Source organism: Cibotium barometz, chromosome 44 (assembly GCF_041138505.1).
Source record: "Cibotium barometz isolate CiBa-2024 chromosome 44, ASM4113850v1, whole genome shotgun sequence".
In the NCBI taxonomy this organism is placed as follows: Eukaryota; Viridiplantae; Streptophyta; class Polypodiopsida; order Cyatheales; family Cibotiaceae; genus Cibotium; species Cibotium barometz.
This window is the reverse complement of record NC_141089.1, coordinates 45,498,940-45,609,954: the sequence shown is the minus strand read 5'-3', so window position 1 is coordinate 45,609,954 and position 111,015 is coordinate 45,498,940. Positions and strand designations below refer to the sequence as shown.

Genomic DNA, 111,015 nt, shown 5'->3' with positions numbered 1-111,015 from the left:
GTATATACATGAATATATAGATGTATATATATACATATATATATATCTATCTATACATGTGTATATACATGTATATATATATATCTGTATATACATGTATATACATGAATATATATATATATATATATATATATATATATATATATATATATATATACATATATATATGTATGGTGTGTGTGTGTATATATATATATATATATATATATACATATACATGTGTATATACCCACTTGAGACTAGACCGCTTAACGTCGACTTAGAGGGTTATTTCTACCCAATCGATGGGGAGACTTGAACCCAGGTGGGTAAATGTCATCCCAAGAGAGAGAGAGAGAGAGAGAGAGAGAGAGCTTTTTAATCTTTTAGTATGTATGTGAAGATTGGAGAAAATCTCATGAGGGATTGTATATTATGTGTATACACAAATATTATAGAAAAAATATTGCTATTTTTATTCAATGTTTACTATTTTATAATAAAGAAACTGACTTTACTATTTTATAATAAAGAAACTGACTTTACTATTTTATGATGGAATTAGGTTTATAGCAAGAATGATAGAGACACGTAGTTTGAGGCGTCCTCTTCAGACCATTTCCTTGAATGCTCCAAGGAAAAGAAGAAGAAATGAAAAAATAAAATGTGCACAGGAGTCAAGGGATAGTGAACCTCATTGTTGTGATGCAAGGATGCATAATGTTACCTGTAATACCGGTGATGTATTGATGTAAGAGACTCATAGGATTCTTGCAGAAAACGATACCTTTTGTGCACAAAGACAAGTAGCAAAAGAAACTTTGATGTGTTTACCTCAATCTAGCACTAAGAGGTCTCAAATTGCCCTGGGTGGAGATAAAAGGATATCTAACAAGAGTGCTAGAAGTGTTCGCCGTGAAATTGCTAGGAATAGGACTCTTTTGAAAGAAATAACAAGGGAAATGGCAAGTGGAGTTTATTCAGGGATATCACTGGTTGAAAGTTTGAGACTTACAAGAAGGTACCGTCACTTTATCGCTAGAATTAGGACCTCTTATAATGCAGCTAGAAGAGTAAATGAGGGTAATGCAATTACAATGTGTTCCTTTTTTGCCCATGAAGAGAGAGAAGTACCATTTGCTAATACAATAAGAAGGGAGAGTATCGAAGAAATTCCCTCTTATGTATTTGAAAAAAGAAAGGGAGGGATTTTGTCTATCCTCCATGAACTCCCGCCCGTACAAGGTACACATGCAGCTACTTGGCCTTTGGTATATTCGTGCACTTTAAGTCACTCATTAGGAGGGATGACACATGAGTGTCGGTTTTGTGGAGCACAGTTATGGGCAAGTGAAAAGAAGATGAGTTGTGGACAGGTTCTTGGCAAATATTGTTGTAAACATGGGCGTGTGTCTGTTCCTTCACTTGCTGAACCACCTGAGCCATTAAGATCTCTTTTGATTGGTAGTGACACTACAAGTAAAAAATTTCGAGAAAACATCAGGGTTTATAATAGTGTGTTGGCTTTTTCATCATTGGCTGCACAAATAGATGACTCTCTCTTTCACAATAGTAGTGTCTATACTTTCAAGGTACATGGGACTGTTTATCATCGGATTGGGTCCTTGGTCCCCAATAATATGTACAATCCTAAGCCACAGTTTGCACAGTTGTATGTGTTTGATACTGAGCACGAATTACAAAATCGACTAGGTGTTTGATACTGAGCACGAATTACAAAATCGACTAGGTGTCATGAATGGATTGGAATCCACAACCCTAGAAGCACTTCAATCGATGATGCACACTTCTAATCCATTTGCACAAGCTTTTAAGTATGTGGGAAGAATGTTGAGTGACAATCCAAGTTTGGATTTGAAAATGACTATATGTGAGACGAAATCCACATCTAGGCAGTACTCAATGCCAACAGCTTCCGAGACTGCTGGTATCATGATTGGTCAAGGTGATGATCATAATGTTGGTCATCGTGATATTTTATTGCATACTCGAGAAGGCACATGCAAACACATCTCTAATTTGCATAGGTGCTATATGCCTCTTTTGTATGTCATGTTATTTCCAAGAGGGGAGGATGGATGGCACTTGAGAATCCCTTATGCTGATGCACAAGTGAGTGCATTGAGAAATGGTCATTGTGTGACTTAACGACAATACTATGCTTATCGATTGCAAATTCGCCCAGATACAAATGCATGCTTGCTACGTGGTGGAAGGTTGTTGCAACAGTTTATGGTTGATGCCTATTGCAGTGTTGAAGAGTCACGATTATCTTGGCTACGCCATAATCAAAAAAGTTTGCGTTCAGAGGTTTATAGTGGTTTAGCAGACATGCTTCATGTGGAAGGAAGTGGAAGTGGTATTGCAGGAAGGACAGTGGGAAGTAGAATAGTGTTACCTTCCAGTTTTACTGGTGGGCCACGACAAATGTATCAACTTTATCAGGATGCCATGGCAATTGTTCGTTCAAAGGGCAAGCCCGATTTATTCATTACTTTCACCTGTAACCCAAAGTGGCCAGAGGTATTAGATGCTTTACTCCCGGGGCAAAGTGCATGTGACCGGCCTGATTTGACTACTAGAGTATTTCACCAAAAACATTCAGATATGATGAAAAATATCGTGAAGAAGGAGCTCTTTGGTAAGGTAATTGGATATGTGAGTGTCATTGAGTTCCAAAAAAGAGGATTGCCTCATTCACACACGTTATTGATCTTGGATAGTGCCCATAAACCTAAGACTCTCCAAGACTATGACAGATTAGTATGTGCCGAATTGCCTGACAAGCAAATGTTTCCTGCTCTGCATGATGTCGTGTTGCATTGCAATATCCATGGGCCCTGTGGGTCATTCAATCCAAGTGCAATTTGTATGGATAAAGGGAAATGCACAAGGAACTATCCACGAGCTTTTGCACAAGAGACTACTGTGGATGAGAGTGGTTACCCCGTGTATATGCGTCGAAATGATGGAAGAACTGTGGCATTGAAAAAGTGTAATGTTGATAATAGATGGGTTGTGCCATATAACCCTTATCTTTCAATCACATATAATGCTCATGTAAATGTGGAAATATGCTCAACAATATCAGCAGTGAAATATCTTTACAAGTACATATACAAGGGGCATGACAGAGCAACAATAAGATTTAGCACTGTACAAGGTGGGGATGTTAATGCTGCTTGTGTAGTCGATGAGATTCAGAGGTATTTGGATGCACGTTACGTCTCTGCATCAGAGGCATGTTGGAGACTCTTTGAGTATGATTTACACAATGAGAAGCCTGATGTGCAACAGTTGCAGGTACACTTAGATGGGGGTCATAATGTTATCTTCAGAGATGATGATAATATTGCAGATGTTTTTCAGAGGGAAAATGTAGGCAAGACTACTATGACTGAATGGTTTACCTGTAATCAACAACATCCTGAAGCAAACAATACATTGTATAGTGATTTCCCTCAACAATGGGTTTGGAACTCCAGGTTGAAGAAATGGACCAAAAGAAAGATTGGAAACACTATAGGGTGCATGTACTTTGTAGCTCCTTTGGCAGGTGAGGCATACTATGTTCGCCTACTTCTTACAATATGTAAAGGATCTAAGTCATTTGAAGATTTGCGTTCGCTCAATGGTCACATCTATCCTTCTTTCAAGGCAGCTTGCATTGCCAGAGGGATACTGGAAGATGATTCTGAATGGGTTGCATGTATGGAGGAAGCATCATCTATGCAAAATGCCTTGCAATTGAGATGTCTTTTTGGTACTATATTGCTATTTTGTGAGCCTTCCTGTCCAGGAATATTGTGGAAGAGATTTTGAGAAGAAATGATAGAAGATTTTCTATACCAGTTATCGAGAAGCAGGGGTCAGTTTATTGGTATTGAACAATTAGCTGAAACTCATGCACTACTACATTTGGAAGAAATTCTTCGTGCTCAGAGACGGACATTGGCAGATTTTGAAGGGATGCCTGAACTAAACAGAACTGATTTGGAAGTCTTGGGTGAAAATACATTGCTTTTGGAAGAGAGATCTTTTGATACTGTGGAACAATATAACCTGTCAAGTGCTATGGAGTCAACTTTAACAGATAGCCAGCGTGTTGCTTTCGATGCTGTAATGCATGCAATTGCGACAGATGCAGGTGACATTTTTTTCCTGGATGGTCCGGGGGGATCGGGCAAGACCTATTTGTATAATTGCTTGCTTGCGCGAGTACGTGGACAAGGGTATGTTGCTTTGGCCACTGCATCGTCAGGTATTGCTTCTTTACTCTTGGCGAATGGACGTACTGCACATTCTAGATTCAAGATACCTCTGGAGCTAAACAATTCTTCAACTTGCAAAATCCCTGTACATGGACAACTTGCTGAGGTTTTGAGAGTTTGTAAGCTCATTATTTGGGATGAGGCTCCAATGATTCATCGTTATGCTTTTGAAGCATTGGATAGGAGCTTACAAGATGTATTATTCTCAGATAAGCCATTTGGTGGAAAGGTTGTATTAATGGGAGGAGATTTTAGACAAATCTTGCCTGTTATTATGAAGGGAAGACGTGAGGATATTGTTAATGCAGCATTGTGTCGTTCCTTTCTATGGAACTCTATCAAAGTTCTAAAGTTAGCTGGAAATATGCGTATTCAATCAAGCAATATTAATGGATGCAATGAGTTTAAACAGTGGGTCATGAATATTGGGAATGGAGTGGATTGTAGCAATGATAATACAATGGTGACACTACCAAGTAATATGGTCTTGCAAAGATCGAGTCTTAAAGACTTGGTACATTGGGTATACTCTGAATTGGCTATCACTACGACATATGCTTCATACTTTAGTGAGCGTGCTATTCTTGCTCCGATAAACAGTCAAGTGGATATTGTGAATAAGACAGCTTTGGATGCAATGCCTGGTGAGCCTAAGCAATATTTCAGTGCAGATTCAATTCTTGAAAATGATGAAAATTCATTCCTGTATTCCACAAATTTTTTGAACACAATCGACCTTCGGGGCGGATATCCACCTCACTGCTTGGTTTTAAAGTTAGAAGCTCCTGTTATTTTGCTTCGTAACTTGGATCCAAGACGTGGACTCTGTAATGGTACGCGGATGATATGTAAGGCCTTTCACTCTAAAGTCTTGGAGATTGAAATCATCACTGGTACTAAGGTTGGTGAAAGAGTATTTCTTCCACGGATTACCTTTATATGCAGCAAGGCCCAACTACCATTCACCATGAGGAGGAGACAGTTTCCCGTGCGGCTGGCATTTGGCATGTCAATAAACAAATCACAAGGCCAAACCCTAAATGTCTTGGGGTTGTATTTGGTGACTCCAGTGTTTACTCATGGACGCGTTGTCACGAGCACGGTCTCCTCATGCTGTTAAGGTGTTACTTGAGGATAACGCTAATGTGGAGTGTTCATTTGATGATCTTCAAAGTTATACACCTACAACAAACAATATTGTTTATAAGGAGATCTTAATGACTTCAGAGTGACAAGTCAGGTTTCTTATTTAAGTTCTACAATTTAATTAATTTTGTTGTGATTTCTTTTTTTATACATATTTGTCCATGGTAAAAGTACCTATTTTTGTTGTTTATGTTTTGACAGACATGTCTAAGATTACCTTTACATTGGACATGCCTTTGTCGAGGATAGTACGTGAGTTTTTCTCTATATTTGCTTAACTTTTCTTGATTACAAAGTATGGAACATGACATTCTATACTAATGTCTATCTGTATACAGAGCCACCGCTATGGTCAGCTCCTATTACTGCAGGTCACGTAGCAGGGATTATGATTGATGCTTATAGGGATGGGTAAGTATAAGTGTAATTGTTAGGCATTGTATGAATATTTTTTGAACCTATATATAAATAATTGTATAACCTATTTGTTATGCTTTGATTTTAGGATATTACATGACATTGATACGTTTATGGTAAGAGTTGTCGACGAAGGCATCGAGATGTACGGGATTGGTGTTCCTGATGAGGAGTGGGGTGTCTATTTGTTTTGGAGAGAGATGGACATATGCTTTGCATCATTTGAGGGGTATTCAGTACCCGATGAGTGGTTGTTTCTTACATCCATCATGGCCATTGGTATTCGTTATGCGTTTTATACTAGAGCTCCTCATGTACCATCCACTCGATGTTCTATTGTACGAGGTAATTTTGATTATGTTTTTCTATTATAAGATTTTTTTGAGATTTTATTTATCGATGTGTCGTTATGTGCAGATTTGATTTATCATTGTTTCGTTTGTGCAGGTCCTTTGCATTCATCGATAGTAGAGCATGTGCGGGATGGATCACCGCTTTACAATAGAGAGCGTATTGTGATGAGGAGACAATTGAATGATCCTTCTCACAAGAGAAGAATTCAATTTGTTGATTCTGACATTACTGACTGAGAATACGTATTTTGTGGTGCATTTTGAGAATATGTAATATTGGTCCTTTTTTGCATCTTCGTATTCTACATTACTATGATATTTTTGTTTTCGCCATAAATCTACGAGACATGGATGTTATTTTGAGATATGTATATATAAAGTCACTTGAAATAATGTATTGTGTTTACTTAAAACATGACCTAAATTGGAGAAACTGAGTTTATTTTTTCTAGAACTCTACCTGTCGGCCGCAGCAACGCGCGGGTCCAATACTAGTACATATCTAAGCTGTGAGCAATACCACCTACCATCCAAGGGAATCGTACTACACTTTAAGAGATTTTATAGTTAATAAGTCTGAAAAGGTCTACTTTATTCATGTAGCCTACACTAATGAAGATGTTGGCGGTTGGACAGCCACAACCGATCAACCGAGCCAAATGTCAGAGCCGCTGAGCCGGCACACTTTATTATAGAGCCGGGCATAGGTGGTGTTCACCTACTATGTGCCTTGTGTATGGGCATTGAGTGATACACGACTATGGATTTCTGAGAGCTGTAATGGATACCTTTTTCCTTTCTTCCTTCTCTGTGTTTTTCCTTTCTTTTTTTTTCTCTCTGTTAGGGCAAGAGAGGCCGCTCCCACAATGCTAGCAACTCGACTGCAACACTTTGTTGGTGATGAACCTGGCATGGAAGAAGACACACAACTGCAGGAAGAGAAGCCATCGCTCTCATTGCCTCAATCACAAAAAGGCTCATGACGTTGGGTATTAGTTGCCTCGCTTCCTCCATGAGTGTGGGAAGGCCACTACCCATTCAATGGAATAGTTTATGCTGTCTATACGAGACCCTCAGAGGCAACGGGTGCAAATAGGCCCTCTATCAAGCTAGTATAAGGCACATAGGACGAAAAGGTTTATTGGCAGAACAAGGTTGTTCATAAGTTGAGCAGAGCAGATCTCATGCCGTAGCTGCCAAGTGATTAGCTCTCGGAAAGTGGTAAGGAGGTTGTGTCAAACACTTGCTGTAACTGGAGGAGAGCATCAGCGGCTTCATCAACAAAGGTAAAACATGTGTATTAGACCATAGGTATGAAAGCTTCAAGCCAGGCGCAGGGTGACGTAGCGATGTGGATAGACCTTTCTTTATGCCATAGCTGGCCAGTGTGGGGCAAAGGAAAGCTAGAGAGGAGGAGAATGTGTCTCGATCCGCACTCAACCCGCTGACCCGGAACCCACACTTCGCCACCACCGTCTGCATTCCGCACTCCCGCTGCCTCGGATTGCCGACTCCGCCTCCACCCAGAACGCTGACTCCGCCAGCCAGATTGCCATTCCGCACCGGCCACCGACGTTCAGATTCCACACAACAACCCGGATAATGCATCTGCGACTTCCGGTTACTACACCACCTTCTACACTCCGCCACCCGGATTGGCGACCCGATTTCCGGCTTTCGCACCCCACTCGGTTTCTTGCTTTCGGACTATTCCGCCACAATCACTCCGCATTTGCCATGCTTCTTCCGCAGCCCAACTCGTTGACCCTGATACTCCGCTTACTAACCCAGAAAGTGGATAAGTCTTCCGCGTACTAAACCCAGACACAGATCAACCTTCTGCTTATGACCCGGAAGGCGGATCTTTCCGCCTGCTAAATCTAGACGGCAGAGCCGACTGGTCAGAACGAGCCGGCGGGGGGGGCGGCGCGGGGGGGGCGGCGCGGAGATGCCCTCCACTTCAGAATTGTCGTGCCAAGAAAAGGGAGCACCCAGGGTGTTCCTGCGTAGGAAAGGACTCCATTGCTAAGCTGCAATTTGGTGCATAGCAACACAGGCAAAAGAATGCTTGCAAGCCCAACGATTGGGAGGTGCGCAGAGGCAGCGGTCGAGAAGCAGACTCCTTCCGCTTGATGAAATCCCGAAGCAGGAATTCATCATTCCGCTTAATATACTCCAGAAGCGGAGACATTTTGCTTAATGACAACCGGTAGCAGAGGCATTCCGCTTGATGAAAACAGAAACCGGAAGTAGAAGCATTCCGCTTGCTGAAACTCGGAAGCCCGGAGGTAGATCAGTCTACCAAGATCAGCCCCCATTGGAATGTAGGTTGTAGTCCCATAGCACACAGCAATTTCTCAAAGATATTGCCTCAGCCGTGGAATGGCATTCCCAACACCCTCGAAAAGACGATACTTTTTATTGTAGGATATGCCATGGACAATAATTGCAACTGGAAACCTCTTGTCTCCTGTCAAGCATGCAGTTGCAAATCTCGAGGATGAAGACAGCAGCGCGGAGAGTGACTTTGAGGCTTCTGATGTTGATCCGGATGCTGACTATGGTTGCCATGATAATGGAGTGGATATGGTTGCCATTGAGCATCCAAATGAGCAACTTTTGGTTGCTCGAAATGTCCTTAAAGAGCATGGTGATGATCAGCAACAACACATTGATTATCTTTCCCATGTTAGTGATGGTACATGGCATAAGATGAATGAGCAGTCTGTCCCTCTTCTCGATGAGGATGATGTCGTATCACTTCCGAAAGAAGCCCCTAGCAATGCTAAACTAGATGTATGGCACATGTTCTCACCAAGCAGGGCAGTAGAGGTCATGAACACTTGGGCTGAGATTTTTCCAGGTTCCGGCTTTGTACCTCCTATATACCGACATCTACATGATCAATTCGGATTGGGTTTTAGCCTAGCCTTGGAGCAAGTGTTGTCGGCTGGACAATGTTCCAATGTGGCGGATGAAGATCATGTATATGAGGATGCCCATCCTATGGCCAACAATCCGTCGAAGCAAGCTTTTATGAAGTCTCCATCCTATGCACAGTTGATGGCAGAATTACTGGATGATCTAAAGGAGGAGCCTCATGATGTATGTGGGGAAGGCTTGACCTGGGACCTTTTCACTTTGGTTGGTGATAACCAGATGGAACCGACAGCCCACACGAAAATTCCCCGGTTTCAAGCAGCAGTGGTAGATACCCATGATGTAATTCATGATGGTTCTGATGACTTGGTGGTTCATCCAGTACATGCATAGAAGCAAATGTGTGGACCGGTGGTATGTCCATGGAAGGGGGAGAAGGATGGAGATGTCCAGGCTGCTTCCTTGAATGTGCATTGCCTCAAACCCCCATATTCTCATGTTCGGGTTGATGTGGACCAGGATGATCTAGTTCCAAGTGATGAGAAGGTTCTCATCAAATGTGGGTTTCTTGCAGAAGCACAAACGATGTTTGATACATTGTTAGTCCGAGAAGCAGTCTCCCAGAATGCTCTGATATCTGGATATGTTGATGAACGGCTCCGTAAGGAAGCATTGGATTGCTTCAAATAAGTGCAATGTGCCATGATGGTGGGAGGAAGAGTAAAAGACCAATACAACTGGCAGGGAGATTTCTTGAAGGCTATGGCGCAGCATGATAAGGTAGAATTGCCTGTATGGAATCTGGAACTTGTTGAGGAGCTCTTTTTGAGATCGAAGATGATGTCGATCTAGATGAGCAGAAGTGGTTGGACAATCCCATGACACCAAAGATAAAGCTCGAGGAGCAACTTGGTTACCGGATGCATGCTCAAATGAAGGAGCAGGATACATACATGATGGATGCTCGTATGAATGAGCAATATGTTTGCTTTGCGGATGCTCGGATGAATGAGCGAGATGGGTTGCAGCATGGACCCGTGGATGAAATGGAGGGTGAGGCAGTGGAGGAGCTGTGTGGCCCACAGAGCCTAGGGATGCCCTCACATGTCGAGACCCATCAGACAGATATGCAAGACAGCATGGACAATGATCTCCAGGATGCTTTGATGCATCAGAACAAGGGTGAGGTTGGGGAGGAATAGAGTGGTTGTGAGAGCCCGAAAAAGCCCTCACATGCCGAGACCCCTTGGATGGATAAGCAGGTGGATTACCAGTATGCAGTTTATGCTCGGATGAGGAGCAGGGAAGATTCGGATAATCCGGATAGTATTTCAAGCCATGTGCGTGGATTATCGAGCTCTAAACAAGCTCACTATCAAGAACAGGTTCCAAATAGCAGTTATCCTTCATAAGATAACCCTCTTTGATCACATGAGAGGCATGCAAGTGACCAGCCATCAAATCAATCCATATATGGGAAAAATCAGCATCCAAATGATACAAATCGCGCATGGCAGATAAGTCTCCATGAGAGGCCACTGAAACTGTAGCTATATAAGGCTTCCTGGACAAAGCATCTGCCACCAAATTCTTCTTTCCCAGTGTGTGTACAATCTGAAAATGAAACATGGAAAGAAAGTTTACCATTCTCAGTTGCTTCTCCGAAAGCTTTGTTTAAGATAGAAAATATCTCAAGCTTTGGTGATCTGTCTTGACTACAAATTCAGTCCCAAGAAGATAATGCTTCCATATTTTTAAGGCATGAATTACAACCAAGAGATCTTTTTCATAAATGTCCATATGGATCTCGGTATCATGCAATCGACGGCTTTCATAAGCAACTCCATGGGATGGTTATATGGTGAAGGTTGAGAGAGCATAGAAGGATCATGAATTCCGGAAGAACCATATGATGCCCTTGGATGTCTCTAACCTTGCATCAGATTTTTCTCATGGTGGAGATAGTCCGAAAAATCTAGTTTTCAGTTTTGGTCAAGATGATGACATTGACTGGTTTGACATGTTGCTTGTCGATGACGGTGTGCCTGTCCATGGTGGTGATAGCCTTGCAGAGGTTGATGCAGCTTGGTTTGACACCTTGCTGGAAGAGGATGTGGATCATGTAGATTATGCTTGTATGCTGGATGCAGTGGAGCATAGTTTGAGCGTTCTTGTTAAGCCTACACATCATGATGTAGATGTGGATAGAGTGCTTAAATTGCTCCTTATACACACTCTTGTGCTATTTAGCAGACTTCTTCAGAGATGATGTGCCATGTTCATCGATTCAAGCTCGAGGTATTGTGCCAATTGGGGTACATCAGCATGTAGCAGATGCTGGAGCTTCATCGACATATCTTTTTGATGGGCAGTATTATGCCTACACCATGTCTACTCCATGCCAGTGAAGTGTGGAAATTCTTGTGACCACAGGTTTTATGTTTTCATTTGTATGATCGTGGGTGGATAACATTGTATTTGATGGGTTCCTAGCCCTGGCATGTTGCCATAAAATGGTTTCACTGTACTTGCACTTAATTCATGTTATGTGCACGACACCGGCATAACCCTATGGTGTGGGTTTGGGTCCTCGGATTGGGAATCTAACCCATCGGGTGTGCCAAGTGTTGGCAGTCGGATAGCTGCATTCGGTCATCCGAGCCAGATGTTAGAACCGGTGAGCCAGCGCACTTTATTATAGAGCCGGGCGCAGGGTTAGGTGTTCACCTACTATGTGCCTTGTGTATGGGCATTAAGTGATACATGACTATGGGTTTCTGAGAGCTGCAATGGATACTTTTTTCCTTCCTTTCTTATCTGTGTTTTTCTTTTCTTTTGTTTTCTCTCTGTTAGGGGAAGAGAGGCCACTAACAGAAGATGAGAATACAAAAAACTTTGATGATGCCCTTTAGTTCTTTAAAAGCATGAAGCCTAAAGACAATGAAGACAAGGTGGAGAAGGAGGAAAACTATCTTAGGAATCCTCTACACATCAACTAAAGGCCAAGGTCACCTAGACTCCCCACCTGCCAACAACACTCTTGAAACATATTCTTCAAATTGATTCTGCATAAAGAGGTTTAAGGATTCCACAGTGGATGAAGGTTTAAATTACTTAGCTTAGTTGGTATATCCATAGGATCATAGCTCATGCTATGGGAGGTGGAAGATGTTTATGATATGAGTGTAGGAAAAGATCTTATGCAAAGAGAGATGGAGATGAAGGTTGAAGCCATGGAGATGGTGCTGAGAGAGAGAGAGAGGAGAGAGAGAGAGAGAGAGAGAGAGAGAGAGAGAGAGAGAGAGAGAGACGTTATAGCCAACAAAATAGAGGAGATTGAATAGCATAATAAGGAATATATTATGATAATACTTCCACCAATTATAATGCTTTATATAGGTAATAAGGCTCTATTTTATGTTCTTTTAATAAGAGGGTATTTATACCTAAAGTGCTCACACCTATAGTATTCTAGTAAGTGTCCAATGGCAACAGATAACTTGACCACTTTTATTAGACTCCAAAATATCTAACAAACCCTCCCTTCAAAGTGAAAGAGTGTCGTTTAAGAGACAGAGAGAGACCTTTAGTGTGACGATTTGGGTTGTTAACTATAATCGTGTGAGACAAAAGAACACGGATCATACCAACACCTAAAACTCTTATGTCAAGCCTAATATAAGAGCTTGACCATATATAATGCATACATCACTCTACCCCGTCCTAGATCTAAGTAGGGAAAGTAAGATAAAAAGGAGCTAAGCCTTTTATAGAAACAAGGCATATAAAAAGACATCTAAAATATTCAAAATTTGGAGGAAATCCTAGGCAAAGAACCCCCGCGATTATAAAATATTCAGAATTTGGAGGAATTCCTAATAAAATATTCATATTTTAGGAGACATTTCAAGTGGAGAACCCTTGACTCATACATAATTAGAAGATGATTTTGGAAGTTGGAAAAACTCCCCATGCTAGGGCAATGTCGATGAAGATCTTCTTTGCACATCGTTGCCAAGCAATGATACTTGGGCTATAATTTTATGCTCATAGGAAAAGGCAAAGTAACCATTTTAAATGCTCAATTTGGAAGCCATAATGAAGAATTCCTTAATTTTTGTTGATGTAGCATGTTCAATTTGATGCAAAAGTGGAAAAGCCCTAAACATTTGTTGGTGTAAGGTCTTCAATTTGATTATTTTCTCAACATTTACAAAAGCCCCAAAAGCTGTAATCAAGCCAACCTTGCCCTAATTTTTTAAAAGTCTCAATTTCTTGTGGCTCTTGGAGATTCAATTTATTGCTTTTTTCCATATTTGGGGAAAGCCCCAAATTTTTGTTGAGGCAATTCCTCTGATTTGATGATTATACAATGCTCCCCCTTAAAAGCATAGGCATAAATGTAGTGTGGTTTGGAGGAAGCACAATTAAAGCATCAAACGAAGGGAGTTTTCCAAAATAAGAATATATATAGAATAGAAACTAACAAATTATTGCTTTGGAAATTGAGAACTTCAAAAAACTCAACATAATTAGGGTTAATCACCTAATTAGTAAAGGAGGCATAAAATTGATAGTATGTTTGATTCTCATCAACCACTTTTGATGGTTTATCTTCAAACTTGAGTTGTGGATAGCTTGTACCACCAATTAAAGACCCTAAATTTTTGATGGTTTATCTTCAAACTTGAGTTGTGGATAGCTTGTACCACCAATTAAAGACCCTAAATTTTTTTTGATGAATTTTACTTGTAGCCCCGAATTCTTTTATTTTTGTGCAGCTTTTTTACTCGACTTGTGCTGCGTTTATTGTCATGTCTGCTTCAAATTGGGATGAGCCCCTTGAGGTTATGATAGAACTATGTGTTAACTTCATAACTCACTAAAAATCTTAGAGAATGATGTTTTGTACAGGGAGAAGAAGTAAAAACATTGGCAAGGGGTGTTTAGGCAAAGAAAAAATATAAATTTTGCCAATGAAAAGTAATTAATGGTAGTAATCATGGATCAAACCTGTGATGCCAAGTTGGTATCCATAGGATCATAGCTCATGCTATGGTGGGTGGATAATGTCCATGATGTGAATGTAGGACAAGATCCTATGCAAAGAGAGATGGAGATAGAGGTTCAAGCCATAGAGATGGTGCTCAGAGAGAGAGAGAGAGAGAGAGAGAGATAGAGAGAGAGAGAGAGAGAGAGAGAGAGAGACGTGATAGCCAACAATAGAGAGAGATTGTGCAAGGAATGCTTGTATTATGATAATGCTGCCACCATATAGAATGCTTATATAGGCACCAAGACCCTATCTTATGTTCTCTTAATAAGAGGGTGTTCACACCTAAACTGTTCATACACCACTGGACAATTACTAGACTCTAAAATATCCATCAAAGCTTTACTCTTTCTTTTTTTTGCCTCTAGTTATTAATTTTCCTTGGGTTAACTTAATTTTCCTTGGGTTAATGGATTAGCTCTTATTTTTCTTGATTAGAGTTTCTTTAACTTAAATTTTAGCTTAATCAATATAGTTTTAGTGTAGCTAAGATTAAGTGTAAAATTTATGCTTAGTTGAGGTCATAATTGGACTTTAATCTAGAACATGATTTTTTTTGAAAATTTTACCCTAATTAGACCTAATAGAAACCTAAAGTGTAAGAATTATAAATTCATCAGATTAGTTAGATTTTCATTTGGGTAATCTTAGATTACAACACTTTCATACTTTTTAACTTTGCCACGTCACATAAAATTTTTCACATTTATCATCAGCTTTGTTATGAAAGGGTTTCTACATGTTATAAAAACAATAATGATGTAATAAAGCCCAACGGGCATGTAACTACCAAAAAGGGTTATTCGAAGAAGCTAAAAGGAGGAGATCTCAAGAGATGAGAGGCGTTCTTAGAAAATAAGAGCATAAGGAATGAAGAGCAATCTGCATAGAGCATATGAGTGTTATTTGGGAAGATAGAGCATTGGTAAGGCTGTGTTATAACCTTTAATTGATTAATGGAGCACCCGTGATTGGCCTTTAAAACTATGTTTTCTTGATTGAAACTGTGAGTCTACTCTTTAATCTTGTGTTTTTAACATATATTTTATGCTCTATGTGTGTGTGTGATGTGTGCTCTAAGAAACAAGGAGTGGTGTTCAAATCTGTAGGTAGTGAGCCGTGACGAGCACAAGTAGAGAAGGAGAGCTAGCGAGCCTAGAGCAACGCAAGTAGAAGATGGCGATGATGATGCCACATCCAAACTTAGCAAGGAAAAGGTCATTAAGGAGTTCGAGATCTCTGTAGTCATGAAGAAAAAAAGGTGCTTCACTTCATAGAGTTTGTAGAGGTGGAGAGATTGGTGACTTTAAAAAGGTTCATCATTTTCTACAAGTAATTTAATAAATATTGGTGACTTTAAAAAGGTTCATCATTTTCTACAAGTAATTTAATAAATATTGAATTCACTTTAGGTTCCAAAACCTAAAGTGAATAAATATTTGTAGAGGTGGAGAGATTGGTGACTTTAAAAAGGTTCATCATTTTCTACAAGTAATTTAATAAATATTGAATTCACTTTAGGTTCCAAAACCTTAAATTTATAGCAAGTCTACTATGGTGGTCACAGTAGATCTTGCAAGGAGAATCTAAAATACTATAAATATTGAGTTCACTTTAGGTTCCAAAACCTTAAATCTATAGCAAGTCTATTGTGGTGGTCGCAGTAGATCTTGCAAAGGAGAATCTAAAATACTATAATCTCCTATGAATTCTATTTTCTAACAGTCAAGTCAATTCCCATAGCTCTTTTTCTCTCATCTCATAAGTCCATGTCTCCTTAATCACTCATTTCTCAGATTTTGTGACTAAGCCTAACCCCATCCGACCCAATGGGTTAGCTGACCACTGGACCACTTAATCATAGTGTTTAGTTGTTGGGTTGGGGTTGTGCCTGGGTACAAGGGACCCAAGCTAGTACACACAAAGCAAACTTTGCATTGAATTACAACATATTACGAGAATCCAATTACACAATGAAACTTACTATTATGTTTACAAGAACAAAAGTATTTTTCCAAGGAAGGGGGGGGTCTTGCATAGGAAGTGTGGCCCACATCATATCCTTAAAATTATATATACATATTTATACTCACATATATCAATTGTGTGTTTACAAGAAAATCCGCATATTTTTAAAGCTCCAGATTATAAATTAAAACCTGAAATAAAACACTCTTGAATTCAATTCGCTTTCTTGTTTTTTTTTTGGTACTCATTTATTTTTAATTTCGCAAAGCAGATATAATTTATTAATCCATGTTTTTTTGGAAACTTAACTGTGCACTGCGAGCGGAAACCTAATTTTTACGGACAGGTGCTTAGCACACAGGAGGAAGAGGAGGAGGATCAGCAGCTATGGGGGAGAGGAAGGTGCTGAACAAGTACTACCCGCCAGACTTCGATCCGTCCAAGATCCCGAGGCGGCGGCAGCCCAAGAACCAGCAGATCAAGGTGCGCATGATGCTGCCCATGAGCATCCGCTGCAATACCTGCGGTAACTACATATACAAGGGCACCAAGTTCAACTCCCGCAAGGAGGACGTCATAGGCGAGGTGGGTTCCCCTCCTGTTGTGTGTGTGTGTGTGTGTGTGTGGTGTGTGCACACGCGCGTGCGTACGTGCCTATGAAGCTCGGCACTGATACATGTTTGATTTGCCATGCACAGACATATCTCGGTATTCAGATCTTCCGATTTTATTTCAAGTGCACGAAATGCTCTGCTGAAATTACAATGAAAACAGACCCTCAAAACAGTGACTATACGGTTGAGGCTGGTGCCACTAGAAATTTTGAGCCTTGGCGATCTACTGATGAGGTAGGCACTTGGTTCTCAAGAACAGTCCTCCTTTTTGCCAAATGTGAACACTAAAATGCGGTAGGAACACGTTGTGCTCACAGTCTCTCTCATGCTAGTGCAGGCAATAGATGATGCCAAAAAGAAAAGAGATGCTGAAGAAATGGGGGATGCAATGAAAGCGCTCGAGAATCGAACAATGGATTCCAAACGGGAGATGGATATTCTTGCTGCACTTGATGAAATGAAGTCGATGCGGGTAATTTTTTGGTTTCATGCGTTCTTTGATTGCACTATATCTACTCCTTAGAGCAATTCATAGAGTTTATTTATTTGCAAGTTGTCTTGACTGGTGCTTTGATATCAGGCAAGACATGCTGTTGTTGGAACAGAGGAAATGCTAGAAGCATTGCGTCGCACAGCACAAATAAAGGTGAGTTATCTTCAATCTTGGTTTTTTACTGGGTTTTTGTGTTTTGGGTTGTATTTCAAGTGAGTAGCATTTGAAGAGAGAGAGAGAGAGAGAGTTGTATTTACTATTAATGTCTTCAAAAGACCACATGGGTCTATGAGACCAAAAGTAGTACAATAAATCCATGAGAATACCGAGTTAGGGAAAATAACCAAAAAGGGAAAGACTAGCTGCCTGCACAATGGTAATCATGTGAGTAGAAAATGAGCCGTACAATATAGCCTCAAAACCAATGAGATATAATAGGTGGGAGACATCCGCATCATCATTGTGAATCTATGACCTCAAAGAGGTTAACCATATCCACTGCCTGCAGGGGAGCATCTCTTGGATCTGAAGCGGTTGCATGGAGGTCTTCCTCAGATCAGAGGGCCATTGGTGCCTAGTGTGCTACAACAGATGAGCTCTGCCTAGGTGACCTTGGGAGACGTGATGGTGTGAGCACCGGTTCAATGTATACTGCTGGTGAGACGTCCCGGCCCCAAGCATCACAATCCTTCACCCGCCAGATGCAGATGCAGATCCAGGATGCTCTCCAACAGCTATCGTTTGTGAGGATGGTGTCACCGTCAGCTGATCGTTGTGATGTCCCTCTCACACAGTGCCATGTGCCACGTGCAGCAGCAGTTTTTTTTTTTCAGGTCTTTCCTTTCCATGGCAGTATTGTATCATCTTTTGGTCTCATTGTCCCTTTGGGTCTTTCGTAGATGTTAATATTACTCTCTCTCTCTCTCTCTCTCTCTCTCTCTATAGAGATGGTAGAGGTGATTATGGAGAGGCGCTCTTCATGACGGCGCGAGACCTATGGGACTACACTCAAAGTTGCTACTTGGAATTGTAATGGATCTCTACGCCTTGATGTAGGGGCTTTTGAGGATAGTTTCACTAGGAGGGACATCATCTTCTACTGTGAGACGCATCAGGCTCCTGGACAGTCCATGCCACATGTTAGTGGATACCGATGGGAGACAGCTTGTAGACAGGAGACTCGTTCAGAGCATAGAGGACGAGACTCAGGAGTTGAGTAGATGGGCAGAGAGAGAGGGCATACGTGCATCAGGGCAGGCAGGGTTCAGGAGAGGTTTCTCCACTCTTGACCATATCTTGACACTCAGAGCTATTATTGAGGAGGGCAGATTATATGGCAGGAGGATTTATTGTTGCTTTGTGGATTTTCGCAAAGGTTTTGAGACAGTACCGAGAGCTAGACTGATGCGCCTTATTTGGGATGTATGTGGATGAGGTTTCGGACTATGTAGAGCGGGAGGGTGACAGAGGAGCACAGCTAGTAGGGACATGGATTGCGTTGTTATTGTATGCTGATGATATTGTGCTGATCTTAGATTCTCCAGAGGGGATGCAGCGTCATTTGGATGCATTGCACACGTTTGCACAGGACAGTGGATTGTCTGTTAACCTTGGTAAAACCAAGGTGATGGTGTTTAACACCACAGCACAGTGGGTTAGGAGGTCAGTACCCACCTTTACATATGGTCAGGAGACAGTGGAGTATACAGATGCATATACTTACCTTGGTGTGGTTTTTAGTGGCCCGCTATTTTCCTTGAGGAGAGCAGCGGAGACCAGATTGACCAGAGCTTATGCAGCATTGGGGAGACTAGAGAGGATGTGTTCGCAGGTTCAGTTTCAGGAACCTCGAAAAAAGCTCTGGCTCTTTGATACTTTGGTCACTTCAGCCATGCTGTATGGAGTGGAGATATGGGGACCCTCAGTGGATCACCACAACCGAGCTGGTAGCACTGATGGATGGAGATGTATGGAGAGGCCCTTGGTTTCTATGATTTCCCGGATGATTAGGGCCAAGGCCTCCGTACCACATGATATTATCCGTGCAGAGATGGCTGCTCCCCCGTTGGTAGTAGAGGCACTCACTCGATCAGTCTCCTTTATACATAGCACTTGGGCTCTCCCTAGAGATAGATATGCTCGCTTAGCCCTGGAGTCTTCACGACAGTTGGCATCACAGGGAGACGGATCACGTTGGTATGCACAGATGACAGCTTGGTTCCAATTGCATGGCTTTAGTATGGACAGGCTACCTCCATTTCAGTACTCCCTGGATGCACCCTCCCTCTCTCTCACACGGGCAGAGAATACCAGACTTATCAGGCAGGACTTGACTCAGTTGGACACTAGGAGGACATGGATACAGCCGACACACGAGCTTGGTACGAAGATGGCTTTCTGTAGAGATCATCTTCTCCAGTTCATGGAGGATGGGTTTGTGATTATCTTGGCGGCACCTTCCAGAGGTTCTCATGCGTTTTTTTTCCAGGTCTGGACAGCAACATAGCTGTCCCAAACAGGCTGCGTTTTTGGCCTGTTTGGGCTTGCTTTCCCTAGCCCTGATCTTGGAGCTCTTTGGGCTCCCTTTTGCCTGTACCTTCTGGTTATCTTGTGCCATCCCTCCCCCCCCTGATTGTTCTCTACAGCAGTTCTTGATCTGCGGCTTCAGCATTTCCAGATTCAGCCCGTTCTACAGTCCCTTATAGCTCTGCGTTTTCAGATTTGCAGCCATGGTTGCTGCGTTTTTTTGAACCGATCTTGCTGGTAGCTCTACCTTCACTTGGGCTTCTTCTGTTGGACCCGAAGGTACCTTCTCTTCAACGTTTTTCCTCATAGGAGGTGTGGACGCTGGTTGACCTGAATTTTCAAGTTTGTAGCCCTTGTTTGGCTGCGTTTTCTTTTCTAGTGGACACATATCACTTGCAGAGGGGGTTTTCTTGTTTGGATTATGGCTTTGGAGGCAGATTGGTACTTGAGGAGGATTCTGAATTTCAGATTTCAGTCAATGGTTTGCTGATTTTGGGGCATCTATACCTGTGTTTTGTTCCTGGCCTACACGGTTTCCCGGTTTCTACATGTTCCTTGCCTTCTGTTGGCGGTGGAGTGCTATTTTTTGTTGGATAGCAGTGTTTTGGCTGCGTTTTGCTTCCCACAAGAGTTTTCTACACTTAGAGGGGGCCTTTCTCTAGCTACTTCACTTGAGGATCAGTTTCGGGAGCTGTTTTGTATTTGTGGAGACTTTCTTTTATGACAGGAATTTACAGTTATTTGGAGGAGAGCAGTGATCTTTTCAGAGATCTTGAGCAGAGTTTATTTTGTCCGAGCTTGTGTTCTTTGCAGTATTTGCAGAACAAGGAGGGTGTTTTGCCCTTTTGCAGTGTGATCCTTTTGTCAGAATATGTAGCGGAAATGATAACCAAACTTGGGTTGACAAGAGCAAGTAGAGTGCAGAAAATAGACAGCACAAGAGACAGAGAAATAGGCGTGTAAACTCTTCTCTATATACAAGATCCTGCAGAAAACTGAATGATTCAATGGTGAGGAGCATGGGGCCTATTTATATGCCCCATGCATGCAGTCGGCCTGTGCTAGAGGCTCTCCACGACTGCATAAAGCAGTCGGGTAAATACCTCCACGACTGTAGGAACTAGGTCGGCCAGCCATCAGCACCTCCACGACAGTGTAAAACAGGTCGGTCAGCCATGAGGTGCAGTCGGCCAGCACCATGTGCTCCTGCCAACCATCTGGCATCCATCCACACCATGGAAAAATGGAAAAAATAGGGAAAAAATACGGGGAGTGAGGAAAAATGATAAAACACCTATACAGGGCGGGCACACCCACAACAGAGGCCCTGGTGTATAAAAATAGACAAGAGATGACTTCTAACACCCCCTCTCAGCTCCTGGCTGTGAAATCAACCCAAGGGAGCTGGAGTGCCGCCTGAGCGTAGCCTGAGGTAGAGACTTCGTGAAGAGGTCCGCCGCATTGTCCTCCGTTGAACAATAAAGTAGCAAGATGTCACCAGCCAAGATCTTCTCACGTACAAAGTGATACTGTATCTCTATGTGCTTGGTCCGGGCATGGAAGACCGGGTTCTGAGCAATAGCTATACAACTCTAGTTATCGCACTGGATGACTGTGGGCTCCTTTGTGGAAACCCAATCTCGCCTAGCAGCCTCCGCAGCCACACAACCTCACAAGCAGCACCACAAGCAGTCCGGTACTCTGCCTCTGTCGAAGAGAGGGCAATAGTTGGCTGCCTCTTGTTGCTCCAAGAAACTGCTCTTGAGCCGAGGGTAAAACTGTATCCTGAAGTAGATCTCCTCGTGTCTGGATCTCCTCCCCAATCTGAGTCACTCCAACCTTGGAGTTTGACTCCATCCCCTCTTGTGTAAAAGAGTCCTAGATCCTTCGTACTCTGCAGATACCGCAAGATCCGCAATCCTGCGTCCCAATGAGACTTCAATGGCATCTGCATAAAAGAGCTCAACAGCCCCACGGAGAAGCTCAAGTCCAATCTGGTGTTCAGCAACCAGATCAATGAACCAACCAACTTCCGGTACTGCGAGGCATCAACTGGCTCACAAGGATCAGTAACGGTTAACTTTGTGTTCGGGTCCATTGGCGAAGTAATAGGCTTGCGGTTCTCCATCCCAAAGGCCTCAAGCAACTCATGAACATACCGCTGCTGAGAGACGAAAAACCCCCTCTGGGTCTGCCAGATCTCCAATCCCAAAAAGAAGTGGAGTAAGCCTAAGTCGGTCATCTCAAACTCCTTTGACAAGGCAGCCTTCGTCACTCCAATGTGCTCCACATGACCGCCAGCGAGAATGAGATCATCCACATAAAGGATGATAATCGTGACCATGCCGCGTTCCCGAAAGAGATACAGGTTTGGATCTGCAACCGATCTCTGAAATCCAGTCCGAACAAAGAAGAAATCAATCTTCTGATTCCAAGCCCTGGGAGCCTGCTTAAGACCATACAAGGCCTTTCGTAACCTGTAAACCATCCCTTCAGATCCTGGAACAATAAAGCCTGGAGGCTGCTCAACATACACCTCCTCCTGCAGGTCACCATTAAGGAACGCAGATTTTACATCCATTTGATACACGGGCCACCTCTGAGAAGAAGCAAGGGCAAGAACGGTCCGAATCGTGGACATCCGTGCTGTTGGTGCAAAGGTATCCTCGTAGTCGATGCCTGGCCGCTGAGCATAACCTTTAGCCACAAGTTTGGCTTTGTGTTTGTCCACCGACCCATCAGACGCATATTTGGTCTTAAAGACCCATTTGACACCAGTGACTGACCGCTTCGACGGCCTTGGAACCAACTCCCAAGTGTTGTTCTTCTCGATGGCATCAAGTTCCACCTGCATGGCTTTCCTCCAATGTGACATGTAAAGGTCTTCGACCGTAGTAATCACAACCTTAGTCTAACTAAACTGCACTTAATGATGTTTAAGAGAGACAAATATGTGTCAATGCAATGCAGCTATATTAGATGATGAATGCGGTTACAATGAGATCTGAATAGATCTATGATACTGAATATGCTGCCTATATGCTGAATATTCTGATATGCTGAATGAACTGCTGTCCCATTGTCTTTCCCTTGTCTCCTGGGAAGGAAACGCTGAAGGGATGGTGTTGGGACTGAAGCAATGCTGATGGGATGCTGAAACGCAAATGTACTCCTGTTACCTGGGAAGGAAACGCTGAGGAGAATAGATGCGTTTGCTGAAGATGATGTACTGAATGCTGATGATGATGCGTTGCTGAATATGCTGCTCCCAAGGCTTCCTGGAGGAGAAATGCTGGAGAACACTCTGCTGAATGCTGCTATCTGAGATGCGTTGAGATGAGAGACTGAAAACGCTGATGACAGATGATGATCCTGAACTGAATGCTGAGGTCTCTATATATTTGGGTGAGGGCTGCTGGTTGGCCAGCGTTGCTGCAGTCGGCCAGGTGTAAAAAGCCCACGACTGAATATATAATGCCAAAAATAGCATAAATGCTGGTCGGCTGAAGTAAGCATACTGTTGGCTGATGTAAACAGGCTGTTGGCTGCCTCCACAAGCCCTAAATGCTGGTCTATATAGCTAATGTGATGCTACCATGCTGAATCCAACTCATACCATGTGGTACATGCTGAAAACATTCATTTAAATGACCATAAAATGCCTGATGATGTCTATGATGCTAATATGATGCCATGTTACTGTACACCTGAATGGTGTGCACGTGACATTCCCCGTTGCTAAACTGTTGCTGGGTGGTATACCTGGCAACCTTCGACTCCTCTGTGATCCTTCTCCTCCGAACCACTGCCCCCTTCTGTCTTCTACTGCCGGGACTGAGGTCGTCTGCAGGAGTGAAATCCTTGGAGCCAAGACTCCATGTACTGCGGGAACTGAATGGCAAATGCTGCTAAAACTGCTTGGAAATACCTGAGTCACCCCTGACTTGCCTCTGGAAACCTTTCACCTACCATCTCCGTCGTTCCTGAAGCTCTGAACCTCCTGAGGCGATGTTGGAGCAAACTTCCGTCTTCTGTGGAAGAGAAACCCCCTGCTGCTGCCAGTTGAAGCCCAAAACTTATGTCCTCCTTTGATGTTGGATGTCATTCTTCCTCAGAGAGTTCATGGGCAACATGTATGCCTTGCAGATGCAAGACTGACTGCTAAGATGTCTGTTATGCAAGCCATGTGCAACCCTATATGCTGTGCAAGAATGCAAATGGATGGGTTACTAATGCATACCTAAGGGAAAATCCCTAAGGGTGGCCTGCAAGATTTTGAGAATTGGGTTTAACTGTGCGGAAGCGATTAACATGATGTCTGACTGAATGACTGATGGAATGAACATGCTCTAAGGCTGGTTACCCTGTAACGTTCTGATACCAATGTGACATGTAAAGCTCTTCGACCGTAGTAATCACAACCTTAGTCTAACTAAATTGCACTTAATGATGTTTAAGAGATAGACAAATATGTGTCAATGCAATGCAGCTATATTAGATGATGAATGCGGTTACAATGAGATCTGAATAGATCTATGATACTGAATATGCTGCCTATATGCTGAATATTCTGATATGCTGAATGAACTGCTGTCCCACTGTCTTTCCCTTGTCTCCTGGGAAGGAAACGCTGAAGGGATGGCTTTGGGACTGAAGCAATGCTGATGGGATGCTGAAACGCAGATGTACTCCTGTTACCTTGGAAGGAAACGCTGAAGGGATGGCTTTGGGACTGAAGCAATGCTGATGGGATGCTGAAACGCAGATGTACTCCTGTTACCTTGGAAGGAAACGCTGAGGAGAATAGATGCGTTTGCTGAAGATGATGTACTGAATGCTGATGATGATGCGTTGCTGAATATGCTGCTCCCAAGGCTTCCTGGAGGAGAAACGCTGGAGAACACTCTGCTGAATGCTGCTATCTGAGATGCGTTGAGATGAGAGACTGAAAACGCTGATGACAGATGATGATCCTGAACTAAATGCTGAGGTCTCTATATATATGGGTGAGGGCTGCAGTCGGCCAGCCTGGCTGCAGTCGGCCAGATGTAAAAAGCCCACGACTGAATATATAATGCCAAAAATAGCATAAATGCTGGTCGGCTGAAGTAAGCATACTGTCGGCTGATGTAAACAGGCTGTCGGCTGCCTCCACAAGCCCTAAATGCTGGTCTATATGGCTAATGTGATGCTACCATGCTGAATCCAACTCATACCATGTGGTACATGCTGAAAACATTCATTTAAATGACCATAAAATGCCTGATGATGTCTATGATGCTAATATGATGCCATGTCACTGTCCACCTGAATGGTGTGCATGTGACATCCAAGCATCCTGTGAAAGGGCTTCCTTTACGGAAGTGGGCTCTTTGTTCCGCATAATACGAGACATCAAAGCATAGTTCACCTGAAGAAGCTCCGCTGTATTGCTTTTATCTCGGACTCTGTGTGATCTTCGAGGGCCGTCCTCTGTGGTCCACTCGGAGGGTAACTCCGTGACACCTGACTCCCGAAGGGTGTCTAACAACCATCTAGGTACTCAAACAGATCGGGGAGCCTCTTGAGGTCGCGGGGGCTCTACTCCAGCTGCGGGCTCAACCTCCTGTACTGACTGAGGTTGATCAATTGGAATAATGGTCTGGGAATCATCATCACACTCCTCTGGATCTCCAAGAAGTGGCGGCTCGTCGACAGTGGATACTGGAACATGCTCGTCAAAGACCACATCTCGGCTGACAACAATCTCGTTCCTGTCTGGATCATACAATCTGTATCCCTTGGAAAGAGAATTATACCCCACAAATACAAGCTTGCGGGACTTGGAGTCAAGCTTCCCCCTCTGCTTCTTCGGAATATGTACATACGCGTCACTCCCAAAAACACGGAAGCGTGAGACATCAGGTTTCCTGCCAAAGTAAGCCTCAAATGGAGTCATATGGGGTACTGAAGTCGTCGGAGATCGGTTGAGGGTATGGACAGCCGTTGCCACAGCCTCTCCCCAAAGTGGACGAGGAAGATCACGATGCTCCAGCATGGTCCTCGCCATCTCCACCATAGTCCTGTTCTTGCGTTCGACAACTCCATTCTCCAAAGGCGATCCTGTATTGGCCAGTTTCCTTTTGATGCCATGATCTGCACAAAATCTGAGAAATACAGTCGAGGAGAATTCACCTCCTTTATCAGCCCTGAGAGTCTTTACCTGAAATCCAGACTCTTTCTCCACCATCACGTGCCAATCCTTGAACCGTGCAAAAGCTTGGTCCTTCTGGGAAAGAAAGTAGACCCACATGAATTTGGTACAATCATCAACAAGCAGCATAAAGTAGAGAGATCCTCCCAAAGATGGTGTCTGCTGAGGTCCACACAAGTCAGTGTGAATCAACTCCAATGGTAAGCCCGCCTGGAAGCCTGCTTCGGAAAGGATTCCCTGTGCTGCTTACCACGTATGCAAGAACTGCAACGCCCTTGCCTACTGCCAACATCTGGCAAGCCAACCACCATCTGGTCTCGGAAAGCTCACCTCAATGCATCCACATTTAAGTGGCCAAAACGAAAGTGCCACAAATCTCCGACTCGAGAACCTGTTAACGAGGAGAGTGCAGAGAGCTTGTAGATACCATTCTCCACACCGCCTTCCCAAACAACCTGGCCAGTCTCATGGTCCCGTAGAGCAAGTGAATGCTCCTCAAATTCCACCCGAAAGCCAGTCTTGCATACTTCATGCACTGACAGAAGATGAAAACCCAGAGCAGGGACATAAAGAACACGGGGAAGCATGCTTGCTCCCCTTGCTGTCGGGAGTAATCTCCATCCGGCCCTCACTATGTATCGGAATAGTGGAGTTGTCGCCAATAAAGATGCGACCTGACTGCCGTTTCAGATCCAGAAAGAAGTCACGGGATGGAGTCATGTGCCTGGAAGCACCACTGTCAAGAATCCATTCCCGAGTATCCTTCGCGGTGAAGCCAACTGCCTCCTCGCTCGAAGACGATGAAGCGTCGGAGTCCATCATCTCTAAGTGCACAAATGCCGGAGTCTTTGCAACTGAGGCTGAGGAATCAGCACTCTTCCCTGTCCGCTTAGGACACTTCCTCCAATAGTGGCCTTTCTTGCCACAATCATTGCAAAATCTTTCGGCCTTCAGCTTCTCTCGTTCTGAGTCAAGCTTCTTCTCAGAAGACTTCTCCGGTGAAGCCTTCCCTTTGCCCTTGTTGTTATTCCGGCCTTTCGACCGTTGCAAGGTTGATGTGTACGCACTGTACGTTGTGTATATGTACGTATTGTACGGTATTCCGTACAGTAAAATTTTTTATGTACGTAAAAATACGTACCATTGGCAAACAATAGGACATTCAACACCTTTCTACATTTAAGGTGCATAAAAGTTTAAAACATTCAAGAATCAAAATAAACCAATTTGCATGTAGTATGTACTAATTTCAAAACACACATCATATACTTGACACAATGGCTGTCAAGACAAAATAGATGTAGAAAGGCTCATACTAGAGCATACAAATAACAAATGTCTGATGTCAACCTAAAAGGCTCATACTAGAGCATACAAATAACAAATCATAAATGTCTGATGTCAAGAGTCAAGACTCAAAAGTAAAAAACACTAAGCAATAACAAAGAGTCTCGACTCGACTCTCGAGACTCTACTCTCTGAATCTCAAAACTCCTCATCGGATGAGGATGATGACACTCCTGAAGAGAGCAAGTCCCCATCTGTCAGGACGTTGCCCTCTTCATCATACTCTGGCTCTGCCATCATACTCTGCTGTCCTGGATCATCATCCTCCGTAGGCTGAATGAGAGGAACAGCCTCATTTGCCCGTCTCCGAGGAGTACGGACAGGAAGCTTTCCTCGCCGAATTGTCTCTCGTCGTGAAACTTCTGGACCTGCATCTCGCCCGACTAACGGGAGACTGAGAACTCGCGCACGTGACCTCGTCACGCATCGATCCACACTCTCCAGCTCTCTGTGCAGCATGCGAATAATCTCCTCCTGATCGTTTCTCACAAGCTGCTGCTGCTGCTCAGTCTCCTCTGCACTCCCCTCCGAGACCAACTTCAATTTTGATGGATCTGTCTGTTAAAAAACAAAATGCAATTCAGTGTTCACATTATTAACAGCGTAGAAAGTAGTAATTAGTAATTACAAATATTCGCTTGTAATATGTATAAACGCTAGCCCAAAGTTTCAACTTTCTAACCTGCTTGGGTGTCCCCAAAGCGTGGTAATCTCGCACAAGCTTCATATTTGCTCGGCAGTAGACTAATCTCTCTAGCTGTGCAGTGCTGAGTCGATTACGGATCTTCGTGTGAATTAGCGAATAAGCGCTCCAATTGCGCTCGCATCCACCAGCAGAGCAATCCTGCATGTCACATGTGCATTGTGACGTGTCAATGGTGACAAATTACAATGGACATTGGACATGGTCATAGACAATAGACATTGGACAATGAACCATGGTCCCAAGTCCATAACACATGTATGGAAAATGTAAAGATAGAAAACTTTACCTGTGAGAGGACACGTAAAGCGATACGAGTGAGCTTTGGAAGACCTTGTCTTCCATAACTCTGCCACCACGTAAGAGAACTTCGTTGCCTCCGGCCTCAACGCCACAGCTCTAGTAAAGGATGACCCTAAATTATTTTCATAGCTAGCGAGCTCTGCATCAATGTCCAACTGCTCATCCTCCTCGCAAATCAAGCCAATGTACGCATCCTTGCCCTGTAGTAGACTCCTGTCATTAAAAAGAGTTGGCTTCTTGTAGAAAGGATGAAGCAATGCAGCCATCGCATGAATGGGCCGACTCATAAATGTCCATCTCTTGTCTACAATAGCCAAGATCTCTTCCCGACTATAAAAGCATTGACGCAACATTAGTTAACAGGCTGAATTTTGATTATAGTATTTACTATTATACATTATAGTATTATAGTAAATATTTAATAGAGTAATCATTACAGAAGCAAGTACATACCGATCAAGCGCCAGTGATCTGCAGCCTCTGATGTGTGTCTTCATCTCTGAGAAGAGATGATAGACTAGGCCCATGGTGGAGCCCTCCATGTCTGTGACACGCAGCAACACATAAATTGGCTGCAATGCTACTATCATAGCCTGCACCTCCGACCAAAAGGACTCATCAAGCACCCGCCGCTGTATGTATCTAGTGGACTCCTCCTGTGCGTGATGCATCTCTCTCCACTTCGGGTCCACTACTGTCTGTAGAAGTGGATCCCTCACTGCATAGAGTCGCTGCAACACAAGATACATATATGCAAATCTGGTCTTCAAGGGCTGCACCATGTCAAGTGTACTGTGACTCCTAAAGATAGCCAATGCCTTGTGCTTTTTGCGGAAAAAAGTAGTCATTTTTGTGGCATCGGAAACAATAGGCAACACCCATGTTAACTTCCCAATGTCCTCCATCAACAAGTCAAGACAGTGAGCTGCACATGGAGTCCAAACAATGTTCTTAAACTCTGCCTCAATCATCTCACCCATAGCCTTGCAATTGGAGGCGTTGTCAGTAATAACCTGCACCACATTCTCTGGGCCAACCTCAAGTATAGCCTGCCGGATGTGCTCATAGATAAACTCACCTGTAATCCGCTCTCCAGCCTTTCCTGCATCAACAGCACGCAAGAAGTACACGCAAGAAGTACGTGCCAAGGCAAGACGACACAAGAATATTAATGATGTGTCGCCTACGAATGTCACTCCAGCCATCTGAAATGATGGTGCACCCAAACTGCCCCCAACCTGCCTTCACTGGTACCAATGCCGTATCTATCAATGCTTTCTGCTCCTCAAGCGTAGTGGTCCGCATCTTATTGTATTCCAACCCCGACCAATCCTCTATGTGTCCAACCTGGGCTATGGCTCTGACCATCCTCTGCCACTGCTCAGTCCTCAAGACATGAAAGGAGATGTTGCACTCAATGAGAGTGCGAGCAATCTCCATCTCAGCCACTTTCTGGCGCTCCTTCACCCAAGAAAGAGAGGCCACTCGAGAAGGCAAGGTAGTCTGCCTTGGTGCATGCATCTCTCCATCATCCTCCACATAGTCCTGCTGCTCATGCATGGTACGAGCCCTCTTCCTACTGCCAGTGGGCTGCTCCTCCTGAACCTGTGAAGAACCACAAGTCTCCCAAGAGTGCATCATGGAGAGCATCCTGTGTCTGTTGACTACCTTTCACCTTTTTCCCTGCACCCATTGCTGGAAAATTCTCAGCAATCAACTTATCCCTAATGTCCTTTGGTACTGCCTTGCACCCTGCACAGTTATTGGTTGTGCCAATGCCTGTCAAGTGCATAACGACGCGAGAAATGGTACTGGTGAGCTGAAAGTTGCAATACTTGCATTGCCATCGTCGCGTGCCAGATCCAGCTTGCCCTGGCGTGTTGACAATGCGGATCACATTGGTGTGCTCTTGCCAATACGGGTTAGTTGGCTTAGGCATGATGGCTCTTGAGACTTTTGTCTGCACCTGCCAAGTGCGCAGCACATATGCAAGAGAAAGAGATAAGACTCAAGACTCAAGAGGGAGAGAAAGAGAGAGAGAGGAAGATGCTCAGTTTACCTACACGCACGCCTGGCGCCAAAGTTCCAACGCTGTGGTCGCCTGGTCTTTTTCGAAAACTTTCTGCTCTCGCCTCTCTGTAACGCACGCTCTCTGGAGTCCAATAATCAAAGTTGAAAGGCCTAGTATGTACCCAAAGGCCAGCCGCCAGGCGGGCGCCCATTCAGACACGCACGTCGATTTTCAGCCAAAAAAAAAACCTCACGTACGGATCAATCCGTACACGTACGGATCCGTACAGTACGGCCGTACGGTACGGATCAAATCCGTACGTACGTATATATCAACCATGGACCGTTGGCCAGTTAAGGCCTTCGAACCGCCGCTTTGAGGAGGGTTCGTGAAACGTTCCTCCTGGTCCAAGACCATTGGCACAAGCTCCTCCCAGGTAATGGTGCTGAGCCTGCCACTCGTAATCAACGAGGAGTAGAAAGCAGAATACTGAGCAGGCAAGTGGGACAGCAAAGTGATGGCCATGTCTTCAGATGATATGTCCTTCCCAGCTTGGAGGACTTCCTGCTGAAGGGCCTGCAGCTTGTTAATGTGTTCCCGCATCGTTGAGGACTTTGCAGGGTTCATAACCCGCATCTGCACTTCCAAGGAGATCCTTTTCATTCGTGATATCCTGTTATAAAGAGAAGCCAAGTGCTCCCATATGCCTCTCGCCAGCGTCATGTGCTTTACATGATCGATCACTTGTGGTGTGCAGTTGAGGAAAATAAATGACCGGAACCTGGCGTTGACACGATCCCACATGTGTGCCTGTGCCTCTCGGTCCTTCTTACTCCCCTTCCTTTGCTTCCGGCCGTGGAACCCCAATGATGATGAAATCAGCAAGGTCATATGACTCCAGCACAGACTCCATCATAACCTTCAAGATGCCATAATTGGACCCGTCCAACTGACGGTCCACTGGGAACGTGGGGAGAGTCGAGATCTTCACGTGCTTCTCAGCCATCTCTAGTAAATTTGCCATCGCGGGGATTAAACTGAAAAGGGTGGGTGGGTGGGAAAAAAAAAACTCTAAAACCTGCAAGTGGCTGTCCAGCACCTTAGCCCGCCTTCCTCTTGCACCTTCTCTTCCCAAACAGCCCAAAACAGTCCACCAAACAGCAGCCTAACTATCCCCCTCTTGCTCAGAAAACTCCCAAGATCTATCACGAGCCTAGGGCTCCGATACCATGTGAGAATATGCAGCGGAAATGATAACCAAACTTGGGTTGACAAGAGCAAGTAGAGTGCAGAAAATAGACAGCACAAGAGAGAGACAGAGAAATAGGCGTGTAAACTCTTCTCTATATACAAGATCCCGCAGAAAACTGAATGATCCAATGGTGAGGAGCATGGGGCCTATTTATATGCCCCATGCATGCAGTTGGCGTGCGCTAGAGGCTCTCCACGACTGCATAAAGCAGTCGGCCAGCAGTAAATACCTCCACGACTGTAGGAACCAGGTCGGCCAGCCATCAGCACCTCCACGACAGTGTAAAACAGGTCGGCCAGCACCATGTGCTCCTGCCAACCATCTGGCATCCCTATACAAGGAAAAATGATAAAACACCTATACAAGGTCGGCACACCCACAACAAAGGCCCTGGTGTATAAAATAGACAGGAGATGACTTCTAACACCTTCTGCACTCACCCTATAGGGTGGCTTATTCGGTGGCGAACTTTCAGGAATCAAATCAATCCCATGATCCTCAGGCCTAGCAGGCAGCGACTCCCCTGGCAAAGCCTCTAAAAAACAATCTTGAAAACTTTTGAGAAAGTCCAATCTTTCCTTGTCCAACTCAGACAGGCTAGAATCTGTGGTATCCTGATTCTCTTTAACAAACACTAAGTAAACAGAAAGATGTTTCTTTATTAAAAGAGAAATGGCCGAAGCCGATACAACATGAATAGATTCTCCTTTAAGCTTTACATCAAGAATGTGTTGCTTATTCTTGTGAGTGAGAGAGAGATTTTCCTGTTGAAAGTATCTACTACTGCTTTAACCTTACGGCACCAAGGCATACCCAACAAAACACCACAACCCTCCAAAGGCATAATGTAGAAATCATCCTCTCTGTCCGTGTAAGTCTACACACTGAGACGTAGTTTCCCAATGATCAGTGTAACCTCAACCGAATGTCCACGACAAGCCAAAGTAGCCTCATGCAACACACCCATCTCTGGTTTGATGCCCAACTTTGCCGCGAGCTTGGGGGTGATGAAATTTGCACGAGCCCCTTGATCGAAAAAGATCAAAACCTGCTGATCTCAAAGTCTTCCCCATGCTCTGTACAACTCTGAAGATGCATCCCCTTGCTTCATCCCTATCAAGTCAGCAGGTACTAGTCCAGCAGACAGTTTCTGTTTCTTTGCTTTAGGTTCTTCTTGTGAGTCATCTGTGTTTTTAAGTGCTCTCTTCGGATACCTATAGTACCGATGTCCCGTCGCCCTAAACAAGATTATCATATGGATGTGGTTTGAGAAAAGAATTGCCCACAGCATTAGATCCCTTGCCCATCATACCACCTCCCATACCAGGCATACCGAAAGCACTTCCACCACCACCACCAAAAGTTCCATACATACCTCCTGGCATACCTCCATACATACCTCCATGCATACCTGGTTGCCTACCATAGCTCCCAGTCATGCCCATGTTGGGTACACCCGTCATGGAATGAAAGACAGAGCCTTCGCCAAAGTAACCAGGATGAGAAGTATTAAAAGGGTTTCCGTGGATAGGTGGGGAAAAAGAAGAAGAAGAATCTGGGTATGGTTGAAAATTTGGGTGGATGGGAGCCGAATGTTGAGGTTTTAACTTTCTTCTCAGACCCATTACTTCCGTGGTTTAGAATCAACTTTGAAGTTCTGTGGAAAACATGAGTCCTTCACGAGTTCCATTAATCCCTCCATCAAACTCTGCATCTTTGCTTCATAAGTGACATCATCATCTTCAAGTTCTGGCATATCGGAAGGTATTTCTTGCTTGCTTTCCTCATGATCATAGAAGTAGTCATCCTTTTCTGAAGATAAATCCTTCATCTCCGCACTAGTTTCAACCATAGAACTAAATGTGTCGACCACAAGCTTGCCCTCTTGAAAAAGTTGACGATGGATCCCGGCAATGGAACCTTGAAACCGGCCTTTAGAAAACTTGACGGGCGGTGAACACACTTAATCACACTTAAATCTCTTTATGAACTGGAATAATATTAAATTTGAAAGAAGAAGAATAAGTGGAGGAAAAAGACCAATTGGCCCCAAAGCGTGGTGCCCTCGCAAGTATTTATTTATCAAACGAGGTCGGCGTAGCCCTTGTACAATTTCTGAGAAGAAATCCCCCTGCTCCACGTAGAGGAGATCTCCTTGAAGCTTTCACCCAATTTGTGTTGTGGTGAAAGAAGGGCCTTGGCCCCCTATTTATACGAGTTTGGGGGCCTTTAAAAAAAATTAATACTAAGGCTTTTTTTTTTTCAAAAACTATCGAATAGCTTTCTCTTTCTTTTTTTAAAATAAAAAAATCACATGGCGAATAGCTTTTTCGAAAATCCACGTTGCTCTTTTTACGTGCGTTTTTTTCTCGTGTTTTTGCTACTCGGCATTTTTTGCGTTTTTCTTTACAGCCCGGTGCCATCTCATCTAGCTGCCCACCTTCCGCTTGCTGCCTTGAGCTTCGCTTCTCTCTCTCTCTCTCTCTCTCTCTCTCTTGCGCTTGGGTGTAGTGCGGCTGCTGATGTGGTAGCGCCTGCAGTCTTGTAGCCTGCCCATCCAGCTGCCATGTGTCAGCACCCAGTGGCAGCGCTTGCAGTCTTGTAGCCTGTCTATCCAGCCGCCACATGTCAGCACCCAATGGCAGCGCCTGCAGTCTTGCAGCCAACCGTACCTGCACACGTGTCAGCTGCCACGTCAGCTGCCTACCGGTGCCTGTGCCACGTGTCAATTGCCTGCTGACCGGTTGTACCTGCAGGGCTGACCCACGAATAGCCTTGAGAGAGAATCTGCTACACCTGCAGCAAGGTAAGAGAAAAACACATGCATATGCATATGAACATGCACACACATGTACACACACACACCAGACATGTATATGCATCCACACACGTGTACAAACTTACACATGCATATACAGGTAAACATGATTAGTGAATGCTAAACAAGATTAATCATAATCACAATGCTTAAGAAAAAGAGGTAAAATACACAGTAAAATACAGTCCTGTAAACAAAAGACCAATGGGCCTATGAGACCAAAGTGATACAATAATGTCCATGGCATATCTCATCATGGAATGGAAAATAAAACAGAAAGAAAACATAAATATAGCTATCTCATTGGGGTGATACAAAACGATCCATGGAAACTCATCATGGAAGACTAAGAACGTAGAAACATGAGAGAGAAAGAAAGAAAGAAAGAAAGAAAGATTTTATTAACGTCTTCCAAAAGACCGAACTCGGCCTATGAGACAAATGAAAAAGTACTGAACTAAAAAGCTGAATCTGGGTGTGCAATAAGTACAATGAGTGGGCGAGGGGATGGAGCTCTACTACTAGGAGAATGCAAAGCTATATGGATGGAGTATACAATCATGATATGCAACCTAACTAGCTCCATCCTGTACCATACTGGGGGTATAAAATGGTATACATCAATGAAGGGGGTATCCACAGCTCCCTGAAGAACATGCCTGGGTCTGCTCTGAAGCGAGCCAGTCGCTCCGCACTCTCTCTGTGAAACTGAGCTCAAATCTCTGTCATCTCTCTCTGGTATAGATGTAGTGTCCGAAAGCCAAGTGTCCTCTATCTCTTGCGGGCTCTGAGTGTGTCTGCTCTTTGGAGAGTAATTCCCTGCTGTGTAGGGGCTGGGAGTGGGGTGGATCTCTGAAAAAATGTAGTAATCTTTGTCTGTCGTCCCCCCTTTGGAGCTGTCTGAGCCTGTAATGATGTCTCTCTGTGACGCTGTAGGGAATGTGGCTCTCTGAATAAAATGGGATATCTCTCTCTGATGGCTATATATGCTCTGCATCTGCATACATAATGCTCCTCACTCTCCACCTCCTCTCTACACAATCTGCATACCCTCTCCTCTCGGGGGATCCGTGCTGCTCTGCCAGTCTCGATCTCCAATCGATGTGATGAGACTTTAAGCTGACTAATAGCTACTCGGGAGCCGTGTGGTAAAAAACCCTCCATGTATCTTAGCCTCTCTATAGTGATACTCATGAAGTGATCTCTGTAGTATAGCATCCTTGGTGGAAGAGGCTGTGTAGGCGATATCCATGTCTCTCGTGTATAGAGCTACCATAGGTCCTGTCTCAATACTCTGTATGTGGTGCATCCTTGTCATACTGGAATGGTGGTAGATGATCCATGTCTAGGCCATGCTGTGAGAACCGATGTGTGACTTGTGCATACCATGATCCTCTGTCTCCTGCCTCAGCCAACTATCTAGATGCCTCAAAAGCTCTGTATGACAATCTGTCCTGTGGCATCTCTCTGAATCTGTCTAGCAAGCATATAGTCTGGAATATGGCCTCTTCCATCATAGGAGGCGCAGCAAACTCTGCTCGGATTTGGTCCTCCTGTATGCTGACTCCCACTAGAATCCCTCTACTCGAGGTAGCCCTCTCTCTGGGCTCTGATGTGTCTGTGTTGGAAGTATGATGTCTCTCCTCATCATAACATGCTCTAGTCGTCCAGGCTGCACCCATAGTGAACCATTACAATTCCATACTGCCATGTGTATCTCTGTCAGTGGCTTGGTCTGTGTCCCATAGGCCCCAAACCGCTAATCCATGGGCCGGCCATCAATGATGACCCGACCATCTCAATAGAAGGCCCTCTTGCCTTCTCTCCTCGCGTGTAAGACTCGTGGCATGCAAGCTCTCCTATGCTCTAGTTGCATCCTCGTGAGATCATCATCCAAGAAAATAGGAGCTCCCTCTAAGCCTCGTAGTATGACCCTCTTCCTCATGAAGGTGACCCTCTCCGTCTCTCCTGCAAACTGTAGGATGAGGGCTGGCTTGCGTGTTAGAGTCTTTCCCGACTCTCCATGCTTTGGTGAAGGGGAGAGGATCCTCTTCCCTGTAGCCTAGCTTCATGCATAGAAGCTGTCCATCTTTCTCGGGAGTGGAGTTGGGTGTCTCGGCTATACCTGTGACTCGAATGTTAAGGCGGCGGGCATGCCTCATCTTCTCCTCCTCAATGGTGGTGTGAGTGATTTGATGTTCTTCCTTTTGAGTCTCCTCCCTCACTTCTTTACAGATGTTCTTCTTCACCACCTCAACCCATCCTGACTGCTTGGCTTCGAGTTTTCCCTCCATGTCCTTTGTGATCTCCTTGGAGATCTCTTCTTTGATGGCCGTGAGAGTGTTGTCATTGATCTCCCCTTCTTCCTTCTCTTTGTTCTTGACGGCACCAGTTCCACTTTCAATGCACTCACCTCCTCCTTGAGTGCTGTGTTATCTTGTTCGAGGTCCGTGACCCGTGCTTCGAGGGCCATGATGTGCCGGTGTAGTTTGTTCTCCACCTCATTGAGGTTGGAATCGGACGTCTTGTTGTTCTCCTTGATTAGTGCCTTCATTGCCGTCTGGAGGGCCTCGAGTTTCTCTTGGAGACTCGGGCCATTCCTCGGGATTACTCTGCAACCCTTCCCACGGGTAGAGAGAGAGAGAGAGAGAGAGAGAGAGAGAGAGAGAGTTATGTTGCTGCCTTGGGGGCCTGAGGAAGCGTGGGTGGGAAAAGCGACGCGGAGGGGCGAAAGCAGAGGGAGAGAGGCGGGCGGACAGCGAAGCTAAGGAAGCGGAGGGGCGAAAACAGAGGGAGAGAGACGGGCGGACAACGAAGCTAAGGAAGAAGGATGGGTGGGAAAAGGGAGGCGGAGGGGCGAAAACAAAAAGAGAGAGAGAGAGAGAGAGAGAGAGAGATTAAGCGTCTAGTAAAGACCCAATGGGCCTATGAGACCAAAGTAATACAATAATGTCCATGTTATATCTCATCGTGGAATGGAAAACAAAACAGAAAGAAAACATAAACATAGATATCTCACTGGGGTGATACAAAACTGTCCATGGAAACTCATCATGGAAGACTAAGAACATAGAAACATGAAAGCAGCATCAGCTCCGAGTAGATGGTATACCACTCTCCAAAATATCAAGCATGGGGCTAATGAGTATGGCTGAGAGGTGTCTCTCAGCTATGTTACGTGGAAAGGTAGCTCGATGGCGGTGGAGCATGTCCTGGATCTGGAGCTGGAGAGAGAGAGAGAGAGAGAGAGAGAGAGAGTTAAATTGTCTACAAAAGACCGTGAGACAAAATAAGTTTTACAATGGCTTCATGAACTAACTAGGTCATGGACAATGAAAAAAGAACAACTAGCTACCCTTAGATGGGAATACCAAATTCTAGTTGAGGCGGGTATGTCATTAGCAATCGTGGCATCTCTCACTCAAGAGGATCATCTGCCGATTGCATGTACATACACTAGTGTTAGATGTTTTCTTTTACTTCTCCTTTCAGTTTTCCATCGCTCTATATATATCCATGGTACCATTGTATCACTTTTTGTCTTATAGACACTTGGGGTCTTTCGTAGATGTTAATATTACTTTCTCTCTCTCTCCAACCAGATACTTCATAGCCACCCAATACCCACTTCTTTTAGGTGTCAGCCTTTAGGGAGTACGCGTCAACCATGCAGCACCTAAAATTCCAACACCTTACCAGATGGACCATGCATTATATACAAGCAGTACTAGAGCCACCGCAATTGCCAGGAGATACATTGGACAGAGCACTCCAGCTACATTGCACCCGAAGTCTGAGGCCCATTAGGGCTAGGCGGGATCTCCATGTAGCAGTACAAGCTTGAACATGTGATGTAGACCCTCTGGAGTCCTTGTTGGAATATATCATCTCCAGAGGGTCTACATCACCTGATCATGCTTGTACTCGTCATTTTAAGAGACCCTGCATTGTCATATTTAGTAGATATTTTTAAGGCATTTTATAGCATTTTATGCTACTGGACAGCTGTCGGCCTGCTACAGCTGGCCGACCCCTTTTCTGGAGGGATATATAAGGGTGCTCACCCTTCCCCTCACTTTTCATCTTATTCTTGTCACTCCCTGATCTGTATGGCACTTTGTATCTGAGACATAGGATCGATCACCACATCATAGACCTCAGCCCTTGTAACTCTGTTTTCACATTCACATGAAGTCTCATAGGGTACGCGAAAGAGGGGCAGGACCCTTGAAAAGAAGCACACAAGGATAGTAAGTGCAAGGAGTAGGGTAGGAGTTAAGCCTTTGCTATTGTGATGGACAGGTACAAGGCCAAGTACAAGAAGACTAGAAAGTGTTTGTTGCAAGCATGGAACTGGAACAATACAAGTGGAACTGTTACTGCCTCACCAGTCTTCATTTGTAAACTTGGCGGCTGAGTGCAACAAGAAGGTTCTCGTCTTGCTGCTGAAAAGGGCTGCAGGCTGAGATTGAGGCTGAATCTGCTGCATGTTGAACTAATGCTTTTCCATGAGAAAGTTTCTCATTTCTTTGGGGAAAACGGGCAGACTGAAGCACTGAAGAGCAATCGTTAGGATTGACAATTGAAGAGAAAACTCAACGTGTCATGTGCCTGTCTTCCACTCCTGTAACATGACTTGACTAAAGATGTGCAGAAGACCGCCTCTTGTTTTTTTTTTTTTTTTTTTTTGGGGGGGGGGGGGGGGGGGGGCGGTGTCCATCAAAAGCAGCTCTTTTTTGTAATCATGCACCTTGCACCAAGAATGACCAAATGTGGACGTCTAATGCCTCCATTTGTTGGCCATGCTACTTTGCTCCAATGGGATAAGCTGCAGACTTGTGGGCAAGGTGAGCCTGTTCATGGAATAAGGGCAAGCAGAAAGAGCCAGGCAAGAAGCAGTGAAGCCGTGCATAGGATGGGTGGCAGACGTGTGTTTGGGCATAGATCTCGAAGTTGCTCTTGGGTGCTGATGCCATTTGTAGTTCTATGCTGTATTCAGTCAAGGCTTTGTTTCTAATTTTACACCTTGTCTTCAGGAGGAGGAACTTGCGGAGGAAGATGAAGCCGTCATACGATCTGTGGTGTTTCAGGTGGCTTGCTTCTTCCTGTGCTTCAATAGAAGAGACTCTGCGCGTGTGTGCATGTGCTTGTGTGCATGCCTGTGTTTACGCATGCAACTACGCTGTGCGATGTGTCATACGTTTGCTTGCATCTGTGCACAACAAGCCTGCGTATTAGTTTGCTGTCGTATGTGCAATGAGGCCATCATGCTAACTGTTACTTTGTTCTTTCAGAGCTCCGAGAAATTCGTTCGAAGATTGGACGATGATGAGTATGACGATGACGACAAGGACAACTTACCATCAATAAAGGTACTAGCTTCTTCCAATAACCTTTTGGAGCACTTTATTGGTTTCAAACAGAACCTGTGTTTAATATCTTTGTGAGAAGATGCTTGCCATTTCTACAGCTTCATGTCCTGCTTACTGATTTTTTTGGTGCTTTATTTCCACTGGCCATTTGTCAGAAACCAAAGGCAAGTCTTTTTGATGGAGTAGATTTTACCAATCCAGCACAGGCACCTGTTGATCCCAATGCAACCTCTCAAGGTATTTTTCAACCTTTTTATGCAAGATCATGGCAGAACCTATGTTACAAAAATCTAAGGAGCTTTATTGTGTTGACAGGCCATGCTGCGCCAGGTACAGCTGGGAATGGCCCAAGGGCATCTTTTTCTGTGAGGCCCAAAAACATTGCATTCAATGTGAGGCCCAAAAAGAATGACACTGTAAAAGAGCAGATACAATCAAAGCAAGAAACGGCCATGGCAAGCACTGCAGGGAGTGCTAATGTCAATGGTCTAGCTGCCACAGGCTTAGCTTCACTGTGTGCATCATATGATGAGTCGTCAAGTGATTGACAAGTCAGTTCATGCCAGTATACCAATTGGTTTGAGCTGGAGCGGCTCTTTAGCATGTGATAAAGGTATGGCCATTATCCCAATGAAAGTCGTATTTTCTGGCCTGTATTCTATCACCCTCTGGGTACCTCAATATAGCATGTACAAGTCATGCTGACAAAGTGCTTCTGTATATGAGTTCATTGTGGCTGCTCCAAGGACAGATCTCATTATTAATTAACTTGTCTGTTACCGTGCAGCTTCAAAGGAAAAAAAGCAGATCTGAGGTTCACTCAATCAATCAAGCTGTAAACAGCCTGGAAGTGTACATTGAAAGAAGATGAACTTGGCAGAAAAACTCTGAAATTTACTTTTGAAATGCACATTGGGCACATTGTACTTAACCATATATAATGCTGGTTCTCATTTCTCCTTCAATTAGGCCAATCAGGATCTTTGAGGGAGCATTTTTCTTGCAAGTAGAGATCCTGCTAATCAGTTGACGATGTTGCTCCTCTCAGCAGGCAGAGTTCAGAGCGAGCAAATATGACAGGGTGTTCATTGTCTGTGTGAATGAACCCGCATGCCATAGACTTGGGAGCTTTTTTTTCAAGTCACTGTCCTAAAAATATCCTCTCTGCTCCGTTGTTGCACGATACAGCAATTTTTTCAAACGCTTACTTGCTTCAGAAGCAGTGCCTTGCATGGTACTGGAAGCCAGGGTTTTTAATCTTCTGCAATAGGGAGACGGCGTGAGATTTTGTGGGATGTTCGGGCTGCATAATAGTTCTAGAATGTAATCCTAAAAATGTCCAAGAAATTGTCTCGAAAATGTAGAATGAAAAGAAATGATTATGAGATCCATAGTAGAGTATATATGCTCAAGGTTATTATCAAGAATGTTGATCTTATATTAGCATAGTGTTTGTGGATTACCATGATAATGCTTTTCTATTCAACTTAATGTTACCATGTCTGATAAATCTTCACCTTGCAATCAAGGCATGGCAACAGGTATAGACTGGGGATGTTTTCACTAAAAGATGAACCCTAGTGGTAACCCATATTCACAAAAATGCATGTATGACATGCACACCCTGCTCTAATTGCAAGCTGTAAGGGAATCGGTATATGGCATTAAATAGGCAAATAAGTGACCCTATTGGCAATATTCAAGTTGTATAGTGAACTCGAAGATGGATTAGCATGAAGTGTATAGGTGGAACAATTTTCTCCATCCCACCACTTACTTGAGCCACCTAGTCTAGTTCACCTTCAAACAATCATAAATTCCAATATGAGCTTGTATATATCATGTAAATAAAGACCTTGCAAGGAGATTACTATATGAGTGGCTTGGGTACTATGTCTACAGTGCTAGCTTTTGTTACCTTGTGTTAAACATAGGTTAATTCATAATTCAATGCTCTTTTTTGTAAGCTTGTTCTAGCTTAGAGTAGGGTTTGTTGATTTAACTTAGAGTAGGCCTTGTTTAGTCTTTTTGTAATTCTTTCTTGCTCTAGCTTAATATAGACTTGGTTTGGTTCTCAGGAAATTTCATCGAGATTTTGTTATTTCCTATGTAGACAAGTGTGTCATTGCTTTAAAGCCATTTTACCTAGTATTCATGACCTTTGGAAAAATCTTCTTAAAGATGCTGACATGCCTATAGACAGTTGGGTCTTAAAAGACTCTGTAGTAGTAGTTCTTGTCTTGAAATTCTTACTCCTCTCAGAGCCTACCTGAAAAAGTCGTCTCCTTTATGGTTTTCAAACCACAACTTCACGACCTTGTACACCAAACTAGACTTAGAAGACTTACGTGTAAAGATTAGATCTCTTAACACGAAAGTTTTGCCTATAGATTAGAAAAGGATAGATGCAAGGCTTTATTAGTAGAAAAGTTAGCTTTGCATTTTCATTTTTCTTGGTAAAAGTAAAAATCAAGATGTAGACAAGAGAGAGAAAAGATTCACCAAAATTGTAGACAAAGACGACATTTGTACTTGGTTAGATTTTCTCCTAGATAACCTTTATAAATCCTTAGGTGACTCTTCCTTTAAGCAAGCAATTGGTATTCCCATGGGTACCAATTGTGTCGTCTTTCTTGCTAATTTTTATCGTTTTACTTATGAGCTTGATTTTATGGAATGCCTTATTTTTGCTAATACTTGTCTAGTCTTTCCTCGCAAACTTTGTAATGTGAGACGTTTTGTAAATGACCTCTTTGTTCTCGACATTCCTTCCTTTCAAGAGTTTTTGTATATCAGTCCAAATTCCTTAGGTGGAGGAATCTACCCCAAGGAATTTTGCGAACCCGCACCTCGAATAGCGATAGTTGTGCTTTTTTAGATCTTAAGATCACTCAATCATCTTCAAGCTTCATAGTAGATATTTATGACAAACGCTTATAACTTGAATATGCTAATTTAAAGTTCATTCGGATGCCACACTTTTCTTCTAATATTTTTGATACAGCTAAGTATGTTATCTGCTCTCAACTTTTTAGATTCTCTCGTCTTTGCTCTACTAAATTTGCCATTATCTCTCAATCATGCCATCTTATTTTGTTGCTTATCAAAAAAGGTCATAGTTTCAATAAGATTTTGAAAAAGGTTCGTTCTTTCATGAATCGTAGTAAGTTTATCTTTGGTATTTCAGCTTTTGGAATGTTGAAATGATATAAGGAGTAAGTTTTATGGAAGTGGGGAGCTGAAAAGCCCACCTAATTCATAATTCAATGCTCTTTTTTGTAAAAGTGGCTTATTCTAGCTGAGAGTACGGTTTGTTGTTTTAACTCAGAGTAGATCTTGTTTAGTCTTTTTGTAATTCTTTCTTGGTGTAGCTTAGACTTAGTTTGGATCTTTCCTATGTTTTGTGATTCTTTGTTGTTATACCTTAGAGCAAACTTTGAGTGCTAGTCTTTATCATGGCTGAGTATGCCCATTACCTTCGGAGAGTGATAGAAACTCAGTTCGCTGGCTTTATAAAGCATGTTCTTTTGGACTAACCTTATATAAACTTGCACCTACTCTTGGGCACTGATGACGTGAGTAGGGATGCCATAGCTTATTGTCCACGCTATGCATGATAGAGTTGATGAACCTACACTTCGTGTTCGGACAGACATTGGAGTTAATGGTTGCACTTTTGAGTCGAAGTCTTTTTTAAAGTGTAGCTTAATGTTTGGTTCTGGCTCTTAAGTGCTTTAGGTCAAGAGTTTACAGTTCTCTGTTTTACTACTTTGTGTTGTTGTTTAGTATCTCAGCTTAAAAGCTTTAAGTTCTTATTAAGAAGAAGTGTGTGTATGCTTGTGCCTGTGTTTTTTATTTTTTATTTTTAAAAGTTTTTCATTCATGTAATTGTTGTGTTTTGTTTTCTTGTTTTCTTGTTTTTTTTTGTTTTGTTTTGTTTTTTTTTTGTTTTTGTTAATGTCTTAAATAAAAGTCTTCATTTGATATTATCTTTTGATTTCCTCTCCTTAGTAGCTAGATTTGTTAGTTTATTTATTTTTGATCTTTCTTCCTCACTATTATTTCCTTCTTCGTTTTTATATTTGTCCTCCTCCGCTATTATTTTTTTCTCAAATCTCTCAATTCGTAAGTTCAAATTTTTCTAACCTTATGAAGGTATATATAGGTTAATTTAAAACATGTGGATACATCCATCATGAAGTTGTAACACGTGCTTTGTTTTTATCTTTGTTCTTCTTCACTATTATTTCTTTCTCAAATCTCTCAATTCGTAAGTTCAGATTTTTCTAACCTCATGAAGGTATATATAGGTTAATTTAAAACACGTGGATACATCCATCCTGAAGTCCATCATGAAGTTGTAACATTTAGCTTGAGAATTAAAATTAAATTTGCGAGTATGGATGGCCTTACCATGCAGTCATTTGATGATTCAAAACATCCTAGTGTAGTAATCTTAAAGCACAAAACATGACACAAAACTAAAAGAAGCCACCATCTCAACCTTGAAAAGAAGTGAGGTTCATCGCTTTTTTCTTCCTCCTATAGGTTTTGAGAATCCTCTAGATTTTTTTAACAACATTAACAAATCTTACCTCCTCTGTTTCTTTGTTGAATATAGGGAGTATCTTTCCAAAACACCTACTTAAAAGCTTCCTCATGTAGAGTATCCTCGAAAGTTAAGAGTGTAGCCTGAGCTCACTAATCACTTGCTTTGTTGTGTTCATACACAAGGCAACAATAAAGTCTCTCTCTCTCATCAACCTCTTCCCTTCTCCAACCATTCCATTAAAAACAAAAGTAAAAACTAACCTAAGTGGCGGCTCCACTCTCTCAACTACACACCATCAGTTTTTGAGCCAACTTCCTTTTAACCACAGCCAGCTTACCCTCTTCCTCTCACCTGACTGCTCAATAGTAGAAACACAAACCCCTTAGTACGTTGCTGGAATGCCCAAGCTGCTCCTTTTACAGTAAAAATCTCCACCCTATCAATATGACCCTTAATGTGAGAAATATCATTCCCATGCCCCATAGCCATATGCCAAGAGGGGTGCAAGGCAAAAGCCAACATGCAAAGGATACAAATGCTGCTCATCATTAACCAATGTCCACTTATGATAAGCTTTTTGACAAGACATAATTTGAGAATGATATTATCCCCAAATCTGCAGACACTAACACCACTCCATCGTGCGCAAGCCCTCAAAAAATGGAAGAAAAAAGTAATTGGATTATGACTGATATTATCCCCAAGCAGCTCCACACAGCTCCATCTTTGCACAAGCCCTCAAAAAAAGGATAAAAATGCTACCTATTAGTACCCCAAATGCTGTCCCAGAAAAAAATAGTCACCAAAGGCATCACAAGAATGCACACAAACAGTAAACTTTTTGACAGCAGACATAATGCGCGGCAAACCATGTGTTAGTGTATTTGTAACCTGATATTATTCCTAAACATGCACAGACTCAATTTATCTTTATGAAAGCACTCCAAAATTTGAAGACAAAGCAGAAGAACTATTAGGGACCAAGAATTCTTTATTGCACAAACCTAAAAACTTCAGGAGAATATATTGCAATCCCCACAAGGACTGCTGTAAGCAGAAGGAATAAGAGGTCTTGAACCGTCAATATACAACTCAGTTGAGATAATTCTCCAAACACTTTTCAATGAAACTTCATGCAAATTCAGATTTGCAACATGGCATTGTTTCAACATGATGAGTGTACAACAGGTGAGTCTGTAAGGTCAATTATTTCATATTGCTGCCCCTTTTCAGTAGGTGATGCAATTAGTACAGCAGAGCTGCTGATAGGATCGAACGACTGAAGATGTTGCAGGGATGCAAAGTTTCCTTTTGATGCACAAGGGGGAGAAGTTAGGCACTGAGATGGGCTTGTAGATACCTTTCCCAAAAAACTCATATTGAGACTGTTATCAAGCACAGTTTGAGGCAAGCATGGTGTTGAAGAAGTGCCTGCAGGTGTTTGTAAGGGGGAGTTCAATGCACTCCTGATAACATCTCTACGTTCATTAGAACTGAACGTTGCAGTTATCCTCTCAGCACTCGCTTCCAAACCATTGGAGGGGGTCCAACAAAGTTTTGATAACTCTTCCATAGTATTCTGGCGTCTGGCAAGTGTATTCTCTTCATGTGACTCTGGTGAAGTAGGATTGACCAGAAGGGCCTCGCTAGAAGTTGTAAAATCAGTCTCCACATTTGCTTCCAACAATTCCAATGATAGAGGTGAAGACGAAAATGTCGAAATACCAAAATCGGCTGCAAGTGAGCGGTTACAGCGCACATCACTCGTCCTAATCAGATGCAAGTGAGAGTTATTACTATCATCAGGGCTATTGATTTGAGCTGAAAGAGGGAGATTCTTGCACTCCACAAAGGGCAGACTAGGCCTTTCTGCAACAAAGCTGCCACAACACGCGGCATGCCGTGATGGCTCCTTTTGTCTTGCCTTTGGCTGATCATTTTTCTTCAGCTCATACATTGAAATCTCTCCCCTTTTCAATAGAGTACTTTCCTCTTTTGCATGCACAATACTTGCTTCACAACCATTAGATCCCACATCTATGCTGTCCTTGCCACACTCTTGAAGGTTTTCTCTTTCCTTTGATTTACATTTTTGGGTGGCGACGTCATCATCACTGCTGTTACCCCTGTCTTCTCCTTCTTCCATTTCTTCACTCTCATAATCTTCTGAGGCAGACAACTCTGACCGTGAGCATCCATAGCATGGAAGGTCTTCTAGAGGCCCAACTTTTACTTGCATCTGGTGGGGGAGATTTAAACATTTTTTTGTCAAAGCGACATGCTTCGTTGAAACAAAGTGGATGGTGAGAGCAAGACTGCAATCAAAGAAAACAAACAAGTTTGGTCTTACTGCATTGTCTTTATCATGAAAAAGTGGCCTGCCTAATAAATTATTGAGTTAAAAATAATCGTGGTTAGTTTAATAATCATACTTATTCCATTTAGGTAAGTTGAGCATAGTGTACAAGAGCATGACTTTTCCATGGCTTCCTCGTAAAGGCTTGAGGGCAGACGCTGCCTTCTTCACCGCCAACGATTTGAACGGGTGTTGCCATGCCCATTCAAACTGTAAAGACAACACACGCCCAGCCACCTCTTCATTGTGTTTTTACAAATTCTACTCTTATACATTGAAGTCTGCATGACAAAGAAGATTATATGGATGCTGCATGGATCTTTACACTCGATTTTGAAAAAAATCCCTACACTTGGATACCTGTAGAGCATGTACTTGAGACGGAAATCCATAAAGGCAGAGGATCATTTCCCATGGCCTCCTTTTTTTTGTCCTAAATGCCCCAGAGGTGATTTCTCCATTGTGTTGCCTGATGCGGCGCCTTGGATTAACTGTGAACCTGCATCATAAAACCCGCAGTAATCATGTTAAATCTGCAACAGAGAGAACACGGCCAAAAAAAGATCGGTATCTTCTCTACACATACTACTGTCCCTGGCACCACATCAACCTCGAGAACGTTCTAATCAGGATTTCATTTCCCTGTGGTGGATGCATATTTTTATTCTTAGTAGGATAGTTGCTTAGTAGGGTGGTTGCTTAGTCTCTTCTCAACCATTCGTAATTCCTCTCTAAATTTGAGAAAGTTCTTTTGCTTCTTTCTAGATTTCTCTCGTGTAAATATTTCTCGTCTAGAGGATATGGAGTGCAGAGTGCTTTGAGAGCTGGAGCTCCCGCTAGGGACAACAGCCTTCCCCTCCAAAGGCCCCCAGTGGTCCATGGGCCCTATGGCTTTCCTTTCGGCCCCCTCCAACCGTCAATTTTCAGAGGCTGTAAGATCTTTCCATGAAATCACCTAAATCATAGGCTAAACACAACATTAGTACAAACAAATAGAAGGGTGGAGGCAAGCTCACCACCCAGCCTCGGCCTGCATCCGCAAACCTAGCCAAGGGCTAAAACTCACTCCCACAAAGATCCATGCCAGTCAGCCCCAGCATGCCACACCACCAGTGCCTACCCATACAAGCCCTCGGCAAGACTATCTATGATCTGCAATGTCCATGACACGAGTATGACTACTCTCGGTCCAAGCACTGACCTACTGTTAGTCTCTCAAGATAATAACCCACGCCTCACTTATATAGTGACTATTGTTGCTATAAATAACCATCAAGTCATAAATAGCTAGTATTCATAGATTTATTAATTACGAGCCTTAGCTGCCAGTATCAGTCTGCTTTTCCTAATCTCAGACCCCATAACCTTGTCAAATTAGGCCACTAATGTCACGATTGTGACGTATTTATGTATCAGATTCTCTCTTCATTGCTGATTCCTGTTGCAGATGAAACCGGCCTCTGATAGAAACCAGAGTGCGGTAGACTAGCAGTCACCCGTCCACTTGTAGTCTAGATATGAAAACAGAAAAGATTGGGGGCTAGAGTGCCCAAATCTGAAAACAAAGCGACACCTGTTGGCCCCAAAGCTTGGCGCCCCTTGCGGTATTTCTTTATTCAATTCCAAAGGTATGAAAGGCTGAGTACAACCAAAATCAGCCAAGAGATTACACCTATATGTCCAATCTGACGGTCCACAATACCTCTTAGCACAGAGGATCCACGCACACAGATCTGTGTCTCAAAGCAACACACTGTGCCTCCCTCTGATCAGCCAAGACCACAAAGCAGGGCAGCCATGAGCATACATCTGGCATAACTCAAGCACATGATTCAACATCTCAACTCATACATACATGTACTGTTCAACCTCTGTCTCCACCCTTGTCAATCTGCCATACCCCTCCTCTCACAAGGGGCCAGATAGCTCAAATCTGCAAAACAGACATATAGCAGTAGAAAGAGAGATGGATGAACAGATGCGGAGCTTACCAAAATCAGCCCGTGGATCTGCACTGGAGAAGTAACGGTACCAATCTGTACTTGCGGGCACTTGTTTCCACAACCCTGTTTCACACGTGTGTATGTACTTGTCTGTACCCTCCTCCTTGTATCCACCTCAGTGCTGTACCTGTCTGTACAGTCCTGAAAAACAGCACTGTACCAGTTTGTACTGCCTCGGAACACGTGCCAGAAGCTGTCCTTGCATATGCCGCCTGCAGCCAGTATCTGTACATGACTGTACCTGCGCAGCCAGCCTGTTCCATATCTGTCCAACGCCGCCAACAGCTGTACTGTCCAGCGCAGCTGTACCTGAACTGTCCGTACACTGTACGGCAGTCGTACAGTGCTGTACGGGCCTGTACCAAGACCAGCAGCCACCTGTGATAGTTGCCTGCTTACAGCCGCCAGCAACAGCAGATGTACTCGCAGCAAACTATGCGCAGCTTGTTCCAGAAGAGAAAACCTGCTCTGCAACCTGTCCGTACAGGGCTGTACGGCTGGTTTGCACAGAGAACACAGCAGCCAGAAAACCTGCAGCAGCCGACTTACTCTTCTCTAGCTTTTCCACGCTTCCCCACAAGAGCACGTATGCTCCACGTTTCTTTTTTCCCAAAAAGAAGAGAGAGAGAGAGGAGAGAGAAGCTTACACTCCAAAAGTGGAGTGGCCCCCTCCCCATAATAATCCTAGGACCCCAACTTTAATTGTTATAAAGTTCCCTAGGGGCCACTAAGGCCTAGGGGCAACCTTCAATAAAACATTAAAATTTTAATGTTCGAGGTGCTACCCCCCTCTTGAGCATCAGGTAATACTCCAGACCCATGCTCTGCTGAACCTGAATGAGCCACAACAAGAGTCGGCTCTAACTTAAAGGCATCGAGATAAAGCTGCAAAACCTGAGGTGAATCTGTTAAGTCACCTTCCTCCATCCACTTCGCATCCATCGGTGAATAGTTCTTGAACTTCACAAGATAGCGACGGGAAACTTTACTCGTACCTTTCTTTCCTTATGTGCCAGTATCTGCTCTGGAATCAAAACCTCATCAAGTTCCTCAACTTCCGGCTGAGCCTCATCTGATACATCCTCAGGCACATCCTCACGGAAAGGTCTAAGGAGACTCACGTGAAAAGCATTGTGAATCCTCCAGTGATCTGGTAGCTTCAAACGATAGGCTACCTCACCAATCTTTTCCAAAGCCTGAAAAGGCACATAATAACGCATGCTCAATTTAGGGAATAAGCGCTCTTTACCCTTCATCTTCTTGAGTCTAGTCTTTTCAAAGCGCAAAAGAACCCAATCACCCTGTACATCACGTCTGTGACGGTCTGCGGCTTTCTTTTGCTTCTGCTGAGTTTTCTGGAGTGCCAACTTAACCCTCCGATAAGCTTCATCCAAACTTTCCACATACTGATCAGCTTCAAAGATCTTATCCTTTGTATGCAAAATGGGTGGTACCTTCTTCCCTCCTTCCACAATCTCAAAAGGCGCCTTGCCTGTCAAGCTATGTACAGTGTTGTTATATGCAAACTCCACCAAAGGAAGATACTTTTCCCATTGTTGCTTGTGCTCTGACACATAACACTTGAGAAGATCCAACACTGTAGAGTTAGCCTCTTCGGACTGACCATCTGTCTGTGGATGAAATGACGATGAAAACTTGAGAGTTGTACCCATGTTGTCAAACAACCCTCTCCAGAACAAACTCGTCATCCGTGGATCATGGTCACTAATGATAGACGTAGGCAAGCCATGATACTTGAAGATGTTCGCCATGAACAACTTCACCATATGATCCACTTTGATCGTCTTACGCACAGGAATGAAATGTGCCTGCTTACTGAACCTGCATATGATAGTCCAGATGCCATCATTTCCCGTTTGTGTCCGTGGAAGATCAAATAGAAAATCCATGGCAATGCTCTCCCAAGGTCTATCTGGAATAGGTAAAGGCTGTAATAACCCTGGTGTCTTCTGACGGTCAAACTTTACCTTCTGACATACGATGCATTGCCTCACAAAGGCATCAACAAGGTTGGCCAATAAAAGAAAGTCTCCACTGCTTTGACCATGGCGTCAATACCTCGACCTGCATACGGTGGAGCATGACTTTCAATCATAACCTTGAGTCGCAATGGCCTGGTAACACACAGTCTGCCATGCATCAATAAAAACCCATCTCTGAGAGTATAGTGCTCATGTCGCTGACCCTCAGACATCTGATCATACAACCTTTCAAAGTCCTCATCATGGGCATACTGCTCTTTCATTTCATCAAGCTCATGATGATAAGCAAGTGAAACTGCAGAGACCTGTGGCTTGCGTGACAAAGCATCTGCCACTACATTCTTTTTGCCTTCCACATGCACAATCTGGAAGTGAAACATTGACAAAAAGTTTGCCCAACGCATATGCTTCTCTGAAAGCTTAGTTTGCGTGAGGAAATAACGCAAGGTTTGATGATCTGTCTGTACAGTGAAATCAGTCCCAAGCAAGTAGTGTTTCCATGTAGAAAGAGCGTGAATTACAGCCAACATCTCTTTCTCATAAACCTGTAAATGCTTCTCAGCATCTTGCAATATTCTACTCTCATAGGCTATGACATGTCCCTCTTGCATGAGAACTGCACCAATGCTACTTCCACATGCATCACACTGGACCACAAAAGCCTTTCGGAGGTCCGGTAACACCAATACTGGATCCGAAGTAAGCTTTTCTTTGAGCTTTTTGAATGCTGTAATTTCCCGATCAGCCCATCTAAACGGAGTTGCCTTCTTCGTCAAAGCATGAAGAGACGAAGCAATTTCAGCAAAGTACCGTATGTATCGCCTGTAATAGGAACACAATCCTAGAAAGCTGCGTACATCATGCACGGTCCTCAAATCTGGCCAATTAAGAATTGCTTCCACCTTTGCTGGATCCATACGGACTCCATGCGCAGACACAATATGCCCCAAGAAATGTATCTCTTGCAAAAAGAACTCACTCTTCTTGCCATTAACAACCAGCCTATGGTTTCTGAGTTCTGCAAACACAATGGCCAAATGCCTTCTATGCTCTTCCTCAGTTTGTGAATGCACAATCATATCATCAAAGAATGTGCCCACAAACTCTCTATGAGGCCTGAAAATCCTGTCCATCATTCTGTTAAATGTGGCAGGCGCATTTGTCAAACCAAAGGGCATAACCAAGAACTCATACAACCCAAACGTGGTTCGGAATGCTGTCTTATGCACATCCTCGAGTCTAATGCGTATCTGATGATACCCGCTTTTCAAGTCAGTACGACTAAAGACTGTGGAACCCTGTAAGCGGTCCAAGATGTCATCGATCCTCGGTATGGGGAATCGATTCTTGATGGTATTCTTGTTCAACGCCCTGTAATCAATACACATGCGCCAAGAACCATCCTTCTTCTGCACTAAGAGCACAGGTGAGCAAAAGGGTGATGAGCTAGGCTGTATCAACCCTTTATTCAAAAGCTCCTGCACCTGACTCATAATCTCTTCCTGTTGGGCTGCACTAACACGGTACAGCGGTCTATTCGGTGGAGTACTACCAGGAATTAGATCAATGGCATGATCTTCTGGCCTCTCAGGAGGAAGTTCTCCTGGCAATGACTCGGAAAAACAATCTTGAAACCCACATAAGAAATCAGTCCTGCCCTTATCTAACATTGACAAATTAGACTTAGACTCATCATCTTGTGCATCCTTTACATAAATCAAGTACGCGGAAAGATGCTTTTTCATTACTGATGAAATTGCCGAAGCGGATACAATAGGAACAGATCCCCCTTTGAGTTTTACATCCAATACATGTTCTTTCCCTCTGAGTCAGAGTGATTTTCCTATTATATGTATCCACCACCGCATGTACTCTGTGGCACCATGGCATACCCAACAAAACATCACAGCCATCCAAAGGCATAATGAAGAACTCTTCGCTGTCCACATAACCCTGCAAATGAAGCCAAAGCTTCCCAATGATAGGAGTAACGGGTTCTGCATACCCTGGACAAGCCATATTAGCCTCATGTAACGGCCCCATCTCCTCTGCGCGAATCCCCAATCGGCCAACCAAATCTGGTGAAATGAAGTTGGCTCTAGCACCTGTGTCAAAGAAGATCAAGGCATTCTGATCTCTCACTTTGCCCCATGCCCTGCACAACTCTGTTGCTTCACCACCTAGCTGTTCCCCCACAAGATCAGGAACTAAGCCCGCAGAAGGTTTTGGTTTCTTGGACTTGGGCTCTCCTTGATTGTCAGAGTCCTTTTGGGACTTTCTTTTGGGACAATTGAATGACATATGCCCCTCTTCAATACAATAAAAACACTTATGAGCATCTCTCAAAGCCTGTCTTTCCTCAGAAGTCCTCTTGGGCATTGGCAACTTCTTATACTTTGTCTCTGAAGACCCTTTAGCATCACGTGAAGCATGCCCAGATTTTTCAGCTTTCTTGCTCATGTTCTTACTGCCTTTAAACCCAGATGAACCTCCGGTGAGTAACGCATTAGCTGTCATAGCATTTTCAATCATCTGTGACATGTTCGTTACTCTTGTCTTGATACAATAATCTCGCACCTCCTTGGGCAGCCCACAACAATACTTCTCTACCTGCTCAGACAAAGGCACTGCACGATAAGAAGTCACTGGGAGTAAAGCTTCCCAAAACTTCTTGTTATAATCCTCCAAATTCTCACACTTTGAAGCATCCAATTTGTGCCATGCAGTCATAACATCCACCTCAAATGTAGATGTGAGCCATACAGAAGAGAAAACCTGTTTAAATTGAACCCATGTAGTGGGTGCTATGCCCTGCAAAAGAAGAGTAGACCACCACTGCAAAGCATTGCCCTTGAGAAAAGTGGCAGCTTTCCTCACCTTAGAGGACTCTGTGTAATTCCCACCAGAAAAAGCAGCATCAAACTGCTGTAAAAAGGTAAGTGCTTTCAATTTATCTTTGGCCCCACTGAATGTATCAAACTTCACTGCAGCTCCCCCTTCCTTGTAATCCTTCGCCTTTCCCATAGGCGTTAGATTATCATATGGAAGCGGCTTCGCAAGATTGCTGCCCCCAACATTCATGCCCATCATTGGGTCGACATTTCCCATTCCCACACCTGGCATACCATACATCCCAGCCATGTTTCCAAACATTCCATGCATACCTGGCTGCATACCACCAAACATATTGCCTTGCATTCCAGGTTGCATGCCCCCAAACATATTTCCTTGCATACCGGACTGCATACCACCATACATATTCCCCTGCATACCAGGCTGAAAATTAGCTCCAAAAGGCCCATGCATACCCATGCCTCCCTGAGGGTAACCCCCAGTCATAGATTGGAACACCGAGCCACCACCAAAATAACCTGGATGCATGTTCTGCTGAGGAATTGATGGCTGTCCAAAGAAGGAACTCTGTGAGTTTGCTCCATTAGCATGCTGCATGTTCGGAAACTGGCCAAGAGATGGTTCCTGTGGGATGGCTCCACTATGACCCTGTGGAAGATTCTTAGAACGAACCTTCTTCTTCTTTTTCTCGGGCTCTGTGCGGGATCTCATAAATTCAGCAAATCTCTCACTCTGTGTGAGCTGCATAAATACATCCATAACACTAGCCAAACGATCTTTGAACCGAGCATCATCATCCTCTTTACCATGTACATCCTCTGGCTGTGTTACTTCCTCATAAGGCTCAGCATCTGCAGCCTGTTCTCCTGCATGAATATCCTCATATACATTTCTCTCAGGAGAAGTCTCTTGCTCTTCCTCTTCATGATAGAAGTACTCATCCTCTGTATCAGACATGTTTGTTGAATTTTCAGCGATGGCTTTCTTCGAGGCAACCACGAGCTCACCCCCTTCAGAAAGTTGATGATTGGTCCCGGCAACGGAACCTTGAAACCGGCCTCTGATAGAAACCAGAGTGCGGTAGACTAGCAGTCACCCATCCACTTGTAGTCTAGATATGAAAACAGAAAAGATTGGGGGCTAGAGTGCCCAAATCTGAAAACAAAGCGACACCTGTTGGCCCCAAAGCTTGGCGCCCCTTGCGGTATTTCTTTATTCAATTCCAAAGGTATGAAAGGCTGAGTACAACCAAAATCAGCCAAGAGATTACACCTGTATGTCCAATCTGACGGCCCACAATACCTCTTAGCACAAAGGATCCACGCACACAGATCTGTGTCTCAAAGCAACACACTGTGCCTCCCTCTGATCAGCCAAGACCACTAAGCAAGGCAGCCATGAGCATACATCTGGCATAACTCAAGCACATGATTCAACATCTCAACTCATACATACATGTACTGTTCAACCTCTGACTCCACCCTTGTCAATCTGCCATACCCCTCCTCTCACAAGGGGCCAGATAGCTCAAATCTGCAAAACAGACATAAAGCAGTAGAAAGAGAGATGGATGAACAGATGCGGAGCTTACCAAAATCAGCCCGTGGATCTGCACTGGAGGAAGTAACGGTACCAATCTGTACTTGCGGGCACTTGTTTCCACAACCCTGTTTCACACGTGTGTATGTACTTGTCTGTACCCTCCTCCTTGTATCCACCTCAGTGCTGTACCTGTCTGTACAGTCCTGAAAAACAGCACTGTACCAGTCTGTACTGCCTCGGAACACGTGCCAGAAGCTGTCCTTGCATATGCCGCCTGCAGCCAGTATCTGTACACGACTGTACCTACGCAGCCAGCCTGTTCCAGATCTGTCCAGCGCCGCCAACAACTGTACTGTCCAGCGCAGCTGTACCTGAACTGTCCGTACACTGTACGGCAGTCGTACAGTGCTGTACGGCCTGTACCAGGACCAGCAGCCACCTGTGATAGCCGCCAGCTTCAGCAGATGTACTCGCAGCAAACTGTGCGCAGTTTGTTCCAGAAGAGAAAACCTGCTCTGCAGCCTGTCCGTACAGGGCTGTACGACTGGTTTGCACAGAGAACATAGCAGCCAGAAAACCTGCAGCAACCGACTTGCTCTTCTCTAGCTTTTCCACGCTTCCCCACAAGAGCACGTATGCTCCACGTTTCTTTTTTCCCAAAAAGAAGAGAGAGAGAGAGGAGAGAGAAGCTTACACTCCAAAAGTGGAGTGGCCCCCTCCCCATAATAATCCTAGGGCCCCAACTTTAATTGTTATTAAAGTTCCCTAGGGGCCACTAAGGCCTAGGGGCAACCTTCAATAAAACATTAAAATTTTAATGTTCTAGTTCCCCCCTTCACACCTAGGGATGTCCACACATCATTAACTCTGTCCGGGCACCCCCCATGTGAATCATTCAATATTTTGACTCAGCAACCACCATGCCCACACTTGTGCTGTTCCATTTTCAGAGGGCCATGACATGCAGATGCAAAGAGTAACCAGCCAAAGGGAACCCCTACCCTCGACTGGTTGCGACTCTTCGTCAAAGGATGTACCTCTTCATCGAATAGCCACATCCCTTCGACGAATGGTTGTATCCTTGAATGGTTGTGCCTCTACATCGAATAGACACATCCCTTAGCCTAAAAGTTGTACCCTTTCGTCTAAGGTCATGTCCTTTCGTCAAAGGACATGCCTCTTCAAATGTGTCTCTTCATCTCCTATATAAGAGACCTATTGTAATCAGTTTAACACACAAGAAGTCAATTCAATCTTATCTCAAGTGTTCTTCTGAAGGTTCTTGTTCTAAGTTAATTACTTAAGAGTAGTAATTAGTACACAATATGCAGGATTAACAACATAATCCTCACAGTGGTATCAAAGCAAATTTTTTCCTACCCGTGGGTTGTGAAGCCCTTACCCTCTCCGCGGCACTCCCTCATCCACCTCTCCTCTCAGTGTTGTATGGAAGAAGCAGAGCGATGGTGGACTTGGCGTGAATCCTTGCTCAAGGAAATGTAAACAAGCACACAAGGTCTCACACCCATACACACGTATTGTGTGTATAGCAGAGAGGGACCCCCTGCAGTATTTCCGGAATACCCTCCCTCCCTGCTGACCGGTGGTGTTCGGCGTTCGCAACATGGCGGGAACTGCCCCTTTCGCTGCTGAATATGGAGTCCCCCCCTCTCTTCGCCTTGTTTGCTGCCAACGTGCGCTCTTGCTTGCTGAGAGTGGCTGCCGGTCGTGAGCCTCTTTGATACATGCAGCAACTGCCGACTCTTCACATTGCTGGTGGCACACTGTTCGAAGCGACACACCTTCAGTCGGTGATTCAGCCCTTCGAAGCGTCACCTTCACACCTCCTAATCGGCGACGGCCTTCGAAGCGTCAACCTTCAAAAAAAAAAAACAATACACAACATTAATACGTGCATTGCCACGTGGATCTTTAAAAAAAAAAAAAACCCAAACAAACCCAACAGGCGTGCGTAACCCGCTGGGCGTCCGTTTGGGATTTGTTGGTGTGAACAGCCGCCTTGGGCGAATCGGAAACCACCACCCGCCCCCGGCTGTCAGCATGCCGCCTTGTTCTTCCTCGCCTCCTTCTCTCCAGCAATTAGGCGCCTTTCTTCCGGGCTGTTCGTGGGTTTTTCTGACCTTGCCGACACCACATACTTTGTGTGCTCTCGCCCTCTACGTGCGTGCTTCATGGACAACTTTCCGGAGGAACCCGACATGCACATCTCTTACCTGCGTTACATCGACGAGATCCCCGAGGCTGTTCTTCCCGAACACAGCCCTTCTCGTGCCCTCACTCCGGAATTAGTGCCACTTCTCGCCGATGCTGGGTGGATTCCAAGTCTTCCGGCCTCTCATATCCCAGCATCCCCGGCCTCTCAGGTGTACCGCATTCATGTCAGCAGCCCGCATGTGACCGAACCCGACACTTGGGCGATTTGGACTATTTTCCTCACCTGCGAGCCACTGCATCTTACTCATTTCGAGTATTTTCTGTCACGGTACCCGCAGTTAGCACACTTTCTTCCAGAGTGCAGTGTGGATGGCCTCCGAAATATCTCCTCCACGCACCCTCCTGTGACATTTTACTACGAGATCTTCATCCCCGACTATACTCCATTATCTCCTTTCCCAGTTCTTTGGCGGACGCCGATGTAATAACTTCCGAGGACGATCCCGAAGAAGTGGAAGACCCCGACTTCGCGTACGAGGATCCTGTTACTGCCTCTCCAGCAACTGTTCCTTCCATTCTACATTTCGGGTGGACCTTTCCTGCTTCACCACAGTACTCTATAGATGTCGACTTCGCACGACAACGTGCCATCCGCCGATCCTCAGATGGAGGCCTTGCAGATGACTACTCTCCAACAACAGATGGAGGACTTGCAAAAGGCCTTTTTCGACGGTATGGCATCAATGAGATCACAAATGGAAGATATGCAACAACGGCACCAACATCAGCGCGAGGGATCCAGGAAGTCACAGCGAGCGCATCGTTCGCGTTCTCCACAATCATCATCATCATCATCCTCGGTGGGCTAGCAGGACGATCCCTTAACTCCTCCCGATCCGACTGCCGAGCTAGACAATGTTGAACTTAAACTTTTATATAAATTAATGACCACAGCACAAACACGAAAGATGGACATCAAGTTACCTGAGCCCTACAATGGCCGCTGCGATAAGCGGTTAATCGATCACTAGCTCTACAAAATGGAGGTTTATTTCTCAAATACCGAATTGCCCGAGAACAAAAAGGTGGCATTGGCCAGTACCCTCTTGAAAGATACCGCCTTCCTTCGGTGGCAACGCAGGATTGCAGATGGCAAGTCTACTCCAACATGGGATAAATTCCGACGTGCTCTTCGCAAGGCTTTTGAGCCTGCAAATGCGAATTTTCATGCTTGGCTTCATTGGCGACCATCCCATCAATGTGCTGGTGGACAGTGGCTGTTCCACTAATTTTGTGGGCACTTCTTTGGTTCACAGGCTTCGCCTACAGACCCGACATTTTGTGGATGCTTTTCAAGTCGAGCTTGCTGATGGTTCCTTCCTTAATTGTAACCAAAAGGTGCAACAGCTCCAGTTCCAGATTCAAGATTACCAGGATCACCTTAATTTTTCAGTAATGCCGTTGTCACATTATGACATGATATTGGGACAATCTTGGTTGTATCGATATGATCCGGTGATCAGCTTTCGTTCCCATTCAATCCAATTATATCATGATGGTCGAGAGCTGGAACTTCATGGCCTTTTCAGTGCCAAACCCATCACCGTTGTTTCTGCCCTGCAAGTCAAACGTCTCGTCCGCAAACGTGACTGTACAACATCCCTGGTCATGTTACGGGAGATTGAAGCAGAAACCAGTGAGCAATCTCAAGCCTCGTCATCAACAACTGCTTACTTGGAGCAACCCTTCTTCAGGCCTTTTCAGGATTTGTTTTCGAATGATCTTCCGATGACATTGCCTCCTCGTCGTCCTGTGGATCACCCGATTGATCTTATCCCAGGTCAACCTCCTCCAACCCGAACTCCATAACGTGTTTCTTACTCTGAATCTCAGGAGATACAAAAGCAATTACAGGAGTTGCTGGACAAAGGTCACATTCGTCCCAGCAAAAGTCCCTTCGGAGCCTCGGTTTTACTTGTCAAGAAGAAGGATGGATCAATGCGGCTTTGCATTGATTACCGTGCTCTCAACAAGCTGACAATCAAGAACAAATTTCCTTTACCTCGCATCGATGAGTTGTTCGACCAACTGCTTGGTGCTAAGGTGTTTTCCAAGATTGATTTAAAGTCTGGCTATCATCAAATTCGTATCCGTAATGGTGATGAATACAAGACAGCCTTTCGGACAAAATATGGCCATTATGAATTCTTGGTCATACCTTTTGGGTTAACCAATGCCCCGGCCACTTTCATGACTCTGATGAATGAAATTTTTGGGCCATACTTGGACAAGTTCGTGATCGTTTACCTTGATGATATTCTGGTTTTTAGCCGATCTATGGTCGATCACAAAGAGCATTTACAGATAGTCTTTGAAGTACTACGCAACAATGTGCTGTACATCAACAAAAAGAAGAGCGAATTTTTCAAAAACCATGTGGAATATCTTGGTCACATCATTTCTACTAATGGGATTGCAGTAGATCCTAAGAAGATTCAGGCAATTGTGGATTGGCCTTTGCCTCTCACCATTTCAGATGTTCGATCTTTCTTGGGACTTGCTAACTTTTATCACAACAAGGTGCATAGATTTTCGGAGATTGCTGCCCCTTTGACAGAACTGACAAAGCTGGACAAACTTCAGTGGTCTTCGGAAGCTGAGCAATCCTTCAATGATCTCAAGCATGCCTCGAGGATTAGCATCATGTATGTAACATATGTAACATGCTGACGAAACTGCATGTATTAAGAACCAGAGAGACTTTGTTGTAACAGTGTTTTCTGTATATCCATATCAAAATGTACATAGATCCTAGCCAACAACACCTAAGACTAAGACCTGTCCCACCTATAAGGGATCAGATGAACACAAAAGGAACTGGACTTGCCTATCCAAAATACCCCATATGCTACAGTCGGCCAGATGGATTAATGTCCACCAGGTCCTTGGACAAAATACCTAGTTATGTCCTCCAGCTTCTTTTGACTACCTTAGATAAAATACCTACCTTTAATCCGGGCTGTTTATTGCCCCAAAAGCCTAAAACTGGGGATTAAGCATGTCCACATGTTATACATGTGACATCCCCTCTTGATGATGGGAATCCAACTAATCATCCCTTTACTACATGCGGACTCCATCCTTGGCATCCTGCTTCCAAAACTTGAGGCACTCTTGACCACTTGGATCTTGTCTTGAAAACCTTCTACTGCAACCTTGAAGTGCTCCAATCTCTAAAGCTCTTTTCTGCGTTGAGAAATGTGTATCTGTTCTTCTTGTCCCCTCCTTGGGCTGAAAACTTGTACCTTTCTTGGGCTACGAGCTAGATCCCTTCCTAGAAACCTGAACCCCTTGTTCCTCCCCTCATCCTTGTACCATGGCTGCCGAGCATTTGGGGGCTTCATACCCCATGATACCCAACACCTGATGTCGAAGAACAACTTGGCTGCATTTTTCTGTTTGGACCCAAAAATAGCCACCTTTGTACTGTGCATCTTCCAAATCTGCAGCAATTCAGTACCTCTAGGACTTCCACCAGGCTCTCATACCAATGTAACATGCGGAAGAAACTACTCGTATAATGAACTACGCAAAACACAATGATGTACACAGAGAAGAGAGAGAGATGTTGCTGTAACAATGTTTTCTGTGGATATGTATCAAGATGTACATAGATCCTAGTCAACATGGCCTCTGAAGGGGAAATACCTAAGCCTAAGACCTGTCCCACCTATCAGGGATCAAATGAATGCAAAAGAAACTGAACTTGCCTATTCATAGGCTCCAAAACACCCCTATGCTGTAGTCAGCCAGATGGACTGTTGTCAGCCAGGTCCTTGGACAAATAAATGCCAAAATGCCCAATTATGTCCTCCAGCTTCTTTTGACTACCTTGGGTAAAAGGCCTACCTTTAATCCTAGCTGTTTATTGCCCCAAAAAGGTGCCTAATCACAACTTAAAACCGGGGATTAAGCATGTCCACATGTTGTGCATGTGACAACATACTTCCCCTCGTAAGACATTTACTCATAAATGAAGTCAAAGAATTGATGTTACAATTCCTAAGCTGCCTCTCCCTACAATCAACCACCTTCTCCGGTTCATGTGGAACACCATACAAATCCTCTATCTCAACAAGATCCTAAGGAGTAACAATGTTATCCCCAGCCCCCAAGTTTCTCCTTGAGTCACTCACATGGAAAATTAGATGAACTCGCACATTAGGAGGTACTACTAGCTTATAGGCCACCTCACCAATCCTTTTCAAAATTCAGTAAGGTCCATAGGACCTAGGGGATAATTTCCCAACCTTATCATGTCCCTAACATCTCAAAACTCTTGGGTACTCTCAGTATAAAACCGTGCTCTGTCCTTAGCACTATTGATAGCATCCCATGCATTGACTAACATCTCCTACATATTAGCTAAGAAATCTCTAGCCACATTAGTCTTAATGCCCTTAAAACTCATTGTTATCAGAGATCTAGGTTGATATCCGTACATCAGCATAAACGGATTGTAACCAATAGGTGAATGAACTTGATTCACCCTTTTTGTTTGCCCATCGGAATCACAATGATAAGAGGAACTTAAACTTAGCATAGTCTCCAATTCTTGGAAACTAGCTTCTAGAAGTGTCCGTGAAACTTAAGTCCCAGTCATTGAAACCGACCTTCAGAACCTTGACGGGCGGTGAACACACTTAATCACACTTTAATCGCTTTACGAACTGGAATAATAAATTTGGAAGAAGAAGAAAATAAATAAGTGGAGCTAGAGTGCTCATGCACAAAAGACCAATTGGCCCCAAAGCGTGGTGCCCCCGCAGCTATTTATTTATAACTCGAAGTCGGCGTAGCCCTTGTACAATTCCCAAGAAGAAATCCCCTTGCTCCAAGTAGAGGAGATCTCCTTCTAGCTTTCACCCAAGATGTGTTGTGGGATACAAGAGCCTTGGCCCCTTATTTATACAAGTTTGAGGGGTGAAAAGCTATGCTTTTCCCCCTTAGAAAAATCTATTACAAAGGCTTTTTCAAAAAGACTATCGAATAGCTCTTTTTTTCTCTCTTTCTTTTTTAATAAAAGAAAAACACGGCGCTTGGCATTTTCGAAAAATCCCACGCTGATTTTTTATTTATTTATTTTTTGTGTTTGGGCTGCCGGGCGCTTTTCATCGCTTTCATTTTTCCTGCGCGTTTTGCTGGCCAGCGCCCACGCTTCGCTGCTGCCCGCCTTGCGCTTGCTACACGGTGCCTTGCGCTTCGCCTCTGCTGCCCTGCTACAGACTCGGCAGCGCTTGCAGCTAGCCATGTCAGCCCAACCACATCAGCCACGTGCCAGTGCCCGGCCTTAGCTACGTGTTAGTGCCTGCAGTCCCGCCAGACTGTGCCACATCAGCCGCCTGTGCCTTGTCTTCACCTGCAGCCAACCACGTCAGCTCTTGCAGCCAGTGCCACGTAAGCTACCTGTACCAGTGCCACGTGTCAGAGCCACCTTGAGAGAGAGAAGGTACACCTGCAACAAGGTAAGAGAAACACACATATACATGCACATGAGCATGCACACGTGTACACACACACACCAAACATGTATCTGCATCCACACGTGTACAAACTTACACATGCATATACAGGATTAAACATGATTAGTGAATGCTTAACATGCTTAAAACATAATTGCAATGCTTAGGAAAAGAGGTAAAATACTCAGTCCTGTAACATACCCCCCTCTTAAAACAAAGCAATCGTCCTCAATTGTTCATTCAAAGGTTCTGCCAACTGAAACAGAACCTAAGAGAGCAACGAGAAAACTATGTCCTGCCAACTGAAACAGAACATCTGAATAACATAAATCAAGAGCATCCATCTCGTGAGTCATGTCCCCCTAGATGCTTTACCTGCTCTGCTCATGGCCATCCCATAGGACCCACAATCAGCAGTACATCATGAACATGAGTAAACACTGATGCATATCAACGAAAGTTTAGAATAGGCGTCCCCATTCTCTGAAGGATTCGTATATCCATGAATCAAACCATGTGACTAGTACACATATATCATAGAAATCCCATAGGCAGATATACTGTCAGTTCAGTATCTCGGGTGTACTGATAAGAACACCAAGCGACTTCCAAATCTCATCCAAGTGAACTCTGTGACAAAGGAGCGGAGTCACCCCCCTCTTTAGTAACAGGTAGTACTCCAGAATCCACAGCTGAACCAGTTGAAGCACTTTCTAAGGTAGGCTTCAAACCAAAAGCCTCAAGGCAAAGTTGTAGTATCCTCGGTGAATCTGCCAAGTCACCCTCCTCCATCCACTTCGAATCCATAGGTGAATAGTTCACAAACTTCACTAAATACCGACGTGAGACTTTTCCTCTGACTTTTCTTTCTTTATGTGCCAAAATCTGTTCCGGTTGAAGAATCTCATCAAGTTCTCTACCTCTAGTTGTGTCTCATCAACCTGATCTGTAGACACCTCACCTCTGAAAGGTCTAAGAAGACTCACATGGAATGCATTATGAATCCTCCAATGATCCGGTAACTGAAGACGATAAGAAACATCACTCATCTTCTCAATCACCTGAAAAGGCCCATAGTACCGCATACTCAATTTAGGATATAAACTCTGTTTACCCTTCATTTTCCTGAGTCTAGCCTTCTCAAATCTCAAAAGCACCCAATCACCCAAATCAAGAACCAATGATCGACAGTGAAGATTTGCTGCTTTCCTCTGTTTCTCTTGAGTTTGAAGAGCCACTTTGACCTTTTTGTAAGCCTCGTCCATATTCTCCACAAAACGATCTGCCTCGAAGATCTTATCTTTTGTATATAGGATCGGAGGTACTTTCTTCCCGCCTTCCACAATCTCAAAAGGTGCCTTACCTGTCGAAGTGTGAATGGTGTTGTTATAAGCAAACTCCACCAAACGAAGATACTTTTCCCACCGTTCCTTATGATCCGAAACATAACACTTTAGAAGATCCAATACAACTGAGTTGGCAATTTCCGATTGCCCATCTGTTTGTGGATGAAAAGACGATGAGAACTTCAACGAAGTCTTCATGTTCTCGAACAATGCTCACCAAAATAAACTTGTCATTCGAGGATCTCAGTCACTGACAATAGATGTGGGCATCCCATGGTATTTGAAGACATTCATCAAAAATATCCTCACCATTTGCTCTGCATTTATCTTCTTCCTAACTGGAATGAAGTGGGCCTGCTTGCTGAAACGATCTACGATAGTCCAGATGCCATCATTCCCACTCTTTGTCCTAGGAAGATCAAAGATAAAATCCATAGCAATACTCTCCCACGGTCTATCTAGAATAGGCAAAGGATGAAGTAACCCAGGTGTCTTTTGACGATCATACTTCACCTTCTGACAAATGATACAATCACGAACAAAAGCATCAGCATCCCTACGCATAGTAGGCCAATAAAAGAATGCCTCCAAAGCCTTCACTGTAGCCTCAATACCACGATGGCCTACATAAGGTGGAGCATGGCATTCTATCAAAACCTTCTGCCTCAATTGAGATGTGACACACAATTTGTCATGCATCATCAAAAATCTTTCCTTGAGAGAATAATGATCAACTCGCTCTCCTTCAGTCAAATGATCAAAAATCTGCACAAAATCTGAGTCATGAGCGTATCATCAGGTTCATGATGAAAGATAATGGAGACGGCGGCCACATGTGGTTTCCTAGACAAGGCATCCGCTACCACATTCTTTTGCCATCCACATGAACAATCTGAAGTGAAACATGGACAAAAAGTTTGCCCATCTCATATGCGTCTTTGAAAGCTTCGTTTGGGTAAGGAAATAGCGAAGAGTCTGATGATCACTCTGAACAATGAAATCAGCCCCAAGAAGATAATGCTTCCAAGTAGAAAGAGCATGAATAATCACAAGAAGCTCCTTCTCATATACTTGTAGATTCCTTTCTGCTGGTGACAAAGTTCTACTCTCATAAGCAATAACATGTCCATCTTGCATAAGAACAGCTCCAATGCTATTCCCGCATGCATCACACTGTACCACAAAAGGTTTATGAAGATCCGGTAAAACCAAAACTGGACCAGTGGTTTACCAGTGACACCAAGGACAACCTCAGATCCACATATCAAGGTCAACCAACAGGTGCATATTTCCAAATCTACAAAGCCAACACTAATCCAAAACCAGCGGGCTGAGGCTCAAGTTTACCTCTCTGAGTTCTCATGGCAAAAGTTTCAGAGGAGTCACCCACGCCAGTGGTTCCAAAGATTCCCATTGGAGACCAGGCTAGAAAGTTTGGCGCAGACATTTCAGTTGGACTGAACCAATGATGGAGCAAAGGTGCATCCACCCCAGTGCTCCAAGTTTAGCAAGAGGGGATGTCACGTGCATGCCTTAATGTTGATGCATGACCTATAGCTGCAGCTGCCTAAAGGGTAGAATTGGAATATTTTGGGGCAAGCCCACCAAATAGGCACTCATAAGTGCCCATAACATGCACCAATGACCGAGACATATATTGGGTACAATATAAACTTGTTATGACATTTCTGATAATATGTTTGGGTCTAAAAAGAGCTGGCCGACAAGCATTCGACCAGCATATCAGATGCTATTTAAATTTTAGAGACAAACCTACTGCAGCTAGCGTATGGGCAACAACAATCAAGCGCATCATGGGAAACAATGCTTGCAAGATAGCATGACATCAACATCAACGTTTATAGTCATGCATCATTAGTTTATGAAAAGCATTCATGACTCAAATCTGATTTACGATTTGTGTCAATCATTGTGTACAAGAACATTAATTTAGGTCAAATCTGATCTCTTCTATTGTGTACTTGCAAAGTAGATTAGGTGTGGACTAGAAATTATTAGAGAAAAACAGACTGAATGTAAAAACGAGAATTTGAACCATACTTTCCACCTGTAAAGACAGATCAATACTAGATTGATTCAGATAGTTCAAACACACATCCCTTGCCGGAGACCAAGAAGTGTGGCTACGTATTGAGGGAAGCTTCCCATAGCATTAGGTCCTACCCGTTGTCAAATGGTGCTCGGTACCATAAGCACGTCAAGATCGCTCCTAAGGTGTAACATGCTGACTATGAGAAAATTGATTGATTGAGATTAACAATAAGCACAAGAAATTAACTACTCACTGATGCACTAGTGGGGAGACAACCCATTAGATGGGCATCCCACTCATCAATGAGAATGGATGCCCAAGAGGGTGGCCACACTTAATCCTTGGCACTCACTCATCGGCAAGGTGGTGGGTGAGGTGCATTGGCATCCACTTCTACAAGAAAGGCTCCCCATTTTGCTAGTGCAGCTACTCCACTGCCCTATCTGCGACTGCCACCCAACAGCTCTGTTCTGGTTGCATGTGCAGTGCCTTGTTCTGCTTGCTCTACAAGAAGGCCTCCCCATCACCATGCCCAAGCGGAGGAGGGTCGACCAAGAGAAAAAGGCCCCCATTTTTCTAGTGCAGTGTTGCATGTGTTGGCGCCCATGTGAAGGGTAACAAAAAATAGGTCTAACTTACTTGCTTTTGCAAATTTAGGCATCATCTCCTATGTGAGTATAGACACCCGTGGCCCAATTAGACCTAAACTGGACCCAAATAGACCTCAACTATACTCAATTCGGACCCTACTAAGCTCAACTGGACCTCAATTGAACCCAGTTAGCAATCCCTTCTCTCTTGTGCCTGCCGGTAACATGAAGCAAAAAGTCAATTATGATGTGGAACACCCACTAATGCATGGGAGTGGCCAATGAGCATCACCCCACTTGGCTGAACATGTAGGAGAAACCCACTATGGACAGAATGATATAATACCAAAAAATTCAAGCATTATTTGGTAGGGATGAACAAACAGATCATGATTTTCATTGTTTTAAAAACACATACCCGATGTAGGTGCGGCCCTTACAGCGAGGGTTTTGCGAGCACAAGAGGTAACAAGCAAAGAATGAGGCCTTCCTGGAGACGGCGGCAGGCGGCTCGCCCATCTCTCTCTCTCTCTCTCTCTCTCTCTACTAGTTGGGCTATCAGATCTGAGCCCAATAATTCTGCAGGTTCCTTTTTTGTGTGGTTTGGCTTAATCGACATAACGATTAAGTGTAAAATTTGTGCTTAATTAAGGTCGTAATTGAAGTTTAATCTAGAACATGAACTGCTTGTAAAAGTAACCCTACTTAGATGCTTGCTCTAAAGAATAAATTCGGTTAAAATTGGATCCTTACTCCTTACTTCATTGTTAATTTAGGCTTAATTAAATTACTGATTAATGCCTTGCTCGTGTTCAATAACTAGGCTTTGATTGAGTCTTTTTGTGATTCGCTAAAAAGTGTCAAACTCTAGCCCTTTCCATTAATTATTCAAAAAATGACACCTCTCACAAAGCAACCCAACAATATGGTTGTCATTCAATTCGCCTTCACTATGCAAATGTACTTTAATTTGAAATTGGCACTCAAAAATGACACCTCCCAATAGAGTTTGGATAGCTCCTACACAACAACTTTTTGTGCCTAATGCTGCACCATGTAATGTTAGTGCCCTAGTCATGCTCAATGCAATTTTGTTACGCTGTGCAAGACACTCATTGAGGGTCCATGTGCTTTTGATATCAACGTTTGGTAGCCTATGTGTTCAGTGCGTGAATAATGTGGCATTTTGCAAGTGCTCGGAAGATCATATATAAAAGTGCCTATAGCCACATTTGCCACAATAACCTTATAGAGTCATGCTTAAATTTTCAGTTTAACATCCTTCTTTAGTTTTTCCATGGCACTGTATACCCATGGTATCATTGTACTATTCATGGTTTCATAGGCCCTTTTGGTCTTTTGTAGACTTTAATAGACCTTCTTTCTTTCTCTCTCTCTTGTACAACTCTGCATATTAAAAGCAACGGAGGGAGAAAATCAGATAATCTCTCTCTCTCTCTCTCTCTCTCTCTCTCTCTCTCTCTCTCTCGTGTACAACTCCATAGATTTGAAGGAGGGGATGGTTTTATTGTGATCCCTACATCACATGGCATCATGTATATCGCCATTGGCTAACTTAGGGTGTCTTAAAGTCAAGAGTGGTTGATGATACCCCACAAGGATTTCAATATGCAAAGTATGCACCACATGACACATGGAAGATGAGGTGCACTACATGCTTGGCCAACTATGAGATACAGGGGAGATTCATTGCCTCTTCCATGAAGAGATTGATCCACTCACATAGATGATGTGATTTGATAGAGATGCATGGGCATGTACTTATTACTGGAGCTCATAGATCAATTATTGAGACAACATACTGAGAGGCGGACCCAATATGATACTTATTTCTTTAGTCATCATGCATCCACATCAAAGCCCACTGCCCATAGAAGCGGTCTAGTCCTCTACCCTAGAGGGGTCATCCTTTATAGAGCTCAATCTATTTTGTGGGCAGAACATCCCCGACCTAGAGCACCATGATCACAATCCTTCATTGGACAGATGTGGGTCCAAGAGGTTCTTTGACGCCAGGACATGCTTCCATCATAGAGGTGAGATATTATCTTGACCATCATCAAGTATGTATTAGCTAAGGAGGGCATCATTATTGGTTGATCATGGCTAGTTTCTTCCATACTAGGGTCACATACTGATATTACATTCGCATACACTAGTGATAGTCGCTTTTCCTTTTCTTTGAGTTACTTTTTCCGTGTCTTAGTATGTCCATGGTATCACTTAGATGGGGTAGAAATTAAGGTTATTTCGATAGTAGTAAAATCAAGCCCTACAATGGACCCTTCAAATACAAAGGCATAGGTCCCTTCCATGTTAATGGAAAACACTTCTTAAGGAGCAGTCATAATAGAGATCTTGGATGGGTTGAAATGGAAGGTTATTTAATAGTAGCAAACTCAAGTGCTATAATGGACCCCTCACCCATGACATGCTCTACCCCTTGAATGGGATTATTTCATTGGTAGCAATTTTAAGTGCTACAATGGAACCCTCAACCATGACATGCTCTCCCCCCAAATGGAAGGTTATTTCAATGGTACCAAACTCAAGTGCTACAATGAACCCCTCACCCATGTCATGGTCTTCCAGATCCATAAGAAACAAGAGGAAAAACAAAATTTAGAAAATGAAAAATGAAAGGTTTGCCTTAAGGCGATGGGCCGATAGAAAAAGAAAAGAGAGGTCGAAGAGCCAAAAGTGTGTGAAAGCACTACGCACAAAGTCGACCTTCAAGGTATAACAGAAACTAAACCAACTATGAAACTTGCTTATCTTAAGCTAGAGTTTTCTCAAAAAGACCACCTAGATGTGTGCCTAGTCTTGGTTAACATCATGCTTAGTCATAACTTAATGTCTTGGGAGTCATAGAGTCCCTCAACAACTACCATTATCATAATTAACAACTATCAAGGTTTGATTGTTGGTGAGTTCTTGATTGGAACTAAGCTTGTGTTTTGTAAGTTTTTGTGACCCCTGTAGGCATTGGTGTAGGAAAGCACCCTCCTTAAAAGCAGATGGATTGCAACTAATTTGTAGATGGAAAAGAACCACACCATTGGAGCTCCCTACTAGAGCCATTACTCTGCCTTTTTAGATAAGGACACCACAAACCCTTCAACATCCCAAGTCTCATCTTCAAAGCGATTCCTCGCCTTGGATCATCACGTAACCCCTAAACCTAACCAAAATCCTTCCCTCTGGTGGGCGGCGATGTTCACCCCATAAAAGTCTTATCCAAAATCTTCCCGACAAAGATGCAGGCCTTCACCCAAATACCAGCCTCAACAATTCCATATGGATAACTCCATTCAACTATGGGCACCAAAGGCGATGGTGGAGGAAAGCATCCTCCTTAGAAGCAAATGGATTGTTGTAACTAATTGTGTAGACGGACAAGAACCATAACATTGGATCTCCCTACTAGAGCCATTGTTGTGCCTTTTTAGATGACACCACACAGTTAAGTAGAGGCCTTGAATCCTGTGCAGGAGCCCTGCTAGATTTTGAAGAAGCTATTTGTAGATAAAAACAGAAACCCGCTCATTCATTGCCTAAGACCAAAGTGCCCTCTCCACAAGTCTCTACTTCCAAGCTATTGTCTCCATCAAACACCAAACCAAGGATGGAGTGGGTGGAGACCCAAAACTATAATCTCCTCAACACCACCACTAAAGCTCAAGTAGATGTCGAGAGTTAAGGTCGTTGATTTGGCCAAACCAAGGAGGAAGTGGGTGGAGACCCAAACCAAAAACCTCAATACCACCACCAAAGCTCAAACAGATGTCGAAAACTAAGGTCACCAATTCAATCAAGTAGACTAGGATAATAACCCCTTGAAGCTAGAAAGACTACCTATTCCCAAGCCTTAGCTGGTGGAACCCATTTTGTATAAGTAACCACTATGGTTAACCACCCCCAAGTAACCACTCCCATTACTAACCACCCCAAGTATGCATAGAGGCTTTATGCTTCAGCCTCAAAGCTTTACCGAACGCAAGGACGCACACACACACACACACACACACACATATACATGGCATCTTGTGTCATACTGTCCTTGCATAGCTAGATGGAAGCTTACTTGTTTGGGACCAGTGTGATGAATGGATCTTTCTTGTGCACAAGTTTCCTCTTTATTTTTTGCCTCTTGTGAGATTAAACCAAGTATAGGGATCTTCATCTTCCTTAATCAAGGTAGATCAAGCTCTCCCTTCATATCCCTTTAGCTATGGAGCTCTTCGGTGTGTGACAACATAGTGGTGAAGATCCAAGCGATGGGCTAGCACATCCACAAAGGGGGGTTGATGGCTCTTTAGCAAAGTTCCCATGACACATGGTACCGTAAGGTAAGGTCTACCATTGACCATATATGGCATTGTTGTGTGACATGGACTAGCCTTACGGCTTGGCTAAAAAACTGAACTATTCTAAGCTATTGAGATCACCCAATTCTTCCATTGTTAGATCAATTTACTTTACAAGTTTTGAAAGAGTGAAAACCTAGTTTTCTTAGCTATTTGCATGTTCTCCTTATTCAAAATCTTGGATTTAATTATGTTGGGTTAAGGAAATTCTTAGCCTAAGTGATAAGGATTCAATTACGTTGGTTTAAGGAATTCCTTAGCCTAAGTGATTAGAATTGAGTGGCTAGGAGCTAGTGGGATTTAAAAAAACCTAGTTAGGAGCTCCAAATTCATGGATTGGAGTGTTGAAAGTTTTGACTTATTTGATCATTGCATTGCATTAGAGCAAAAGTAAAAAGCACAAAAACTAAAAAAAAACAACCATTAATGTTTTCTTGAACAAACCTTTTCAGTAGCTTTAGAACCTTAATCACCCCCTAAATAGTCCAAAGAACTAGATAAAAATCAAAATAACCAGGCACAAACTCACTCATTTAAATGTAAGTACACATATGTTCACTCACATTGTGAGCCAAACCTTTTCAGTAGCTTTAGAACCTTAATCATCCCCTAAATAGTTCAAAGAACTAGATAAAAATCAAAAGAACCAAGCACAAACTCACTCATTTAGATGTAAGTACACATATGTTCACTCACATTGTGAGCTAAACTCAAAACTGTCATGAGCTAAGATCATATTTGCCATGACTTGCTTGCGTGGACGATGCACAAACTTTTATCCTTGTGGGTAGTGAATTTTATTTTACATCGTGTACAGTTCTCATTGATCTTTCTCTTAGAAGATCTTTTCATAGTTAAAAATTTAACATCGTCCTCGTTTCACATGCTAATTCTTCTCTTAGCACTCAACATCGTCCTCGTTTCACATGCTAATTCTTCTCTTAGCACTCAACATCGTCCTCGTTTCACATGCTAATTCTTCTCTTAGCACTCAAGAAGTCCAATAGTTGCTCAATTATTGCTAACCAACCCATGCTAGTGAGGTCAAAAAGGTAGCACATGGAAAGTGCAAGGAGGCACATGTAGTGTGAGCATTTATAGACACATGGATGGCACAAGGGTGCACATATCTTGTGAGTTGGGAGCTCCGTGAGAGCTATAAAATGATGTACTTGGATCAACTCTAATGCAATGAGACTATGATGGTGTACTTCTTAATTGTTGTCATTATGTTGATATTAGCTTAATCCTATTTTGTGTATTATCTTTATCAATATGCTTAATCATGTTTCTCATATGGTTTGATCCACCTTGAGCTTAATCATGCTTGATTTCTCAACTAGATGTGTGTGAAGAACTCATGTTATGGCTCGGCTTGCTATTATGTGTACTTCAAAAACCATCTCTCAAACCTCCCATGAGGAAAATTTGTTCACATGGTGATGCAAATCTTATCAAATCCTTTGGGTTCAATAGGTTTCAAAATTTTCATGAGCCAACTCATCATAATCATTGAGTTTATCAATAAATACATTGACCTATTCAAATTCGTGCTTAAGATCAAAACCATTGGATTCGATTTTAGAACACTTGTGACTACATAAAATCTATGACAATTTATGAAGGAGATTATCAAATCCATTGACTAGGTTCACTCACATTGACTTTATTAAAACCGTCACAATTTCAGAACTCTCCTATGAAATAAGTTAGCTAGTGTTGACCCTATCAAATTCGCTCCTATCAAATAAGTTAACTACTTTCGTACACCTTGACCCTGTCAAATGCGTCCCTAGGTTGTCAAATTTGTGGTCTATCAAAATCATTGACCCTGGTCAATGATTTGACCCTGGTCAATGATTTGACCCTGGTCAAACCCATGCTAGATTTAATCTACTAATTTTAACACTACTCAAATCTGTAACTGTTTATTAACGAATATGTTGATTGAATTGAACCCATGATCCATCAAACCCCTCATGTTATGAACACCAAAGATCAAAACCGTGTACAATCATATACTAGTACTTGACCTGCACACATTGTTGCAGCATGCACAATGCCCTCTTGGTATTACACTGCTACCATGTGGCACATAGAGGAGCTCTCAGACCTACCACATGGTAGATATGGGATTGATTTCCCGCATTGCTACTCAAGTAGTTGTGCCAGAGAAAGCAGGTAGAAGGAGAGAGCATGCAAGTCATGGACTTATGTGTAGAAACAAAACTTAACAGTCAGCTTGAAATAATATTTCAATTGCCCTATATACTAACTTGTGAGCTTATATTCGAATATAAGTGACTATATGTGTGAACACACTCAGTGTGAGGTGCATATGTTTTCTTGGGATGAACACTACTATAAATATGTATGTGTACATGTTTGTGGATTCACACATCTCTCTCTCTCTCTCTCTCTCTCTCTCTCTCTCTCTCTCTCTCTCTCTCTCTCTCTCTCTCTCTACTGCTTTTGCAGGTATACCCTTGCACTTAGATAGTGTACGTGTGTGTGTCTTTTTATGTGTGTACACACACATGGACATGCATATGTGTATTTGTATGCATGTGTATCAACTATGTGCACATCAACTTTGTGAGTATGCATGTGCATATGTGTGTGTCTTTATGTGTCGATAGTTTATACGCATGTGTCTATGTTAGTGCACCATCAAGTAGTAAAGCCTTAATGAAGGCGGCTCATGCTACCCTTATACTTAGATTGTGTGTGTGTCGACCGTGTGTCAACTCTATGCACACATGCGCGCAATTGTGTGTGTCACCCATGTGTGTGTGTTTGTGTGTGCATGCGTCGATGTGTATGTATGTGTGTGTGTTTGTGTGTGTCGACCGTGTGTCAACTCTATGCACACATGCGCGCAATTGTGTGTGTCACCCATGTGTGTGTGTTTGTGTGTGCATGCGTCGATGTGTATGTATGTGTATATTTGTGTGTGTGTGTGTGTGTGTGTGTGTGTGTGTGTGTGTGTGTGTGTGTGCGTGCGCAATAGAGTAAGGGTATACATCTATATGCTTTGTGTATGAATTTTTTATTTTTTGAGCCGGGGTTAGAAGCAAGCACGCTCGTTCTAAGACTCGAACAGAGAAACGCTTTTGTCTCATTAGCTTCGTCGTCTCTTTCGCATAGACGGTTTTGCTACTTCCTTAAGGCATGACCCCAAAAGACACAGGAACTGGGCATGACAATGACTAAGAACTCCCAGAGGAGCTGAGGTACTGTGGGACTTGCCCTTGAGCTCACCCACTAAAAACTCTGCATACCCGGTGGATTTTCGAAGAGGAATTACCCTACCCGCATTGGGTGTCGGCTCGAATTTGTGTGTGAATGCATGTGTGTATGTGTGTGCGTGCATACATGCAAGTGTGTGTGCATACACGTGCATGTGCATGTGTATATGTGTGTATGTTATATGCATATGTGTGCAAGTGTGTGTGTGTGTGTGTGTGTGTGTGTGTGTGTGTGTGTGCAATTGTGTGTATATGTGCATGTGTGTGGGTGTGTATGCATGCATGCATATGCATATATGTATCGATTCTATGTGCACGTGCAAATGTGTGTCAATTCTATGTGCATGTGTAAGTGTGTCTCGTTGTCTCAATTGTGTATGTTTATATATGTGCACACATGTGGAAGTGTATGTGTGTATATGTGTGTATGTGTGCATATGTGTGTATGCATACATACACGTGTATATGTGTGCACATTCAAGTGTGTGCATGTGCACGTATTTGCATGTGTATATTTGTGTATTGTACGTGTGTGAGCATGCTAGTGTGTGTATGTGTGTCATGTGCACTTGTGTGTGTGTGTGTACACACATATTTGGGTGTGTGATTGGGTGTGTGTCGATTTTGTGTACATGCATGAGAGTATGTGTACATGTGCCTATTTGTATACACTTGTATGTCTCTGTGTGCACATGCACAAGAGAGTGTGGGTGTGCATATATGTGCTTGTGTGTATGGATACACGTGTGTATATATGTGCATATGCGTGTACATGTGTACATATGTATGCATGCATGTGCAATTATGTGTGCATGTGTGTACGTATGTGTATGTGTGCACACTTGAGTGTGCATGCATGTGTATGTATGTGCGTCTTATGCATGTGTGTACAATTGTGTGTGTGTGTGTGTGTGTGTGTGTGTGTGCAAGTGTGTGCATGCAAGCATGGGAGAGTGTATGTATAAGTGTGTGCATGCAAGCATTGGAGAGTGTATGCATATGTGTGTATGCCTTTATGTGTATATGCATCATGTACATGTGTATGCACACGTGTGTGGGTGTGCGGATGCACATGCATTTATGTGATTATGCATCTGTCGATTCTATGTGCACGTATAAGTGTGCATGTCGATTGTGTGTGTTTATGTGTGTACACAACACGAGTGCAAGTGTATGTGTGTATATGCATGCATGTGTGTGTCAAGTGTGTGCACGTGCATGTGAGTCTATGTCCCTTTATGTGTCAATAGTGTGTGTACGCACATATCTGTGCGAGGGCACCCTCATCTATTAAAGCCTTAATGAAGGTGCCTCATGTTACCCTTATGCTGTGAACTATGTGTAGTATTGACTATGTGTGCACGCATATAAATGTGTGTGCTAACAATCACACTATGTGTGTGCTTGTATTTGCATGTGCCTATGTATATGCATGTGTATGTGTCTCTATGTGCACGTACGCAAGAGTGTGTGCATGCATCTATGTGCCTGTGTGTGTGGATGCATGTATGTATGTGTGTACATGTGTATGCATGCATATATGCATGTGTGTATGTGTGTCTGTGTGTGTGTCCACTTGAGTGTGTGCATGCACGTGTATTTATGTTGTGCATGTGTATGCAAGTGTGTGTGTGTGCATACTAGCAAGTGTGTGTATGTGCATGCATGTGTGTGTGCATACTAGGGAGTGTGTATGTGCATGCACGTGTGTGGGTGTGTGTGCATGCACGGGCATGTGGGTGATTGGGTGTGTATCGATTCTATGTGCATGCATGTGAGTGTCTGTGACTTTGTGTACATGCGTAGTGCTGTGTGTGTGAATATGCATATGCAAATGTATGACTATGTATGTGTATGCTTGTGTGTGTCTATACGTTGTGTAATGGGGTGATGGCCTCTACTACACCACCTATAAACACACAAGAAGAAGACACAACGGGATCAAAAGTGGGGACATTGAAATCCTAACTCCAAGGGCACCAATCAACCTGGCAACTGTCCCCAATCCTCCAGTTGACTCAATGGGACACTTCAACACCCTCCCAACCTCCCTTTCTGATCTAGCTGCCTCCTCGAATTTTCCTCTCAGGTCAGCACTGACCACCAAAAGCACTGAACAATCACCTACAAGCCTCAGTTGACATCCACGTGACCAAAATAGCTCATAGCTATCGTAGAACTGCTTAGATTCTACCTCCGAAATACTCCACTTGTCCCCAATCAAAAAACTGTCCTCCAAGCTCCTCTATAATCCTCCAAGGTCAGCTGACCTTACATACAGAACCTCATGATCTCCCTGGACACTCTATTGACTCTCCTCTAACCACCTGCTAACTACTCTTTGACTGAAAATTGCCTCAGCAGGCTGACATAGAACTGGCTGACTTAGAAGCCTTAACTGAAACAGAACCTTTTCCTAAATGTCCTTAGACATCCGTAAGCACTCAGGCAACTCCAAACTCAAAGAAATATCACACAAGAGTCTCCCTATTGATTGCATCTCTGACACACAGCTGCCTCAGATCAACACTAAACCCACTATCTCATCTGACTGCTGTCACAGCTGACTACTCTAAATGTTAGCTGACTACTCTAAATGTTAACTATGACTCACAAACAACTCTCCCAAACTCAAACAAGCCAAAACAAGAAGTCTACACCATCAGCTGACTATTCTAATGTCCAACATATAGCTAACACAGAACCTTAATACTGACTATTCTAATGTCCAACATATAGCTAACACAGAACCTTCTCTACAAATACTGACTAAGTTAGAACCGACTCAGAATCTGTCCCCAGTCATTAGATTGACACCGATAGGAGCTTCATCTCCATGAACTCAATCAACTTAGCCAAAACATCAAAACAAAAGATGGGACCCAAACTCTATCTGCTTTCAGACATACAAGAACATCAGTGTCCCAATCCCAACAGCCCTGAGACCTGGGCACCAAGAAAAGAAGAAAACGCAATAAACTCAAGGATCATCCTTAGGAAAACCTGGCTTTAAACTACTCCATGAAGTCACTGTTGCGCACGAGAGGCCTTTCTCACACAAAAACACCACTCGGCTGACAAGAAGCAGCTACAATTGAGCATAATTAAATTGAATCAAGTCTCGAACAGAGTTCAACTCCTCAGAGATCCAAGGGCACACACATCCTTCAAGACTCTTTGGCCTCTAGCTCTCCCTCTGCTCTAATCAAATTAATTCTCTCACACTGCACCTGACTTCTCCTTTTGGAAACTTGAAAATATGCGAGAACACTAGCCTGCAACAAACAGACCTGCAGGAGCCCACTCAACTACAGTCTCTCACGGGTGGTCTCTCCAGCCTCACTGCTATCAACCACAAACCACACTCGAAAATTGCCTCAATTCTCCCTCTTTAAGGTCGCTCGCCACCTTGCCTGCCCACTTCTTTTGATCGCCCACACTATTTCTATTCTCTTTTCACACACCTGTTCTTATCCACCCGGTTGTCATGCCGTTTTTGCCACTTCGGATCCATAACACACCATTATATATATATTTTATTTATCTACACATCATCTTTAGGATGGGCCTAGGATTCTCCTCACAATGTGTGTGTATGTTAGTGTCCATAAGTGCATGCAAGTGTGTGTGTCTATGCGTATGAGAGTGTGTGTGCATATGTGTGTGTGTGTGTGGGTACTGTTGCCATATACTAGGCAGTGATGTGTGTGAACACACTTAGGACCGCCGGGGCACTTTTTCCCTCTTTAGGAGGTTTTTTCCCCCGGCTTGTATATACGCCCATCACTCTAGGGCTAACTTATCTTTTGTACATTGACACAATCTAATACACTTTGTGTTGTGTGCATTCTTGCTTCTTCTTCTCCAAGCTTTGTGTGCTTTCCTGCAACCCTAATTCCAACCATTGGTATCAGAGCAGGCATCGGCTCTCAGGGCTACGCTGCCAGCACCCTCCGACTCACGTTCTTCGATTGAGGTGAGCTTTCACGAGCGCTTGCAGGTCCCTATACTCTGCAAATAAGCCTGTTGGGCTTTGCGTTCTCAGAAATCGCATCTGCGGTCGTTTCGGGCTTCGTTTTTGCATTTCAAGTTCTGCACAGGTGTTTTCGTCATTTTCTGCAAAAATTTCCATAGTGCAATTTTCTGCAGAACAGGCATACGTACTCTATTATGGATCGTGCTACATAGCACGAGTTGTTTTCTGTTCAGTCTTTGCTTCATTACAGGTAGCTTTTGCATCAGTTTCAGTCAGTGTCCATGGCTGATAATAGCAATGATGTATTTCGCATGTTATCTGCTGATGACAAATTGGATGGAGATAGCAACTACCCACTTTGGGCATACATGTTGCAGCATTTTTTGGTTGCAAAAGGAGTGTGGAACATTGTGCAGGGTATGGATGTACGTCCAGGTTCTGTGGATGTAGGATCTGTTGAGGATGTTGCAGGTTCTAGTAGCTCTACTGTTGCTGCTATTTTACCCACTGTGCTGAACAAGCTCGTTGGGATGGTAAAGATATGCAGGCTCATGCCTTGATTGCACTTTCTGTCAAACGTAGCATCACCCCACATATTCGTTCAGCTAAAACAGCAAAACAGGCTTAGGATATTCTAGCTGGTTTATATGCAGGTCGTAACGAGGCAAAAATCGCTTATCTGCGTAAAGAGCTAGAATTGAAGATTATGCAGGAAGATGATGACATGAATGTTTTTCTTGCTGAGATTAAAGATCTCAAAGAATAGTTGATTTCTGCAGGTGAGATTATTCCTGATCATTCTCTTGTGCAGACTGTTCTTGATGCTTTACCTGAGACATATCAGACATTTGCTTCCACGTGGAGACTTCTTACTGAGGACAGACTTGATGCTGTCAAGTATGATACTTTAGTCAACAAGCTCTTGCAAGAAGCGCAGTCTAGGCAAAACAGGGCCAGGCAGCGTGCAGTTGATCAAGCATTTATTGCTGCCCAGCAGGCAGAGAAGAAGTGGTAAGGTAGTCCCTTCCACTGTTTCTTCTCCTATTAGTAGGTCTGCAACTTCTTCTCCTTCCACAGGTAGCAACAATAAGTCTGAGAAGGCTCTTGATAAAGGCAAGAAAAAGACCAGGTGCAACTATTGTAAGGCAAATGATCATGTCATTAAGAATTGCCCTAAGCTAAAGGCTAAAGAGGCAAAGAAGAAAGAGTCAAATGCAGCCACAATAGCGGATGCTTCTACAAATGCAGATTCTGCAAATGTTGTGCAGGATACAGAATGGGCGTTTAGCGTGTATTGCCAGTATGACCCATCTGTACATGATGCATGTTTGGCAGTTTCTGTTGACTCTCATGTTTGGTATTTTGACAGTGGTGCTACAAAGCACATTACCTCGCATCGTGATATGTTCACTTCTCTTGAGGCTGTCCCTAATGGGAATACTGTCACATGTGCCAATAATGCTTCTTACCCAGTGAAGGGCGTTGGTAAAATTATGCTTACGGCTGCAAATGGCAGCGCTTTCACACTTTCAGATGCTTTGTATGTGCCAGGGATAAAGAAGAATATATTGTCTGTCTCTGTGCTTGCTAGACTTGGACTTGTAGTCAAATTTGTGGATGACAGATGTACTGTTCATGATTTGACTTCTGGTGATACGATTATTATATCTGGCACCTTGTTTCGTGGGATGTATAGGCTCAATTCTTATGACAAGTGTGTGGAAGATTCAACAAATGCAGTTTCTGATGAAAAGGCAGTTTCAGATGCAAAACTATGGCATGCTCGTTTTGGTCATCTGAACTTTGCTAGTTTGCTGCATTTGTAGAAATTTGATATGGTTGCTTCATTGCCCCCTCTTGAAGCACCATTAAAACATGTTTGTGAAGGCTGTATTTTGGGCAAAATGCAGCGTTCTGCGTTTCCAAAGGATGGTTCTGTGCGGGCCACTCGCAAATTGCAACTTGTACATAGTGATATATGTGGGCCTATGCAAACTCCGTCATTTAATAGACACTTGTACTTCATGACTTTCATTGATGATTACTCAAGGCATGCATGGGTATATCCACTAAAGGCAAAGTCCGAAGTATTTTTGTGCTTCAAACAGTTTTTGCTTATGGTTGAAAATGTATCTAATTGTAATGTGGGCACCCTCCATTCTGATCGAGGGGGGGAGTACATGTCTAAAGAGTTTGATGCATTTCTGGCTAGTCGTGGGATAAAACACCAATGTACAGTGCCGTATACCCCTCAGCAAAATGGTGTTGCTGAGAGAAAAAACAGGTCTCTTATGGAGATGGCACGATGTATGGTCAAGAGCCAAGCTTTGCCACATGCATTTTGGCTTGAGGCTGTCATGTGTGCTGCATATGTACTCAACAGGTGTCCCACTAAGGCCTTGCAGTCTATTACTCCATATGAAGCTTGGCATGGCAAGAAACCTTCTATTGGTCACTTGCGTGTCTTTGGTTGCTTGGCCTATGCTTTAGTGCCTGTGCAACAACGCAGAAAATTGGATGATAAGGCTGTCAAATGCATTTTTGTTGGTTACAGTGCTGAGAGCAAGGGTTACAGATTGTAGCATCCGCAGTCAAAGCGTATCTTGATTAGTCGAGATGTTGTTTTTGTGGAAGATGCTATGCAGCCTTTGTTATCATGTACCAAAGAGACAGGTGTGAGCTCACGGGATGTATTTGATACGTTGTTACCTCTATTTACAGGTGGGAATTCAAATGTAAGTCCTAATGAGGCAAATATTCAGCCTATGCAGATTTCAAACAACATCATAGATGAGCCTATTTCTGATGCAGATTTACAGGATATAATTCATGAGGATAGGGTTGAAAATGAGCAGGCTAGAGGTATGCCTAAATGGCTGGTGCAAACCTTGCGTGATAGTAAAATTGATGCACCTATATCTAGTCGTACTCGTTCAGGTTTTCAGCATGCCTCTTATGCATCAGATTGTTTTGCTTTGGCTGTGTCTAGTATGTGTGAAGAGGAAGAACCTCTTTCATTTGATGAGGCACAAAAATCAAAAAATTGGTTGGCTGCAATGCAAAGTGAATATGATGCTATAATGAAGAATGGTACATGGTCTTTGTGTGATTTGCCTATTGGTAAAAAAGGCCATTGGGGATATAAGTGGGTTTTTAAGTTGAAACGAAAGCCAGATGACAGTGTTGATCGCTATAAGGCTAGGCTTGTTGCAAAGGGTTATGCTCAAGAAAAGGACATTGATTTTGATGAGATCTTTGCTCCCACTTGTCGTATGACTACCATTCGTAGCATTTGTGCATTGGCAGCTCATAATGGTTGGAATGTACATCAGTTGGATATAAAGACTGCGTTCTTGAATGGAGATTTGCATGAGGAGGTGTATGTATCGCAGCCTCGTGGTTTTGTTCAAAGAGGGCAGGAAAACAAAGTGTGCAGGTTGAAAAAGGCTTTATATGGTTTAAAGCAAGCTCCACGAGCTTGGTATGAAAAGATACATGCATATTTGACTACACATGGTTTTCAGAATAGTCCAACAGAAAGCACTTTGTATGTTAAACGTGTGGATGATGTACATCTAATCATTGCTCTCTATGTCAATGACATGCTACTCACAGGACCAAATGAGAGTCATATTGCTGATTTTAAGGCTGATTTGAATGCCTCTTTTGAGATGTCAGATTTGGGGCATTTGCATCATTATTTGGGGATACAATTTAAGCAGTGTGATGCAGGTATTGCTTTGTGTCAGACAAAGTATATTGAGACATTGTTGCGGAGATTTGGCCTTGAAGACTGCAAGCCTATTGCTACTCCAATGGAGACAGGTTTGAAGTTGAGTCTTCATGATGCTGGAGATCACTTTGATGTCACACTCTATCAGACAGCTGTTGGTTGCCTCATTTATGTATGCATTACAAGGCCGGACATTCAGTTTGCAGTCTCACAGGTGAGCAGGTTTATGCATAGCCCAGGGTCTCAGCATTGGAAGGCAGTTAAATGCATCTTTCGCTACTTGAGTGGCACCATACATCTTGGGTTGTTTTATCCCAAGGGGGGATCGTTGCCGCCAGATTTACATGCCTTTTCGGACTCAGATTGGGCTGGTTGCTATGACACAAGAGTGTCCACAAGTGGTTTTTGTTTCATGCTCGGTAGCTCATGCATATCTTGGTTGAGCAAGAAGCAACCTACTGTGGCCACTTCTAGTTGTGAAGCTGAGTACAGGGCAGCTTTCACAGCTACGGTTGAGTGTGTGTGGCTCAGACGGCTTATGGTGGCTGATTTGGGTGTTGGACAGGAGTCTGCCACCTCTATCTACACTGACAGTCAGAGCGCATTGGAAGTTGCAAGAAACCCAGTTTTTCATGCTCGCACAAAGCACATTGAGGTGCATTATCACTATGTCAGGGAGAGACTCTCAGCAGGAGAGATCAGCTTGGCCTATGTGCCAACACAGGACAACCTCGCCGATCTTTTCACAAAGGCGCTTCCTCGTGAGAAGTTCGAAGCTTTCCGCAAAGCTTTGGGCTTGCTCCCCTTTGTGGATTGATCTACTTCGGGCATGGCACTCCCCTATACATGAGTGCCAACTCTCGTTCACACCATCACTCCCAGGGGAGATTTGTTGCCATATACATAAGCAGTGATGTGTGTGAACACACTTAGGACCGCCGGGGCACTTTTTCCCTCTTTAGGAGGTTTTTTCCCCGGCTTGTATATGCGCCCATCACTCTAGGGCTAACTTATCTTTTGTACATGACACAATCTAATACACTTTGTTTTGTGTGCATTCTTGCTTCTTCTTCTCCAAGCTTTGTGTGCTTTCCTGCAACCCTAATTCCAACAGGTACACGTGTGTATGTACGAGAATTTTTCTATGAAAAAATATTTTTTTAAAATAGAAATGGTATTGCTTTTACTTTTTTTTCATTGGTGGAGATGTGTGGTGAGTTGTGCTCACTTATTATATCCTCAAATAGATAAACCTTCCATATAATGATGGGGTGTTCTATTTTTAAACAATAATGATAAAGATAAAGAGAGTTACGTTTTCATCATATAAGGGACCTATAAAGAGATACATTTTCATCATATAAGTGACCTCCCTATAGCATTATCCCCTCTTTACACTAAAATTTGAATTTGAAATGGGAATAAATCTTATCTTTCACTATTTAATTATCCCTTCTTACACATGGTAAAATGAGATGGCCATAAAGTGACACATGGGTGAATGTTGTGGTGACAAGCGCAAAATAGTAGGAGTAGTAGGAGTAGTAGGAGTAGTAGTGCAAGATATGCTACACGACCATCCTAGATCAACCCGTTGTACGCGAAATTGATTGTATGACCAAGGATTTTTCACACCATGTAGTACGACCAATTCTATCGGGTTACAAATTGAAAATACTATCATCAAATCTATTGTACAACTAGACCAATGTACAACCAATATCAAATTATTGAACCTGCACTACCAGTATATCAAATACGCCGTAATTGAAACTCATGCACATCATCATGAGTTAATCGTGAATTTTTTAAGATTTGATATGTGTATTCCCATGCTAAAACCACCTATTCCAATTTACTTTAGTGTCTATTCCGAGGCAAAACCCACCTATTCCAACTTGCTTCTAGAAATTCATAGAGCCTAAAAAGGTAATATTCATGAGAAAATGTTTTAATATTTTTTTAAAAATATCAAATTACACCTTTTAAAACCCATCCAGCTTTCAGTCTCATAAAATGACAAATACTTAACAAAGCCTATATCAATTGAGAAGGCGAGCTTTTTTTGAGATAACCTTAGGCCAAGAATCTTGGAAAGAGATGAGCCAATTTAGCCCAGACAACCCAAAGCCTAGATAATGTAGGAGGGCTTTATGAGTACTCAAAAACAAGGAATGATGATGCCTCACAAGATAAAAATTCACTTAGCACCATGAACTTCATGAGAAAGGTTTTCATACATTATGTATCGTGGAAGGTGTTCATACATTTTGTATTTGGAAGAAGATCCAATGTTGGAGTAGGAGCATGATTATCAAGCTTTGCTCTAGATGGAAGCAAATATGCAGTAATCCAATGAGTCCACTACCACATTATTCCAAAAATTCAATGCTACATTTGTTAGAGATCCTCAGTTGGGATTGTTGCCCCTACGTAATATAGAACATCAACCTAAACAATCATCGTCATTGTGGAAAAAGGGAAAACTCTTTTTTGTATCACCATCAAAAGGGTGGGCAACCTATAAACCAATTTGCAAATGCACTCAGTGCTAGTAGATTAGTTGTGGGCAACCCACAAACAAAATTGCAAACACACTTAGAAGAAGTATACCAGCTACATGATGGTGGACATTTTGGTGATTTCTTTATCATAGAACCAAGTTTTAGTTCCATTCCATGTGGAGGAATAGGGAATGTGGGTTTGATACAAGAGTTAGCAAGGAATATGTTGAGATAAGAGCTAGCTCTAGGAGTTACTCCTTAAACTGGTAATCCGTGGGGAAAACCCTTAACAAGCCCTCAAGCATTGTGGGCTTGTAACCTTTGAGCCAAGCAGGCAAAGAACAAGTGCCGAGATGGATACTAAATAGCTCAACACTGGCATGAAACTCAAAACCTCAAAATAAAAGTCCATGCATAACTACAACATCCCACACCACCAAACAAATATGCAAAGGAAGATGGCTAGGGAATTATAAAGGGGTTGTCATGCATATAGAGACCCAAAATAGGTTTGAATTAAACCAATAGCCATTTCAGATTTGATGGAAATGGAAATCCCATTCATTACTTAGAAAATTTTGATCAAGTTTGCAAAAAATTCGGAGAGTTGATGATCCCATAAAGATTTATGCATTTGGTCTTTGTTTAAAAGACAAAGCCACCATCCACTATTTAGCTAGTGCGGTTAGCTCTAAATCCATTTAAAAAAATTTGCTTACTCATAACTTCAATTGGATTCTTAAATGGAGCCGGATGCCGATCGCTCAAATGTATAACCTTAAGTATAGGAGGAAGGATAATTTGCTTGGGACTATATCACATAGGGCAAAGTATCTTTAAATTAGATGTAGTCCTTAAGAAAGACTTGATGATTCACTCATGATTAGTTCAAAGAAAGTAAGAGAGTACATGATCACCTCTACAGGTCTAGGCACTCCATCTTTGATGAGAGTGTTGACCCAATATATTTAGATAAGTCATCTTTGATGAGTGTTGTCAAAGGCAATTGACCTAGTAGGCCTAGATAAGTAATCCACCCAAATCAAGAGTTAGGGGATGCAACATCTAAAGCATCCACTTCAAAGGGAGCATAATCACTACAAGAAGAAAGGGGGTGCATCATCCAAAGCATCCACTTTAAAGGGAGCATAACCACAATAAGAAAGGGCTTTAGTTAGACGAGCATCGATTATTTGGTAAAAAACTTGGTCAATTGCCTTGGCTAGCATTGGCAAAGGATAGCCCCAAGGAAAACCTCAAGGTCATCAACCTTAGTATGCTGCTCTACAACTTGGACAATCATCCTTTATATCCACAAATGAATATGGTTTGTGTGTATTCTATCGCCAAAATCATACAAGCATGGAGTGTCCAATGCCAAGGCCTAAGAAGCTCAATAATTTTAAGATCTGTTATGAGAATATATTTTAAGTCCTCTTTAAGAATATTATTTTTCCCTCTTGAGTAATTTGGGGACGCCTAGGTTACTCTTGCGTCATGCCGGTTAGGTTAATATCGTGGGTGACACCACTATAAATATTAATATGTGCGGTATATGACGTATGCTTGGGGCCATCTATGATTATTTCAGTTAGGTTTGTATTGGCAGGGTGATCCCTGGAAGTACTTACGCCTGGTAGTCATGAGTTGGTTATGGTTTGTGCCTGTTTAATATTTGTGGGATTAATTTAATTATTAATTGGGCTTATATTTTCAGGTCAAGAAGATTATGAGGATTGATAAATAATGTTGAGGAGAATGTTTCTTATGTGCATCCCATTTATTTTTACAAGCATAGCTTGCAACCTTAGCAAATGATTTTTCCATTTTGAACTTTCGGAAAGATACATTTATAATGTGGAATTTATTAAAGCCTATGGCTTTACCCTAGTCCCAATATTAGACACTCTATTTTTGTAAAAGAAGAGTGCCATGCTCTCTAAAAGCACATTTTGTATATTTTGGAGGCTATGGCCTATTTTTGAAAAAGCTAATTAAATACCCTTGTGTGGGGGAAGGCCACGCACAAGGGGGGGAAGATTGCACCCAGCCTTGTGTTGATTATGTTGATGGTGATGTTTTTCTTTCTCTTACCTTATGTTTAGTTTTATGCTTTAATTTTCAATTTAATTCAAGTAGTTGTTTTAATAATTGATATAATTTATGAGTTTTTGATCATTCTCTTCAAGAAGATTAAAGGGTCCCGTTTCAGTGGTATCGGAGCTTTGGTGTAATTTAATTTTCTTGAAGGCGGTCAAAAGAGATGAAAGAGACAAAAACAGAGGTGATTTTGGTAATTTTCTTGAATTTAAATGAAAGAAGAACACGTTTAGGGGTTTTTATTTATGTATGGATGAAATAAAGCTTGTTTTTGACCATTGGGTAATCAATCTCCATCAATCTATTGTCCAAAGGGTAAAACTAGGTGGAAAACCATTAGTGGGTTTCCCAAAACCATAAAACCACCTTCCTCTTCACTAATCCTCTTCTTAATCTGTCCACACGGATTGAAAGAGCAAGCAGAGGAGCATGGAGAGCCATAATAAGAATTGCTAAACCTTCCCTTTGCTCAGTTTCTATAATCAAGGGTGGGAGGTGATGGATTTTTCTTAATTTTTTCTCAATTAGTAAAAGCGAATCTCTCTGTGAGAAATGAGTAAAAGCCACATATATATATATATATATAATTTCCAATCTCTCTCTCTCCCTCCTTCGTACCCGGGCGGCAGCGGCTCCTATCTCCATTCGGCTGGCGGCGAACGCTGCGAATTCAGGAGGGGAGGAATTTTCAGATTTGCGAATTCAGGGAGGCGTAGAATTTTCCTCTTGCGCTGATTTTTTTTTACTTTTCTCTTGCGCTGAATTTTCCTCTTGCGCGCTGCGCGGGTAGTGTCAAGAGGAGAGGTTTGTTAGTTTAAACTTATAAAGGCCTTGATTAAGCTTTAATAAAGCTTTATAAAACTAGCATAATATATATATATATATATATATATATATAAATTTATTGCTATAATTTTTATTTTTTATTTTTTATTTTTAAATCTCTCCTTCATCACACGGGCACTGCGTAGATGAATAAATCATTAGCAAAGCTTTATAGAGTAAAGCTTTATAATAATTTTAAAAAAATAATAATATTAAAAAAAAGCTTCATATTATTACTATTATTATTTTTCATTTCCCTTCTCTATTCATGCGCTGAGCGCTTCCTAGTAGAAGGAAAATTATTTTACTATATATATATAATTTCTAGGCTTTTGACTAAGCTTTAAAAGCTTTCAAATAAGCTTAAATCTTTACAAATGAGACCAATCAAAAGTTTTACAAAAGAAAATATTTTTTGACTATTCCCATCATATTTTATGGAAAAGAATCCCATGTATATATAGTTAGTTTGAATTTCTTCTATAGATTTTTAGAATTTACCTCAAGAGAAATTTTGAGACTTTAGTCAAATTCTTGTGAATAATGTTGTTTTCTAAATCCTCATGAAGTATGAATAATATAAATAGCTTGTTAGTGAAGATATCATTAAAATGTTGCTTTAACCTACGGCTAGTTTTCTAATTTTAAAGAGTACATGGATTATTTCTTGAAAAATTATGCATTTGTGTATTGAGCTAACTTGGCAGGACTCACATCTAGCTCAATGTCCCATATGAGATAAGAAACCCTATCTTTTCTCTTGTTTTAAAATTTTTCCTATTCCTTTTAATTGTCAGAAAATGGGTGAATATCCGCACCACCGTCGTACTATTCAGGAACAGCTTGATTCTCTCCATATTCTTTTGAATCAAGAACAAGAGCATCGGGACAACTTTCAAAGAAAGATTGAATGGCATCTGTCTAGAATGAGCAAATATATTAAAACTGTGGAAGCATCTGTGGAAGCATCTGTCTAGAATGAGCAAATATATTAAAACTGTGGAAGCATCTGACATGCATAGCCCGACCAATAGCATCGTATCCAAGCTGTCTATTGTCAAGTATTTCAGGTGTAAGCAGATGGGACATTATGCTAAATCTTGCCCAACTAGAAAGAAGAACCAAATTGCAGCAAAGGACATGCTTGACACCGAAGAAGTTTGCTTTTGTGTCTGTTTGCTGAATATTCTTTTTTTCTAGACCTAGTTAGAAAACTTTAGCTCCTAAAAAGAATTTTAGATATACCATGACCTAACTAGAAAGATCGAGACAAGATTAGCAAAAGTTATCTTCAAGATCTAGTTGCCCAAATTCAAGTAAAAATGATTGCTAGACATTTCATAGAAGATTAAGACCAAATTGAAGATTCAAGAACCAAGCAAGTTTCTCTAGTCTTTGATTCAAGTTATCAATTGCTTCACCATCGAATTTAGTGATGATGAGAAAAGTACAGAAATAGCTCTCAAGTGACTAGAAACCAAGCTGAAGTTGTATACCAATCACAATTATGAAGTTTATACCAATTCAAGTAAAGTTTCGTCTAAATTTTCAAGTGTTCTAGTTTAAGATCTATCCCAGTACAAGATTCTTTCTAGACCAAGAATTGCTCTAAGTTAAAGATATATTCAACCACAAGATTTAAACCCCTTAAGAACAAGATTTATTCAAGAATTGTAATTATGATTAATTAAAGACTAATCTTTCAATTTTTGTCCATTCAAGTATTTTTTAATCTAAGCCAAGATTCATTACTAGTATATCAAGTTCTTGCTATCAACTAGGACGCAAGATGTCTATTTTTCTTCAAGTTCTCATTTCAAGTTTAAGATTAAGCTTAAGATCAAGATCCCTTTCGATTTCATTGTTTACAAGTAAGATTCACAAATTCAAGAATTATAAACCTATTCAAAGATTATAATTTTTGAATTTAGTTAGACAATTACAAGATTAAGATTAAGATCAAAAATAAATCTCGAGAATTCATCAAGATTAAGATCAAAAACAAATCCCGAGAATTTAGTTAGACAATTACAAGAATAAGATCAAGAACAAATCCCCAGAATTCATCAAGTTATTGACAGTAATGTAAGTGATTATTTTTCAATTTTAAGTTGATAAGAATTACCATTTCGACCTAATTCATTTTTGGAATAAGACTTGTAGTCTAATTTTGAGGATAGAGAAAAGTCATGTCAGAATGAAAGTTTCAGAGGGGATTAGCTACTCCGTCTCAAACTTCTGTTCTTAAGGTAGTGTCGTGTGGAATTAATCTATGGTATGGGACATTAGATTGGTTTTACATGGCTACACCAGACATATCTATGTCTTCTATCTTTCACCAACGAGTGTTTGTATGTGGAAGGTACCTCTGTGGTATGGGACACTTAGATACATTACATATGCGTTCACTTGTTTGGTTTTATTTTCAGAAATTGTTTGATGTGATGATCTTGTCCTCCACTTGTAAAATAAAGCCATCCACTCATTGATTGCGCAACTGAGGACAGTTGATTCCCAATAGGGGGACTGTTATGATCCATGTTAATCAAATATCTTTTGACATTCAAAAACCATCCTCAAGAAGATGCAAAATGGATGCCGAGAAATTTTTCCGAGCTTATCCTGAGATCCTTTGTTCTTTTCAAACCCAGCAAACCTGCAAAATTGAGGACAATTGCAAACTCAAGCAAGAGGGATGTTATGAGAATATATTTTAAGTCCTCTTTAAGAATATTATTTTTCCCTCTTGAGTAATTTGGGGACGCCTAGGTTACTCTTGCGTCATGCCGGTTAGGTTAATATCGTGGGTGACACCACTATAAATATTAATACATGCGGTATATGACGTATGCTTGGGGCCGTCTAAGATTATTTCAGTTAGGTTTGTATTGGCAGGGTGATCCCTGGAAGTACTTACGCCTGGTAGTCATGAGTTGGTTATGGTTTGTGCCTGTTTAATATTTGTGGGATTAATTTAATTATTAATTGGGCTTATATTTTCAGGTCAAGAAGATTACGAGGATTGATAAATAATGTTGAGGAGAATGTTTCTTATGTGCATCCCATTTATTTTTACAAGCATAGCTTGCAACCTTAGCAAATGATTTTTCCATTTTGAACTTTAGGAAAGATACATTTATAATGTGGAATTTATTAAAGCCTATGGCTTTACCCTAGTCCCAATATTAGACACTTTATTTTTGTAAAAGAAGAGTGCCGTGCTCTCTAAAAGCACATTTTATATATTTTGGGGGCTATGGCCTATTTTTGAAAAAGCTAATTAAATACCCTTGTGTGGGGGAAGGCCACGCACAAGGGGGGAAGAAGATTGCACCCAACCTCGTGTTGATTGTGTTAATGGTGATGTTTTTCTTTCTCTTACCTTATGTTTAGTTTTATGCTTTAATTTTCAATTTAATTCAAGTAGTTGTTTTAATAATTGATATAATTTATGAGTTTTTGATTATTCTCTTCAAGAAGATTAAAGGGTCTCGTTTCAAGATCATTGCTAGCCCTACAGGAATCACGACACTTTTGGTGCCAAAGAAGCCCACCATCAAGCATCACCACATCCTATGCTCTTGATGCCAAGGAAACTACTAGCCCTACCACCCCACAAAGTGCTCCTCAATTGCACATAATATTGTGTCAGTTCATGAGAACTCCTAACTAAGAGGTATATACATGCCCAAATCTTTTACCACCTCCAATATTACACCAGTGTAGCAATACTTTTACTGACACTGCTAGCGAATATAGAGACTATGAGTCTTATGAGAAAATCAACCCATGGGGGTAGTTCGATCCATATGATATCCATATGGATATTCCAAACATCAGACCAAAACTATATACTATACCTCTCCTCATTCAATGCCACGGTACAACAAAGACTACGAGACTTAAATAACATAGCATGCAGGTTGTTGCTTCAATGTTTGATTCAAAGGCTTGCACTATGTTACCGAGTGTCCTCACAAAGCTCCCACACCAAGTACCCCAGATCCAGTGCCGGGACTTGAAAATAGTTCCTTATGATAGCACATGCTATAAGTGTGGTTTCAAGCATGCTTATTATACCAACAAGGTGACAATTACCCCAATGGAAAAAACTTCACTTTCTATGAGCCTTAACTTGCTAAAGTGCAAGGAGTACTCATCTATATGGCCCCTCCATAATTCTGTTTAACAAGGCTCCAAGTTAAGATAAGGGCAACAAACAAGGAAGCATCGAAGGTTGCACAAAAGTAGAAAGCTCAGGCTTCAACTTTGAGGCAGTCAACTTAGAAGTCATAAAGTGCAAGCCCCAAAGGCTAAGGCAAAGGATTATAATCTACAGTCTGAAAAGAAAATGTCAAAGGGCATGTTATCAAGGACAATGATGTTATGACCATTGAAAGATGTTTCTAGATAAGAGTTCCAAAGAGCCACCTCCTTGATGATAGAGTAGAAGTCTCACTCATACTAGGCCTTGACAAGGAAGACACCGATTGACTATTTTGACCCCCCCAATAATCTGAAATAGTACCCCAATACAATGTTGGAGAAAGCATGAGTGAAACAAGGTTAAGAGCTTGCAAGTAAAGTACAAGCTAAATTAGATCGAGTTTTTGACAAGTGGTTGAGTACAAACCACCAACTATACTTGAGCACATCCTAGATCTAATTCAAGGACCAGTAAGGGACCCTCATAGCTTGTCAAATTGTATGCTTGAACTAGAATCTAAAGAAAAATCCTAGAGAAGGAAATTTTTTTAGCCTCTAGATCTAGGACTAATCCAAGTAGGTCAATGTGGTCTCCCTAACCAATTCAACTAGGTCAATGGGTTCACCTTCATGTTCTCCAAAGATGAATTTATTTTATCTCCTTCATAAGTGCCACCTTAATGGAAAGACTTAGTGCATATTTCATATATGACTGTAACTCCTCGCACATCTCTGACTAAGCGCAAATATCACCATGGGACATAGCAGGCCTTACAATTCGAGTTTCTAATAAGTTCTCTTCTACAAGGAAATTCTCATTTTTTGAGAGATTTATGAAGATAGATGAATGGGAATCTCTAAGAGTCCATATAGAGGAGCTCGAAGAGCTAAGCCCAAGTGAGCGCTCTCCTTCTGAGTCTAGATTCAAACAAGGATTATCTAAAGTGCTAGGGCACTATTTTGAGAGTGACAAATGAACATCGTGATCCCTATCATTTATAAAGGAAAGCAAGTTATCTCCTAATATTGGATGGTGGTGCTTTGTGTTAACATAATCACCTAGAGTTATTATGGGAGGGAAACTTGTAGACACTAGTCTAAAGCGAGGAAGCTCACCAGTTGTAAACACCAATCTCATGGTAAAGATCACTGAGAGAATACATCTAAACCCATGGGAATCCTTCAAGATGTCAAAATTAAGATCTTCAGGTTGAGTTTCCACTCTTAATGGACTTCCAAAGAAGAGGTTCTTACACCATGATTGTTGGAAGGCCTTATATGAGAGATGGTATATAATTGAAATTTACATATGTAAAGCTAATGGACCAAACCTTGAAAATGGAGTTAAAGTCTCAAGGAAAACTCACCCATTAGTTGAGGTATTCTCATAGAGAAGGTGAGTTTGAGAGACAACAACATCACCTTAATTAATATTTACATGTCTTGTAACAAGTTGTTGGATAGTGAGGATGAGTAACCAAAATATGAGTCGCTCCTCTCAGAGTAAATCCTGATGACTATCTCTATAGATTGGATAAACCCATGTCCTGGTAACCATAGACACTCTCCCACAAGATTTTAAAATGAGATTTACACACCTTGCATAATAAGAATCTGGATAGAAAAAATGAGTACCCAAGATACGAGATGCTCCTCTAGAGCAGAGCTTGATGACTCTAAGGATTAGCTAAATCCATGTCCTGGAAATAACCATGGACACTTTCCTACAGTATAATACTTACATATCTTGTAATAAGTTATTGGATAGTGAAGATGAGTACCCAAAATATGAGTTGCTCTCAGAGTGGAGCTAGATGACTGAGGATTGGCCAAATCCATGTCCTGGCAACCATGGACACTTTTCCACATAATTTTGGAATGAGATTTACAAGACTTGATGGAACTAACCTTCCCATTCATGCAGCAGCATCCCTTGTTGGAGCTAACAACAACTTCAAACTAGGGCTTATCTAGCGAGGATTCCTTCTAACAACTTCAAACTAGGGATATCTAGTGACTTATCTAGTGAAGATTCCTCAACAACAAAAGAACTAAATTTTCACATTGATCATCAATGCTTGACTATAAAGGTAACCTCAGAGAAAGCCTGAGATATTTCTTTCCTATGGAGATGGACCTTCATTAGCTTCACTACGTCCAAGTTGTAGACTTACATGAAACCTACAGCAAATAGTTAGGAATAGATCTTAGTAGTCACACTTCAAGTTAAGACTTCTGACCAAGACAATGGCTAAACATGATAAAGAACCTATTGGCTCTGAGTAAGGAAAGCTCTACCAAAAGATCAACAAGCTGAAGGCAAAGAAGAAAGCGAAGTTTAAAGAGCTTATTAAACATCTAGAAGAAGATTTGAGGCAAGTTCCTAAGTATTTCAAGTTGTATAAAATAGGGGACATAGCAGTACAATGTGAGATGTACATGGATCATGTAGCTAATCGATTTCCAAATGCTAATAAGCCCAAAGCTTTGCAAAAAGGTTTAAACTTCTTCGGTGAGAGAGTTTTCATGAACATATCTACCACATTATCATGTACAGAGACATAAGCCATGCCAATCTCTCCTAAAATGAGCCTCTCCCTAACATAATGATAATGCTCCTCAATGTGCTTTGTGTGAGCATGAAACACTAGGTTCCTCATAATGGCCAATGCACACTAGATATCAGTGAAAATAGAGGTGGGGGGATTGCTGATCCAACACCAAGATCTACTAAAAGGCATCTGAGCCATACACACTCCATAATCCCCATAAAAGCTGCCTTTTGTACATTCAATTTCACAGTTTAAAGTGCCCACACCACCAGCTGCTTCTTGCTAAGCCCTGATATATATGAATCACCAAGATGAAAGAAGTCATGAAAGTATGTAACTGAACATCACCTCCTTAGAATAGGATAGAATAGCCCAAGGGATTGAGTGCCTTATTGGTAGTCTGCCAATGCTCACTTTAGAGACTGTGCATAAACTTTCTCAACTACGATACCCCAAACTCAATGTTTGGCCTTATATTGCATAATTAGATGAGGCATCAAATGGTTCACTTGTATCCTGGAGAGTGAGCCTATCACCCGTCTCTACTACTGTAGTAACAGTCTTACAGTCTTCAAGACCAAACCGTGCTTTGTGTATGTACTTTGACAACATCACAATACCATCATCATGTTGCATAAATTATATGCTCAAATAATAATGCAATGAGCCTAAATATGTCATCAAAATGACATATGTAATTTCTCATCTCAAATAACACATATGATTTGTCTTTTTACATGAAAAAATTTGAGGAATAATACTCATTTTCATGAATAGTGTCATCAATGCTACCATCAATGCATGTGCATGTGCATCTTTGACATCCCACCTTGCTTGTTCCATTGTGGGAGGTGCAGAGGTAGATGCTATAGAATAATCTGAACTAGTATCACCATCAAAAGTACTTGCACTATCCTACACACTAGCAAGACGAAGCATGCCTCAATGTTAAAAACAACATTATAAACCCTTTTGGCAAACCAATATATGACATATTATATAGGATCATAAGGTGTAAGTGGTCCCATTAAGCTTATTCTTAGTGAAAAGCATCCCAAATATATTATTGCCTATGACATTTTTAGCTTATAAATAATGAACCTCTACTAATATAAAATGTAAATGTCCCAATCACCTGCAAAATACTGTCAATGCCCATTAAATGTAACCGAGAAACCAAGATGGCTACTAGCAGCTCTAATTTTTTGCGGAAGAATGGCATTCAAAAATAGTTTACATGTAGATACAGTCCACAACAAAATGGAGTTGCTAAGCGCAAAAAAAAAGGCACATTACAGAGATAGCACAAGCATTGATGACAGAAGAATATGCCGCATAGATATTAGGTTGAAGCTATTTCTACAACAGTTTATATCATGAACATGACCCCTACTACTACAGCCATACATGATGTAATGCCAAAAGAGAAATTCAGTGGTGGTAAGAAACTTGATTTATCTCACTTGAAAGTTTTTGGATGTATTGCCTATGTGCATGTGCCAAATGGGTTGCATATGAAGCTGGATCCAAAGGTAGAAAAATGGATATTCCCTTGAGCATATGAAGCTGGATCCAAAGGTAGAAAAATGGATATTCCCTTGAGCAAAAGGGATATAGAAGCTATAACCCTACTACACGTGAGTTGAGGGTAAGCATATATGTGTTTGATGAAATGAGTAGCTGGTATGCTACTGAAAAAGATGCCGTTGGGGTTGATGTAACTCGAAATGTGATTGCACAAAATACAAGTCAACATCATAAAGTGGACCAGGAGAGTCTTCTTGTGTTGAGTCTATTGATAGACCATGGAGTGGTAGGCTGCATCAAAATACAAGTCCTAAAAATGCAGTTAGTACATCACGGAATGACAAAGAGAAGGTTGGTGAGCCTCTTGGTATGCCCGACATTTCTGCAGGGCATTCTTATGTTGATGGAGAGTCTAGTGGCTCGGAGAGTAGAGACTTGATGATGAGATTGGGATTCTAGCTATTAGAACACCTGGTGTAAGAAAGGCAAAAGAAGCTATAAAAAATCCAGGTAGTGATCATGGACAATGCACGTCAGGGAGATTTAGAAAACCTATTGACAGGTTAACATATGATGGTTATGTGGCTTATGCATATATGGCTAAAGTTGTGCAAGATATTGAACCCACATGTCTTGAAGAAGCTATTGGAAATGCAGATTAGGAGAAAGCTATGGATGAAGAAATGGCTGCATTGGGACTTGGTGCCATTGCATGAGGACAAGAAGGCTATTGGATACAAGTGGGTTGGGACTTGGTGCCATTGCATGAGGACAAGAAGGCTATTGGATACAAGTGGGTGTACAAAATAAAGCACAACTCAGATGGAAGTATTAGTAGGTATAAAGCAAGATTGGTTGCCAAAGGTTATGCTCAAACATATGGCATTGATTATGAGGAGACGTTCAGTCCCCTTACCAAGATGGCAAATGTGAGAGCTATTATTGCAGCGGCTACATCAAAAGGATGGGGTTTACATAAAATGGATGTTAAGAATGTGTTCTTGCATGGCAATTTTCAAGAAGAAATGTATATGGATCAGCTACCATGTTATGAAGATGTGGGTCACCCTGATTTTATATGCAAGTTGCGTAAAGCTTATATGGCTTGAAGCAGGGCACTGAGAGCATGTGGATGATAAGATAGCACAATATCTTATCACCATTGGCTTTCATGTGGCAGATGTTGATTATTCACTCTATGTGCGGAAGAGTGATAAGGGCCTTATGGTCATCACAATCTATGTGGATGACTTTGAGAGTGTGAAATGTCTCCTCAAGCAGAAATTTGACATGAAGGATTTGGGTGAGCTGAGATACTTTCTTGGCATTGAGGCTATTAGGATGGCCAAAGGCATATGGCTATTATAGAGGTAGTATGCATTGGACATGCTATCCAAATATGGTATGGTTGGTTGTAAGCCAATTTCTATGCTATTAGATTCAAATGGCAAGTTGAGTGCAGTTGTTTACGAGTGAGATTTTGGACAACTCCACTATGTACAGGAAAATAGTGGGTAGCTTGATCTACAAGACAATCACCTGACCAGATTTGAACTATACAGTTGGATTGTAGAGTCAATTTATGCAAGTTCCTTGGAAGCCACATTTGGATGGTGTGAGGCGCACATTGCGCTATGTGAAGTCTATAGTAGACTATGGTCTCTTTTATGAGGCTGGTATAGAGTTGCATGTGTTTGGATACACCGATATAGATTGGGCTAGTAGTATCGCAGATAGATCTACCAATGGATTTATGTTTTCCTTTGGGAGTGGTGCTGTGACATGGAGCAGCAAGAAGCAGCCAATAGTTACCTTGTCAAGTACGGAGGCAGAGTATAGGGGTGCTCTCTGCAATGGCAACATCTGAGGTAGCTTGGTTGCACACGCTTCTCCTGGTGATTTGGGGCTGCAGGTTAACAGATAGGTTGCCATCTATTGTGACAACCTTAGTAGTATACAGTTGGCGAGGAACCCATTTTTCATGCACAGACCAAACACATAAAGGTTTACTCACTTCATTAGAGAGAGGGTCTTAGTAGGAGACATTGATCTCACGTATGCTAGCAACACAAAGGAGTAGGTAGCTGACATTTTCACAAAAGCCTTGGGAGCAGAGAAGCTTCGTAGATTATGGACTATTCTTAGAGTCCTAGAAATGAAGTTGAGCTTGAGGGGAAGTGTTGAGATCTTAGGCTCAACACGAGTTGACACTTATGATATGCCTGGGTGACTGTTTGCGCTACTTACATCACTGGCGTGTTTGGTAGGATGCTGACATGATAGATCTTCGCCTGTGATTCTATAGTTGGACTACACCAACTAGTCCACCACTCAGTTATGGCATACTTATCTTGCCAACTCACTCAGTTAGCATGTTCACATTATGGACCGCATGTACATAGTATTTTAGTACTTGTGTTGTATTTCCCTTATCTTTTGGTAGAACCCTTTTGTTGTGAAGAAGAATAAGAACAAATTTTCAGCCTCTCATCTTGTGTGTTCTCTTCTAGGGTTTGTGTGAGTGTGTGTGCTTGCAAGTGATCAAGTTCTCTTCCTCCCTACATGTTTTCAGTGTTTTGAGTGTAGTTCCATGCTAAGAAGAGGGTTGGTACATGACTCTATGAGGTGAAGATTAGCATGCTTTATGATATCATATTTTTTGATGTTTTAGAATTAAAAACCGTGCAAGCTTAAAGACCTTTTTTGCAACAGAGAAAAACATGTTTTTTGATGTTGAAGAGGGGATCCAATCTTGAGGCAAACTCTTTTGGCAAGTTGGATAGTTTGGGGTTAGCTCTACATAAGGTAAGAGAAGGAAAGAAACCAGCTCTTTCAGTTTGTGTAGAATACACATGTTAAAAATTGTGCTGACACAATTTAATACATGGGCTAGAAGTTAATCATCAAAGATTTTGACACCATAACAAGAGAATCAATAGGCTCAAGTTAATTGAAAAGGACATATTTTTTGTTAAACCAGTCCAATATTTGATGATCTTGGAGACTTCTTGACATCAAAGATTTTGACACCATAACAAAAGAATCGATAGGCTCAAGTTAATCGAAAAAGGACATATTTTTTGTTTAGGGTGGGGCTCAGGTGTTTGAACTTGGTGGTCTAAAGATGGTCGAACTTGGTGGTCTAAAGATGGTCGAACTTGACGGTTTGGCAATAGACATGAGTAGACCAGACGTGTTTGAGTTGGTCACGTGGGGAGAGTCAAATTTTGATGGTATGAACCCTTGTGACTAAGTAGTTGGACTCGGGTAGTTTAAAAAAGAACCTATGTACGCAATTGGAGATGGTTAGATGACGTGTCAGAACTTGGATTTGGGTTCGTTGAAATTAGTGACGTGAGGAGTGGGTTCACGTCACTGATAGGGTAGATAGGTTGCAAGCTTGAAACTAGCAAAGTGAACATAGACATGGCATTTGATGGGTTTTATCGGGTGGAAACTAGTGTGAATAAATTTAGATGGCTTGAACTTATAATCGGTTTGAGCACCACGTACAATTTTGATGATGTGGCTTTTGATGGGTTTACTATAGTCAAAATTGGCATGAGTGAACTTTAGCTCAAGCCAACTTTGATGAATATGAGATCGATTATGTGGCACAAATGGGAGCAATAGAACACAACTGTCGTAGGGCACTTACCAATGCTTCAAACTTGTGTCCCTTTAGGTCTCCAAGCTCACTTGAGAAGCCCCAATACGCCAAGCTCCACCTCCACGCTGTCACCGTAGAGTCACTCACACCACCACACAAGGCAATCACTCTCTCTCGCTCCTCAATACAAGCATGCAACATACAAGTATAGAAAAGGCACAAGTGCTAGAATGCTCTCTCTCAAGACAAAAGCAAGAACTCTCATAGCACAAAGGGGGATTGCGCCCATCGATTATGAGAAAATTCCTTATATACAATTGGTCCTTATTCACACTTGGGTGCCCAAAACTTACTTAACTAAGGCCTTGGGTGGCCAATATCTCATAATGTACAACTTTTATAGTGCCTTTGCATGACACTTATTAATGTTCTCAAATGGAGGAGCATATTTGTTAATCCAAAATGAGATTAACAGTGCTACTCCTCTAGAAAGAGTCGCGTCCCTCCAACTTGAAGCGGCTATGGCATGGGGCTCAAAGACCTCACCTATCTATCTGGGTGATGAATGCAACCCTTTGGAATGAAGAATGAGGAGTGTCATCGATATGATTAGGGTACTGCCTTTGAACATTAGTCTACATGTTGCTCTGCAAAGTATAAAAGAAATCACTAAGGTAGATGAGCTTTATAAGTGGTATGATGGCTACATTGCTTACGAGCTTCCACCATGTGGTGGGAAGGCCCGAATGTCTGGTATGGAGCAAAAAAATGTTGGACACTTGTGGTCAGAGTATGTTACTTGCAGTAGTGATTGTTTTGTTGGTGTTGTGCGATTTAGTAGATGCTCTGGTCATTTGCATTGTGTTAATATTGACTGCCCTTACTACTCTAGGTTTCGGTTTTATAATGAGACACAATGGAAAGGCCGTTTGTGCCAAAGTTGCCAGGTAGAATTGATAATTACCAAATTTGGGAACATTACATGTGCACATTGTGGTTAGATGCCGGAGTGTGTTTCCACTTGTGATGCAATGATATATTACTGCATTCCAAGTGATCATGAATGTATTAGCAGATGTGTAATACACCTCGGATTTCATGAACATCCTTATTATGAGGAAGGTCAATCTCGATCCAACAAGTGCGAGATTGGGGACATACTACATAGTCGTGCTTGTCAAAACCCTTTCACCACTGTAAAGCAATTGGAAACATGTGTCGCTCAGGAGGTGATTATGGACAAGTTAATGGTAGAGGGCAATACATTGACCTCATAGATAGGGGATGATGAATTTGCTAAAATTCTTAACACTGTTACCCCACTCTCAAATAAGCGGAGGATCGAAAGAAGCTTAGAATATGCTAAGATATCAAAGAGCATAACAACAGAAGGTCTGGAGATTGTTCTTGACATCAAGAGCACATGAAGATACCCATACATCCACGATGTTTTATTCCCTGGTTAATCGGGTGAAAAGCACCAACCCCATGTGTTCAAAATGTCAACAAAGGGTCCAAGCAGTGGATTGGATTTGGTCAATCATATGCAACCTGGTGGGAACCTCCAAGATATGTGGATTCACTTTGATCATGTTTATAGGGTCTCGGGATGGCCAACAATGTCTGCACATATTTATGACCCATATGTCCGTGAACTTCTAACAAAAGCCACCTGCGAGTTTAAAGTGGAGGATAGACATGCCCAGATTGAATTTTGGAAGATGTTGAATTATATTCTAATGAAACAAGGCTACGATAAATTGGAATTTAGAGGCAGAGATGAGGAAAATGTAAATTGGATTATTGTGTGCACTATTTACTTTAGGGGGGGGCAAATAAAAAGTTGTTTAAGGAGAGATCTTGTGTTTTCCATTGGGAACAAAGCATGGTGCGTCGTACAAACAAGTTTATACGACCGGCGTACCAAGAGGATCATAAAATGTTATGTCAAAAATGGAAAAATGCACCATCAAAGAACAAAGCATGGTGCATCATACCAACAAGTGTATACAACCAATGTACCAAGAGGATCATAAAGTGTTGTGTTGAAAATGGAAAGCTGCACCATCAAAGAATGCGGCCAAGATATGCAAAAATGAAATTAGAAAATTTTGGCTATCAGGTCATGTAGTATAGGGAGAGATTCCGACCTTGGAGACTTAGTTGGCTTGGTGGGATGTAAGGGTGTCTTATTGGGGTGCTTGGTTCATGACCCAAGATGCTTCTGATGTTTTTGTGCCAATCACAAACCTCACCGAAACTAAACATGCAAGCATGTGAGTGTTGCATACCTTAAATGGCTGCGACGAACATCGACTGGGTCGGGCATTCATGATTTGGCAGAGAGATTTTTCAATCAAAATGTGGGAAGTTCATCTAGCAGGAGATTAGTGGACATAACACATTCATCAATGCAGGAGATGAGCATCAATAATCCATAGATGAAACATGCAAATATCAATCAGCGTAGTGTAAGAAAAGACCAATCTTCGTTGATCCTGGTGTTATCTTGGAAGATGATAGTCATAGACCAAAGTATATGATGGTAACATTTTGTGAAGGAATGAGGAAATAAGACTGTGTGAGGGATGGACAAGAGACCTTCTGGCCCAAGACAAATCTAGCGAAAATGATGTGGGCAATTCGAAGAACTAAAGCACGGAAAAAAATAACTTGTTTTGGCAAATTGGGAGGGCAAAGTGAAAGATGTGGGATATACATTAACGAGGGTGTAGGTGGTGGTGGTCAAGGAGTGGCTACACCATGCTTTTGGGGCCATAGATAGTGCCTAGCATCAGGCTCACACCCTAGCAGGGTGGTGGAAGGTTACATCTGGTTCTTCAAAACTTCAAATACGCATGCGTGAGATGTTCATGTTATTGTGGTTGAACCACCGGCAGGAGTGTGGCCAGTTGAAGAGGGGACATGTTTGCTACCTCATGAAGTACAATTACTACAAGGTAGCGATTTTGTGCTATAGGGGGTGGGACCCCTAAAGTAGGCCAGGTAGTGGGAGGTGGAAGCAAAGTTCTAAGGGGTTTTTGCCCAAAGTACAGAGATGGCAAAATTGTGAAATGAAGATCAAAGTTGACAAAGAAATTTCATGATAGAATTGAGAATGGAAGAACCATACATGCACAAGTTATTCGTGAGGCCATCGTACAGGCAACGAGTCCCATATCTTCTATGTTAGTACAGAGGGATCCATTCCTAAGGGTGTGAACTATTCTATGACAATATCAAATTTTCCACGATGTACCTACAAAGAATTTCAGAGGAGGGATAGCAAACGCTTGACATATGTGCCTTGTAAACATCTCTACTATGTGTTCTTACAATTTTGGGGTTGGATTGTGTTGCTCATGAATTCATGCACGAGGCATCCCTCACCAAAGTTGAATTATACCAGGCCCTGAGTGGGAGAAGATGTATTGTGCAAGCATGACGAAGTTGATATGGGATTTGGCTATTGCTGTTGTCAAGTAAATTTTGTTGTGGCAGCAGCATAATCATATGCAGTAGTTTTACTCGAAAGGCATGGTGGTATGGTTACTTCTTCTTTAGTTAGCAACTCCGGTGTTATACTAGGTGGAGTGTGCCTTTTGTGATGACATATCTTTTGTTATGCTGTCTATGTTATTTGCACCTACTTTCTTTGCAACAATGTAATATTGTGATGAACTATTTTTTGTTGTGGCGTCTGTCATATACAACACTGTTGGATGAAAATCATTGTAATAAGGTTATGACTTCATCGTTTTGAACTCTAGTGTTTTGTGAAATGAAATTATAACAAGTTTAATATTGATAGAAAACCAAATGTCTCCTTTTTTGTGTATTTTGAAATTTTTCCTTGGAAAATCTAGCTCGGGGTTCGGGAATCCTCCATTCTAACTACCATCGGAACAACATCTATAGTTCTTCTCATTTCATGGGCTATTCAGCTTGGGCCCTTATTTTAGCTAGTTCTAGTATTGGCTTAGGAGCCGTTGCACCCATGTGCCTTGGTTTGACTTTGGGAGGGACCTGAGTATGGGATGGTCTTGGATAACCATAGACTTGTGCCCCAAAACATGCTTCTCTTAGGACATATGAAGCCACAATGTGTCATTGGGTATCCATATACTCCATGAGTTACACTTGAGGTTCTATATTCATGGCTCACATATCTAAGTCTATAAAGAAAAAGGATTCCCAGTTTATGATGTAATTCTTGGAGGCGACTCTTACCTTTGCCTCATGTTAACTGTTCTTCCAACTAGAACTATGTTTTGTGAAGAATTATCCAAAGAGGGTACCTTGATGAGGTGGATGACCCCCTAGCATTGTGTACGTTTGTGGTGCCTTGTCTATTTGTGGGATTGGTACAATAAATGAAACTCTTCCCCTTAGTCGTTGGGTCACGTGTGGTGGTTGGACTTGGTAGCAAAGGCAACTAGAGGCCACTTGAGGCAATCCCAACTTAGGATCTCTTATAAGAGCAACAATGGGCTTTTTGAAGATTATTGTGTCGAATTCCATTTTAGAAACTCCAAATTGAGCATACCTTGACAGTCCTACTCTTGCTTTAAGGTTCTTCTAAAGAGAAGAAGGCACAAGAAAGCCCTTTTTGTGAAGTTCACGATAATGTTAACTGAGCTAGTAGGTAAATTTGGGGCTATTTAGGTCATCACATTGCTCATTTCCATGTATTTACCAAACTTTGTCCAAATCTGGGCTAATTTAGGCTCATCACTCCAGGTTGTCTCAATGAAAGCCCACCTTTTAAGTCGATAAGCATTTTGTTCAGTTTTAGTGGGTTGATTGATGGGACTAAAGGCAAGGTGGGTATGAAGGGTGCGATTGGATGTGCTGTAATTAAGTAGTAAATTGCTATTCAATAATTTTCTCAAACCATATGTGAATCGAGAGAATTATTTAAGAAATTTCATATTCTTTGGCTCACTAGAGGGTAGGCTATAATACATAGGCTAATACGTATTCTAGCATATGGCTCACTAGAGGGTGGGCTAACACCGGGGAGGACAAATAGTAACATGGGTTGACATTGGGGATGACACTGAGGAGGACAAATAGTAACGTGGGTTACACTGAGGATGGCAAATAGTAATGCAAGGTTTACACTGGGGAGGACAAACAATAGGCTAAAATATGTGGGTTGACATTGATCAAATATAGAAAAAAATAGTTTCCTCACAATGAGAACAAAGATTTCTTATGGTGATGTAAAACTACTTGTACGTATATTCGTATAAAGTTTTCTTATGGTGGTGTAAAACTACTTGTATGTATATTTGGTCATATAAAGGATTCAATGGATCATAGGTTCAAGGTGAATCTAAAAGTTTTACATCGTACACAGTGTAAAAAATGAATGACCATAATAGTGTGGTGTCAACTTCGTGGCTTCACTAATCAATGCCAACGATTATGCTCGTATAATGGGCTCGTCGAGTTTGGTCATACCGTAGTTTCTATGGGAGACAATTTCAAAGTTGTAACCAATAGATTCTGTAACCAATAGATTGGGGTTCAACCTGGCTAGGTCAACAATGTCAATGTAGTTAACGTGTTCAAACTCAAATGTGAGCAAATTATCAAAACAATGGATTCAATGGGTTGAACCCGAGTGTTTGAAAATAAGTTTTAGAATAAGTCTCAAATGTAGACATGGATTTAATCTCAAACACTGGGAGTATACATGAGCAAAAAAATGGGTCTCAGTTATCCTAAAACCCACATGAGCTCTATGGGACAATATCTTGGTGGTGATTTTAAAATATTAAACTTAATGGATTTTATTTTTCTTAAAATTCAAGTTCAAAGAATATGGTTCAAGTCCCAATTTCATGGAATGAATTTCAAGGGGCTTTCTTCACAACAACTTCTACCTTTCAGAACTAGATTTGGGTTGTTTTGATCACACGGTTTGATGATTCAAAACCCCTGTGGGTTGGAGTGCGAGTTCAATATGAGAGACAGTTTCGATGATACGTAGTGGTGTTAAAAATTGATATCGTGGTCATACCATGGCTTCATTGCATATCTTACATGAGTTAATTAGGACTAGTTACTCTTTTCTTGGAAAGGACAAGCTTTATCACTCAACGAGGAATTGTGGCCGGGATAGAAAACTAGCATGATGATTTTCCAAGATGTCGGTTTGGTGAAAAATGTACACGAGGAATTGCCTGGGATAAAAATAGGTACATATGAACATAAGAGAAAGTTTGCTCATGGCAGGTTTGGTGTTGAACCTATCCGTTTCAATAAGTTTACTCATGGCATGAGTAAACTTTGAGATGTAACTCTACACCTAGTTTTTTTGGTTTTTAGCTCATCTGTAGATTGTTTAGGGGCATTCAAGGTTCCTAACCTTACCAAAGAGGTGCATTGGAAGAAATGGATGCCTAATAGTATTTTTTAAATCATTTTTCTTCCTAATGCAATGCAAGCTTGGAGCCTAATCTTTGTTTTTCTTCTGGTTTTCTCCTTCCTACTATAATACAATGCATGAAATAAAATCACAAAAATTGAAAACTTCAAGACACAATCTGGAGCTAACAATTTATCTTTTTTTAGACTGCCTCTCACTTCGAATCGCAAGGATCTAGTTGTCCCTCATTGAATGCAAAGAAATCCAGCCTAGTGAGATAGAAAATCATGTAAAAAGCCAAGAAAACCATGCTTTTCTCCCTTTTAGAGCCTTTGAATTGAATTGAGCTAATGTAATGAAAACAAGATTGCACACAACACAATCATCTAAGAATACTTTGGAATGTGACCTCCTAACCAACACCAAGCAATATTGGAATTAAAGAATATTCAAAGCTAATCCTTGAGGCTAGTTATCTCTGGCAACAACATCGTATATGTATAGTTTGGATGTTTAACTTGCTCAATCATGTGTTGTAGATTGTGGGTGTGTTAGCCCGTCATTTGGCTTACCACTTTGTTGTTACACTTAGGATATCTAAGTGCTAATAGGGTGTGGAGGAAGAGCAAGCTAGCCTTGATTGAAGCAAGGGAGATTCCTACACATGGCTCACTTATGTACAAGAGACAAAAAAAAGAGCAAACACATGCAAAGAAAGAGCTCAAATCATACTCAATCATGCAAGCTTCCATAAAGCTAGAGCATGGAGCAACCCAATGTATGCAAGAGAGTAAGGGAGAGGGAATGACTTTGCTGCATTGCTTAATGTCCAAAACTACTTATCTACAAGTGCTAGTATTCACATTTGGCTAGCCATGACTAAAAACAGTCAATGGCTCACTTAGTCTGACCTATAACAAGTATGTACACAAAGTTCACATTTGCTTGGCCATAAGGCCACTTTATATATTCCACCGTCGTGTTTACAAAGCAAGCATGTATACAAAAGAGACGATGCAATGCCTTACAAAACTTAGAACAAGGCAAGGTCATGTTAACTGGAGTGGGAGCTTAGAAGACTTCCTTAGTAATCCCCACATAGTAAGGCCACTTTATATATTCCACCGTCGTGTTTACAAAGTAAGCATGTATACAGAAGAGACGATGCAATGCCTTACAAAACTTAGAACAAGGCAAGGCTGTGTTTACAAAGTAAGCATAGTAAGGTCACTTTATATATTCCACCGCCGTGTTTACAAAGTAAGCATAGTAAGGTCACTTTATATATTCCACCGCCGTGTTTACAAAGTAAGCATAGTAAGGTCACTTTATATATTCCACTGTTGTGTTTACAAAGTAACCATGTATATAAAAGAGATGATGTAATGACTTACATAACTTAGAACAATGCAAGATCATGTTAAATGGAGTGGGGGCTTCGTAGCCTTCCTTAGCAATCCCCACATAGTAAGGCCACTTTATATATTCCACCATCGTGTTTACAAAGTAAGCATAGTAAGGCCACTTTATATATTCCACTGTCGTGTTTACAAAATAAGCATTTATACAAAAGAGACGATGCAATGCCTTAAAAAACTTAGAACAAGGCAAGTCTATGATTGGAGTGGGGGGTTAGCAACCTTCCTTAGTAATCCCCACATAGTAAGGCCACTTTATACATTCCACTGTTGTGTTTACAAAGTAAGCATGTATACAAAAGAGACAACGCAATGCCTTATAAAACTTAGAACAAGGCAAGGCCATGCTAACTGGAGGGGGGGGAGTTAGCAGCCTTCCTTAGTAATCCCCACTCTCTTGCCCAAAATTTAATGTGGCCAAGATAAATGCTCATTAAAAATATATTTACCCCATCTGGATATTTGGTTCCAAAAGGTCCTTAGAGTTCGGCATGCCTTGAATCCATGCCAAAAATCTTCTTTTATGCCTCCCGAATGATATGTCCTTGATTTGCAATTTACACCCCATAATATGGAGGGCTCCCATGCGAGTACTCGATAGGAATGCCAAAGCATGAGCATGTGAATTTGACTTCCAAGTCCTAAAAATACAGCTTTCGACCATTCGAGGCTCCACTTCACTCTCCATAGTTCATTTGTATTGTGAAATCCACATATTCTCTATCCTTGAAGGGTTCAAAAGCAGGGACTCATCTTGCCACACCAAATCCTTGGTACAAGCCTCCATAGTATTGATTAAGAGTGATCAAAGCTTGCAAAGAGTTGATTATAACGTTTCTTTGTCTAATTTTAAAGCGCTAAACATAATGGCCAAATGGTCAGATTTTGAAGTGCCAAACATAATGGTCAGATGGTCCCTTACCCCATCACAATTTGATAAATCGATTCATTGTTCAATGTTCTATTGGCTTTCACATTCATAATGCCGATGGGGGGCTAAACATGTGTGATTACCATATGTTGTATCTCATCATTGAGTTCCCCAAGCATCTAATATCTCCTTGCCACTTCACCGAGTGTAGTGCTCCGTTCCAACTCTTAATGGGAAATCTAGCAAAGGTTATCTTTTTAATCACCAAGTAAGAAATATCATAACCAGTTAAGACTATGCTAGTTGCCTAGCTTCATAATAGGCATGAACCTAGTAAGTTGTCTCAGCATTCTTGTATAGGGAATATTTAATGTTGAACAATGTAATAATGTGTAAAATGCCACCACTTAAGAAAATAATGTATAGGGAATACATGTTCTTGTCTAATGTTAATAGATCACATTAAAGAAGTAATAATGTAATAATGTGTAAAATGCCACCACTTAAGAAAATAAAGGGGCACAAATTATTATACTTATAAGGGTAACATAAATTTAAATTATCGACCACCTTCTGTTAGGTGTCCAACTTGCATTGACGAATGAAAGATATCCATAATAGATAGCTCATAAGTGCTCAAACATGGGATTTAATAGCTACTTGAAAATAGTTAAAGATGCTAAATTGGAACTTATACCTTACATGATAAGAGCTCCCTCACATATCGATAACAAGATGAAAAGTTAAAGGTGAGCAAAAACAAAGTTGGACTGAACCTCATGAGAGGAGGATGAAGCCATGAGTAAATGGACATTAAGCTTGAAAACTATAACTTGATCAAAAGAAATACACTAATCGAATATGTGAGTTTGGAAGAAAAAGAAGGGCTTGTGGATACCTTTACAAACTTGATAACAATTGAGTCTAGCAACAAGTCTTATAGGATGGGAAGATGAGATGATTATGGTGTCTTAAAGACTCCATACCTATGGTTTTAATGGTAGCATAATCTAACCATAGCTTATAAGAAAAATAATTTTGGTAGCCTTAACAAGGTGTAGTAATAATATAAGGTAGTACTACTATGTTAAGTATAGACTAGGCATGAATCAATGAGTACAAGATTAAAAAATGTCTAGATAAGGTGGTGGGCTTCATAAAGAGGCTGATGCACATGGTTGTGTAGTTACAATGAGATCATGAGATGGACATGTGTGCAAGATGAAGCCAAAAAGAGCCAATATCACAAGAAATTGATATTTGGAGAACACAACCTATAGCTTTAATAGATAGCTTTAATTTCTCTCGTGTAAGTACCAACAATGAAGCATATGTTATTTACTTGAAAACTCCAAGTTAGCATTTGCAAAAAAGTGGGCAGGTCACCCTTGAATCATCGATTCCTAATGCTTCAAGGAAGAATGAGTCAAGGAATGTAATAAGAAGTGTGCTTATAAAATTAAAATGCATGGGTTTCTGACAAGTGTAATATTAAAACAGTAAAATTTAGTGTAAAGTTGAGAGTGAAATGTGTGCCAATTCATGGCATATGCAGTCAATGCCTAGTAATTGTAAAGTGTGAAAGCGGTTGTTGTATGGCGAGTGTGTGTGTGTGTGTGTGAGGGTGTTTGTTCAAGACAGATTATGTTCAATAATGATAGCTTTAGGACTTTATCATGTTAAATTTTGTGTGTGTGTATGAACGTACATGTGCATGAGTGGATGTACACATACATGTTTTGGGTGGGTTCTTAGGGAGGGAGGGGGGGGAGGCAGGGGGAGTTTTGGGGGGTTAAGTTCCTTTCTCTTTAGAATAGGCTAGTCATCCTAATCTTCAAGTGTGGGGGGGCATCTACCCTCAACCTTAAGCTAAAGGAGTTGAGTAACATGCTTATTTATAAGGTCTTTGGCTTTGTCAATGGTAATATGGAGGGACAAAAAGCCCAAACAATTGGTGTGAGGCCTTCCATTCCACTAATTATTAATCTACTTATAGAAGTATTACATTGAAGGCTTTCATAACCATAAAACTTGAGTGAAACTAGGATTGCAACCTATGTTTAGATATGTAAAGATTTAAGTATTAGACTGAAAGCTTTCATAACTATAAAAGAAGTTGAGAACTCGAGTGAAACTAGGATTGCAAGCTTTATTTAGATATGTAAAGATCATTTGAAAACAAAATTTGAAAGCAAAGTGCTTGCTCAAGACGTAAAACAACCCTTTTGACCTTATAAAGAAATCATAGTACAATTAACCACTAGAGTAGTAGAGGAGCAATATCAAGGTTTGCTAACTAATCTTGGGGAAGCTTGGCATAATAAAAAGGTGCTATCTCTCATGGTCCTCACACCTAAAAGATCATGTTCATGCGGTGGGTAAAAAAGCATGCTCTTATGTTTTTGTCAATAAAGGTACATGTAAGATGACCATTTAACACCACTATTGTAATGTAGGTATAGGTACACATAAGATGAACATTTAACACCCCTATTGTAAGTCAAAATCATTAGAAGCTACAAGATACATTTTTAAAGTGTTAATATTATAAATAGACCCAAATTTAGTGCGATGAGGTGATAAGCTTTTGCTGACACTTCAGGCATACATGGATTCTTGCAAAGGATGCCAACAACCTGCTTTGCATGCATGTTAGTGAATTTTGGCATAGTGTACTAAATCACCTCATGCCAGCATAGTGAATTTTGGCATAGTGTACTAAATCGCCTCATGCCAAACAACAACATGCATGTCAATGAAGTTTGAAACAAAGCACAAAATCACGTCATGCCACATGTCTATGATATTATTGGATTTTCACCATCTTGCTTACCACACACCTGCCTAACACTTATGATGTGCGTATTCTTATCAAGGGAACGATTCTTACACAAACAATGATAATGGGGAGAACTTGTATTAAGCTAACCATGGTTCGATTACCTCTCACTACACTCGTGAGTTAT

At 42.0% G+C, this 111,015-nt stretch overlaps 3 protein-coding genes and 2 pseudogenes across 5 annotated transcripts; 2 read left to right on the top strand and 3 right to left on the bottom strand.

The window, feature by feature from the left end:
• The first annotated feature begins 5,641 nt into the window (after window positions 1–5,641).
• Window positions 5,642–6,462, top strand: LOC147613349 (uncharacterized). Its single transcript, XM_086782130.1, has 3 exons — window positions 5,642–5,828; window positions 5,923–6,179; window positions 6,282–6,462. Exons 1-3 carry the CDS (start codon window positions 5,722–5,724, stop codon window positions 6,422–6,424), a joined length of 507 nt encoding a protein of 168 aa, XP_086638256.1. The 5' UTR covers window positions 5,642–5,721; the 3' UTR covers window positions 6,425–6,462.
• A 9,868-nt stretch (window positions 6,463–16,330) lies between these two features.
• Window positions 16,331–41,109, top strand: LOC147613346 (uncharacterized). 2 transcript variants are annotated; one of them, XM_086782653.1, is made up of 9 exons: window positions 16,331–16,673; window positions 16,787–16,936; window positions 17,040–17,174; window positions 17,283–17,348; window positions 39,385–39,438; window positions 39,643–39,720; window positions 39,876–39,959; window positions 40,041–40,333; window positions 40,508–41,109. In XM_086782653.1, the coding sequence occupies exons 1-8, from the start codon at window positions 16,476–16,478 to the stop codon at window positions 40,266–40,268; spliced, it is 993 nt and encodes a 330-aa protein (XP_086638779.1). In that variant the 5' UTR covers window positions 16,331–16,475; the 3' UTR covers window positions 40,269–40,333; window positions 40,508–41,109. The 2 variants fall into 2 exon arrangements, with proteins under 2 accessions (XP_086638779.1, XP_086638778.1); XM_086782652.1 differs by having other exon boundaries at window positions 16,340–16,673; window positions 39,876–39,957; window positions 40,036–40,333.
• On the bottom strand, window positions 27,242–29,035 carry LOC147613348 (uncharacterized; annotated as a pseudogene). Its single transcript, XR_015263411.1, has 4 exons — window positions 28,721–29,035; window positions 28,254–28,597; window positions 27,944–28,105; window positions 27,242–27,815 (listed from the first exon to the last, which is right to left on the bottom strand). The product of XR_015263411.1 is annotated as an uncharacterized LOC147613348 (transcript).
• LOC147613347 (uncharacterized) lies at window positions 29,172–31,589 on the bottom strand (annotated as a pseudogene).
• Window positions 41,110–45,277: 4,168 nt separating the features above from the next.
• On the bottom strand, window positions 45,278–67,393 carry LOC147613345 (uncharacterized). Its single transcript, XM_086782651.1, has 4 exons — window positions 67,134–67,393; window positions 46,989–47,127; window positions 46,705–46,838; window positions 45,278–46,587 (listed from the first exon to the last, which is right to left on the bottom strand). The coding sequence occupies exons 1-4, from the start codon at window positions 67,232–67,234 to the stop codon at window positions 45,438–45,440; spliced, it is 1,524 nt and encodes a 507-aa protein (XP_086638777.1). The 5' UTR covers window positions 67,235–67,393; the 3' UTR covers window positions 45,278–45,437.
• Window positions 67,394–111,015: the final 43,622 nt, after the last annotated feature.

Coding starts and splice junctions, on each gene's coding strand:
- LOC147613346 (XM_086782652.1), top strand. CDS start 16,476: ATGGGGGAGAGGAAGGTGCTGAACAAGTACTACCCGCCAGACTTCGAT. Junction 16,937..17,039: donor CTTGGCGATCTACTGATGAG/GTAGGCACTTGG, acceptor ATGCTAGTGCAG/GCAATAGATGATGCCAAAAA. Junction 39,958..40,035: donor TCCCAATGCAACCTCTCAAG/GTATTTTTCAAC, acceptor TTGTGTTGACAG/GCCATGCTGCGCCAGGTACA.
- LOC147613345 (XM_086782651.1), bottom strand. CDS start 67,234: ATGGGCGAGCCGCCTGCCGCCGTCTCCAGGAAGGCCTCATTCTTTGCT. Junction 47,128..67,133: donor AAGGGCCGCACCTACATCGG/GTATGTGTTTTT, acceptor TTTATGATGCAG/GTTCACAGTTAATCCAAGGC. Junction 46,839..46,988: donor CTCAAGTACATGCTCTACAG/GTATCCAAGTGT, acceptor TTGTCTTTACAG/TTTGAATGGGCATGGCAACA.
- LOC147613349 (XM_086782130.1), top strand. CDS start 5,722: ATGACATTCTATACTAATGTCTATCTGTATACAGAGCCACCGCTATGG. Junction 5,829..5,922: donor ATTGATGCTTATAGGGATGG/GTAAGTATAAGT, acceptor CTTTGATTTTAG/GATATTACATGACATTGATA. Junction 6,180..6,281: donor TCGATGTTCTATTGTACGAG/GTAATTTTGATT, acceptor TCGTTTGTGCAG/GTCCTTTGCATTCATCGATA.